This window comes from Triturus cristatus, chromosome 8 (assembly GCF_964204655.1).
Source record: "Triturus cristatus chromosome 8, aTriCri1.1, whole genome shotgun sequence".
Classification (NCBI taxonomy): domain Eukaryota; kingdom Metazoa; phylum Chordata; class Amphibia; order Caudata; family Salamandridae; genus Triturus; species Triturus cristatus.
This window is the reverse complement of record NC_140591.1, coordinates 1,558,605,550-1,558,749,728: the sequence shown is the minus strand read 5'-3', so window position 1 is coordinate 1,558,749,728 and position 144,179 is coordinate 1,558,605,550. Positions and strand designations below refer to the sequence as shown.

General features: G+C 42.5%; 1 long non-coding RNA gene across 1 annotated transcript; it reads left to right on the top strand.

The window, feature by feature from the left end:
* Window positions 1–49,579: 49,579 nt before the first annotated feature.
* On the top strand, window positions 49,580–129,481 carry LOC146806139 (uncharacterized). The gene is made up of 7 exons (XR_014967982.1): window positions 49,580–50,952; window positions 64,228–64,257; window positions 76,500–76,529; window positions 84,660–84,689; window positions 89,989–90,018; window positions 95,832–95,861; window positions 129,196–129,481. It is a non-coding gene; the product is annotated as an uncharacterized LOC146806139 (long non-coding RNA).
* The last annotated feature ends 14,698 nt before the right edge of the window (window positions 129,482–144,179 follow it).

Below are 144,179 nucleotides of genomic sequence, written 5' to 3'. Positions count from 1 at the left end.
GCATTCCACATCACAGGTCCCGTTCAAAATCCCGGAAGAAGAAAGAAGAAGAAATGATGCTCCATGAGCAAATCAATGGAATGATGAAGATTGATGTCTCGTGAAGGGCAAGAAGGGGACAAGGAGGGAATGTGGAAATGTGGATTTTCCTGATCAGTTATGTCCCCTATCTTGGACCCCAACGGTTCTATATGCATGTTACAAGTACATGTATGCCCCTCCAGTTCCAGTTTCTAAGACGCAAACATATGTGTGTCTACCGTCAACATGTTCTCTGTCAGATCCGCCATCAATGGGCTGGATATTCGATTCCTAGGTATGACGGGCCACCGACTTTATATGGCTAAGTTACTTCATTTTTACAGTTCAGGCGAGTAGGCCCGATTCTGTCCTCAAAGCCTTTCCCTGCTTTCTGTCTCTGACAGCTTCAGCTTGAGCTCGCATCTGTATCCATGAACTTTGTCCTACTCCCTGTGCAGCTAACGGTGCCTGCCTCGGCCAGTTTTCGCCCGTCTGCCAAGAAGTTGTATTTCACCTTCGAATTATCTATTTTGCTCTCCAGCCGATGCATTCCTGTCCAGTGATTTAGGTAAACATTTCCTTTGGCTCACAAGCAAAGGACTCAGCCTTTCCGTCCTCCTGCAAGTGATTCATAGCCCTGTTGCCATGGAAAGTTTTCTATCCCTCGCATCTCATATAGACACTTAGACGCTTGTACACGTACACAGTCAGTATAGAATAGATTCTGTCCGAGAGTCTCTTCCTTGTGGATAACATAGTTCTTTAAACATAGGATGTTAGATATGATTTGGGATTAGGTTGACTTGACCCCCAGACTTCTCGTCTCCACATGTAGAGCTAAATGTCAAGTCCCCTTCACCCCCTAGTTGCACGTCAATTACACGTCATGCTGCCGCGCGCGCATCTATGCCAAGTATTATCTTATAGATCCACCTATGTCTGATAATTCTAACCAATCATGTTTCTTTTATTCCTTATTACGCCTAGTTTCGATTATGTCACTGTTTTGTCACTTTTCTTATCAAATGTTACGCCTTCTACATTCGTTTCATTGTAATGCACTTATTATAAAAATACATGTCTGTTAATAAATTATTGTACTTCACTTCCTAAACCCTCGTGGTGACGGAACCTGAAGGCCGCGACTCGAGTCGGCCATTTTGAATGGAATAAAGCCCACTTAGAAAACCTCTTATACCACGGATTCTGCCTCTTGTTATTTTGAGCTATTTACTTTATTTTAAGATTCCGTATGAAATTCAGTCCGGTATTTTTATTTACCACAAGGCCATGTCATACTTAAGAAAGCTCTTCTTTGGTGCCCCCTCGGGGGACATACGGCCTCAGCTTCGCTCCCTGATGCGGTGTCCCCCAGGGCTCATCAGTCAGCCCCACGCTCTTTAGCATATGCACTGCTGGCCAACATCGTCAGATCCAACGGCCTACACAGATGACACCCTATTCATCCTCTCACTCACCGACGACCCCACTGCAACCACTGGAATCAACTTCCACTAATACATGATAAACATCACTGACTGGATGAAGAATAAATGCCTGCAGCTGAACGTAGACAAGACAAAAGTATGGAGCTTTGGCAACAGCGGCATTACATGGATTGACTCCTAGAGGCCATCAGACCTAGGACCTGCACCCACTCCCTCCAATCACACCAGAAACCGCCCACTCACCATGGAGAGCAAGCTCACCATGAAATGACAGATCAATGCCATTGCCTCTGTCTCCTTCCTCACTCTGTGCATGATGCATAAGATCATCAAGTGGCTACCCCTATGCACGAGACGCACCATGACATAAGCCCTCATCACCAGCTGACTGGACTATGGCAATGCCCTCTACTTAGAAACTGCCACACACCTTCTACAGAGACTTTAGACCATATAGAATGCCGCAGCCAGACTGATCCTCAGTATTCCCCGATGAACCCACATCACATCCCACCTCAGGAAAGTCCACTGACTCCCCGTGCAGTGCCAATTCAAGGTGCTGACCAATGCACACTTGGCTTTACACAAGGCAATTCAGAACTAAGGCCACACCTACGTTAATCACTGCCTGATCTTCTACCAACCATCGGGAAGACTACACTCGGCCTCCCTTTCACTTGTCCATACTCCCCACATCTGCAAATCAGAAGTAGAGAATGCTCCTTCTCTCACATTATAGCAAAACACCTAGAACAGCTTCACCATGTACCTCCAGACTATCACCTCACTTCTGAATAGCCCTCAACACCTGGCTGTTCAAATAAGCCTCCAGGCCGGTAAGCACCTGGATACCCTATCGGGTGACTAGCCGCACTTTATAAATCCTGAGTGTCCCGAATGTCAGTCAGTCAGTCAAGAACATCTTTATTCAAATATTCAAATATCCATAATAGAAAAAGCACACTGAAGAGCAAATAGAAACATATAATGTATAAAATATGAAATGAAACACTATTCATCACACAGAAAAGTGATGTATAAAAGCACTACAGTTTCAGCGGGACAGTCTTGACCAGGAACCATCATAAAGAATAAAAAACAATTAATTACTCTAAAGAAAACAAAACCTATAGTGGCATATGTAAACACTACAATTACAGCAGGGCCATCTTAGTAAGAAACCATGGTACACTGGGCCCAAACTGCTGCTTTAGAAAAAGAGCCTTTATATAAGCTTGTCTCATCATCCAGCATTTGTAGGAGGGAACTGAATGCCACCTTAAAATCCAAAATATTGTCCTTTTTTTAATGAGCAGAAGTAAAAAGTACTTCATACATCTTAATTAAAATTCGTAAAAAAAGTGCTGCATAGACTGACCAGAACTCCCCTCACAGGAGCAAGGGCATGCATCAAGGTTCATTTAAAAACCCAGAGAGAAGCATAAGAATTATTTCAATGTGACAACTTGAGATCAAAACAACAAACTACATTCCCTGCGTGTTCTTGCTGTACAGAGGCAGCTGGTAGAAGGGTTGACTACAGCTATGTTTAAATTTGTTGTCACTGTTGGCTACTCCCCATCGACGTTCAATCTAGTGGTACGCTAAAAAATAAAAATGGTTAATTGCAGATGTTTCGTATGTATATTCACAATATTTTCAGGGTCTGTGAAGACACGCTGTAAACCAAGCTTTCGAAAAACTGACTCAACAGGGGCTAACCATGGGATTTGGTGTCCCCTTTCACAGTCAAGACAGTCCCTAATAATATCTCTGGTTAAAGTGGCTTATGCATTTTTCCATACTGCAACCAAAGTAATGCAGGGCATGCTCTAATGTGATCTTTTAAATATGGAAAGTGATGTTCTCCATGGCAGATCACATAGGAGGATGACATAGGGATCAACAGCATCATCCTGCAGAACCCATATCCCAGCTCCATATGTTGAGACAGGAGTTTTGTTAATATACAACATGGGCCAAGAGTACCTCCTCCTGGTGGCTGAGGTAGATTACATAGTGACCTAATAGCCCTAGACAGTTTAGACCTAGACTAAGAAATATGAGGCGTACAGGACCCAGGAGCAGCAAAGGTGACCCCAAATAGGAAAACGTGTTGATGAATCTTAAACTGTTACTACATACAAAAAAGGTTAATAACTGCTTACACTTTGGACCACATGCCATAATGTAGGATTTAACAAAGTTGGTTTCTGAAAGTCCAAGGAACCCTTAAAGTTAACAAAGGCATACACCAGTTGACGCAGGGCTTTTGGAGTTCATGCCATCAGCACTTCATCATCAGCATAAAGGAGAGACAGGAGCAGTAGATGGGTACACCAGGGTGTCAGGATCCCTAATGCGAGTTTCAAAGTGATGCGCAAGGGGTTAAACTCAAGTGGTGCTACAGGGTTGAACAGGCATCAATGGTCGAGTTGGTGGCATGTCCACAGTTCCAAGATGGCCGCTAAGGCGCTGGGGTCTTCGGTCTAGTTGTTTGCAAATCCGGAGAGGCTGATGTGACGCGCGCACGCCTGAAGTATTGCGCACTTCACTAAAGACTTTTCCTCAGAGAAGACTGTTTTGCGAGTGTTCCCAGTTTGAAGTGTATTACCCTTGAGTAAGAAGTTTTCAGAGAGCCACCCCTTCGTGACCTGTCTCTTAGTTGTAGAACCGATACTTACTTGAAGAAAAACGAAGACGCTTTGAGTTTGCGGTAAAAGACTTACCGGAGTAGAGATAGGAGTCGGCTTGTCTCTTCAGTTCCGAGTGAAGATTCAGCTACACCTGACAGAGAACAAGTAGAAAGCTAAGTGAATTACAGGAAAGGTTTTCAGGCATATAAATAATGTCAAGTAATGCCAAAAGACGCAATATCGCTGAAAGTAATTAAAACTTACCGTTGACTGCATTTATAAGTATACTGGGTCCTGTAAAAGAAAAAAGAGAACATTAACGATTTTTGTGAAGAGAGTTAGAGTGGTGCAGAATCACAGACAATAAAAAAACTGTAAATTAGGAGAGGAAAGAGATGTGAGGAGAAAGACTTACCAGAGTTATTCCAGCAAAGCATAAACCTGAGGAGAGAAAGAGAACAGAGAAAAAAGGGTTAAAAACTCAGGAAGAAATAATCTAGAAGACAAGAGTTATAGAATTTAAAGAACAGAAAAATAAAAAAATGACGTGATAAAAGAGGAAGCCCCCAGTAAACCAACTGCTGGTAGGTTATATATAAAAGGTTATGAGATAACCGCTCAAGGAATAAATAGGTTATAATCAAAAAGTAACTGTTTTACAGATAATTAAAAGACATCCATAACAAGGGAAGAAGAAAACAGAGTTGGTCAGGAAGAGAGGCAGGGAGTTCAGGATTTTGGGTAGGTAGCATATCTCAAGGAAAATGTAGAAAAGAGATAGGATAGTGTAGAGGAAGGGAAAAAATAAAATTGTTGTGTGTTTAGTTTTCCTTAGGAGTCTTCGGTAGGCAGTGCGAAAGCTGAAGAAGATATCCAGATAGAAAACCTGAAGGTCCAGCACCAGTCTCTTCTTAAAGTTTATTATTTTATCCACTTTCCCCCTTCCCTGTCACTAATCAGTTAGCGCCAAAGTATTACTTGGGGCTGAGTGGTTGGAAGTGGGAGTTGTGAAGCTAGCGACTTCTGTTCCTGTGCAAGACAACAGAAACCAGCAAGAAGCTGAAGGTGAGCCCAGACAGAGTGAAGTGGCAACGTCCTAAATCTTGCACCCGAACAGAAAAGAAATGGTTGAGGGAATTAATTTACAGACCTTAGGGTCGGTACTAGAGGCGATACAAAAGGAACTGGTAGGAGTTAAAGAAGAGAATCAAAGCCAAAGACAGGAGGTCATGAATTCTAGGAAAGAGACGGCAGAATTAGCACAGAGAATAAGACAACCGTATTCTGCTGGAAGGGAGGGTCCCACCACATCTATGGGAGACACAAATCAATTAACAACACAAGTAATACATTCCTTATCTCCAGTGATACCGTTGGCAGCGCCCGAGAGATTTAGTGGGGACCCACAAAAGGCGCAGGTGTTTATTACTCAATGCTCACTTAATTTCATGTGTCGCCCTTCTATCTTTCCTGATGCGCAATCTAAGGTAGCCTTCATTTTGTCATATTTAAGTGGAGATGCTGCGGCATGGTCGATGCCGATAGTTTCACGAGATGATCCATTATTGCAGAATTTTGACGAGTTCAAGAAAGAATTTCTGAGAATGTTTGACCAAAGACGGATCTCTCAAGCTGTAGATAACGAACTATTGGAGCTGAAGCAGGGAAATAGAGACTTGGTGGCTTACCTAGCCCAGTTCAACAAGCTTGTAATGGAAACTGATTGGCCGGAGAACAAGAGGACAGCAATATTCTATCGAGGCCTGCGAGATGAATTAAAAGATGGTTTGGCTCAAATACCGAACCGTCCAACTGAAATTTCCGCCCTAATAGATCTGGTTCTAGAATTGGATTTCCGGCAGGGAGAGCGAAGAGGAAAGAGAAGAGGTCCCACGTTCCGACAGAGCTAAGACTGAAACAGGAAAGGGCACAGAAGGTTTCTCAGGATCAGAACCTATGCAAATAGGAACAATTCGGGGACCGCTCACTAAAGAAGAAAAGGAAAAAAGGCGAGTCAGCAACTTATGTATGTATTGCAGGTCTAGTGGGCATTTCGTGCGAAATTGTCCAAAAAAGCCAAAGGGTTCATTTAAGTGAAGGAAAACTCGCAGCACCACCTGTAGAAGGAGTTGTGCATGTGGATGCGAATCTGAAATCAACTCCCCAGGAACATTGGTTGGCGAATACATTACAATCGTCTTCACCCCATTTGATTCTATCTGCGACAATCCGATTCCGTCAAGAAACAATGAAAGGAGTAGCGGTGATGGTGGACTCAGGAGCCACAGGTAATTTCTGTGATCTGAAATTTGCGGCAAAAATTGGGCTGCAAGCAATCTCCAAGGCAAGAGGAGAACCAGTTAGAGCGATTGATGGTACCAACCTATCCTCAGGGCTTATCACGAGTCACACTGAATTGGTAGAGCTGATTCGAGAAGATGGGCATAGAGAAGCTATACACTTTAATTTAATTGATGCCCCTCAATTTCAATTTATATTGGGGCTTCCATGGCTCACGGAGCATAATCCCTCAATTAATTGGAATGACAGAACAATCGAAATGAACTCAGTATATTGTAGAGAGAACTGTTTTGGAGCTCTCCAGGAAACAAGTAAACTGAACCCAGCACACGCCTTATGTGCGGCTGAAGTCTCCGTGTGCGTAATCAATACGCAATCAATACCACCAGAGTATCAAGATTTCGAGGACGTTTTCAACGAACAGGAAGCTGAACAACTGCCGCCTCATCGTGTTTACGACTGCAAGATAGACCTAGAGCCAGGGGCGAATTTACCTTGCAGTCGGGTGTATGCCTTAACAGAACAAGAGAATCATCATCTGAGGGAATATATCGACAAGTACCTGGCCAATGGATTTATACGTCCTTCCCAATCTCCAGTGTCCTCGCCACTATTTTTTGTGCCTAAGAAGGAGCAGGGCGAGTTGAGAACATGTATTGATTATAGAGCCATAAATCGAATAACAAAGAAGAACAGGTATCCTCTTCCCCTTATCTCCGTCTTATTGGACCAGATAAAAGGAGCACAGATATTCACGAAGTTGGATTTAAGAGGAGCTTACCACCTTATTTGACTTAGAGAAGGAGACGAGTGGAAGACGGCTTTCAGGACACTCTTTGGGCTATTTGAATACCAGGTTATGCCCTATGGGTTGTGTAATGCGCCTGCAGCGTTCCAACACTTTATAAATGATGTACTCAGTGAATTAATTGATCAATGCGCAATTGTGTATATTGATGACATACTTATCTACTCAGAAGATACGCAGGAGCATCAGACACAAGTTCGAGGAGTTTTACAAAAACTGCGAGAGAATAAATTATTTGTCAAGTTGGAGAAATGTGCTTTTGGAGTTTCGCAGGTAGAATTCTTGGGCTTTGTGATCTCGCCAACAGGAATTCATATGGACAGACGGAAAATTCAGGCTGTACTAGAATGGAAGTCACCCACCAGTGTCAAAGAAGTCCAAGCGTTTATTGGGTTTGCAAATTTCTATCGGAGGTTTATTGGAGAATTTTCTCGACGAATACTACCCTTGACACGATTACTGAAGAAGGGGACACAATTCGAATTGTCAGAAGAAGCAGAGCTAGCCTTTAAGGATTTGAAGATTGAGTTCACCACTGCACCCATCCTCCTTCATGCCGATCCGATGGAGCCCTTTTATGTTGAGACAGATGCCTCTGACTTTGCGGTTGGAGGAGTTCTTTCTCAAAGGAATTAGAAAACTGGCCAATTACACCCGGTGGCTTATCGATCTAGGAAGTTGACGCCAGCTGAAATTAACTATACAATTACGGAAAAAGAGTTGCTGGCTATAAAAGACGCTTTCAAGGAGTGGAGACATTATTTAATGGGTGCCCACCATGTGGTAACAGTTTACACGGATCATCGTAACTTTAAATTCCTGAAGTCAGCCAGAACTTTGACACCTCGCCAACTTCGTTGGTCATTGTATTTTGCTGATTATGATTTCATGATAACCTATCGACCGGGTACACAGAATGGAAAGGCGGATGCCTTGTCGAGGATGGGAACTGGAGAAGAAAGGAACCCACTAAGTGCTCAAGTGATCATTCCAGATGCCAAGATCATCGGCGCCACAGATATACTGAACTTCAAGGAAAAAGTAATCCAAGTTTTGACCCCAGAAGAAATGCAGAAGTGGGCGCAACTAGAGCCTGGAAGAGAAGTTCGAGATGAATTACCATTTAAAGAAGGTGCATTGTACTTGCCGACTACAGCGTTGCAGAAGCAAGCCTTGCAGGAATGTCACGACCATTTGTTGGCTGGGCACAAAGGAGAGTTCAAGACCGCAGATCTGATCAAAAGAAAATATTGGTGGCCACAGATGAGTAAAGATATAGAACAATATGTAAAATCTTGTGAGATATGCGCTCAGGGAAAATCAGAACGGCACGCTCCTCAGGGACTGTTGCAACCCCTGCCCATTCCTCCTCATCCTTGGCACACAATCACTCTAGACTTAATTACAGACTTACCATCCTGTCATGGGACAAACACAATCCTAGTAATAGTAGATGCATACACGAAAATGACACATTTCTTGGCCTTAAAGGGAATACCTACAGCGAAACAGCTAGCAAGTCATTTTAGTACACAGATCGTAAGGTTGCACGGAATACCCAAGGTCATAATATCAGACCAGGGAACCCAATTTGTCTCACATTTCTGGAAGGCATTTATGAAAGGGTTAGGAGTAGAGACTCGTTTTTCCACCAGCTTCCATCCGGAGACGGATGGACAAACGGAAAGAGTGAACCAGGAATTGGAGCAATATTTGCGCTTGTTCTCATTGAAACAGGATGGGGAATGGCCGGACTACTTGTGGACAGCTGAATTCGCTCATAATAACGCGAAGAATGTGTCCACTGGGTATTCTCCGTTCTATTTAAACTATGGTAGACATCCAAATTCCGCAGTACAAGATGTGGAGCTCTCAGTCCCAGCAGTCAAGGATTTGGTGACTCATTTAAATTCTGTACATGAATTAGCATCAAAGAATCTAGAAAAGGCTAAGGAAAAGTATAAGAAGTATGCAGATAAGAAAAGAAAGAAACCTCCCCCTTTAGAAATTGGAGATGAAGTCTGGTTGAATACAAAAAATTTAAGACTAAAAGGGAACCGAAAATTCCAGCCACGATTTATCGGACCTTACCCTATTGTGGAGCAGATTAATCCAGTGACCTATAAATTGACCTTGCCCTCCAAATTCAAAATTCAGCCAGTGTTTCACATTTCTCTCTTGAAGAAGGCAGTTCCCAATTTGAGAAAAGAATCGATTCCAAACCCTATTCAGCTAGATACAGGAGTGGAGTTTGAGGTAAAAGAAATTCTGGACTTAAAATTAGTTAGAGGAAGACTGTATTTTCTGGTTGATTGGAAAGGTTATGGTCCAGAGGAGCGTTCCTGGGAATTAGATTCAGATGTTCATGCTCCTAGGCTAATAAAACTTTTTTATCAGCGTAATCCAACCAAACATAGTGTGGGGGGACCATCTTTGGTGGGGGGTACTGTCAGGCTCCCTAATGCGAGTCTTCACTCCCTGAAAATAATTAAAACTTACCGTTGACTGCATTTATAAGTATACTGGGTCCTGTAAAAGAAAAAAGAGAACATTAACGATTTTTGTGAAGAGAGTTAGAGTGGTGCAGAATCACAGACAAAAAATCAGGAGAGGAAAGAGATGTGAGGAGAAAGACTTACCAGAGTTATTCCAGCACAGCATAAACCTGAGGAGAGAAAGAGAACAGAGAAAAAAGGGTTAAAAACTCAGGAAGAAATAATCTAGAAGACAAGAGTTATAGAATTTAAAGAACAGAAAAATAAAAAACGACGTGATAAAAGAGGAAGCCCCCAGTAAACCAACTGCTGGTAGGTTATATATAAAAAGGTTATTAGATAAACGCTCAAGCAATAAATAGGTTATAATCAAAAAGTAACTGTTTTACAGATAATTAAAAGACATCCATAACAAGGGAAGAAGAAAACAGAGTTGGTCAGGAAGAGAGGCACGGAGTTCAGGATTTTGGGTAGGTAGCATATCTCAAGGAAAATGTAGAAAAGAGATAGGATAGTGTAGAGGAAGGGAAAAAATAAAATTGTTGTGTGTTTAGTTTTCCTTAGGAGTCTTCGGTAGGCAGTGCGAAAGCTGAAGAAGATATCCAGATAGAAAACCTGAAGGTCCATAACCAGTCTCTTCTTAAAGTTTATTATTTTATCCACTTTCCCCCTTTCCCCTCACTAATCAGTTAGTGCCAAAGTATTACTTGGGGCTGAGTGGTTGGAAGTGGGAGTTGGGAAGCTAGTGACTTCTGTTCCTGTGCAAGACAACAGAAACCAGCAAGAAGCTGAAGGTGAGCCCTGACACAGGGGAAGCAGAGACTAAAAAAGGGTGATGTTTATTCATATATAATATAAATAAAAGAGGGGCCAAAATACAACCTTGTCTCACCCCCATAATATACTTTCCATCCGTACTTATTCTCATCCTAGCCATAATATCTCAGTTCAAATATGCCATAAGTGCATCAGTGTTTCATCCATCCCATAAGAGAGCAAAGTTTCCCATAATTTGGAGAGATTGACGCACTTAAACGCTTGCGAATGGTCCATAAATGCGAAGTAAAAACTGAACCTGTATTAATAAATCCTGATTGATGAGTTTTTGGTGAAGCTCTGGGTGAACACACCTGTACACTCCGCTCTGCTGATGATTAGCAGAGTTTCTGCTGAACTTCATGCTCAAAGCAGAGCACGGCGTGGCAAAACACTGCAACCTCTGCCGTCAGAGCAGAGTTTATCGCCCAGTACTATAGTTACACCGAACCGTGATGGTTTGCGAATTGGATACAAAGGGTGGATTAGGCCCAATCTCGGCTTACCTCTGGATATAGAAACAACTTTCAAGAAAGGTTCTTGAGAAGGTAGAATACGGCTGAGCAAGGAAGCAGGCTTTGTCTGGGGAGGAGTGGTCAACGCCAGGTAGTCACTAGATGACCTCTCATTAAAGCCATCAACAGTGACAAGAAAAGCTCTAAGTAGGAAACGTTGGATTTCCAGGCCATTGAGGTTATCATCATTTAAGTGGAGGTGGTTATCATTGAGCCCTGTGAAGCTTTTTATCTTCAGACTTGTACAACTCTTTGAAAGTCAAAAATCTCAAGTGGGATATAGTTGCAGGCATTAGCCAAAGAGGGCTCCTCAAGGCCACATATCATTGTTGAGAGGTCATACTTAACAGCATTCACTGCTGTTGAGAAGAACGTAACAGCAGCTACTGCAAAGTCAGGCTGACCAATGATGCACTTTGTGTGAATTGACTGGCAAATAGGTCCTAGTGTTCTGTCGATTGTCCAAGAAAGTTAGAGTGGAAAATGTTCTAAGTCTCAACATTTGAACAAATACCACCAATACCACTACCAGGGGTCCAAGATTAGGGGGGACACTACTTGAGGGGTGAGGTCTCACTCCAGCAGAGGTCAGCATTAGGGTTCAAGGCTTCTGGAGCTTCCTATGTCCCTGTAGATTACACAGGAGGCCACCAAACTAGCCCTAGGAATCACTTCTGGTGGTTCTGGGTTCAAGGATATGGTCCAGTTCTTCTTCTGTCTGAAAATCAATCCTTCAAGAAGCAGGACAGTCCTCTTGTGCCAGAACAGTCCTTCTGAAGGCTTTCACAGGCCCAGAATTGTACTGAGGAGTTGCTTAGAGGGTCCAATATTCATACCTAGTCCCAGCCTTTTGGTTTTCTAAAGTTATTCCCTTACCCTGTCAAGGCTCAAAACTGACTGGGGTGACAACACACTTGTGCCACAAATTTTGTTGCGCGCGCTGTATCGCCAAATGCAAAACTGAAAAACAAAATTGGTGGTATTTCCCTATCTGGACACATAACACACACAATCACATGTCCTCCCTTTAAAATACACTGCACCCTGCTAATGGGGCTACCTTGAGCCTACCTTAGGGGTGCCTCACATGTAGTAAAAGATAAGGCTTGGGCCTGGAAATTGCGTGCACTTGCCAGGTCGACGTGGCAGTTTAAAACTGAACTCACAGACATGGCAGAGGCAGACCTTAGACATGGTTACAGGACTACTCATGTGGGTAACACAATCAGTGCGGCCTAAAAAATAACTCACTTCCTACATTGTTCATTAGCTATAGTCTGTTGCCGATTTATTTTGCAAAGCAGCATGACATGGATAAATTATACATGTTATATATGACAAATTTGTAAGTCTGGGAGGTGAACTCTGCTCTGCTCACTGAGTTTTCTGCTCTCTGCGCTACGCAGAGCTCGCAGAGTTCCAAAAATCCCTGCTCCGCTTTGCGGCATCGAGTTTTTTCCCTCGCTCGCGTTCATCAATGTCAAGTTGGCGTGTGCGAGCGAGGAAAAACCACCTCCTGGCGAGATTTTTCCTTGTTTGCAATCATCAACATCTTGTTGGCGAGCCCGAGCATTGAAAATCAACCTCCTGGTGAGATTTCTAAATGTGAGTGGTAGCCTATACTTGCGTTGAGAAACTGTCCACTGGCGTTGAGATAGCTGCAGTTTGAGTAAAAATCAACTTGAGCGGCAGAAAGGAAGCAGCGCCTGCTTGACTGTGCATTTTGCTGTTTGCGATGATCGCACAGTGCGGACAAGCACTTGGCACTGAAAATCACCACAGACTATATTGATCTATAGAAACTCCACCGCTTGTGGAGCTCTTTGTAGCACAGCAGAGTTTTTGGGGCATAGCAGAACTCTGCGAACTCCTCTGAGGCTTGCAAATCTGTTGTATGTGCGGTTGCAAAACACTGTTTACTGAACTGTGTGAAATACAAAATAAGAAAGTGAATAATTAATTGCAGCGGATGGATGTCCATCACAAGTTTTGAAGTAACTAACCTGTTAGGTCCGGTAAGTGGTTTAGATCATTAAAACCTGAGCTCAACCCCTGTATCTATGATACAGAGCAGACAGGCTTAACATAGAGAGAAAATGAGTAAAGTATTTAAGAGTACAAAGACAGTTAGAAAGCCAAAAACACAAAACAATAAAAATCCAAATTCAAAATTTAGTACAATTGAATAACAAAATAACAACTTTATAATGTAGTAAATAATTTTTTATTTATTACTTAATTAGCTTCCCACGTTATAAGCCCACTAACCCAACAGCTCACACTTAAAACATACATAAAATAGATAACGATACCACAATGTACATCATTGCTAATCAATTAGCTAATTAATTAATATTTGATCATTATTTGTTAATTAATTATTGCTTAATTAATGCCCCATCCAATGTCCCTACAATCCCAAGCTATTATGGAATTTAAATAATTAATAATCATTTAAATATTTAATAATACATTATTATTTATTTGTAACATGATTATTACATTGATAACTTCATACCCTATACCCCTAGAAACCTAGCAACCCACAACAGCACTATAAATTACTATGAGCAATTCAATTAGAATGTATAAATCACTTAAAATTATGAACTATATTTAAGATTGTAATTAACAGTAATACAAACAATAATAACACATAAAAAGGATATATGAACTAAAACACATTAAGATAATTAAAAAGACATTATTTTTACAACCATGTTAATGTAAACGATAATAACAAGAATAATATTCTTACAGCAACATTATTTACCTGCAAAAAATCTATATCCTTGACAACAATATTCTTGCATCACAATAATTTTGGTTCATAGTATTTTGTTTTCTGATATTTCTGTATCTTCATATTTACAACTCAATGTTTTGTCCAAATATCCACTTTACCACTGCTAACCCAGCCTAAAGGGGTTATGCCCCTTCCCTAAAATATGGTAAAATTGGCCTACTCATAATTGGCACTTTTACTTTATGTGTAGGCCCTGGTGTTGGAAAGGCGCCCGCCGGAAGGGGGTTCCATACACGTCTTGCCCACCCCTTCGACCCACCTCTCCCAAGTAAGCCGAACCAGGCGCGCACACCCTGATCTGCACTGTGAACAGAGGGACACCACACGTATTCTTTGTAGGACGATAAGTTCTTTTATCGATGATTTCAGGGATCTTTTATGACCCAAAAGGCAAATAGTACAGCAGTGGCACAACATACCACAAATCAGGCGTGGGGAATAGGGGTAGCGGGACAGTCTTTCAAGATAGTGTCTCTGCGAAATACCCTGCGGAAGCTCACAATCCTCGAGCTGGAGGGTGTCGTGTCTCTGGGCGATCTCTTATCGAGTCGTCCTCAAGGGGAGCGCCGCGAGTCTCTCAGCAGGCACAGGTGGTCGGAGTTCAGGAGCCGCGATTCCGTCCGCAGGGCTCAGATGGTTCAATAGCTGGGGGGCCGCGAGTCACTCAGCAGGCCTAGGTGGATCAGTGTTCGGGAGCCGCGACCTCGTCCGCAGGGCTCAGATGGTTCAATAGCAAGAGGCCGCGAGTCACTCAGCAGGCCCAGGTGACTTCAGCGTTCAGGAGCCGCGACAGCGTCAGCAGGCTCAGATGGTTCCAGGTCTTCCCTGTCCTTGTTCCTCCGGCACCCCTTGTTATACTCCGCTGGTTCTTTGAAGTCCGGAGTGCTCGCAGGGGGGGGGACTGGGGTGACGGAGGGGGGTCGGCGGGATTTCCTGCCGCTCACTTCTTTGGTCTTTTCAGGTGGGTCTGGGAGGGACCCCAGACGCTCGGTAGGGGAGGCGCCTGCTCCCCAGGGGCCTGGTGGCCAATTGAGTCCTCCCGGGGAAGGCGACCCGAGGTGCGACTGGGCTGGCGCCTCTGGGTCTGGCTCGAGGGTTCCCGCTCCCTCGGTTGGGCATGCGTGGTAGGGTGTTGAGTCTGTCAGGTCTCTGGCCGGCCCGTGGATCGGGGGTGGCTGGGGCGGCCGGAGTCGGGGATGTCGTGTCTTGAGGGTGGTTGCAGGTTGGCGGGATGATGGAGAGGGCAACGCCGTGAGGCCGGTCTCACACGCGTCCCCCCCAGCTGAAAGGCATGGAGAACTACCCATCCACTGGGGGGTTCTCCTCGCCGAAGCGTAAGAACCGGGACAGGCCGTCGGCGTTGGCATGATCCGTCCCGGGGCGATGTTCGACAGTGAAATCCATCCCTTGGAGAGAGATGGACCATCGTAGTAGCTTGGGGTTCTCCCCCCTCATCCGCATTAGCCACTGCAAGGGCCGGTGGTCCGTCTGTACTCGAAAATGGGTTCCGAACAAGTAGGGCCGCAGTTTCTTGAGGGCCCAGACTACGGCAAAGGCCTCTCGCTCTATAGTGCTCCAACGCTGCTCTCTCGGCAGCAGCCTTCGGCTGATGAAGGCTATGGGCTGATCAATGCCCTTGTCGTCGTACTGCGAGAGCACGGCCCCGATGCCATGTTCGGATGCGTCGGTCTGGACCACGAACTCTCGGGAGTAGTCGGGGGCCTTGAGTACGGGAGCGGTGCACATGGCGGTTTTCAAGGCGTCGAACGCCTGCTGGCACTGGGGGGTCCACTGCACCTTCTGCGGAAGCTTTTTGGAGGTCAACTCTGTGAGGGGCCCTGCGATACTACCATAATTTTTAATGAACCTCCGGTAGTACCCCGTAAGGCCCAGGAAGGCCCGAACCTCTGTCTGCGTGGTGGGGGGCTCCCAGGACTTGATGGCATCGATCTTCGGCTGGAGAGGGGCGACCTGGCCGCTGCCCACCTGATGCCCCAGGTAGACCACGGAGCCTTGTCCGAGCTGGCATTTGCTGGCTTTCACTGTCAGGCCCGCTTGGCGCAGGGCCATTAGTACTTGTCGGAGGTGCTGGAGATGCTCGTGCCATTGAGAGCTGAATACGGCGATGTCGTCAAGGTACGCTGCGCTGAACTCCTCGAGTCCGGCCAGGACCTTGTTCACCAACCGCTGGAACGTGGCTGGGGCGTTTTTCATCCCGAACGGCATGACCCTGAAGCGGTAGTGGCCATCTGGCGTGGAGAAGGCAGAGCGCTCCTTCGCCCCTTCCGTGAGAGCGATCTGCCAGTACCCGCAGGTCAGGTCGAAAGTGCTGAGGAACTGGGCGGCCCCCAGGCGGTCGATGAGCTCGTCGGCTCGGGGAATAGGGTGAGCGTCTGCGCGGGTGACCGCATTGAGCCCCCGATAGTCTATACAGAATCTTAGTTCGGGGGCGACCCCTGGGGAGGCAGCCTTCGGGACCAGAACCACCGGGCTGGCCCAGGGGCTGTCGGAGGGCTCGATGACCCCTAGGTTGAGCATTTTCTGTACCTCGGTCTTGATGCAGGTGCGTACCCGGTCAGGCACCCGGTAGGCTCGGTGTCTCACAGGCGGGCAGTCGCCGGTGTCCACGTCATGGACACACCAGTCGGTCACCCTTGGAATGAGGGAGAAAAGGTCTGCGAATTGTCCGAGCAGCTGGCGGCAGTCGTCGGCCTGCTGGGGAGTGAGGGTGTCCGACAGTTTCACACCCTCCACGGAACCGTCCAGTTCTTTTGTGCACAGGAGATCGGGCAGGGGTTCAGTGTCCTCCTCTGCCCCCTCATCGGTGGCCAGTAGCAAACTCAGTTCTGTCCTTACGAAGTGGGGCTTGAGACGCTTTACGTGGAGGACCCGGAGGGGGTTCCGTGGGGATTGTACGTCGACCAGATACGTGACCTGGCTCTTCCATTCGACCACCTTGAATGGACCAGTCCATTTGTCTTGTAGGGCGCAGGGTCTCACCGGAGCCATGACCCAAACCTGCTGGCCCGGCTGGAACTCGACCAAGGTTGCGTTCTGGTCATACCAGCGCTTCATTTCTTCTTGGCTGGCCTCGAGGTTAGCCTCTGCAAGTTCCCTAAACTTCCTTGTCTGGTTGCGGAGGGCCAGGAGGTAGCGGAACACATCTGGGGGTGTCCCCCGGGGGCTTGTCGCCCAACCCTCTTTGACCAGGCTTAGGGGCCCTCGAACGGGATGTCCGTACAGCAGTTCGAAGGGGCTGAACCCCAGAGACTTTTGGGGAACCTCCCGGTACGCGAACAGGAGGCAAGGGAGGAGGACGTCCCATTTCCGGCGCAGGGGCTCTTCGAGGCCCAGGATCATTCCCTTCAGAGTTCGGTTGAAGCGTTCCACCAGGCCGTTGCCCTGGGGGTGGTAGGGGGTCGTGAATTTATACGTGACTCCGCACTGCTGCCACAGGGACTTCATGTAGCGGGATATAAAGTTCGTGCCGTGATCACTCACAACCTCGCGGGGAAATCCGACCCGGGAGAAGATCCCCATGAGAGCCCGGCCCACCACGGGAGCCATCACGGTGCGGAGGGGGATGGCCTCGGGGTAGCGGGTGGCATGGTCCACCAGGACGAGGATGAATCTGTGGCCCTGGGCGGTCTTCGGATCCAGGGGTCCCACGATGTCGATGCCGACCCGCTCGAACGGGGTACTTACAACGGGGAACGGTTGTAAGGGAGCTTTGCGTTTTCCGCCACCCTTCCCACTGCCCTGGCACGTGAGGCAGGACTTGCAGTGTGTTTCTACATTCGCTCGCATCTTGGGCCAATAGAAGTGGGTCACCAATCGCTGGTATGTCTTGTCTTGGCCTAAGTGTCCTGCCAAGGGTACATCGTGGGCCAGGCCCAGGAGGAGGCTCCGGAACCGCAGGGGTACCACCAGTACTCGTGCTGCGCCTAGCTCGGCGGACTTTTGCTCGCTGTAGAGGAGGCCATTGTCCCAATAAACCCAATGGGTTCCGGTTTGATCACCGGCGACCTGGGCTTCGGCTTGTTGTCTAAGTCCCTCGAGGGAGGGGCAAGTGGTCTGTTCCTGGCAGAACTCTTCGCGGGAGGGCCCCCCTTCGCAGTGCCACTGGGCCAACTCGGGCAGTTCTTCGGGTTCCATCGGGGCCTCTGGGGCAGAAGGTTCCGGTCCTTCCCCTGGGTTAGTGTCTCCTTCTTCCTCGGAAGGAGGGTTGTCTGCTTCTGGTAGGGGGTCCCTGTTCTCGGGGAAAGTGTTCGGTAAGAGGGCTTCACCGCCCTTGGAGGGGGCCACTCGTGCGGTCATGGAGCGTGTGGTGGCGCAGACCCATTCCGGTAGGCCCATCATCTCTAGGTGGGCTCTTCGTTCGACCTGCCCCCACGGGGAATTTTCCAGGTCGTTGCCCAGGAGGCAGTCTACGGGCTGCGAGGTCCGGACCGCTACCTTCAGTTCTCCGGAGACCCCTCCCCACTCGAAGGGCACCAGGGCCATCTGGCAGAGGCTCTCAGAATTGTCGGAGGATACGACCGGACAGAGGGCCCCAGCTAGGATCTGGTCTTCGGAAATTAGGCTGTGGTGGACCGCGGTGATACTCGCCCCGGTGTCGCGAAGGCCCTCGACTCGGTGGCCGTTGATAGTCACCTGCTGTCAGTATTTCTCTGTGTTGGTGGGCAAGGGTGTCCCGGGGACCATTTCTCGATCACCAAGGGAGACCAGGGCCATGGCCGCCGGTTCCCATTCCTCGGAGTCTTCTATTTCTTCCCCCAGAGCCACGGAGGCCATCTGCCGGGTCGTGGGGTTGGTCGTTGTGGTTCGCTGATACTGGGGACACTGGGGGTCATTGGCGTAGTGTCCGGGCTGCTGGCAGCGGAAGCAGGTGATCCTAGCTCGTGGACCTGGTCGTCCTGGGGCTCCGGTGCTGGCTGGAGACTGGGCCGAACCCGCCGCTGGTGGGCTGCTGGGGGGGCTGGTGGAGGACCCCCCGGCAAAGTCTCTTGGTCGGCCGTGGTTCCCTCCGCCCCTCTGGCGGGGGGGACCCTGACTGTTGCGGCCGTAGTCCCCCACGGGGCCCCGGGTGGCCCGGTTGTTCACCCAACGATCAGCCTCAGCGGCCAGCTTCCGAGGGTCGGTGAGTTTACTGTCTAGGAGATGCTGGCGCAGTTCTATAAAGCAATTGGCCGCTAAATGTTCCCAGGCGATCAGATCGAACAGTTCTTCGAAGGTGGAGACCTTGCTGCCCTTGATCCACCCGTCCAGAGCTCGGCTGTAAAAGTTCAGGTATTCGACCCACGTGGTGCCCGGTATCTTTTTGCAATCTCGGAACCGTTGTCGGTACATTTCGGGGGTGAGTCCGTACCGGCCCACGAGGGCTTCCTTCATGTGGCTGTAGGAGTTCATGACCACGGAGGGCAGATCGAGCAGAGTGTCCCTTCCTTCGCTTAAGAACCGGCCCCATAGGCCAGCCCCCCAATCCTTCTGCGGGACTCGGTGAGAGGTCATGGCGACTTCGTAGGCTTTAAACCACTGCTGGATATCATCGTTCTTATAATACTCCTTGACCACATCCTTGGGGATGTGAACTTTGGTTTCCCCGGCGGGAGCGGGCTGGGGATTCCCGGGCGGCTGTGACTTTTCGTGTCTAGCCCGCCACTCAATTTCCTTCAGGCCGCGTTCATGTTCTAGCTGGAGTTTCTTTTCGTCGTGCTCCCTTTGGAGTCTCTTCTCTTCGAGTTCCCCTTGTAGCCGTAACTGTTCGACGGCTAACTTCTTCTCTGCCAGTTTTATCTCTCCCTCGATTTTTAGTTTTGCCAGTTCCAGTTCGTGGTTGCGGCTTCTCTCTCGGTCCGCTAGTTCCTCGGAGGACAGGTTCCCCTCTGGTCCGTTGTTTCTCGCCGGGGTGCTTGTTTGTTCATGGGTAGAGTCTCTTTCCGTTTGGGTCGGGGGCGCCCCCGTCTCGACCCAGGCTTTCAGTACTTTCTGGTAGTCTTCCTTTGTGCTCAGTCCGGTGGTAGCGATGCCAAGGTCTTTGCAAAACTGTTTTAGTTCTCTATGCGTGTAATAGTCCAATTGATCTTCTCGGAACGGTGAGCTTATTTCGGTACCTGTGGCACCCAGGGAGGTTTCTCCTTCCATTTCTGTTTGGTAGTGCGTCAGTCGTTTACTACACGCTCTCCTTCGGTGTCGGCTCGGATCCCGTCGTTTGCCACCAAATGTTGGAAAGGCGCCCGCCGGAAGGGGGTTCGATACACGTCTTGCCCACCCCTTCGACCCACCTCTCCCAAGTAAGCCGAACCAGGCGCGCACACCCTGATCTGCACTGTGAACAGAGGGACACCACACGTATTCTTTGTAGGACGATAAGTTCTTTTATCGATGATTTCAGGGATCTTTTATGACCCAAAAGGCAAATAGTACAGTAGTGGCACAACGTACCACAAATCAGTCGTGGGGAATGGGGGTAGCGGGACAGTCTTTCAAGATAGTGTCTCTGCGAAATACCCTGCGGAAGCTCACAATCCTCGAGCTAGAGGGTGTCGTGTCTCTGGGCGATCTCTTATCGAGTCGTCCTCAAGGGGAGCGCCGCGAGTCTCTCAGCAGGCACAGGTGGTCGGAGTTCAGGAGCCGCGATTCCGTCCGCAGGGCTCAGATGGTTCAATAGCTGGGGGGCCGCAAGTCACTCAGCAGGCCTAGGTGGATCAGTGTTCGGGAGCCGCGACCTCGTCCGCAGGGCTCAGATGGTTCAATAGCAAGAGGCCGCGAGTCACTCAGCAGGCCCAGGTGACTTCAGCGTTCAGGAGCCGCGACAGCGTCAGCAGGCTCAGATGGTTCCAGGTCTTCCCTGTCCTTGTTCCTCCGGCACCCCTTGTTATACTCCGCTGGTTCTTTGAAGTCCGGAGTGCTCGCAGGGGGGGGACTGGGGTGACGGAGGGGGGTCAGCGGGATTTCCTGCCGCTCACTTCTTTGGTCTTTTCAGGTGGGTCTGGGAGGGACCCCAGACGCTCGGTAGGGGAGGCGCCTGCTCCCCAGGGGCCTGGTGGCCGATTGAGTCCTCCCGGGGAAGGCGACCCGAGGTGCGACTGGGCTGGCGCCTCTGGGTCTGGCTCGAGGGTTCCCGCTCCCTCGGTTGGGCATGCGTGGTAGGGTGTTGAGTCTGTCAGGTCTCTGGCCGGCCCGTGGATCGGGGGTGGCTGGGGCGGCCGGAGTCGGGGATGTCGTGTCTTGAGGGTGGTTGCAGCTTGGCGGGATGATGGAGAGGGCAACGCCGTGAGGCCGGTCTCACACCTGGGTAAATGGAACTACATGGATTTAGGGCCTGTAAACTAAAAACTACTAGTGTGACTGCAGTGCTGAATGTGCCACCTCTAAAATAACATTTTAAAACATGCCTCAGGACTGCCACTGCAGCCCGTAGTGCTGTTTTAAACTGCCATTTCAAACTGACAAAATATACCATTTGCCAATCTTAAACCTTCTTATTCACCGCTAAGGTAGGCCCAATAAGCACCTAGGGAATGGTGCATGGAATTTAAAAAGTAAGATGTGTGGATTTAAGTTTTACACATCCTGATAGCATTAGCTTTTTGTCACCCCCCAGGACATTTGGGAGCCAACCCCAGGAAAGGCAGGGATGGGGATAAAATGTGGAATGCTCGTACCCTGAAATAAGATGACGTCTTGACCAGTGGATGACTCCACAAAAGGACTGCCCTGCTGCTGGTAGGCTGCCCTGCTGCTGGAAGCACTGCTGTGTTGCCATGCTGCCCAAGGACAGAAGATTGGAACTGCTCTTCGAACCCAGGATCATCAAAGTGACTCCAAGGGCTAGCAGGGAGACTCCCTTTGTTAACTACAGGGAAAAAGCAAGCTCCAGAAACTATGCTACTTTCCTGCCTGCTGCTGCTGGTCCCTACTGGAGTGAGACCTAGCCCTCAAGAGGTAACCCCCAGGTCCTGGACTCTTGGTGAGGTGCTAAAGTGGCCTCATGTTACCTAACCCTTAAAGCTGGTACTTGGAAACATTTTCACACAAAAAACTGCTCTGAGAACTGACAGGAGCCCAGGACTTACCTGCAAGCTATTCCAACAAAGGGGCATCGCAAGCGGGATTGGCTTGATCACAGCTCAAGTTACATTCTTCTCCACAGCTGGACCTCTCGACAAAGGTGACTCAGAGCCCTCTTCAGCTACGGTCTGCAGCCTCATAGAGCTGGAGGAATCGGAGCTCCAGATAAAAGTCGGAAGGTAGAAACCTTCACTTAGGTGGATGACAACCAGTACTCCATTGATGAAGATGACCTCAGCCTGAAAATTCAGCTTTTCTTTCTCTGAGTTTCTCCCGCAATCATTTACAGCATAACCAAGACTTCATTCAGTGGCTCCTTGTCATTGACAACTCATCCCTGGATACAGCCTGATGTCTTTTCCCCCTGACACTCTAACTTCTCAAGAATTTTTCTGAAATTTCTTCTAAGTCTGAATGTAAGCCAAGACTTGGCCAATCAACTGCTTGTATCTGACTCATACTCCATCTCGGTTGGCCTTAACTTTTGACTTTGATCTGGTCTCGGTCAATCATATACCTTTGGTTAGTGTTTTATTTGTTTTTTGGTTATATTTTACACTAAAAGTGTAAATTCATAACTTATAAGATTTCATTGTTTTGTGGGTCATTTTGGTTCTTAAAATGTACTCTATTTTCCTAAATTGTGTTTTCACTTTATTACAGTTTGAATGCCGCATAAATACTTTATATATTGCCTCTAAGTTATGCCCGACTGTTTTTATGCTAAGCTACCAGAGGGTTAAGCACAGGTTAATTTTGTGACTTTTTTGTTGTTCACCCTAACAAGAATTGTAGTTGTTACTTCTTTCAACTATTAACTCAGTTTCTTACAGTGTGGTATAAAATTTGCAGGTTGGGATGACTACTGGCTTCTCCATGACTAATAGGGTAAAGGTTTTAATCAGCAACTATAGTTACTTCAACAGCAAGTCTTGTTACCCCTACTGCAACTAATCCCATAATATACCTTCATCCTGATATCAGATAGAGATATCCATATTCCCTTGTACAGAGCATGTGTGTCCATCCAGATGATTGGCCAGGGCAATGAGCATTACTCTCCTCTACATTTATTCAAAACTGGTTCTGAGGTGTAGCCCTCCTCCGACTTGGTATAGTGCCAGCCTGACTAGGATACAAAGGCTACTCCTCTTCAGGTATAACCTGATATTTTCTTATGATAAGGCAGTCACGTTTAAAGTTGATTAGGTTCCTGGGCTCACGCCAACTGGTCAGCCTTCCAAAGGTAGAAAACACCTCCCTACCCCTGGACAATTGTCCCTTCTCTGGGAGCAGTTTTGTACCTCATTAATGCTAAGTACATCCTGGGCAGCTGCTGGAGAGGTAATGCAAATTAATATCCACTAGTTTCATAAATGAAAAAATAGCTTTTGATAAGTAACTTTTCCAAAATATGTAGTAAAAATCTGACCCCACCAATACATTGGGCATTTAATAAGCATAAACATAGTGGTTTAATTGTTTTTGTATCTGGGCACACACAGTGCACTGTACTAGAGACTTACTAGTAACTCAAATATCCCAATCAATGACATAATTTACAGGACGAGCATATGCACTTTAGCACTGAATAGCAGTGATAAAATGCCCAGAGTCTTAAAACTAACAAAAAATTGGACAAAAACAGGAGGCCAAAAAGCAAAAAGTCTGGGGGTAAACCTGCTGAAAAAGCCATGTTTAATATACACTTTTGTCCAGTTATTGATTCAGCTTCATTCTTTAATATGTATTGCTTAATTTTATTCAAGTGCAATGTAGTTTTACTTAACAAAAAAAACGTCTTGATTCAGTACAAGCAGACAGTAAAATGCCTGCTGCTTATTCATTTAACAAATATATGTTTACTTGGCATGTACATGGGCCATCTTAGATTGCCTACAGGCATTTTACATTATTCTGGGTTTCCCAAATTATAAGATATCTCTTTCCTGCAAATTAAATGTCACACTTATGAGGAATTTCATGCAGAATAACTGTAACTGATATAAATGCCATGGACCATTACTTTTGCAGCTTTATCATATTGCTCACATTCCACTTATTTAGAGCTAGACATAGTCAGTTTTTGTGACCTTGGTTTGAATGGAAAACTTCTAGCCTTGCACTAAATTGTTTCCCCCACACTTGTCTTTTCTGAAATCTATCAGTTGTTGTGAAGACAATATATCAATCTTTATATGGCCTATGTTTCCAATGGACCATTATGTGGTATTATAGTTTTGTCAATACACAATACACAATACAGATGTACAATGCATTTTCTTTTGTTGCTACTGAATTGCATTGGTTGTACATTAGTAGGCACCTATAGCTTTGATAACGGTCCTTTCTGTATGGGTTATGGCTCTGGAGGACTGTCAATACTCAGGATAGACATATTGGAAGTAGTGTGGTTTTTATATGATGGTATTTTATTATAATATTGCTAACTAGTCTTACTTATCACTTTCTCCTCTCTATCACAGACTGTCGTAAAGGTAAGAACATATTTGTATTTATTTCCCGTTTTTGCAAAAGAGTGCATTGTAAGTTGGCCTCCCTAGAACTTGCCGTACGACCCACGCCATCCGCCGACTACATTGGCTGGTGGTGGCTAGTTGCATCGAGTTTAAGTCCCTCTGCATTGCCTATAAAATCATGAATCTCTCCTCCCCAGATATCCTGCCGAACCTGCTTTCACCCTGTACACCTACTCGCCTACTACTATCTATAGGCCAGAATTTGGCAGTCATTCCTCAGGTGAGGAAAGTGCGAGCAGAAGGACGCTCCTTCCGCACCCTGGCTGCAAAACTGTGAAACTCTCTTCCTGCGCACATCCGTAGCATTGACAATTACCCGGCATTCCGCAAGGCCATTAAAACACACCTTTTCCCTTTGCTTTAAGCCTCGGCTTCTGTTAGTAGCCTCCCAACTTCCACCTTTTAGCGCTTGGACGCCCCTTTGCTGGGGCAGCTGTGCACTATACAAAACCTGTAATATAACATAACATAACTTTGAATGTTTCATTTTTAAATTGAAATTTAAAACAGACAAATTCAAAAATAAATTCGTGAGGTTTAATATGTGATTCATTATGTTCCTGAAATATTGCTTAGTGAGTCAGTGTAAACCACAAATTATTACTGGTGCATAGACATCAGGGAACAATGAAAACATCAGATTGGTGATTGTGCTGTTCTTGCTCCCAAACATGGTTAAGAGGAACATGATCAGCATCATTATTAATCATATATGAAATGTTAAGCAAGTAAATGAAGTTACTACCAATGAAATGCTTAGGTTAACATCATGTGTTGAATTGAACTGTGAAGGACATTGACACATACCTAAACGGCACTAGTGCAAACTCACCTGCAATTACCATGTATTATAATGTTGCCTTAATTCTAGAGTCTACGTGCCCCCAGTAATGTTTTATCCTAGACTATAAAAATGGATGCTGCCATCATTTTTCTAGCAGAGTGTACTGGTGTTCATGCTTCTATAGCCCACACAGAATGCCCACTTTTACAGGTAGGCGATTTTCCCTTAATTTTGTGCGAGGACATAATAGTGACTACTGTTCTCAGATTTTAGAGAAATAAACACTAAACTCTGTAGCTGTCTGAAGGTTTCCAGAATTGTTGGATAATTCAGTTGTTTGCTGTGGCTCTCGATTGAATCCACCATTATATTGAAGGGTAAGCCAGATAAATAGTGCCATTGTTAAAGAAGGAGTATCTTTTACACACGTAATTTGCTAAACACTCATTTCAAGCATAATTAAAGACTCTAAATATGTCACGCTATTTTTTCTCTTTTGGGCAGTTCATGAAAAAATAAGCAAGACAATTTGTGCAATCTCTCTATACTATAATGCATTAACTTAAATTTTGTATCTATAACTTCCAAATTAGAATTCATGCAACTCTTTTTTTGTTTGTGCCACTAAAAATATGGGATCCACAATGGTTGGCACACAATTATGGGTTTGTAAAAACAGCCTAGTGGAAGTGCCAGGGTGTTAGTCGATCTGAGTTATTTGTGTGAGCTTAGGGTAGTTTTCACACAACCTCCTGACCATGATTGTGTAATAAATCTCCATGCATAGTTAGAATGAGACCTGAATTGTTTTTGCAGTCCACTAGAGTAATGCAGAAGTATTTCAGGAGTACCACAGGACCTCTGACACAGACATGAAAAACATTGAAATGGTTGATATCACAGTCAGCCTAAATTTAGAGGATGTTTTAACCTTCTTAACTTCATTTATGATTCATGCTTTGGTGTACTTAGAGCTTTTTCTGTGCCTTGCACCATTATTTGCATTTTTGCTATTTTTTGGATGGGTCAACTATGGCTTTATATGAGTAGAGTCCAGTTAATGGCTTCATTCATTTAAACTTCAGCTGAACACCTGTACCTATGGCAGACATGGAGAGCAGACAGAGATAACTTAGAGTAAAAATGAGCAAAGCGTTTAGAAAAACAAGGACAAAAGTAAAAACACACAACACAATAACAAGCTTACTTCAATTTATTACCCCCTTGTGCCTCTGTAAATTGGGGTGCATGCATGGGGGCACACGTAGTGCCCCACTTTATTTTTGCAAACCCAGTTCCTTCAGGGGAAGGAATGCACAACATGGTGCACTCCGTACCCTGTGCAGGAACGTACTTCGACGGTACCATGTTGGTGCCTTTCTAAGGCTATCTTATGAGCCTTAGAGAGGCACTGCCATGGGACCGCTGAAGCACATATTCCCAACAAGGATTACAGTGGTAATCCAGCAGATGGTGTGAGGACAGCTTTGGCTTTCTTCCTGCAGATCGCTGGTGTGGCGCTCAACAGGAGGGCTGCCAAAGTCGTAATCAGGCCCTTAGTGAGTGTATTGAAGGAGCACATGTGGAGTCCTGTGTGTTGTATGAAATATCAGCTACGTCATTGTTCTTATTTCTTAACACCAACTTGCCAACATGAGTTTCATATGGCACCACCACCACTCAGCAATTGGTAATCAAAGTTCTCACGGACTAGTTGATCTCAAATACATGACCACGATTTTCAAAGGAGAGTAATATCCCCTAAGCACAAGTCTCTTTATTTTTAGTTATTACATCAGCATTCAAAGGCCATGGTTTTGGTTACTGCATCTTCATCCTCCAGAGGTCTTGTTGTGCAAACATTTTCTAAGTCCCAATTTTTCATACATTTCAGCATAACTCTGGTTAGATACAGCTGGGGGTTCTAAGATATCAGGAATATACTTTGGGGCTTAGCCTACAGTGACCCCCAACAGGGCCAAGTTCACGTCCAGTTGATTGTAAACAGCTGGGCACTTCAGAGAAAGTTCTTGTTGCAGCTTGGTATATCCATGTACCCTAGCAGGAACTCAGTTAACTGAGCCTTTGAACCCAACTCATTGTCCTGGTACAAGTGGGATAAAGTTACCACACAGGTCTCATACAGCACTTCCGTGGTCACTCAAAATTGAATCTGGGTGTAGCCCTCCTCCCACTGAGTTTAGTGTTAGCACTACTAAGGGCACACAGGCTGGTCATATCCAGATGTAACCTGACTTTTGATTGAAATTGGTCAGGACCATTTAAGTTGTAGATGTTCCTGTCCCAACCTCAACTGTTCTTCCTGCCGGGGAATGGAACACATCACTACAGCCAGGCCAATGTCCTTGCTCTGGGATCAGTTTTCACACTTCATTAATACCAACTACAGGATGGGCAGCTATTGGAGAGCTATTTGCATAAGTTGTCTCAATTCATTACCAGCAGGCAGTAATGGGGCTGACGCTTCTTTGTCCAAATAAATATGTTTTTGCTTGGCATGTACAGGGACCATTATTGACTGGGTGCATGCATCTTTCAATTTGAGTGCCTCATTCTGGGCTCCTCTTATTGTGAGATAGTACTTTGCTGCAAATTAGATGTCAAAATGAAGAGGAATTTCTTGCAGAAACACTTTAGATATACAAATGTCAGGTACCACATCTTTGTGCAGCTTTATCATATACCTTCCAATTCCACTAGTGTTTAACAGGAAACGTAGGCAGTTTTTTAAGGACTTCAGGACATATGTTAAACTACCAACCTTGTACTAAAGCGTTTCCCTCCCACCTGTACCTTTTTATATATATTCATTTTTCGTGATGGTAATATTTAACTTTTTCTCATCTTTATCAATTGTACTTTTCAAACAGACAATGATGTGCAACTATACTTGTGTCAATACTGAATTCATGTTACATTTTCATTTGATGATACTAAACTGCATTGGTTGCTCATGATTAGTGAACTAAGCCTTGAAAAGAGGGAATTTATGTGTAATTTTAAAGTGTCAGAGATTGCATGTTGCTAATAAAGAGTGGGTTTAATACAGTGGTATTTTATTATTAAATTTTGCTAACTAATCTTACTCATATTATTCTCCTTTTTACCTTAGGATGCCATGAAGGTAAGAACAGTTTTATTTGACCTGTTTTCACAAACACGTGTTATAGATGGACACTTAATAGGCCTGTTTTAAACTGAATTGTTTTCTCATAAGGTTTGCTTTTTGATTTGTTTTTTCTTAAAATATTGCTTTGAAGAGAATAATCTTAGTGAGAGAAACGGAAAGATTGTTTTGAGCAGAGTGTACTGGTACTTATGTGTCTACAATCCAAGCAGAATGGACTCTTTTATAGATGGAATGTTTCCTAATTATGTTGAGGATACATTCTCCCTTCCCTGTATTGATAGACTTACATAGAAAACTCTATGCAGCCATCTGGAGGGTTCCATTATCGTTGAAAAGTCCAGTTATCTTTTTCTTCTTCTCCATTGAATGCGCTAATATGGCACAGAGGAAGGTACCTAAATGGTGTAATGGTTAGTGAAGGAGTCGTTTTTAAGCTAGTGACTTTTTAACCACTCATGCTAAGGTTAATTAAAGGCTCTAAATACATCATAGCTGCTTGGTTGTTTTTAGACAGTCTACTACAGAATAGGCTAAGACAATTTGAGCAATATTTCAAGGTTCTTATGCCATAGAGTGAGATTTTGTAACCACAAATTCCTGAAACATTTTCACACAGCTCTTCATTTTGTTTGTGTCACCAGAATATGGGCTATGTGATTCCACTAACCCTAAACATGTTGGTCACAATTAACAAAGTTTAAGTTAGACCAAAAGTCTAACTTTACTACTTTTTGGTATTCGCAAAGGTAAAGTTAGACCAAAAGTCTAACTTTACTACTTTTCAGTATTCACAAAGGTAAGTTACTACTAGTAAAGCTAGGCTATTGGTCAATCTTTACCTTTGTGAATTCATAAAAGTAGTAAACTTACACAAACGTGTAAGTTTACCTTTGTGAATAGGGCCCTCTGAGTTTACATATTGATTATGCATGCACTCAAATATTTAAGAGATGCCCACTAGCCTACTAATTGTCTAATGCTGCTAACAGTACTTCATTCAACTCAACAATGACATTTTATATACACCTTGATTACAAGAGAATATAGAGAGGAGAATTTATCTGGTGTGATACATTTGCCCCAAATATGATTATTCCCTGTAAAACTTTTTTTCTAGTTACACCATGTGACATTTTGTCAAACCTGTTGATTGCCATGATTTGCAATACTACTGCCTTGCTTTTATTGAAAAAGTCTAGCAATTCAATATGTCTCATCATGATTTCTTATTGCACAGTGGTGCTCTAATATCCTTTTTTAGGTGGACAGTTGTACTTTCCACATATTGGAGCCTTCAAAGGCATTCAATAATGTACATGCAAGGATCAATGGAATATGTGGTGAACTGAGTGATGGTTCTCTCTTTCCCATTATGTGAAGTATAGGTTGTGCAGCTCATGCTGTGTTTCCAAGTCTTATCTTTTTACATTTCTGAAACCCACTCAGCATCTCCAGCCATGTTGTTTTGGTAGGTGATTGGAAGTGACTATGTAATATAGTATTTTTATTGGAACTTGACTTCCAGTATTTCATCGACATATGGCTGTCTACTGCAAACCTCAGAACTTGAACTGGGACCTTGTTTCTAATCAAAAAACATTTTTTCGTTTGCCAATATCTTTAGGATCCTTTGACAAATCTTTGCAACATTTTCAAAACTAATGCCCCACTCACTTTAGCTGCTGTCTTGAAAATTTCAATGTGATCCGTGAAACCAGGGGCCGAGAAAAAAGGAGAGTCCCAAAATGCTTTTTGTCCATGTTAATTCCCATAGGAAACTGCTGACGCAGCTACAGCCCGAACTGCTGAACGTGATTACACCAAATTTGGCAGAAAGGTAGCTCGTGGTCCAGAGTGCACTTTTTTTGTCAAAAGGTGTAAATCCATTTAGTAGTTCCTGAGAAATGTAAACATTTTTCAGATATACAATGTTGGCTGCAGAGGATCCGCAAACCCTCCTGATCGGGTGGATGAGATCTGATAGGCTGCCAACACTTCAAACCAGAGTTGGCAGCCATCTTGTGATTCGGTTGAACTGAGTCACAAGAAGAAAGGTAAAAAGGTAAAACATCGAGAAAATGGCGCAGGTTAGAAATACCCTGACCCACTAGGCCTGCTCAGGGGGACCCCCAGGGCCAAAAATAGCATTTTTATTTATATTTTCAGTGGGATTTGCGCATCAGGATGAAAATTGTTAAAACACCGAGCACATGCTCCCTCTAACAATGCTCACTCTGTGCTGTGTCTGGTTCTAAACCCTGACTGAGAAGGGTGGTGTAGATTATTCTCTGTCAAGAAGGTGGTCAGTTGATGATTTACAACCTTCTCAAGCACTTTAGAGGCTACTGGGAGTAATGACACTGGCCTATAACTAACCAATGATTTGGGGCCAGCTTTGACCTTTTTAATAAAAAATAGATCACTGTGGCTCTTATCCAGTCATCTGGTACTAGCCCGGACTGAAGGAAGATCGCAAATAATTCCTAATGCAGTGGAACAATAATATTGGCAATGGACTTCAAAATGTGGGGCGGAATGGAATCTATTGGAGACCGAGGCATATAATTCACAAAAGAAGAAGTCACCTCTTCAATTGTTGGCACCAAAAAGTTTGACAATGTTGACTGTGAAATTAATCAACTGGATCTCATAATTATAACTTTCCCAGAGTTGTATTCCCCCCTGATAGATTATACTGCATTCTGAGGATTTTCTCCTCAAACAAATCACTCAAACAGGACATAAATAGCTGACTATGGTCCAGCAGGGGAGATGAGAATTTAGGGTCTGTAAAGTTAGACACAATATAAAGACTCCTTTCCATCATTATCCACCTCCCTCATACACTGTGTGTAAAATGTGCTGCCTGTCTTCTTAACATTTATATGAAAGAGTTTCAAAGCTGTTTTATAGCTGACTTTATCTGAGTTCTCATACAAGCACCACCAAAGTCTTTCTAACTTCTTACATGCTGCTCTTTAAGGAGCCAATTCCAGCTAGAACCAAAGTTCTGAAACAGTTTTAGTAGCTTTTTTCGGGGTCCTGAAGGGGCTTCAATGTAAGCCACCCTCCTAAGTCATGAACAACCACAGTGTCCCCATCCTTAAAGGAGGGTACTCCTTAAATCATCCAATTGCACCCTTTTCCAGCATCTCTAATCAATTTGCGGCACGGATAGTCAGGGAATCTTTAAAAACTCAAACTGCCATGCAAAAGGCAGAAGAAAGTGATCATAGCACTGTCTGAGTATACTCCACCTTGAACATTATGTTGGAAAATATATCATCTATAGCATGCTCCTGCTATTTAGGTAGTCCACCTAGAGGCACTGACTAAATTATTAAAGGAAGCTAAAGTCTCTATTAATCACATCATTAAGGGCTCCTCTATCATGTCTAAATGGAAGTTAAAGTCCCCGAGGATGGACAAAAGTAGTATGAAAAATGCAATCAGAAACGAGCACTTGACAAAGAGATGAGATAACATCCCCCACATAACCCAGGGGCGACAGACCAATATCCCTGATAGGCAACGTTATCCATCAATAGCTAGATTAAAACCCAATGTTTCTGCACCTATAATCCCTTCTGGATTAAAGGTCTTACAAATATAAGATTGCTTATACACTACCACCAGCCGTCCTCCTCTTCTTCTTACCCTGTCCACATGCACACACACATAAGACTCAGGAATAGGAAAATGCAAATCTGGGCAGGCATCCTCCTTCAACCAAGTTTCATTCAATAAAAGTATATCTATAGTCTCCTTCTTTAAAAGATCATATACATCCAGAGCATGCTTATGCAGAGAACACACATTAATCAGTGTTTCCTTTACTTCCCTCTGACAGTTTCTTGGAGCTGTGTTAGTAGTGACTGGGTTGTTCAAGGGAGAAAAAACATATTTACTCTTGCCACATTAGACAGGATAAGTAGCATCCAATATAAAGGTCCTACACCCTTTCATATGCCCCCTTGTCCTACCTATGAGTTGATCTGATGTATAGGTCTCAGCAGGTCGGTGGAACCAGCATAATGCCTGGCACTGGCCACGGGCGGGATGCGGATGGGTGCAGACGGGCTTGTCTTTGGTGTGCATTTGGCGCACCATCAACGCATCCACTGCAAGTTTGAGATGAGGCCATCATTTGATAAAATAAGCCTCTTTCCACTCATCCATGGAGCTATAGGACACCAGAGAATGCCCAATACAAAATGACGTCACTCCATGACCAAAAACAACTTCTCCCATCTTCTCAGTAACCCTGACTGTGCACCCGGTCTCCGACTTGGTAAGATCTTCCTTTAGCGTAACAGTAGATAGAGCAACTGACAGCAATACCAAAAACATAATCTACATGCGATACACAGAGCTGTGCTGAAAAAAAATTAATTTAAGAAAGCGCACACAATATTCTTTTCATTACATTTCACTTTTCACATTTTATTACATATTATGTTATTCCTTTAAAAAAATGGCAGACAGTTTTCCTTAAAACCAAAATAATTCCCCTCAATTCAGTGCATGAGACGGAGAACGCCGACTCCAAGAGCCTTTTTCGGATACCTAGTATTAGCTCGCCCACTCTGCAGCCAGCATTTCATAAACAAAGCCTCTTCATAATCATCTATGGAGCTATGGAACACTAGAGCGTACCCAATACAAAATGGCATTGCTCTGTGTCCAAATACTTCTTCTCCCAGCAACCCTGACTGTGCCCCTAGCCTCCGACAGGGTAAGATATTTTTTTTACCACATCAAACATGAGATAAAGCAACTGACAGCAATGCCTGAAACCTATTCTACGTGTCACAAAAATGGAGCCATACAGAAAAATTAAAAATTAATTAGAAAAAAATTATTTTCAACATTTCAAGGTGCATGATAGCAAACGTAATCGAAAATGAGGCACATGCTAGAAAAGTTGCATTTGGTGAATTTCTAAAGGATATAGGGTGATAAGAAAAAGTCAGCTTACTCAAGGGGCAGTGACTGCACACTGGAGTCTGCTGGCTGCTGGAACTGCATCACATGGTCCACATATATACTTCAATAGAGATTCAGCTCAAGGGGCTCGCTATATATAGTTAAATGTCCAGACAAACAATTTGTTGTAAATTAATATGAGAATGCTTTATGAAAGTCATGTCTATGAATGCCCTTGATATAATAGTGCCCCCATTAGGTAATCTGTAGATTATTAATATTTGCATAATTGCATTTGATGCAGTTAATTCAGCAACTCTATCCCTATTGACAGTTGATTGATACCTATAAGCATTTATTCTTAGGCCTTACTGGTTTATGTGAAGTTCTTGTAGCTACATTCATCACTCTGAGACAGTTGGCGTAAATCTGTCTTCGGCTACAGCCCTCTACCTCGACCCACTGCACATTTTCAATTTCCAGAAAAGAGACTGAACCCAAACATAGAAATCTTCACTGCAGCTTCAACCCAAGTTCCCCCACGATGGCTCTCCCTCCTCGGATACCGCCCGCTGAACTTTATCTTCTCAAAACGTTTTTCCAGGCCTAATCAAATTTGTGTATCTGAACCATGCCCCCTAACGGTCAGCCATATTTTTTGACTGACCCAGTCTCGTAAGATTAGATGTCCGTAGTTTGCGCTTTGATCTTTTAGGCGCTGAAATTAATAACTCAAGATCTACTGATTGGATGTTTGTCGTTATGGTGTCAAATAATGTATTGAAATTGTCTATATTTTTTTGATTAGTGTAGGTTTTATCTTGGGTAGTGTTTTCACTTTGTTTGTGTGCTGCATACATACTTCTCGCATCACCTCTAAATTATGCCTAAAGGCTTTTCCTGGCAAGCTACCCAGGGTTAAGCACAGGTTAGTTTAGTGACTTTTTGTACTTCACACTGAAAGAGACCGTGGCTGTTGCTTGAATAAGGCTCATAACCACATCAACCAACAACCCAATTTCTCACATCGTGTCAGCAGTGTGGATCAGGACTTATATTTATGCAGTACTATACAGTGATTTGTGTTACAAAAAAATCACAGATAAATAATTTGACATCAGAGTGTCCCCGTTTTCAATGTATCTTTAGTTTTTTCAATTGCCCATTTGTAAATGTAAGTGTAAGTGTCCTAACAACGGAGTGGATCAGGACTTGTAATTGTGCAGTGCCACAAATGACACTGATGAAACACTGAGAGGGGCCCCTTGTATTGTGCAGTGCAATACAATGATTTGTGTAGCACAATATCATAATTAAATAATTTAATACCAAACTGAGCCTTTTTAAATTATCCTTAGTCTTCCATTGGCTGTTTTCCTTTTTTCTAAATGTAAGTACCCTACCCTCTTCTTTTTACCAAGGATATGGAGCTGATCGATGTTGACAGCCTCAATAGGCTCTGTAAGCAAATAGGGTTGAATGTGGGCAGGAAAACTTTCCAACCCAATTTGTAGAAAACCCTCTGGGGTCTATGAAGAAATTAAAAGGATGCAGATAGCAACAGTAGAGGATAACCATGAGGAGTACATGGACTCAAAGATGAGGCGCAGGAACCAGAAAGGCACCCTGCGCTGCAGGAAGAGCCCAACTGTACCCCAAAGAGAAACAAGGATAACCAAGATTGGGCTAGGAGCAGTGTATCTTCAGCTGAAGTTGGAGCTGCCCAAATTAAAGCTGGATAAGGAGAAAGCTGAGAGGGCCCTAGTTGAAAGGAAAATACTGTTGGAACTTGATAAAAGCATTAGGGAGCTGGAGATAAATACAAGGCACCCTTCAGGACCCAACAGGGATGGTGATAGCGTACAAACTGTGTCTGCTGGATAGGTGGCAGTCTGCCTATCACAGAAGGTGGTGCCTATGTGGTTGGAGATGATATAGCCAAGTGGTTTGCTGCAAATGACATTGCACTCAGGGAGCACAAGGTCCCATAGAAATACTGGGATGACAGCTTGTGGAAATACATGCCCACAGTGGGGATGTATGCTATCCTTACACTAGAGTAAGGGGAATAGGACAAAGTAGGCCCCATGAAAGGTATTCTTGCTGTTAAATTTGAGCTGACACCTGAGAGGTTCCATCATAGGTTCGGGACAGCAACAAACTCCCAAACCAGTCCTGAGTGAACTTTTTAAATTATGACAGGAAGGCATTGAAGGGCTGGGTGAGGGGCAGCAAGGGCAAACATTTTACTGGGATGTACAACATAATTTTGAGGAAGCATATGCTTAATATATGTTTTTACAGAGTTGTGCTGACACCAATTGTATAGCATTCTTACTGATCCCAGGATGCTTTTTAAGGAGGCAGACACCAGAAAGTCTAAAAGGGCACCCTGGAGGGCACACCCAAAAAGGTGGTCATGGTTCCCAATAGAAGAAAGAGGGTGGGAAATACAAATAATGTCAAGGAGTTCTCTCAAGGCCCCCAATACAGTTCACAGGGGCCCCAATCCTAATCTGGACACCAAAAGAAATGCTTCATAGACAAGAATACTGGAAAGTTTGTCCCTAAATTCTAAGGATGCTGCCAATATGGGCATGTCAAGGGAGATGCCAAGTGCTTCAAAAGGGTACCACCTTCAGTCATAGGCAGTCACTAGGGTTACCACGCCAGTTGGGAGTGGGCAGTACTCTGGAAGGGGGTGCAGAGGGAGGGAGTCCTCACCTCTGACCCCGGCTCAACTGAAGGGTTTAGACCCTAGGTTGGAGGGCCAGGTTCAGGGTGTCCCTCCTGACTTGGACGGCCAGCTGCAGGATAGAACCCCTGAACTGGTGGACGAATTGCGCAGGACACCTGCCCCAGGTGCCCTGGCAATTCTGGAAGGGGGTACCACTCCACGTGGGAGGGTACAGAGCCCCAAGGAGGAGGACCGGGTGTGGGAGAGGCCACCCCAGTCTTTGGTCCAGCCGCCGGGTACAGTCCTGGGGCTGGTGGGTCAGTGCCAGGATGTCATACCTGACCTGACAGGAGAGAGAATGGACAAAGGGCGCCAAGCACCTGGGGCTACTGCCCCCACTCCCTGGTTCCACAGAGGTTTGAGAGCCCTGAGAGGCATACAGCCTGGGTCTCATCCCTGACTACTGTCAGTGGCCACTGAAGCATTTTGCTGTCTGTCTGTTGGGACACCTGTGGGCCGGTTAAGGTTAGGTGCTGCACAGGTGGTGTCCACAGGTGAGGAGAAGGGTTCCCCATGGATTGGCTTGGTGGGCCCTGAGAGTATGGACAGAGGGAGTCCAATAGGTTCAGATTGGCATAAAACTGGAGTCTGCCCCTGCAGTTGCGGGCCAGGTCCTTGTTCTATCGCCCCAAGTAGGGAAGACCATCAGGGTGGTGATTGGTCTACCCTGCGTTTTGGCTGGAAGGGGGTTGTGTTGGACTTGGCCCTTTTTGCAGGGTCATCCCTAAACTTTTTGCCTTCCTCCGGTATTTTTTCTGACCTGTTGTTGGCTGTTTTATGACTCTGGGCACCTTACCACTGCTGATCAGTGCTAAGGTGCATATGCTCTCCCTATGGTAAAATGTATACATTGATTGGTGTCCTTGTTTGGCTTATTTGGTTTACTATCAGCCCCTAGTAAAGTGCACCAGGAGTGCCAGGGCTTGTAAATACAAATGCTGCTGGTGGGCTTGCAGCACTGGTTGTGCCACCCACATAAGCGGCCTAGTAAAATGTGTCTAAGGTCTGCCACAGCAGAACCTGCGCGCAGTCTGGTACTGTCGCGCTGATTGCGCAAGTGCACCTACTTGCCAGTCCCTAAACCTTCCCTTAACTACATATTAGTCACCCCTCCGGTAGGCCCAAGGGCAGGGTGCATTGTAGGCATAAGGTAGGACAGGCCCTGATGTGTGTGTCATGTCCTAATAGTGAATTACAGCCATTTTCGTTTTTCACTATTGAAGGCTACCTGCTCTCCATAGGCCAGAATGGGCTGCTGGATTTACTACACACTGTAATCCCAGTGGACTCATAGAGCATGGTAGAAAGTCATGTTTAGTATGCCTGAACTCAGAATAATAAAATATTTATTTTAGTAAAGTTTATTTTAATATCCTGTGTTTGTAACTACTACTTTTAGAAAGTTAGTATTTACTGACCTGGCCATTTCAGTCCGCTTCTGCTGTGTGTGTGTGTGTTCTGCCTAGAAACAGTTAAGAGCAGGGCTGGGGAATTCCTGGAGACAGGCTGGCTGCCAGGTGGTGGGTAGAGAGATTACACCAGGATGGGTGGGAGGAGTACACCTTGACTCTTGAATAGACCTGTGCTCTGCCACCACAAAGCCGGCTCCGCCCCCTGTGGAGCGGCTGATGTCTCTGCCCTGCTGCTGAAAGGAAAGAGCAGAGTCACCACAACAAAGTGCTCCAAAACTGGACTGAGCCAGGCCCAGGCCCCCTGGCGACAAAGAACAAAAGAATTGGTGTATAAAAGAAGGAGCCCTGCTCCTAAGAAATCAGATCCTGTTTGTGGTAAGACAAACCTCTGCCTGAAGGAGAAGGACCTGGAGAAGCTGAAGGAGGAATACTGTCTCTCTGCCTGAGAGACTGGCCTGCAGTGGGTGCCTGGCTGCTGGAAGGAGAGGAAAAGACTAAAGAAAAAGACTTTGATTCAACTTGTGCTTTTAAAACAAACTCCAAAGGCTTGCTTGTGAACTTGCCCCCTGATCTGCGCCCAAGGAACAGTGGGCGCTACCTTTGCCCCAGAAGAGGAGAAGTGGCTGGACGCAATTCTGTGAAGCTGACTCCCAGAGAACCTGTGTGCCTCTCCCCCTTTCCCAGCACCGCGACATCTGCCACCTGGGGCTACCACGAGCAACGCCAGGACCTGCCTAGCTGGTCCCAGCACCGCAAGTACCTGCCCCTCCGAGCCGTAGCTCGCACCGCAAAGAAAGGACCCTGAGTGTCTGCGCACTGAGCCTTGGCGACCCCGCGCCGCCGAGATACCCGCAAGGACCTGCGACATACTGGTGATCTACCGAGAAGCCGTCGGCGCTGCAACGTGCTAAGAATCGCCCCGGGGCTGCCTCCCCCTCCTTCTTCAAGTGTGCCACGAAGCACCGCCGCCCTCTGACTATGAGGGACGACACCGCGACGTGGGACACCTCTCTGTGGAACCCCGAGGCTGCAGTGACCACCCCCGTGAATAATCAAGGTATTTGGGACTGTTCGCGCTAAAGTACGGCCCATACTTGCCTTCGTATGAGCCGTACCTACGTTGGGAATATTTGGGACTTGTGCGTGTGATACGGCCCATACTTGCCTTCGTACGGACCGTACCGGCCTTTAACGTATTCTCAACTGATGCCCCTTGGGACGGCCCGTACTTGCCTTCGTACGGCGCGTCCCTGCAGTGAACGTATTGGTGACTGGGGCGCTGTAGTTTGACCCGTACTGCCTGTGTACGGCGCGTCCCTTCCTTGAAATAACTTGTGACTTGTGCCTTAGTTCGATCCGTACTTCCCTGGTACGAACCGTACCCGCCTCGGTTTGAGCCGTACTGGTGTTGCCGTCCGTGTACGGCGCGTCCCTGTCACTGTACGTACCGTACAGCATTGAAAAGCATTGCCGGCGCTCACGCGGGAAGCGTGAGACTTGGCAAGCGAAGCCTTGGACGAGTTTGACGCGTACCTACGTAGGTCCGTCTGGCTCAAGGCCTGCATACGCGTACTCACGCGAGAAGCGTGAGAAACGGCACGACGGACTAAAATAGCGGTACGAAGCGTACCTGAGGCGCTACGAAGCGCACAACCCCTCAAAGAAGCTTATTTTGAATAGAACTGTGCCATTTTTGCAACTGTGGACTGCCTCTAAGCATTTAAAGAGTAACTGGATTAGTACTTACAAGAGAACTGTATTTTAGCAACCTGCCTTCAAGAAATCTATTATATAAAGACCTATATTTTTACAGAAATACAGCCTTGTGTCTTTGTGTGGTGGGGTGGTGGTTATTGTGTGGGACAACTTGAAACGCTTAACCTAATGCCCTCTGGAAATCTAGCCTGACTGCTCGCGCCACGTTACCTAGAGGGTGAGCAGGGGTTATTTTTAAAGAGGTAATCCTACAACCTGACTTAGATGAAAAGGGTCCCTGCTTGTCGCAAGTGCATACCTGCACCAACCAGAGACCCCGGATTCTAACAACTGCTTTTTGACAATATATTCACATTTTTAGAAACAGGATCTATCTTATTGACCATGATGTGAATTATACATTTGTCAATGCTGATTTCATGTAAGTTTAATTTTCATTTTTTGCTACTTAATTGCAAAGGTTCTGCATAAATAGTGAGGTAAAGATTGGAAAGTGGTCCTTCCTACATGGCTTTACAGTGCCAACAATACTCAAGATGCACAGTTCTATTGATGGGGGCTTTATGTACTGATGTACTAACTTTTCATTAATAAATGTTGATAACATCACTTTCTCCTCACTGTCTCTTGTATCATAGGATGTGTCGAAGGTAAGGATAGATTTCCATTATTTCCCCTGTTTGCACTTGCAATAAGTTGACTCTGAATTTGCCTGTATTACATTTCTATATTTAATCATGAGGTTTCATTTGTGATGTATTATTTTCTTGAAACACTGCTATCCATGGAATAATCTTACTGAGTAATTGTCACAAACAAAATATCATTAGTACAAAAACACCTAGGCACAATCAAAATTTCAGGTTGGTGAGTGTAATGTGTTTGCTCCCAAATTTTTGATGTGACAACACATGGAAAAAAGGCACAGAAACAGGTCAAGTCCATTGTTCATGAATTTTTAACTGCATTTCATTAATTTTGCAGGAGCAGTTAATTACTATTAGTGAATGCTGAACTAAACTAAGAAGGACTTGCTCTGTACCTAAATGGCACTAATGCAAAATTCCTTTCAATTACCATATATCCACATTTTACATTAGTTGCAGAGTCTATATAACTCCAGTGATGTTTGATCCTTTGCTAAAAAACAGAACATGACAGCATGTTTCTCGTGTGATATACTGGTGATTATGCCTCTACAGCTCAAGCAGAGTGGGCTTTACTACAGGTGGGATATATTGCTCTAGCTTTATGCAAGGACATTATCATGACTTCCCCAGTCCTAGTATTCATAGAGAAACACACTAAACTCCAAGCAGCTGTTGGAAGGCTTCCTGTATTATTCGATAGTTTTTTTTTCTTTTCCTCCCCATTACTTACTTACTTATGCCTTCTACCCCTCCTTTGGATAGAATTGGGCAGAAATTCATGTTTATACCATCTCTGGAGGGCAAATGTTTTGTTTTTTCATTGCTACATCCAGCTCCACTCACCTACAAATCCTACCGCCAGGGGCATAGCTAGGTCAGAAAAACTGGGGGAGTGTAACCTTCAGATTATCCGACACTCACGCTATAATATTATGTTATCATTATATAAGAAGCAGTACATGAGGGGGGCTTAATCCCTTCACTCCCAGACCTTTTCCTCCAATGTGTAGCCTTTTTGAAGGCTAGTTGGGGTAGTTCACCCTTATGCCCCATATAGATATGTCCATGCCACATTTGTGTCCTGTTAGCAACATCCTGGGGATTCTAACAGTACAGCGGGTTTGTGAATTCCCCTGGAGGGAACCAAGAAGTTTTTGGGGAAGAGTGCTGCAAAAGAAAGTGTTTGTTTTTTCCCTGAAAATGGTATCAATGAAGGTTTTATTGTGCTAAAATCACCATCTTCCCAGCTTTCAGGAACAAGCAGACGTTTATCAGAAAACAACATTTTTCAAGGCAGTCTTGTCATTTTAATGTTACAGACCCCATTTTTTCTATTTCTTGTGTTTTCAACCTCCTTTCAGTTAGTGTTAGAAATGGGCATAAAATCAACAATGGATTGCAGAAAGCTATACATTTCTAAAATGTGAACAGAGTTCTGAATTAAGCAAGTGGTCATTTGTCTAGATCGTTCAAGTTTTTCCTATTGAAAGTAACTAGTTGAAAACAGAAATATTAAAATTGAGTTGAAAAAAACAGCCATTTGTGCTACATTTTCAACTGTAACTTCTTATAACTATGGCAGATTTGTTAAAGAAATATACTGAATCCTTCTATTTGCAGGAATATATTGGCTTGTAGGTTCACCAAGATACCCGGAGGCAAAAAACTGAGCTGCACCTTGCAATAGTTTTTCATTAGATACTGTGTATACAGCAATCCATATGGTGAAATGCAAAGAGTGAAAACAAGTATCAAGGAAACCTATGTGTTTCCAAAATGGAAACAAGATATGAAGTTTAGAATCTGTAGTTATTTGCACACCTCTGATTGTGTGGGTACCTATACTAGCATGTGATTTAAAGGGCATTTTTCAAAATGTCTTCATTTTGACACACTGTCTTACATTTGAAAGGCAGAAATGCAGAGAAAGACAATAGTTAATTATACTTGTTAAACTATTCTGTATTTTTCTACGTCTACTGATAACATGGTACCTCACTTGTGTGGGTAGGCCTAGTGCCCGCAACAGGAAATGGCCCAAAACACAGCACACACACAAAATATTTTTCCTATGAAAACTGTCCCTTTTTTGCAATGTGTGGATTTTTTGACCTAGCTCAGCTGGCATCTAGGGCAACCTAGCAAACCTGTACATATTTTAAAACTAGAAACCTAGAAATCTTCAAAAAATGGTCACAATCAGGGTGATCATGTGGCAGCACTAAAGCATTATCAACAAAATGCAGCATCTAATGAAGCAAATATCAATTACGACTCATGGTTTCAGGAAATATAGCTGTTGCCATCAAGGGACTAGTAGACCAATATGAAGACAGTGATGGCTTCCTTATCAGGACCATCACAAAATGTAAAACCCATAAACCTCTTCAACTCATGCAGATTGTGGAAGTTCTCCAGGTATCTCTAGAGTGGGGCTTAAGTCTGGCACTGTTGTCCCACAAACACTACTCAGCAAATATTAGTCTGGTCAACAACCGCATTCAAAAATGCATCATCGATAAAGGACTGAAAGAAATGTATAGGCAAAAAGTTTTCTGTATCCACTGTACACCCAGCTACACCACTAAAGGCAGGAAACGCAGGCTGCACCATGTTTGGGACAACCCAAAGTTCAGTTCCTCCAATGGGAAGCCTTCAGCCTAACATCTGTATACTCCTCTTACAGAGGCACATTCCCTGCACTGAGATTGGCTTCATCATTACAAGATTCCTCTTGGATTGAAAATTCGTGGTCAGAATACTGGCCTGCTTCTTCTGCCTCAGATGCAGAGTCAGTATCAAAATCATGGTCATAGGAAGACTTGAAAAGCATACCAACAATCTGCAGAGAGGCCATCCTGTGGCTAGCCATGATCCTTGCTAAGAAAAGTAACTTGACAAATAAGTCAAAAATATGCAACATTGTAAAATAAGTAATAAGCAAAGTGTGGCATTATCACACAGAAAGAAAAACTATTGTCATACAGTAACATTTAAAAGGAAAAGACAATTAATACAAAGCACACAAAGACCTGTTTATTCTAAAACAATACAACCCACTCGCCAGAGACACCAGCACAAAGGATCAAATGCCCTTACTCTGCACAGACACAGCAAGCACCAGAAAGAAAGAAAAACAACATTGCACACAAGGCAGTATATAATATCCACAAATCAATATGTTACTTTGATAGACAATGATACAAAAAGCTAACAAAAGAATTATACAACTAGGTGAAGGATGCACATTAGGTGAAAAGATTACAAATGTTTGTGCTTACCAAACACAATTCCACAAACTGCAGATCTGCCAAAGCTGCACCCGTAAACAAGATTCACCAACAAGACAAAGGAAACAACTGGCTCTAAAATAAAAAAGAAACTTAAAATACGAATGAAAATGATAACAAATTATCAAAATACACTGATATTCCCCTGAAAAGAGGCATGACACAGCCAGATGGAAGTAAACCTTATACCAGAAGCAGATCTCCCACCACATACACAACCTTATTACCAGGTGACCCAAGTGTTACCACCCACCCTGATGCTCAATCCACTCACAAATCTCTTGAGGGGGCACAATCACACCCCAGAGGGCAGACATTGTAGGTCAGCATTCAAATAAATTTGGGCCACCAAGGGAGTGAGGCTTACCCAGGGGGTTGTTCCCCTTCAAAACATAATTCCCTGGTATATACTTGACTTCCACCCCCACAAAGGGCATATCGGCCTAAAATGGTGATCTACCCATTCGGGGGGGGGGGGGCAAATATAAAAAAATGCCCCCAAGTGGAGTGACTCCTGCTAAGTGCATACCTGTGCCAACCAGAGACCCCGGATTCTGACAACTGCTTTTTGACAATATATTCACATTTTTAGAAACAGGATCTATCTTATTGACCATGATGTGAATTATACATTTGTCAATGCTAATTTCATGTAAGTTTAATTTTCATTTGTTGCTACTTAATTTCAATGGTTCTGCATAAATAGTGAGGTAAAGATTGGAAAGTGGTCCCTCCTACATGGCTTTAAAGTGCCAACAATACTCAAGATGCACAGTTCTATTGATGGGGGCTTTATGTACTGATGTACTAACTTTTCATTAATAAATGTTGATAACATCACTTTCTCCTCACTGTCTCTTGTATCTTAGGATGTCTCGAAGGTAAGGATAGATTTCCATTATTTCCCCTGTTTGCACTTGCAATAAGTTGACTCTGAATTTGTCTGTATTACATTGCTATTTTTTAATCACGAGGTTTCATTTGTGATTTATTATTTTCTTGAAACACTGCTTTCCATGCAATAATCTTAGTGAGTAATTGTCACCAACAAAATATCATTAGTACAAAAACCCCTAGGCACAATCAAAATTTCAGGTTGGTGAGTGTAATGTGTTTGCTCCCAAATTTTTGATGTGACAACACATGGAAAAAAGGCACATAAACAGGTCAAGTCCATTGTTCATGAATTTTTAACTGCATTTCATTAATTTTGCAGGAGCAATTAATTACTATTAGTGAATGCTGAACTAAACTAAGAAGGACTTGCTCTGTACCTAAATGGCACTAATGCAAAATTCCTTTCAATTACCATATATCCACATGTTACATTAGTTGCAGAGTCTATATAACTCCAGTGATGTTTGATCCTTTGCTAAAAAACAGAACATGACAGCATGTTTCTAGAGTGATATACTGGTGATTATGCCTCTACAGCTCAAGCAGAGTGGGCTTTACTACAGGTGGGATATTTTGCTCTAACTTTATGCAAGGACATTATCATGACTTCCCCAGTCCTAGTATTCATAGAGAAACACACTAAACTCCAAGCAGCTGTTGGAAGGCTTCCTGTATTATTCGATAGTTTTTTTTTCTTTTCCTCCCCATTACTTACTTACTTATGCCTTCTACCTCTCCTTTGGATAGAATTGGGCAGAAATTCATGTTTATGCCATCTCTGGAGGGCAAATGTTTTGTTTTTTCATTGCTACATCCAGCTCCACTCACCAACAAATCCTACCGCCAGGGGCATAGCTAGGTCAGTAAAACTGGGGGAGTGTAACCTTCAGATTATCCGACACTCACACTATAATATTATGTTATCATTATATAAGAAGCAGTACGTGAGGGGGGCTTAATCCCTTCACTCCCAGACCTTTTCCTCCAATGTGTAGCCTTTTTGTAGGCTAGTTGGGGTAGTTCACCCTTATGCCCCATATAGATATGTCCATGCCATATTTGTGTCCTGTTAGCAACATCCTGGGGATTCTAACAGTACAGCGGGTTTTTGAATTCCCCTGGAGGGAACCAAGAAGTTTTTGGGGAAGAGTGCTGCAAAAGAAAGTGTTTGTTTTTTCCCTGAAAATGGTATCAATGAAGGTTTTATTGTGCTAAAATCACCATCTTCCCAGCTTTCAGGAACAAGCAGACGTCTATCAGAAAACAACATTTTTCAAGGCAGTCTTGTCATTTTAATGGTACAGACCCCATTTTTTCTATTTCTTGTGTTTTCAACCTCCTTTTAGTTAGTGTTAGAAATGGGCATACAATCAACAATGGATTGCAGAAAGCTATACATTTCTAAAATGTGAACAGAGTTCTGAAATAAGCAAGTGGTCATTTGTCTAGATCGTTCAAGTTTTTCCTATTGAAAGTAACTAGTTGAAAACAGAAATATTGAAATTGAGTTGAAAAAAACAGCCATTTGTGCTACATTTTCAACTGTAACTTCTTCTAACTATGGCAGATTTGTTAAAGAAATATACTGAATCCTTCTATTTGCAGGAATATATTGGCTTGTAGGTTCACCAAGATACCCGGAGGCAAAAAACTGAGCTGCACCTTGCAATGGTTTTTCATTAGATACTGTGTATACATCAATCCATATGGTGAAATGCAAAGAGTGAAAACAAGTATCAAGGAAACCTATGTGTTTCCAAAATGGGAACAAGATATGAAGTTTAGAATCTGTAGTTATTTGCACACCTCTGATTGTTTGGGTACCTATACTTGCATTTGATTTAATGGGCATTTTTCAAAATGTCTTCATTTTTACACACTGTCTTACATTTGAAAGGCAGAAATGCAGAGAAAGACAATAGTTAATTATACTTGTTAAACTATTCTGTATTTTTCTACGTCTACTGATAACATGGTACCTCACTTGTGTGGGTAGGCCTAGTGCCCGCAACAGGAAATGGCCCAAAACACAGCACACACACAAAATATTTTTCCAATGAAAACTGTCCCTTTTTTGCAATGTGTGGATTTTTTGACCTAGCTCAGCTGGCATCTAGGGCAACCTAGCAAACCTGTACATATTTTAAAACTAGAAACCTAGAAATCTTCAAAAAATGGTCACAATCAGGGTGATCATGTGGCAGCACTAAAGCATTATCAACAAAATGCAGCATCTAATGAAGCAAATATCAATTACGACTCATGGTTTCAGGAAATATAGCTGTTGCCATCAAGGGACTAGTAGACCAATATGAAGACAGTGATGGCTTCCTTATCAGGAGCATCACAAAATGTAAAACCCACAAACCTCTTCAACTCATGCAGATTGTGGAAGTTCTCCAGGTAGCTCTAGAGTGGGGCTTAAGTCTGGCACTGTTGTCCCACAAACACTACTCAGCAAATATTAGTCTGGTCAACAACCGCATTCAAAAATGCATCATCGATAAAGGACTGAAAGAAATGTATAGGCAAAAAGTTTTCTGTATCCACTGTACACCCTGCTACACCACTAAAGGCAGGAAACGCAGGCTGCACCATGTTTGGGACAACCCAAAGTTCAGTTCCTCCAATGGGAAGCCTTCAGCCTAACATCTGTATCCTCCTCTTACAGAGGCACATTCCCTGCACTGAGACTGGCTTCATCATTACAAGATTCCTCTTGCATTGAAAATTCGTGGTCAGAATACTGGCCTGCTTCTTCTGCCTCAGATGCAGAGTCAGTATCAAAATCATGGTCATAGGAAGACTTGAAAAGCATACCAACAATCTGCAGAGAGGTCATCCTGTGGCTAGCCATGATTCTTCCTAAGAAAAGTAACTTGACAAATAAGTCGAAAATATGCAACATTGTAAAATAAGTAATAAGCAAAGTGTGGCATTATCACACAGAAAGACAAGCTATTGTCATACAGTAATCTGGAAGCTGGAAATCTAGCCTGACTGCTCGCGCCACGTTACCTAGAGGGTGAGCAGGGGTTATTTTTAAAGAGGTAATCCTACGCCCTGACTTAGATGAAAAGGGTCCCTGCTTGTCGCAAATGCATACCTGCGCCAACCAGAGACCCCGGATTCTAACAACTGCTTTTTGACAATATATTCACATTTTTAGAAACAGGATCTATCTTATTGACCATGATGTGAATTATACATTTGTCAATGCTGATTTCATGTAAGTTTAATTTTCATTTGTTGCTACTTAATTGCAATGGTTCTGCATAAATAGTGAGGTAAAGATTGGAAAGTGGTCCTTCCTACATGGCTTTAAAGTGCCAACAATACTCAAGATGCACAGTTCTATTGATGGGGGCTTTATGTACTGATGTACTAACTTTTCATTAATAAATGTTGATAACATCACTTTCTCGTCACTGTCTCTTGTATCATAGGATGTCTCGAAGGTAAGGATAGATTTCCATTATTTGCCCTGTTTGCACTTGCAATAAGTTGACTCTGAATTTGCCTGTATTACATTTCTATATTTAATCATGAGGTTTCATTTGTGATGTATTATTTTCTTGAAACACTGCTATCCATGGAATAATCTTACTGAGTAATTGTCACAAACAAAATATCATTAGTACAAAAACACCTAGGCACAATCAAAATTTCAGGTTGGTGAGTGTAATGTGTTTGCTCCCAAATATTTGATGTGACAACACATGGAAAAAAGGCACAGAAACAGGTCAAGTCCATTGTTCATGAATTTTTAACTGCATTTCATTAATTTTGCTGGAGCAATTAATTACTATTAGTGAATGCTGAACTAAACTAAGAAGGACTTGCTCTGTACCTAAATGGCACTAATGCAAAATTCCTTTCAATTACCACATATCCACATTTTACATTAGTTGCAGAGTCTATATGACGCCAGTGATGTTTGTTCCTTTGCTAAAAAACAGAACATGACAGCATGTTTCTCGTGTGATTTACTGGTGATTATGCCTCTACAGCTCAAGCAGAGTGGGCTTTACTACAGGTGGGATATTTTTCTCTAACTTTATGCAAGGACATTATCATGACTTCCCCAGTCCTAGTATTCATAGAGAAACACACTAAACTCCAAGCAGCTGTTGGAAGGCTTCCTGTATTATTCGATAGTTTTTTTTCTTTTCCTCCCCATTACTTACTTACTTATGCCTTCTACCCCTCCTTTGGATAGAATTGGGCAGAAATTCATGTTTGTGCCATCTCTGGAGGGCAAATGTTTTGTTTTTTCATTGCTACATCCAGCTCCACTCACCTACAAATCCTACCGCCAGGGGCATAGCTAGGTCAGTAAAACTGGGGGAGTGTAACCTTCAGATTATCCGACACTCACGCTATAATATTATGTTATCATTATATAAGAAGCAGTACATGAGGGGGGCTTAATCTCTTCACTCCCAGACCTTTTCCTCCAATGTGTAGTCTTTTTGTAGGCTAGTTGGGGTAGTTCACCCTTATGCCCCATATAGATATGTCCATGCCACATTTGTGTCCTGTTAGCAACATCCTGGGGATTCTAACAGTACAGCGGGTTTGTGAATTCCCCTGGAGGGAACCAAGACGTTTTTGGGGAAGAGTGCTGCAAAAGAAAGTGTTTGTTTTTTCCCTGAAAATGGTATCAATGAAGGTTTTATTGTGCTAAAATCACCATCTTCCCAGCTTTCAAGAACAAGCAGACGTTTATCAGAAAACAACATTTTTCAAGGCAGTCTTGTCATTTTAATGGTACAGACCCCATTTTTTCTATTTCTTGTGTTTTCAACCTCCTTTCAGTTAGTGTTAGAAATGGGCATAAAATCAACAATGGATTGCAGAAAGCTATACATTTCTAAAATGTGAACAGAGTTCTGAATTAAGCAAGTGGTCATTTGTCTAGATCGTTCAAGTTTTTCCTATTGAAAGTAACTAGTTGAAAATAGAAATATTGAAATTGAGTTGAAAAAAACAGCCATTTGTGCAACATTTTCAACTGTAACTTCTTCTAACTATGGCAGATTTGTTAAAGAAATATACTGAATCCTTCTATTTGCAGGAATATATTGGCTTGTAGGTTCACCAAGATACCCGGAGGCAAAAAACTGAGCTGCACTTTGCAATGGTTTTTCATTAGATACTGTGTATACAGCAATCCATATGGTGAAATGCAAAGAGTGAAAACAAGTATCAAGGAAACCTATGTGTTTCCAAAATGGGAACAAGATATGAAGTTTGGAATCTGTAGTTATTTGCACACCTCTGATTGTGTGGGTACCTATACTAGCATGTGATTTAATGGGCATTTTTCAAAATGTCTTCATTTTTACACACTGTCTTACATTTGAAAGGCAGAAATGCAGAGAAAGACAATAGTTAATTATACTTGTTAAACTATTCTGTATTTTTCTACGTCTACTGATAACATGGAACCTCACTTGTGTGGGTAGGCCTAGTGCCCGCAACAGGAAATGGCCCAAAACACAGCACACACACAATATATTTTTCCAATGAAAACTGTCCCTTTTTTGCAATGTGTGGATTTTTTTACCTAGCTCAGCTGGCATCTAGGGCAACCTAGCAAACCTGTACATATTTTAAAACTAGAAACCTAGAAATCTTCAAAAATTGGTCACAATCAGGGTGATCATGTGGCAGCACTAAAGCATTATCAACAAAATGCAACATCTAATGAAGCAAATATCAATTACGACTCATGGTTTCAGGAAATATAGCTGTTGCCATCAAGGGACTAGTAGACCAATATGAAGACAGTGATGGCTTCCTTATCAGGACCATCACAAAATGTAAAACCCACAAACCTCTTCAACACATGCAGATTGTGGAAGTTCTCCAGGTAGCTCTAGAGTGGGGCTTAAGTCTGGCACTGTTGTCCCACAAACACTACTCAGCAAATATTAGTCTGGTCAACAACCGCATTCAAAAATGCATCATCGATAAAGGACTGAAAGAAATGTATAGGCAAAAAGTTTTCTGTATCCACTGTACACCCTGCTACACCACTAAAGGCAGGAAACGCAGGCTGCACCATGTTTGGGACAACCCAAAGTTCAGTTCCTCCAATGGGAAGCCTTCAGCCTAACATCTGTATCCTCCTCTTACAGAGGCACATTCCCTGCACTGAGACTGGCTTCATCATTACAAGATTCCTCTTGGATTGAAAATTCGTGGTCAGAATACTGGCCTGCTTCTTCTGCCTCAGAAGCAGAGTCAGTATCAAAATCATGGTCATAGGAAGACTTGAAAAGCATACCAACAATCTGCAGAGAGGTCATCCTGTGGCTAGCCATGATCCTTGCTAAGAAAAGTAACTTGACAAATAAGTCAAAAATATGCAACATTGTAAAATAAGTAATAAGCAAAGTGTGGCATTATCACACAGAAAGAAAAACTATTGTCATACAGTAATCTGGAAGCTGGAAATCTAGCCTGACTGCTCGCGCCACGTTACCTAGAGGGTGAGCAGGGGTTATTTTTAAAGAGGTAATCCTACGCCCTGACTTAGATGAAAATAGTCCCTACTTGTCGCAAATGCATACCTGCGCCAACCAGAGACCCCGGATTCTAACAACTGCTTTTTGACAATATATTCACATTTTTAGTAACATGATCTATCTTATTTACCATGATGTGAATTATACATTTGTCAATGCTGATTTCATGTAAGTTTAATTTTCATTTGTTGCTACTTAATTGCAATGGTTCTGCATAAATAGTGAGGTAAAGATTGGAAAGTGGTCCTTCCTACATGGCTTTAAAGTGCCAACAATACTCAAGATGCACAGTTCTATTGATGGGGGCTTTATGTACTGATGTACTAACTTTTCATTAATAAATGTTGATAACATCACTTTCTCCTCACTGTCTCTTGTATCATAGGATGTCTCGAAGGTAAGGATAGATTTCCATTATTTTCCCTGTTAGCACTTGCAATAAGTTGACTCTGAATTTGCCTGTATTACATTTCTATATTTAATCATGAGGTTTCATTTGTGGTTTATTATTTTCTTGAATCACTGCTATCCATGGAATAATCTTACTGAGTAATTGTCACAAACAAAATATCATTAGTACAAAAACACCTAGGCACAATCAACATTTCAGGTTGGTGAGTGTAATGTGTTTGCTCCCAAATGTTTGATGTGACAACACATGGAAAAAAGGCACAGAAACAGGTCAAGTCCATTGTTCATGAATTTTTAACTGCATTTCATTAATTTTGCAGGAGCAATTAATTACTATTAGTGAATGCTGAACTAAACTAAGAAGGACTTGCTCTGTACCTAAATGGCACTAATGCAAAATTCCTTTCAATTACCATATATCCACATTTTACATTAGTTGTAGAGTCTATATGACTCCAGTGATGTTTGTTCCTTTGCTAAAAAACAGAACATGACAGCATGTTTCTAGTGTGATATACTGGTGATTATGCCTCTACAGCTCAAGCAGAGTGGGCTTTACTACAGGTGGGATATTTTGCTCTAACTTTATGCAAGGACATTATCATGACTTCCCCAGTCCTAGTATTCATAGAGAAACACACTAAACTCCAAGCAGCTGTTGGAAGGCTTCCTGTATTATTCAATAGTTTTTTTTTCTTTTCCTCCCCATTACTTACTTATGCCTTCTACCCCTCCTTTGGATAGAATTGGGCAGAAATTCATGTTTATGCCATCTCTGGAGGGCAAATGTTTTGTTTTTTCATTGCTACATCCAGCTCCACTCACCTACAAATCCTACCGCCAGGGGCATAGCTAGGTCAGTGAAACTGGGGGAGTGTATCCTTCAGATTATCCGACACTCACGCTAAAATATTATGTTATCATTATATAAGAAGCAGTACATGACGGGGGCTTAATCCCTTCACTCCCAGACCTTTTCCTCCAATGTGTAGACTTTTTGTAGGCTAGTTGGGGTAGTTCACCCTTATGCCCCACATAGATATGTCCATGCCACATTTGTGTCCTGTTAGCAACATCCTGGGGATTCTAACAGTACAGCGGGTTTGTGAATTCCCCTGGAGGGAACCAAGAAGTTTTTGGGGTAGAGTGCTGCAAAAGAAAGTGTTTGTTTTTTCCCTGAAAATGGTATCAATGAAGGTTTTATTGTGCTAAAATCACCATCTTCCCAGCTTTCAGAAACAAGCAGACGTTTATCAGAAAACAACATTTTTCAAGGCAGTCTTGTCATTTTAATGGTACAGACCCCATTTTTTCTATTTCTTGTGTTTTCAACCTCCTTTCAGTTAGTGTTAGAAAGGGGCATAAAATCAACAATGGATTGCAGAAAGCTATACATTTCTATAATGTGAACAGAGTTCTGAATTAAGCAAGTGGTCATTTGTCTAGATCGTTCAAGTTTTTCCTATTGAAAGTAACTAGTTGAAAACAGAAATATTGAAATTGAGTTGAAAAAAACAGCCATTTGTGCTACATTTTCAACTGTAACTTCTTCTAACTATGGCAGATTTGTTAAAGAAATATACTGAATCCTTCTATTTGCAGGAATATATTGGCTTGTAGGTTCACCAAGATACCCGGAGGCAAAAAACTGAGCTGCACCTTGCAATGGTTTTTCATTAGATACTGTGTATACAGCAATCCATATGGTGAAATGCAAAGAGTGAAAACAAGTATCAAGGAAACCTATGTGTTTCCAAAATGGAAACAAGATATGAAGTTTAGAATCTGTAGTTATTTGCACACCTCTGATTGTGTGGGTACCTATACTAGCATGTGATTTAAAGGGCATTTATCAAAATGTCTTAATTTTTACACACTGTCTTACATTTGAAAGGCAGAAATGCAGAGAAAGACAATAGTTCATTATACTTGTTAAACTATTCTGTATTTTTCTACGTCTACTGATAACATGGTACCTCACTTGTGTGGGTAGGCCTAGTGCCCGCAACAGGAAATGGCCCAAAACACAGCACACACACAAAATATTTTTCCAATGAAAACTGTCCCTTTTTTGCAATGTGTGGATTTTTTGACCTAGCTCAGCTGGCATCTAGGGCAACCTCGCAAACCTGTACATATTTTAAAACTAGAAACCTAGAAATCTTCAAAAAATGGTCACAATCAGGGTGATCATGTGGCAGCACTAAAGCATTATCAACAAAATGCAGCATCTAATGAAGCAAATATCAATTACGACTCATGGTTTCAGGAAATATAGCTGTTGCCATCAAGGGACTAGTAGACCAATATGAAGACAGTGATGGCTTCCTTATCAGGACCATCACAAAATGTAAAACCCACAAACCTCTTCAACTCATGCAGATTGTGGAAGTTCTCCAGGTAGCTCTAGAGTGGGGCTTAAGTCTGGCACTGTTGTCCCACAAACACTACTCAGCAAATATTAGTCTGGTCAACAACCGCATTCAAAAATGCATCATCGATAAAGGACTGAAAGAAATGTATATGCAAAAAGTTTTCTGTATCCACTGTACACCCTGCTACACCACTAAAGACAGGAAACGCAGGCTGCACCATGTTTGGGACAACCCAAAGTTCAGTTCCTCCAATGGGAAGCCTTCAGCCTAACATCTGTATCCTCCTCTTACAGAGGCACATTCCCTGCACTGAGACTGGCTTCATCATTACAAGATTCCTCTTGGATTGAAAATTCGTGGTCAGAATACTGGCCTGCTTCTTCTGCCTCAGATGCAGAGTCAGTATCAAAATCATGGTCATAGGAAGACTTGAAAAGCATACCAACAATCTGCAGAGAGGTCATCCTGTGGCTAGCCATGATCCTTGCTAAGAAAAGTAACTTGACAAATAAGTCAAAAATATGCAACATTGTAAAATAAGTAATAAGCAAAGTGTGGCATTATCACACAGAAAGAAAAACTATTGTCATACAGTAAGATTTAACAGGAAAAGACAATCAATACAAAGCACGCAAAGACCTGTTTATTCTAAAACAATACAACCCACTCGCCAGAGACACCAGCACAAAGGATCAAATGCCCTTACTCTGCACAGACACAGCAAGCACCGGAAAGAAAGAAAAACAACATTGCACACAAGGCAGTATATAATATCCACAAATCAATATGTTACTTTGATAGACAATGATACAAAAAGCTAACAAAAGAATTATACAACTAGGTGAAGGATGCACATTAGGTGAAAAGATTACAAATGTTTGTGCTTACCAAACTCGATTCCACAAACTGCAGATCTGCCAAAGCTGCACCCGTAAACAAGATTCATCAACAAGACAAAGGAAACAACTGGCTCTAAAATAAAAAAGAAACTTAAAATACGAATGAAAATGATAACAAATTATCAAAATACACTGATATTCCCCTGAAAAGAGGCATGACACCGCCAGATGGAAGTAAACCTTATACCAGAAGCAGATCTCCCACCACATACACAACCTTATTCCCAGATGACCCAAGTGTTACCACCCACCCTGATGCTCAATCCACTCACAAATCTCTTGAGGGGGCAAAATCACACCCCAGAGGGCAGACATTGTAGGTCAGCATTCAAATAAATATGGGCCACCAAGAGAGTGAGGCTTACCCAGGGGGTTGTTCCCCTTCAAAACATAATTCCCTGGTATATACTTGACTTCCACCCCCACAAAGGGCATATCGGCCTAAAATGGTGATCTACCCATTCGGGGGGGGGGGGGGACGAATATAAAAAAATGCCCCCCGAATGGAGTGACTCCTGCCCAAAAAAGCAATCTCTGGTGGTGTTCCACCCCCACCAAAGGGCCAGATCGACCTAAAAACAGCTGATTTCACCTATAAGAGTAAAAGAGGAGCAACATTTGCCGAAGGGGGCTCTCCCCAAACAAGAAAACAATCCCTTGTGGTTTAGTGGGCTTCCACTTCCCCAGAGGGCAGATCAGCCTAAAAATGGCTGATCTGCCATCTGTGGAGGTGGAATAGGTGAAAAAAAAATTCTCCCCCAAGGGAAGCGACCCTTGCAGGGGTTACTTCCTGTAGTTTATTAATTTATACTAAAATATACATCCCTGACAGGGGCATATTGGATGAAAAAACAGCTGTTATATCCTCCAGGGGGGCTGAAACACAGGAAAACAAGTTAGCCCCCTGGGGAGCAAAACTTGTCCAACGAGTTGCTCCCCAGCAAACAATAAATCCCTGGTGGTCCAGTGGTTGGATTCCTGCTTTACGATTGCGAGTCTCACCACGATTGTGGAGCAGGAATCCACTCAAAACAGTCTCCTCGTGTGTCTGTTTTCCCCAAAGCAAACACCACCTGGAGAAGGACTCAACACAATAAAAAAAAACATTGTAAAGACATAAAAATATAAATATGTTACAAAAATACAAATATTTTTTATATTATAATATTAAATACACATCAGAAATAACTACAAATATTATTAGAATTAAAACACAAACATATTTTTCATTTAAATACATATTTTAAATGCTAATGTATTTATTAGCAAAACATATTTCTTAAATAATGTTATTTAGTTACTCCCCACTCACAGCTGCACATTAAACTCACAACCTGCAAATTAAACTTAACTTTAGAAAGCAATTTTTTTTACACTATCAAAATAAATTATTATTAATTGCATTTAGATAAATTACTTTCACAATATACTAGCACAAAACACACAACACACTCCTAACACTTTCACAAAAAAGTATTACACAATTATGAAAATGAATAAGCAATTTAATAATTAATATCACTTAAAAATGTATTTTTAACTAATTAAAATTAATTGTCCTCCCACCATATAACCCTACAAAACCCAAAACCCACTCTTAAAATGTAAGCAGAAAAAATGTAATTGCACAGTTAACACAATTAAATCATTATTATTAGGATAGGATAGGATATATGTTTGTAGAGCGCTCGTATGCCGTGGCGTCTTGGCGCTAAGGGGTGAGAGCCTAGTAAAGCCTATAGCCTGTAACAATCACCTATGTTGTAGCAAACAGCCAAGTCTTCAAGGCTCTCCTGAAAGCCAGTCTGTTAGGTTGGAGACGCATGGCTACAGGCAGTGAGTTCCATAACTTTGCCGCACAGTGGGAGAAAGCTCTACCACCCCATCTTGCCTTCCTAATACTGTCCAGGCGGAGAAGACTCAAGGTACCAGACCTTAGTGATCGGGCAGGGATATAAGGTCTAAACATTATGCCCATAGCCCTAGCACCTCCTCCATAAAAAGCGTTATGGACAAAAACATAAGGCCTTGAACTCAACACGAAGCTGAATTGGAAGCCAGTGCAAGGTTCGGATAGCCGCAGAGGTAGACTTGCCCCTGGGTATATCTAGAAGTAATCTAGCAGCAGCGTTCTGCAATGATTGAAGCCTACTCATTTGGGACTTATTGATTCCCAGTAGTAGGCCATTGCAGTAATCTAACTTGGAGAGCAATAGGGCTACTACTACTTATTTCTGCTGTTCCTTCGTAATGAAGGGAAAAATCTTCTTCATGTTTTTAATTAAGAAGAATCAAGAAGAAGTGAGACTATTGACTTGGGCCGAGAAAGTTAAATTGCAGTCAAAAATGACTCCCAAGTTTCTGATCTTAGATGCAGGGGTGGGACATTCCCCGGCTGTCATTGGCCACCAGGATGCGTCCCATCGAGGTTGCCCCTGGCCAAATTCAATAACTTCTGTCTTGTCAGTGTTTATTTTTAGGAAGCTATGGTTCATCCAAGATATAATCTCCTCCAAGCAGGCATGAAACCTAACAGCCGTGTTCTTGGGATGTTTAGCCATGGAGATTATGAGCTGAGAGTCATCAGCATATGATGTGAATTCAAAACCATGCTTCCTAATCAAACTGGCCAGTGGCAACATATAGATATTGAAAATGGTAGGTGCAAATGCAGAACCCTGAGGGACCCCACAGGGCAGGTAGAAGCTCTCCGATTGCAGACCCTCCCAACAAAGGCTCTGCACTCTCCCATCCAAAAAAGAGGATAGGAGGGACAGCGCTGACCCCCCAATACCCACATCTCGGAGCCGCTGAACCAACACCGTGTGGTTCACGGTGTCGAAGGCTGCCGACAGATCAAGCAGAACCAAGACTGCATTTCCCCCTTGATCCAATGTTCTCCGGATCTCCTCTGTAACTACAATCAGGGCAGAGTGGTTAGATCTAAAACCATGTTGAGTTAGATTCAATATTTCATTGGTATCGAGGCATTCAGTCAGAATTCTGTTAATTGTTTTTTCCAGATTAATTCCATATATAAACATTAATTACTTAAATAAATATAATAAATACATCTTTTTTCAGAAGTAATCACAATCATAAAAGAAGGCTATCCATAAAAAACAACATTACAGTTATGAACTATGAAAAGAGTTGTGCAAAAATCAAAAAGACCAAGCAGCTGTCTGTCACATATCGATCTTATTGATCAAAAAGAAGTCCTCAGGATATTCGTGACAACAAAAAGGACATGATCAATGGGCAAAAACTGTAAATACATAAGTTCAATGCAGGTTTGTGTAAATGTCATAGCTTTTAGAAGGGGCTGAAAAAAAAATCTCCTGGGATAGCTAAATTCATTGCGTAAAAGGACAAAAGGTAAGGTGTCATGTGGAGACCTAGCATCGCAGCCAAAGGGCCCTCTCATGGTTGCAGGTGAAAAAACAGATAGGGAAGTCAGGAAGTAATGGAGCTGATTAAATCTGAATCAGGTTACTAAACATCTATCAGAAGCTCTTGTAAGGCTCAATAGGTATTTCTGCATTTCCTGCACTGATTTTAGAATGACATGCCCTCTCACAGCTGGTTTCATGAGCAGAGTATTTTCATGCTGGGTAATGGCATGTTAAAAAAACAGCTCCTTTACTATACTCACGTCCTGAGGTGTCAGTGTGTCACATTTAAAAGAATATCTGCCCTTGTGGAACCTTCAAGATTCAACAGAGACACTTGTTTTGAGTGATCTGTAGCTTATTAGCTGCCATGTACCCCCAAACAATGCTACCCTATAAGACCTTGGAAATGCATTTAGACTGGTATAACTTTAAAATCACCCCTGGGGACCAAGTCCCCAATCTGTAAGCATAGTTGTCAATAGCTCCCATAGCTTTATTCATATCTCCCAATTTTCCCTCCATCAGTTGTTCTTTGGTTACGTTTTTTGTCAAATAAAATTCCCAGGTAGGAGAAAGCCGGAACCTAGGCAAGAATGTGGGCTCCTGCCTTAAATGTTTTTGTCCGAGTCGCCTGAGGGCCAACTTAAAAAGTGTTTGATTTTGTGAAGTTAGCCATCAGGTCCAACCCGTCGATAAAAGTGATAAACCACTTGATCAGAACTTGGAGTACTATAGGTGTGCGTGCCACAAGGCATCATAGCTCTCTGTGAAGGAGATTCCTCTTTCCCCAAGGCTGGGATGTCTTTTGGTTGACATTTCTGTAGCTAAGATTTTTCTTTACATTTTGGGGTAGCTAACCCCACACATAACCCTCCTCCTTTTGCACCTGGACTTTGGACCGGCCAAGGCAGAGTTTTATCCCCAGAAATTGCATCAGTATATTGCAGGTCAAGCCAGCTAAGTGGCATCATTGTTACAGAAGGAACAGCTTTTACACCAGTGATTTCTTAACCACTCCTGCCAAGACGGTTTAATGACATGATGCAGAGGAGAGCAGTTGTAGTCCTTCCTCCAACTATCTGACTAAAGGAGTGCACTGAAATTCCACAAAGCAACCAAAGTGTAACATCAATTTGATCTTGTGTTTGAATATGGCAAGAATTCATACAAGAAGGAACATGTGCACGATTGAATTTTAATCTTAGCAATCAAAGTATTATAAGAATAATTAAAATTCTCCCTTCCAATGGGTAGACTCAAGGAAGGCAAACAAGTATTCTAATGCATTAGGAGTGAAATCAACCAGAGGGCAAAGCAAAACTTCGGAGTCTAAAATTGATTGGATATTGTTTCAGAATATGGCAAGAATTCAAGTTTGTGAATGAGCATTGAAATGCAGCACAGATTTCAAACTAGTGTTCACAATGGAAGAAGGTCTTCAAGTAGTGCCACTTGTTGGCAGCATCACATTTGACAATTCTCTAGTGTAACACCATTACTTCATTCATGTGTAAAACAATTAGAAGGGTGAAAGTCAACTGACAGATATCCTATCTTCTGAAAAGTAAATAAGCTCCTTTTGCTTTTTTAAGAAATATTTCGGCTATGATCTGAGAAATCTACAGGTGCATGAAATTAGCCCATCTATGAAAACCATAGACTTACAATGTGAGTTGGATGCCAGAATACCACACATAGTCACAACATATTTCATCAAAGGTATTTCCTCACAACACATCACACGCACAGAGGAGCTCATTCCACTGATGCTGCAGGCCTACCTCCCTGTCCAGGATTATATCCCATATAGGGAGTCATGGGTTGGAGTTGCAGCACCTTAGGGCATCCTAGATTCACTGCTGCCAATATAGCATCAGTGGCAGATATAGCATGCAAACTTGCAAGCTCTACCATGGCAGCCATGTATGCCAGACCTTCATGGGCAAATGGCTGCAGGCCACCCTCACTGTCAGGGAAGCCTGATGGTGTAAAGGATGCAGCCATGAGTGCAGAGGTCAGCCACACTCTATGGCAGCACAACCTGGATAGGGTGGGGGGAGAGTACTCAGTGCAGCATGTGAAGGCCCGCTAGAGCAAGGTGAGGACACGCATGCTGACCGTTAGACAGGGGAAGTGCAGAAATCCAACATTTAGGATGCAGTCGTCCATCAGGAGCCTGAGAACACAGCTGATGGGGGCCCAGGTCCCAGAGATATTCAGGGCGCTAGTAACATAGATCATACGCAAGCTCCACTCCACACCATCAATGCTTTAAAAAACTCATAATTGCAAAAAAAAAGTATAGAACTAATTTGTCAACTTTAAACTGAAGAATATTACAATAACATTGTAATAACATATTTTACAATAATTAATATCTGTAATACTTTACATCATTTTTCTTCAATACATGTACAATTTAAATTCAAATAAAATAAAATTAACAACATTTTCATTCTCATTACAAAATATATTTAATTAAATCAAGAAATACATGTACTTGTTTAAACAGCACATTAATTAACAACTAAAGGCCTGAATAGGATGTCGGTGAGTAAGCCTTCGACCATTCGTCGGAGGCTTACCGACTGACATTCTTGGTTTAAAGTCCAACCGCCGTATTTCAATGATGGTGGTCGGAGTCGAAACCGGCCATTCAATCCAAACGGCTTCCAAAGGGCTCAATGAGTCCATCGGCGTGTCGGAACAACCACATAATCCTTTACGGATGGCTTTTCCACTGTGGAGAATATGAGGTCGGTTTCCCATAGGCTTTCCATGTCAGGTTTTCCAACATGGAAAACTTGACTGGGGTTTTCCAAGATTGAAGGCCGGTCAGCAAAAGTGACTTTGTGGAGCTTCCAGCAGGGCCCTCCTCCTTCTGTGGCCTCTGGTTTAGGGCAGGTAGCACCTCTTGTGCCCCCTGTAAATCTCTGCACCATGTGGCAGGTACCATGAGGATAGGTACTACAGTCACTCACATTTCGCTATGGGAGCTTGTGCTGTGGCTGGTCTTCGACCACCACACAAACTCCCATCAGAAAATGTGCAGTTGCATAGTAATTACAGTTTTGGACCATCCACCCAAGGGCGGTCGGTTCCGAAACCGCAGAGATGTCCGTTGGAGGCAACTCCTTCTGACATCATAATCAGGCCCTGAATAAAAAAACATAATAAATACAAATCATCTCAATATTTTCAAAATGAAAGAATAATCAGAATATAGAGCAAATAACCCAGCAAGGAGACAGGGATAAACAAAGGTAAAGAATTGTGAACCGGGATTCAGAATAATAAAAAAACAGGAACTCTGAAATTAAATTCAGGCATGTGCCTGATCTCAGTCCAAGAGAACATAGAAAGATGAATCTCTACAGTTGCAACGCCATGGGACTCTCTTCCTTGGCAGAGAAAATGTGGGCAAGTTAATATCATGTTATGAACTTGGGAGATAAAGGCTTTAAGCAGGACTGACAGAGAGAGTCACTGCGTTCTTTTGTTTAGGATTTAGACTGATAGCACATTTCAGATGCCCTGAACATTGAGGGATTATTTTACTAAGAAATCAAGCAATCCAGATCAGTAACCAAAGTTGTTGCACTGCATTGCATAAAAAGGGAGATAGTGGGATAGTGATCTATCTATTAATGTATTGCACGTTTGCTCTTTCCCTTTTCCTGGCACATTTTAGGGCCTGTGTCTATGCTCTTACACAATGTGTGATATTTAGTTTTTGTCCTGAAAGTGCACCCTTCACACCAAATTATTTTTGTGACACAGCACCTGTGCAAAGTGTAGCTAAATCTGGCCCGAGCATGGGATTTCTGTGATGCCTTTGGCAGAGCACACATGTGAATCCTACACATGATATGAGTAGTATTCCACCAGAATATCGACTACATAATATCATGAGCCTAAGTCTCAAGCCCTAAATTCCAAGCACCAAATATTATGAAGGTAAGTACTGAGGTAAAAATGGTTTTACTCTGCCTAACTTCATATATATATATATATATATATATATATATATATATATATATATATGCACGTAAATCGCCGTTTGTCACTGCCTCATTAGGGCAGAAAAGGACGAGGAGCGGACCCAGAAGTTGGTGCCAATCAAATTTACTTTATTTTAATTATTTGTCAAGCCTGTCCGCCATAACGCGTTTCGACCCCCACTCGGGCCTTGATCACATGACGCGTTGCCATGGGAATAGGCGGCATTTTAAAGGGAACAAATCAGGAAATGAAATCATCGCCATGACAAGCCAGGCATGGAAAGCGATGAATTACTCTTTGAAGTTTTTAGAGAAGAGGTACTGTGCACAACCTAAAAGTATTTTTCCATCGATAATTATATAAATATATCAATAAATATACAAATAAATACTTATATCAATATAAATATTAAGATACCTTTCAATACATAAAAACATCTGTATCAATTAAAAAACAACATTTACCCAAATATGAGCCAAATGCTAATACAATTTGAAAATAATGTTATTGTGCGCTTTATGGATTTCTAAATTGAATTTCCTTAATACAGTACATTCTTGATTTGTCAAAATTCAGCTTATCGGTGTATCTATATATACCTTAACCATTTTTTATATGTGTGTGTTGTGGGTGTGTGCATGTGTATATAGATACACAACCAATTCCAAAACATGTTATTAAAGGAAAACACTCACTCACACAGTAGAGGAGCAAAGAATATTTATTCCTCATTACCCACATCCACAAAAGACCTAGATCACATAAGGACAATAGTGACGTCCAGATGTTAAATAACACCAAATTCAACAACAAAGAAAGCAGACCCACGTAGATGCTATAGTGCCATCTTATGAGAGGTAAAGGTCAAAGTGTTGCACAAAGTGAAATAAAAACCAGTAAAGCAATAATTACATAAAGTGGAAGAGAAACACAATGCAATCTACACAAAATTAAATCAATCCAATATCAAATAAAGCTCCCAAATGAAGTGGAGGAGAAATACAATTCATTCTACAAAATATTAAATCAATTCAAATTAAATAATGTTCAGAGTCCCCTTTCCCATCAAAACTCTGCATTTGTCATTCTAGACTTAACCCTGTAAAAAGTATATAACAAATAAAGTTGATGGGAAATCGATATCTATGCCATAATCTTTATTGTGTTTATCAAAAATCAGATACCATCCTCTCCATTCTGTACATAGTGTATTTCACATGTGTCTTCCCACAAAAGAAGCAAAAAAATTGCCACCGCAAGGGACAACATAGCACTGGCATTTATTGAAATGTGACCCTTCTATTGGGACACTCATGACCAGGACACCACTGATTACATATAGGAAGGCTTGTTTGAGGAAAGATCAACTTGTATAGAGTGACATCACAAAGGAAAGGGAGTTAGGGTAAAACCAAAAGCAGGTTTTACTAAATGCTTATTCACCTTTTAGGAAAAACATCAATGCTAAAAGGAGCACTGCATATAGGAGTGACTAAGGGCCAAATTTATAAATTGGCGGTAAATTCAATCCATCACATGATGACAGGTTATATGTACCACCAATTTAAAGGTCTGCCTGCCCAATTTAAATAACAGCAGACCTTCAGCTTTGCCACAGCGGAGAGTACTGTCTCCACTGTGGCCAAAAGTCTCTGACAGCCCTTACTTCCCAGGGCCATCAGAGAAATAGCTTCATGTCTGGTAGTAAAGAACATTAAAAGTATTGTGCTCCCCCTGCCCTGGGAGAAGACTCATGGTGTTTTGGGATTTTAGTTTTGAAAAGAATGCTGTTTGCTACAAGGCTTCATCCTTCTGATGCTGTCCTGAGGCAAGCAGTAAAATGCTTTGGCAGGAACCACTGCAGCGGTGATTCCTTTCAATAACTTTATACATTTTTGCCAGCTTGTAGGGTCATTTATAAATGAGGTTTTTGGCCTCTCCACCATGGGGACAGAGTAATTAAATCTGAGCCTATGTTATTTATATGCTGCAATGTCCTTGCTCCAAATTTTTTTTTAGGGAGTACCGTATTATTGGTGTACAAGAGAATATTGCAGTATCAAAGAGCTATAGGAAGGAAAGATTCCAGCTATGAGGTTGCCATACAGTATAATACACTATGATAACATTTATAAAGCATGCAGCTGTTTTCAAAGAAGTGTCCAGCACTAGTCGCCCAATTGTATAAGAGAAGAAGACTATTTAAACCTCAACAGAAAGTGTATGCATCAAAAAGAGAAGTCTTCAGCAGTTTTTGAAGAAATGATTAGGAAGGAGCGCAATGTAGGGTCATAAGCAATGGGTTCCAGACTTTGGTGGTCAGAAATGAAAAGGAGCAACCTCCTCTATTTGCATTGTGTAACGCAAAGATGTTTTTGTGCATTGGAGTGCAATGATATTTTATCATCTATTATCATATTAATGTATACCAAGGAATTTAAAAATTGGTGAAGAGATGTATGTATCATTCATAACAGAAATGTGTTTGGTTGTCTTTTCTGAGCTGAAAATCAGATTTTGGAGAAGCATTTTTATATGTGGTTTTAAATATATTTTAAATTTGTGTTTGTCTACTGAATTGCTTTTCTAGACTCCAGGATCCAATAGAAAAGAACGTGAGGTGGGACATCTTTACAATCTTTACAAGATTTGAAAGACTGTATATATTTTGTACATTATTTGCCCAAAAAGAGTTTGGTGAAAGGATTATGGGAATGCAAAATGTAAAATGAATGTAGTAGCCCATGATGGTTTTGTTTTTGTAAATATGGCTGTGAGTGTATATACATAGATATGTATGTGTGTGTATGTGTAAACATGTGAGTGTACTGTGTGCTTATCTAAATACACATATATATATATTGAGAGAGATGTGTATTTGTGTATGTGTGTGCATGTGTGTGTGTGTGTGTGTAACTATATAGCCCCAAAGTTTTACCAGGTCCCATGCTCAATTGGCAGCGGTGCACTGTTGGTGTGAGATTTAAATCAACATTGCAAGTTTCAATCTGGTACATAAAATGTGCACCCAAAGTTGCTTACCACAGATTTATACAACTGATAGACCCATGGAAAATGTGTGCGGGTGGCACGGACAACACCTGACACATTTTGGTGATCTGGTCACCCTGGTCACAGATAGAAGTGTGCATATTCCTTGCTGGATGGAAACTTGCAATGTTGATTATATATTTAATCAACATAGCAAGTTTCCATCCAGCAAGCAAAACTCTGGACATTCACAAACAGACAGCCACATCTAGACTCAATGGTTGAGCCAAGACGCAGATGTCTGTTTGCAAAAAAAGACACTCTATAAAAAGTGTCTGCACAAGGTAAAGGATGTGCCTACAAGGGGATTGACCAGCGAAGTACAAAGTAGGGATGTAGCTTGGCTGTATTGGACTAGTGAGATCTCAGTGAAGACATGTGTACAAGGTAAAAAACTGAAAATGGCTGCTGCTTGGCCACTTAATGGGATTGGGGATCTAGAGGCAAAGGGTGTACATAGTATGGGCATGACCCCCTAATGGGGCTTAGATGTCTGGAGGGAGTGGGCTTTTTGTGACGATTTCTTTGCAAGGTGTAAGGCGTGTAGTAGTGATTTTGACACATAAAGAGGTATGTGGATCTGTAGAGGAAGTTTATGCATAGTAGCTTTGCCACCAAATGGGGTTTGGTATTTGGAGGGAGTGAGTTCCCAGGAAAAAAGTCAGTACAAGTCAAAGGCTATGCCTAGTAAGAGTTTGGTCACTTAATTGAGCTTAGGGTATAAGTAGTAGGGGCTTGGCCCACTAATGGGTTTTGGCTGTCTGAACGGAGTGGGCTCTCCTTGAAGACTGTTGGGCAATGCGAAAGATGTGCATAGTATAAGCTAGGCCACCTAATAGAACGGGTATGTCTTGAGGTGATGGATATGCGTAGTAGGGAATTGGCCACCAAAAAAAGGGGTCTTTCCATGAAGACATCTGTATAAAGGAAAGTATGTGAGTGGCAGGGGCTTGATCACATAATGGAGCTTAGTTGTCTGGTGGGAGTGGGTACTCCATGAAGGTTTCTGTACAATCCATGAAGGTTTCTGCACAAGAGGAAGCCAGTGTTTAATGGGGGTTTCACCACTTAATGGGGTTTGGGTATCTGGAGGTAAAAGTATGTTTTGCACGCTAATGGGACTTGGATGTCTGGAGTGAGTGGGCTCTCAATGAGAAAATTGTGCGCATAGTAAGGGCTTGACCACATAATGGGGTCTGGCTTTCTGGATGGGGTGGGCTCTCCTGGAAGACCTTTGTAACAGGTGAAGTCTCTGCACAGTAGCAGGTTGGCTGTGGAATGGGTTTGTGTGTTTTTAGGGATTGGCCTCTCCACAAAGTCTTCTGTACACATTGAAGGCTTTGCATAGATCAAGATTTGCCACCCAATGAGACTTGGTTGTCTGGTGGGGGTCATCTCTCTGTAAAGATTACTCACAAGTTGAAGGCCATGATAACAAGTGTGTTCAAAGTGTGACTTGGGTGACTGGATGGTGGAGGCTCTTCATAAAAACGTTGGTAAAAGATTAAGTCTGTGTTAAGTAGGGGCATGACCACCTAAGACCACCTAATGGGATTGAGTGCCTTCAGGTGTAGGGTGTCTATAGTTGAGATCAATGCCAATTGAATGCTTTGAAGGAGTTGTCACTCACCTTAAAGATGTCTGCACAAGGTAAAGGCTGTATGTAGTAGGGACTTGAGTGTCTATATATCTACCCCATGCTACTTATACCTATTCCAAAGGCGGGGGAAATACCATTGTAAATAACAAATCCCTAGGCAATTAATGGTCTAATTTGCATTTTATGACATACTTGCAATTAATGGTCTAATTTGCATTTTATGACATACTTGCAACATGATACTGAAAAAAGGCTTATTGATCACTTATGAATAATTTTAAAAAGACTTCTATTAGTACAAATTATCTACAAATGTATGATGCATACAGCCTGTAAAGTTTAGGCCCGGGAAGTGAACTCTGCTCGCAGAGTTTGAGGAGCTTTCTACACTTTGCGCTCCGCAAAACTTGCAGAGTGCAGAAAACTCTTGAACAGTAAGTGCGTAAGATGCCCTCAGGTAGAAACGTCAGTTTGCATTGAACTCCGCCACTTGCGGAATGCCGCAGATTGTTTTTGCCCAGGCCTGGTAATGTTACATGGCAAAACTAAAAAACAGAAAGACAAGACATATGCTCCATTGAATAAATATCGTTCAGTGAACAACTATAACCAAACAATTGCTTCATGTATATTGCTTCGACAATAGAACTAATGTAGGAATAGTATTGCAGAATAAGTCAAATTAGTCATACAATTAAAACCATGACTGTCTAAATATTTATCAAAAATCAGTAATATATGAAAAACAAGAGAAAAAATATGAAGTAACACATATGTCCAAATTGAGAGACAGTCAAGCGGCCTTGATCATGGGTGGATCCTGTTGTGTCATGTCTAGGCGTGTTTCGGTAACTCAAATACCTTCATCAGGCAAGCCACAGATAGCATGTCTAAAAATAAATGTGAACACTCCTTTCTCAAACCAAACTCTGCATTTGTCATTCTGGACTTAACCCTTTTAAAATTATATACAAATACAGTTGTTGGGAAATCAATATTTATCTAATAATCTTTATTGTGTTCATCAAAAATCAGATACCATCCTCTCCATTCTGTACATAGTGTATATCACATGTGACTGCCCAGAAAAAAAGCCCACAATTGCCACCTCCAGCTGACAACATAGCAATGGCATTTAGTGAAATGCAACCCTGCTGGGACACTCATGACGAGGACACCACTTACTACATATAGATAGGATTGCTTGAGGAAAGATAAACTTGTATGGAGTGACATGACAAAGGAAAAGGAGACAGGGTAAAGCCAAAAGCAGGTTTTACTAAATGCAAGAAATGTAAGGCATGATTTCAATATGCTAAAAGAAGCATTGCATATAGGAGTAACTAAGGGCCACATTTATAAAGTGACAGTACATGCAATGCATCACTCATGATGACAGGTTATATATACCACCAATACGACGGCACCATTTAAATAACAGCAGACGTTCAGCTTGGCCACAGCAGAGAGTACTGTCTCCACTGTGGCCAAACTTCTCTGAAAGCCCTTACTTTCCAAGGCCATTCTAACAGTAGCTTCATGTCTTCCTGACCTATTTAGGCAGACATTTAGTAATTTTTTACTGTAAATTCAGGTAGTTAAGAACATTAAAAGTTTTGTGCTCCCCCTGCCCTGGGAGAAGACTCACATAGTGAGGGTAAGTAAGTAATTTATTTATTGTTTGGTTAATTAAAACATTTACAATTTACATATAAAAAACATAATAGCAGCAGAATTCATATCCTAAAACCATTTAAATAAAACATATAAAACTTTCATAAGTTGTATTAACATCCACAAAGCAATTAACAGTAAATGTCTGCACAGACCATAAATTAAGAAAGCAAGGCTCAGTTATCAAAGAGAGAGAGAGGGACTGTTCCGTCATAAATTGGTTGTTAACAGCAGTAAAGAATTGGTTGTTAACAGCAGTGAAGAAAATTTGCTGTTAGCTTTACTACTCAAGCATATAACGACTAAGTGTTAACTAAGCATATAATTTCAATTTTGCTTTAATATAATGATTTAAGGGGCCATGAAATGCAAAGATTAAGCGATCCGGTCACTTGACGCAAGAGCTTTTGCCGCTGCCACTTCCATGAATTTAACAAAGCGACATGCCAGCTGTATATCTCCACCTCCGAAACATGCCTTCACAGCTTGCTTGCAGGTTCTTATCCACTTTCTAACAAAGAGCGGCTTTAGTAACTGTCGCCGTTCGGCCTGTAGATTTCTGCATAGACATAGTAGGTGTAATACACTTTCATTGGCATCCTCACATAGGTAGCATATTGACTGACCCTGGTGACGCTTCCACGGGGGAAGATGCGATAAAGATAGCAAAATACCCAATCGAATATGAAGATATTTTACTTTATACTTTCTATTAACTCTTATGTCTAAGTATGGTGGTGGAGAGGGTTTGTCATAGCTGTGAACCACAAACCATCCGTGGGCTCTTTCTGTAAGTGTCGCCTTGTCATCTACTAATAATAGCTTTTTCGCTGTCTTGTTAACAATTTGTTTAAAGCAATGATAAGACCCTGAGGCGACCCAAAGTTCCTTGAGACCCAGATGATCTATTGATGCTATCAAATAGGTCCTTGCTGCACACTCCTTCTTTAGATGTATTTAATTCCATAGATATGAGTTCAGTGTGCCTTTATCAGAGGTTTTTATCCTATACCAGGTCTTAACGTATGCTTCTTTGTGGGCTTTTTCTTGACTTTGCATGCTGGATTCTAGCCTTATTTGGGCTGGCGATACGTAGTTTGGTAAATTAAATATTATCCAGGCAGCTCTTGAGACAGCTCTGTCCAAAGTGAGTGCATCTCTTCCCCTCAGACCCTCACTCCCATACGTGATTGCTGGGATGAGTTTTGCTTGCCAGACTTGTAGCAGTGGAACAGGGCTAGGGCCGGCCGTTTTCTGTTTGATTGATTTTATGGTTACCGCTATCGTAATGCCTCTTCTTTTAATTGCTTCTTTTTGTAAATTGAAAGACCCCTTGTTATCCATGATCACACCTAGATACTTATATCGGTCAACTAGTTCGATTGGTGAATCTGCCATATACCAGGAGTATTTAGAGGTTTCCTTTTTTGGATGTATCCTCATAACCTTTGTTTTGTCATGATAAATGGTTAATCCGTTAGATATTGAATATCGACTAGTTGTATCCAATAAGTGTGGGAGACCGATGGGGGTCTCGCTGACCAGTACGAGATTGTCTGCGTACAAGAGGTTAGAAAGCAAAGTAGGAATTTTTTACTGTAAATTCTGGTAGTAAAGAACATTAAAAGTATTGTGCTCCCCCTGCCCTGGGAGAAGACTCATATGGTGAGGGAAGAATTATATTTCTTCTTTTCCAAAAGAAAATCCTGTTTTGCGATTTTCATTTTGAAAATAATTATGTTTGCTACAAGTCTGCATTCTTCTGATGCAGCCGTGTAGCAAAAAGTCAAATGCTTTCTCAGGAACCACTGCAGCAGCAGTTCCTTTCAATACCTTTATAAATGATTGCCAGCTTGGTGGTAATTTATAAATTAGTTTGTTGGCCTCTCCACCATGGGGACAGAGTAATTACATTTGAGCCTATGTTATTTATATGCTGCAATGTTCTTGCTCCTAAGTATATATTGGGAGTACAAAATTATCGGTGTAAAAGAGAATATTGCAGTATCAAAGAGCTATATGCTAGAAAGATTACATCTACCAGTTTGCCAGATAATCCCCCCCCCCCAAAAAAAAAACATCCATGGGGGATGAGAAAATAAGTAAATAAATATATTCTGCCCCTTAGAGATTGATACAGAGTGACAGGGAAAAGGAGCTGAGTAGATCAGAGTCCAGGTATATCATAAAATATAATACACTATGATAACATTTCTAAAGCATGCAGCTGCTACCAAAAAAGTGTCCAGTGCTAGCCGCCCAATTGTATAAGAGAAGAAGACTAGTTAAACCTCAACAGAAAGTTTATGCATCAAAAAGAGAAGTCTTCAGCAGTATGTGAAGAAATGATTCGGAAGGAGCGAAACATAGGGTCATAGGCAATGGGTTCAGGAGTTTGTTGGTCAGAAAAGAAAAGGAGTGGAATTGAGCAGGAAAAGGAAGATGGCGGACTTGACTCCGCCGCTATAGGATGCTCCTTAGCACCTCTCCTCCGGGTGGCCCTATTATTCCACACCACACTCGCATTTGTACTTGAATTATGACAGAAAAAACATGAGGAACTTGGTTGCCTTATATACTTATACTCACGAAGGATTGAAACGTACCTAGCTGCGGGGGCTTTTTGTGGTTAAAGAAGGCTTTGCGCTTAACTTCAGATGAGCCGCATCGCGCAAATCAGTGGAGTGGTCTACGGTAACCGTTTTTCTAGATGGAGCCTGGGCTTTAATGCTGGCCTTGTGCGCTTACCTTGGACATCTGAGCGCCAACGGAACGCCGGCAGTGCTAAGGGGCTGCGAAGAAAAGAGGTCAAAGAGGACAAGGAACGGTGGAAGCCTGACTTGACAATGGCCCCGCCGCGAAACATTCGGCGCGGACGGGCTGTTCAAATCGAAGGACCCGAAACCATAACTGTTAATAGCAGCTCAGCAGAGATAATGGACGGCGTGGGGGGCGCTCAACAGCAGGCTTCGGCACCTAACAGTGATGATAGCGATCACGGGCTGGTGCCAAATAGAACTGGCACTGATAGCCACAACCATAACACTTCTCAAATGGGTAGACCTATCTGGAACTTTCTTAGATACGGTGGAGCTTCGACCCTTTTCTAGCCATCGGCTCAGAGCCATCCACCCCGGGTCTTCAACTAGCCGATGGGCTGAATGCCGCAATCGAGTGTGGAATGGGGCGGCCTGACTGCTCAGCAACCAACACTCCCACGGCAACAGACCTGACGGCTACCCCCCTACAGGTGAACACTCAATGGAGGCCGAGTGAGACAAGGAGGTAACGCCGGTTGGCCCGATAGGCGGTGAGAGCGCAGTTGGCGATATAGGGGTTACTTCTGCAGACTGCAACTTTGGGTTTGCGGGTGGTGTAGATATTGGTTGCGGGGGCAATCAAAGTGAAGGATCTTCAATGAGGCATAATCTGGAACATAATCTGGAACATGTACTAACTACTGAGCCCCCTGAGCTACATGACAAGCAGAATAGAATTAAAGGAGGCCTTACTAAATCTAACGTGGCTGTGTCAGAGGTCGAAAAAGCAATTAAAACAAAGGGACAAAAAACCCTGTTGGAAAAGGAAGTAAAGGCCGCGGTCCGGGCGGAGGAGCTAAGGCTCTAGCATCAGGCGCAGCAGGGGCTAAAGGATCCACTAAAGCTGCCACAACTAATTCCAAACTGGATTTAGGAGCGAGCCCACTGCGTACGTGGGTGTCATCAAAGGGTGAGGTAAAAACACTAGTCGCTCGTTTATCTAACATCGGAGGAGCATCTAGCCTTTTGAAACCTCTAACATACTTAGAGCGACAAGAGTCAGCCCCAACTCCGACAGCGGCTGAGGCAACTGAACCCGACCTAATAAACCCGAGTGCAAGTCTAGCTATAGATATTTCTAATGTCTCTGCTGAAACTACAAATGCGCCAATTGCCGCCAAATCCACACATGATCTGAGTGACTCTATCCAGGTATCTCCGGCAAAGCTCAATACTCAGGCAGATGAGTTGACCTCTCCTGATATCTTTCTCTCTGCTGGTCCTTTTATTTCTGCACCAACTCAAGCAGATACATCGGTTCTAGGTTCTGCAAATATCCAGCATGCACCTGTGCCTGCTCTGCTTCTCTCCACTTCCCCTATCTCTCCCAATGGGAGTCCTGTGAACTGTAGTAATGATTTTCCTCAAAGTAAACACACTTCCCAGGACGAACCCCACGGGAGGGGACTCCGAAGGGAAACTTGCTAAGGCCAAGTTAGCTCTGAATGTTAGGGGGGGGGAAAGAAAATTGCCAAAAGTTATTTAAAACAGAGACAGAAGGGCACGCTAGGAGGGCACTGCAGTTTCAAGGACGGGACAACTGGTTGATTATTATGTTTAACTATGTCTAAAGTAAAATTAATGAGTTGGAACATGGCTGGCTTGAATTCTCCCCTGAAGAGGCGACTGGTATCAGAAGAATTAAAAGCTTACAAGCCACAGATCGTAAGGTTAGCAGAGACTCACCTGGCCTTCAAAGACCGCTATTTTTTTAAGAAAATGGGGTTTGATGTGATTATCTGTACTACACAGTCTGTCTCAATACGAGGAGTTGTCATACTTAAAGCTAGAACATTTGAAGCTACGACTCTTCGTACACTAGCTGATAATAAGGACAGGTGGGCAATTGCACAACTTTTGGTACACGGCAAACAATTAACGATTTGCATGATTTATGGGCCTAACAATGATTGCCCCGAGGTTATTTCTTTTCTATGCTCAGAGCTGTTGGAGTGGGAGGGCAAACTTGCTGTTATGGGCGATTTTAACTGTATATTGAACCAAAGCTTGGACACTACTAACATCTCTGGCCGGTCTAGAATGTTAAAAACAAGAGAAGCCATAAGGGACTTACTTCATATCCACCAGCTGGTGGATATATGGCGGGCGGTTTATCCAGTAATCCCTGGTTATACTTTTTTCTCCAACCCACACAGGCACTATTCTAGGATTGACATGGTATTCGCTAATCAGTCTAGAATCAAAGAATCTTGTATAGAGGTATGTCAGAAAATCACTTCAGACCATAATCCTCTATTATTTACTATTCAGTATGGGACTGATGTGAGAGGGCCTATAAGGGCTTAATAATTTCCCAAACACCTACTTAAGAATTCAGACTATGTCCAGCGTATACAGGGACTACTTGTAGAGTTTATGAACAACAATTCTCTAACTGTATCTTGGGCTATAGTCTGGGATTGCCTTAAAGCTTACGTCAGAGGTGTCATTCAACAATATTTGTTTGAACAGAACAGGGAAAAGCTCAGGAAGTCTGAGTCTGAATGGAGGGAATACTCTGACTTAGAGCAATCACATGCTAATGCTATTCTTAAAAAGGATGCTGGCGTAATTGAAATCTACCAGCAGCTCTTATTGGCCAGGGCCAAACTTAGTCGTAAGCTAAAGGAGAAAGTGACGAATCAGTATTTTAAATTTAGAACCCAACAGTACGTGTATGGGGAGAGGATTGGGCGTGTCCTAGCATACCAGCTGGCTGATCAGCGGGCTAATACACATATCAAGAGTATTAAGGGAAGTGATGCTCTAATTTACAATAAGACGACAGACATACTGGAACAATTTAGACAATTTTACACTGACCTTTATAGCGATAACCTAGTTTTCAATCAGCTGCAGATTACATTCGGGATAGCAAAATGAACCCACTAGAGCCATGTATAACGGCACTGATGAATAGGGATGTGGGTATAGAGGAGATAGGGGTTGCTACTAGGGCCCTACTCTTAGGAAAAGCAGTGGGTGAGGACACTATTCCCCTCGTGTTTTATAGGACGTTTGGAAAGATTCTCGATCCAGTTTTTTTTAAGCTGGTCAATGGTATATTGGAAGGTGGGGCAGCACCACCCTCTTGGAAATCGACTAATATAGTTGTTTTTCTTAAAAAAGGAAAACCATCAGAGGAAAAAGGCTCTTATCGCCCGATTTCTCTCATTAATCACGACGCTAAGATCTTCTCCAAAGTTCTCTCCTCAAGACTAGCACCGTTTATACATTTAATTGTATCGGATCAACAACACGGCTTTATCCCTGGGCGGGACACTACGACACATATTAATACTGCAATTGCCGCATTTGATGTTGCCTGTCAGACGGGAGGTAAAATATCAATGATGCTGCTTGACGCCGAGAAGGCCTTTGACCGGGTTACTTGGGGGTCTCTTTGGTCAATAATGGCAGAAGTAGGGCTTGGTCAGAGGTTTGTCACTGCAGTTCAGAAATTATATACAAATTCCACGGCAACAATTAGGCTCAATAGTTTAACTTCATCTCCTTTTAGCATTCAGAGGGGCACGAGGCAGGGGTGTCCTTTATCGCCACTCCAGCTCACGATCTACATTGAGCCCTTTATTCGTCATTTACTGCACAATACGAGTATTATTCCTGTGCCTTTCAATAATATACCTCTTAAAGTCACCGCTTACACGGACGATATTGCGGTTTACACTATTAATCCTATTGAGGCAATGGCGGAGACGATCGCGGCGGCTCGGTGCTGTGGGGCTTTCTCGGGGTACAAACTTAATTCTAGTAAAACCCAAACAATAACTAACTTTGAAATTACCCATGACAGTTTATCTTTAGGTGTTACTCAAACAGCTACATACCTGGGGGTCAACCTCAGTAGTCAGATGAATAAAATAGTAAAACTAAACTACGAACCTTTATTTAGGAAGGTTGCTGCTGACCTGCGTAAATGGCAGTAATTTCCCCTCACAATCTGGGGGAGATGTAATATCGTTAAGATGAACATTTTGCCAAAATGTTTATATATTTTTAGGGCTATCCCACTGAGGGTTCCCTTTTCTTTCTTTAATAGACTTGACAGTATTATTGGCAGCTTTATCTGGGGCCACAAAAGGGCTAGACGTGCTATTAAGTCTCTGAAACTGCCTTATGAAAGAGGAGGTTTTGGACTTCCAGACTTTAAGCTATACTTTTGGGCAGCTTTTGCTAGCCGATGGCAGAGTCTGCTCCAAGGGTCTGGTATGTCTCAAATCTGGTTAGCATATCAGCTGGCATGCGGGCTAGAGTACAGGTTCATAGTGTGTAAGATGTCTGACCTGAACTACTTCAAGCGGGTTCGCTTTAAGATAGTGGGACAAGCAGTCTGGATTTGGCACAATATTGTATGTGCATACAATATTCCGGAAATTCATGAACTCACGTATTTAGGGGGCAACCCGCAACTAGGAGCCCTTTATGATGACTCAGTCTGGAGAAGCTGGCAGCGCAGCGGAATCACGCAATTAGGGCAACTATATGATTCGGATGGCTTTAGATTCTTCTCTTCTCCTAGAAGCGAATTTGGAGTTCCATACAACTCATTTTTTAAATGTTTGCAAGTACGGGACTTTTTCACCAATGGGAAAGGCTTAGTTGCACTTAGCGGAATTAGCAAGGCTGCCCGCTCACTACTACAGGTATCTGGCAGGGGCTGCATAGGAAACATTTACAAGAACCTTTTGATGGAATCAGGGGATGATGGCGGACAGCCCGTAGTTAAACTAAATCGATTCTTTGGGATTGTTGTGAGCGAAGAAGACCTATATAACTCTCTGACTACTATCAACACGGCAGATACTTCTATAAATTTAAAACTTTAACAACATCGAATGTTGTTTCTCCTCTATTACACACCTGAAGTCATTACAAAATGGGCAACGATTAATCCTTCACCTAAGACACACTGTCCTAAATGTTTACTTTATGCAGCCGATATTAGACACATGTTTATTACATGTCCGAAACTGAACACATACTGGGCTCAGGTATCTGAGGAACTGTGCAAATTGGCAGGCAGGAACATCGTTATCACTGAAAAAGAGATACTCATGGGTCTAATAGACAACTCTGGCCTAATACCCAATGCTCTTTTCTCTAATATTATGGCCTGCTACCGTCTTGGTATTGCAAGGGCTTGGATTGAGACGAAATGCCCGACACTCACGGAGATGCGGCTGATATTGAGAGGGGTCTATGAGATGGTGTACTGCTAATATTTTAATTTGCAAGTTGCCATAGCTTTTGTCTTTTTAAAAAAATTTTTTTACTACTTATGTAAAAAATTAATTGCTTGCAATTTATTTGTGACTAATGTTTATTTGCCCTCACGATTTTTTCTCATCTGCTGAAATTATTGTTTTTATTTTGTTATTGGCAATAAAAAAAAAATTATAAAAAAAAAGAAAAGAAAAGAAAAGGAGCAACCTCCTTTTCTTGCCTTGTGGACGCTAGGAACGCAAAGATGTTTTCGCGCATTTGAGCGCAACGATCTTTTATCAAATATTATCATATTAATTATTAATAAACACTTAATGTTGTATACACATTGGTGAAGAGATGTATGTATCATTTATAACAGAAATGTGTTTGGTTGTATTTTCTGAGCAGAGAATCAGATTTTGGAGAAGTATTTTTATTTGTGGTTTTAAATATATTTTACATTTTTGTTTGTCTACTGAATTGCTTTTCTAGACTCGCGGATCCTATGGAAAAGAACCTGAGGTGGGACACCTTTACAATCTTTTAATGATAATGAAAGACTGTATATCTTTTGTGCATTATTTGCTCAAAAAGGGTTTGATGAAAGGATTATGGTAATGGATGCTGTTGCCCTATCCTCCCCATCCACAACCTGAGACAACACAGCCCCCAACCCTTTAAGACTGGCATCGGTTGTAAGTAAGGTCTTCCGATTAACATCAAAATGTCCTAGGGTAGGCCTTTTTCCTATCCCCATCTTTATACAATCAAAAGCTTTCTGGCAATCGTCAGACCAAGTAAACTGTGTCCCCTTCTTAAGCAAGACTCTGATCGGCTCAGCAACACTAGCAAACCCATGTATAAACTTGGAATAAAACTCAGCGAGTCCCAAAAACGACCTTACTTGGTCCTTATCTTGAGGAATAGGTGCTTTCACCACACTTTCAGCCAATTCCAACTTTGGTTGTATCCCCTTCCCAGAGATTACATGACCCAAGTATGTTACTGAACTCACACCTATCTTACACTTTTGTTTTTTAACCGTGAGTCCAGCATCCCTCAGTTTCTCCAATACCGTGTAAAGGGTTGTACAATGCTCTCTCTCATCCTTCCCATATACCAAAATATCATCTTGAAAGAACATCACATTAATTACTTCCCCCAAAACCATCTTCATTACCCTCTGGAAGCATGCCGCTGCTGATGCCAACCCAAAGGGCATACGCAAAAACCGGTACGCCCCCATGGGTGTTACAAAAGATGTGAGATGTCTTGAGTCCTTGTGCAGTACAACTTGATGGTAGGCCGAGGATAAATCCAACACACTAAATACTTTGGCCCCAGAAAGAACACTAAGGGACTCAGCAATATTGGGCAAAGGTTGGCGATCCACCCAAATCCATTCGTTCAGTCCTCTCAAGTCCACACACATTCGGACACTTGCCCCACCATCCTTAGGGGCAAGAACAATGGGAGCAAGCCACTCCGAGGCTTCGATTTCCTCAATAACTCCTAATTTGAGCAATCTCTGTAACTCGGCCTTCAGTGGTTCAATCATCATGTTTGGCACCTTCCTCACCTTGTGCACACAAGGAATAGCTTTCTCTTTGAGGACAATGCGATGCTCAAACCCCTTCAGACAGCCTAGGCTATCTGAAAATACTTCGGGAAATTTCTCAAAACATTCAGAACTTGAGTTCCAAGAATCTACCAACATGACCTGATTATTAGGATCCTTAGCACAAGGGTTAAGCATGATGCCAAGATCACGCTGATGCCTCCACCCAAGCAGGTTGTCACCCCTTTCAGCTACATAAACTTTCCCCATAGTACACCTATCTTTAAATTGAATAGATGCTTGAACATAACCTAGGACATTGATCTTGGAACCCCCGTAGCTGACAGGATTGATATCTGGCCTCAACAATGCTACGTTGTCAAGACCTACACACTCATCCCACTGTTTGTTACCAATCATGGTAAAAGGTGATCCCGAGTCAGCCAACACAGAAAAGTCAAACCCATCAACCATTATTTTACACTCTGGCATGGTTATACTATCTGCATCTATTTTCCCATCATCAGCCCTAACACTCAAAAGAATGGTACGCACAATCTCCACATTCTTCTGAGGGTTGCGAGCTTTGTCAGAAGCTTTGCAGACTCTCGCATAATGCCCCTTGACACCACATTTGTTACACACTGCCTCCCTGGCAAAACAATGCGGATAATTAGAGAAATGTGAGAAGCTTCCACATCTCATGCATTTAGGTTTAGAGACTGAAGAAGTGGGCTTATCAGGAGAAGAACCACTGTGATTGTCACGTTCCACTTTACTTTGAGTGCTCTTCAAGGGAACACGCACGCGTACATCCTTCTCAACAGTCTTCCCACCGGAAGACGCAGAAATCTTCGCTAAACTGTTGCAAGTCTCCAAATTATCTTCTTCTTCTTCTATGGCATGTACTTCATTAGGTTTCTGACTTTTCTCTTCCTTGTTTTTCCTAATTTCCTTAACCCATTTAGAAGTGTTCTCCATTCCCTCCACAATGGCTACAGCCTCAGTCAAAGAGGGATTTTTAGATAAGAGTTTTTCCTGAACTCTAACACTGTTGGTGCATCTTACCAACTGGTCTCTTACTAGCGAATCCGCAAGATCACCAAACTCACACGTTCGTGCGAGAGTTTTCAGAGCTGCCACATAGCTGCCCACACGTTCAACTGGACCCTGGATCCTAGTAAAAAATGTATGTCTCTCCAGAACCACGTTGATACGTGGACCAAAATACTTTTCCAACATAACCAGGGACATCTCAAACACATCGCTAGGAGCAGCATCGCCCTCGCCCACAGGAATGAGATCCATGCTGTCGTAAGTGTTTCTTCCTTCTACGCCCAAGTTATGAAGTAGGATAGCCTGTTTCCTGACAGCCGAAAACTTCTCCCCACCAAAGGCTACAATGTAGGAGTCAATAAGGTTTTTCCACCTCTTCCAGGGCAAAATGGGATCACCCTCTTCGGACAAAAAAGGAGGTGGTTGTGACATACTAGAGGATGAGGCTAACGCCATTTTTATTAAAAATAGGAACACTGGAACAAATCAGAATAAATTTGTTAAAGATTTTAAATCCACCAATCCTCTATAAAATTCCATCAGAATCCGTCATATCTGGAAAAGTTCTTGTTTATATGCCAACTCAATATAAAAAATATACAACAGTACGTTGGTGTTGTTCTCAAGCAAAGCGTGTGCTCATGCTTAAAGTTTTATTGACAAAAACGCTTTGTTCGTGTCTCCGTTTATCGCGTTTGTTGCCGGGTAACACACGATGCTGCAGAAAGGCCAAACATACAGGAGCGTTGCAAGATGACGAGTGTCTTGAAACGTGCGTGCCGAGACGTGCGTTGCGTTCCAGCCGACAGAACACAAACCAGCACGCGAAGACCAGCGCGTGGAGATAACGGTACTTTTAGTCTTTTTTAACCAAAATAACTTAATATTGTCCAAAATTGTCCAATTTAACAACGAACTCACGGAGAGAGGAACATTCTTCCTGTCGGTTACTTCTTCCGGTTGCTCCTGTCGATCACGAGTCTCTGCCACTCGGGCTGCAAGAGAACTCGAAGAGACGTTAGAAATTCAGTCAGGGGAATTGGTGCTTCGGCGTGCTACCTGTCCCCAATCAGGCATAGTCTTCTCGTCGCCAGTGAAATAATAGTCGGGATCCGCTTTAAAGATGGAATGAAGATTTAATAAGTGACACAGCAGGATCCATAAGACAGCACCAACCACCTCAATCTTCCTTCAATCCATGGAATGAGTGGTGCATCATACCAAGCATCACACCATTCCATGACACAGGAAAGGTTCTACATTACATCACCAGCTCCATTAGAGCTAATCATAACATAATGCAAAATGTAAAATAAATGTAGTTGCTCATGATGGTTTTGTTTTTGTTAGATATGTAAATGTGTCTGTGAAAGTGTGTATATGTAAATAGATGTCTATGTGTGTGTAAGTGTAAACATTTGAGTGTATATATATATGTGTGTGTGTGTGTATATATATATGTGTGTGTTTGCTTATCTAAATACATATATAAATATATTGAGAGAGATGTGTGTGTGTGTATGTATTTGTGTGTGTGTGTGTATAACTATATAGCTTCAAAGTCTTACCAGGTTCGATGCTCAATTAGCAGTGGTGCACTGTTGGTGTGAGATTTAAATCATCATTGAAAGTTTCAATCTGATAAGTAAAACATGCACCACAAGTTGCTTACCACAGATTTATACAGCTAATAGACCCATGGAAAACGTGCGCAAGTGGCACGGACAACACCTGACACATTTTGGTGATCTGATCACCCTGATCACAGATAGATGTGTATATTTTGCTTGCTGGATGGAAACTTGCAATGTTGATTATATATTTAACCTCTTCTGTGCCCATGACGAGATAGTCTCGTCATGGAGCACGGTTGCGCTGTGCCCATGACGAGACTATCTCGTCATGAACTCCACCCACTAATGCAACGCCCGGCACAGGAGGGGGAAAGGGCGTGACACTGAAGGGGTTAATCAACATTGCAAGTTTCCATCCAGTAAGGAAAATGCTAGACAGTTTGCAAACAGCCGCATCTCGACTCAATGGTGAGCCAAGATGCATATGTCTGTTTGTGAAAAAAGACTCTCTATGAAAAATGTCTGCACAAGGTAAAGGATGTATCTAAAAGGGGATTGACCAGAAAAGTACAAAGTAGGCATGGAGCTTGGCTGTATTGGAGTAGTTAGATCTCAGTGAAGACGTCTGTACAAGGTATAAAGCTGAGGATAGCTGATTGACCACTTAATGGGATTGGGTATATGGAGGCAAAGTGTGTGCATTTGACCGGCATAACCACCTAATGGGGCTTGGATTTCTGGAGGGATTGGGCATTCTGTGACGATTTATTTGCAAGGTGCAAGGTGTGTGTAGTAGTGGTTTCAAAACATAATGTGTTTTTTGTATCTGTAGAGGAATTTTGTGCATAGTAGCTTTGCCACCAAATGGGGTTTGGAAGTTGGAGGGAGTGGGTTCTCAGGAAACAATTCAGTACAAGTCAAAGGCTGTGCCTAGGAGGGGTTTGGTCAGACAGTTCAGCTTAGGGTATGAGAAGTATGGGCTTGGCCCACTAATTGGGCTTGGCTGTGTGGACGGAGTGGGCTCTCCTTGAAGACTGTTGTGCAATGCGAAAGATGGGCATAGTGTAAGCTTGGCCACCTAATGGAACTAGTGTGTCTTGAGTTGATGGGCCTGTTTAGTTGGGGATTGGCCACCAACAAAGGGGGCTTTAAATGAAGACTTCTGTATAAAGGGAAGGCTGTGGGTTGCAGGGGCTTGGCCACATAATGGAGTTTAGTTGTCTGGTGGGAGTGGGTACTCTATTAAGGTTTCTGTACAAGAGGAAGCCAGTGCCTAATGGGGGTTTCACCACTTTATGGGGTTGGGTATCTGGAGTTAAAGGTATGTTTTTCATGTTAATGGTACATGGTTGTCTTAAGTGAGTGGGCTCTCAATCATGACTTCTGCACAAGGGGAATGGTGTGCATAGTAAGGGCATGGTCACCTAATGGGTTTGGCTGTCTGGATAGGGTGGGCTCTCCTGGGAGACCTCAGTAACATGTGAAGTCTCTTCACAGTAGCAGGTTGGCTGTGTAATGGGCTTGGGTGTTTTTAAGGATTGGACTCTCCACAAAGTCTTCAGTACGCATTGAAGGCTATGCGTAGATCGAGCTTTGCCACCCAATGAGGCTTGGGTGTCTGGTGGGGGTCATCTCTCTGTAATGATTACTCACAAGTTGATGGCCATGATAAAAAGTGTGTTCAAAGTGGGACTTGGATGACTGGATAGAGAAGGCTCTTCATAAAAAATCCTGTACAAGATGAAGTCTGTGTTTAGTAGGGGCATAACCACCTAATGGGATTGAGTGTCGTGAAATGTAGGGTGTCTATAGTTGAGACCAATGCCAATTGGCTGCTTTGAAGGAGTGGTCACTCACCCTAAAGACTTCTTCACAAGGTGAAAGCTGTATGTGGAAGGAACTTGAGTGTCTATATAAGGACCCCCTGCTGCTTATACCTATTCCAAAGGCAGGGAAAATACCATTGTACATAACAAATCCCTAGGCAATTAATGTTCTAATTTGCATTACATGACATAATTGCAACATGATACTGAAAAAGGCTAATTGATCACTTATAAATAATGTAAACAAGTATTTTATTAGTACAAATTATCTAAAAATGTATGATGCATCCTGTCTGTAACGTTTAGGCCTGGGTAGTGAACTCCGCTCACATATTTTGAGGAGTTTTCTACACTTGGCGCTCCACTAAACTTGCGGAGTGCAGAAAACTCATGAACGGTAAGAGCGCAAGTTGCCGCTCAGGTAGAAACGGCAGTTCGCATTGAACTCTGCCACTTGTGGAACTCCGCAGAGTTTTTTTGCCCAGGTCTGGTAATGTTACGTGGTAAAAATTAAAAACACAAAGAAAGACAAGACATATGCTCCATTGAATAAATGTGTCTCAATGAAGAATTATATTCAAACAATTGTTTCATGAATATTGCTTCGACAATAGAATTAATATAAGAATAGTATTGCAGAATTTGTCAAACCAGTCATACAATGAAAACCATGAATGTCTAAATATTTATCAAAAAATCAATAATATATGAAAAAAACAAGAGAAAAATTATGAAGTAACACATATGTCCAAATTGAGAGACAGGCAAGTGGCATTGATCATGGATCAATCCTGTTGCGTCGTGTCTACGCGTGTTTCAGTAACCCAAGCACTCCTTTCCCAAACAAAATCCTGCATTTGTCATTCTGGACTTAACTCTTTCAAAATTATATAACAAATATAGTTGGTGGGAAATTGATATCTATTCAATAATCTTTTATTGTGTTCATCAAAAATCAAATACCATCCTCTCCATTCTGTACATAGTGTATATCACATGTGACTTCCCAGTTAAAAAGCCCATAATTGCCACCTCTAAGTGACAACATAGCAATGGCATTTAGTGAAATGCAACCTTGCTGGGACACTCATGACCAGGACACCACGTATTACATGTAGATAGGATTGCTTGATGAAAGATCAACTTGTATGGAGTGAAATCACACAGGAAAAAGGAGTCAGGTTAAAATCAAAAGTATGTTTTAGTAAATGCAATAAATGTAATGCATGTTGTCAATATGAAAACATAATGAGTTTTATTGACCATTTAGGAAAAACATCAATGCTAAAAGGAGCATTGCATATAGGAGTGACTATGGCCTGAATTTATATAGTGACCCTATATGCAATCCATCACAATGATGACATGAAATATATACCACCAATACGAAGGTCTGCCTGCCCCATTTAGATAACAGCAGACGTTCAGCTTGGCCACAGCAGAGAATACTGTCTCCATTGTGTCCAAACGTCTCTGAAAGCCCTTACTTTCCAATGCCATCCTAGAAATAGTTTCATGTCTTCCTGACCTATTTAGGCAGACATGTAGTACTTTTTTACTGTGAATTCTGGTAGTAAAGTACATTAAAGGTATTGTGCTAGCCCTGCACTGGGAGAAGACTCACATGGTGAGGGAAGAATTGTATTTCATCTTTTCAAAAAGAAAATCCCGTTTTGCAATTTTTGTTTTGAAAAGAATACTGTTTGCTGCAAGGCTGCATCTTTCTGATGCAGACCTGTAGCAAAAAGTAAAATGCTTTGGCAGGAACCACTGCAGCAGCGGTTCCTTTCAATACCTTTATCAATGATTGCCAGCTTGGTGGTCATTTATAACTTAGGTTGTTGGCCTCTCCACCATGGGGTTAGAGTAATTAAATTTGAGCCTATGTTATTTATATGCTGCAATGTTCTTGCTCCTAAGTATATATAGGGAGTACAACATTATCAGTGTTCACGAGAATATTGCAGTATCAAAGAGCTATATAATAGAAAGATTACATCTACCAGGTTGCCAGATAATTCCCCCCCCCCCAAAAAAAAAACGTCCTTGGGGGCTGAGAAAATAAGTAAATAAATAAATTCTGCCCCTGAGAGATTGATACAGAGTGACAGGGAAAAGGAGCTGAGTAGATCAGAGACCAGGTATATCATACAATATAATACACTATGATAAAATTTATAAAGCATGCAGCTGCTACCAAAAAAGTGTCTAGCCACCCAATTGTAAAAGAGAATACGACCTGTTGAAACTCAACAGAAAGTTTATGCATCAAAAAGAGAAGACTTCAGGAGTTTGTGAAGAAATGATTTGGAAGGAGCGAAACGTAGGGTCATAGGCAATGAGTTCCGGAGTTTGGTGGTCAGAAAAGAAAAGGAGTAACCTCCTCTTCTTGCCTTGTGGACACTAGGAACGCAAAGATGTTTTCGTGCATTTGAGCGCAATGATCTTTTATCACCTAATATCATATTAATGTATACCAAGGAATTTAAACATTGGTGAAGAGATATATGTATCATTCATAACAGAAATGTGTTTGGTTGTATTTTCTGAGCAGAGAATCCTATTTTGGAGAAGTATTTTTATATGTGGTATTAAATATATTTTAAATTGCTGTTTGTCTACTTAATTGCTTTTCTAGACTCCAGGATCCTATGGAAAAGAACCTGTGGTGGGACATCTTTACAATCTTTTAACGATAATGAAAGACTGTATATCTTTTGTACATTATTTGTTCAAAAAAGTGTTGATGAAAGGATTATGGAAATGCAAAATGTAAAATAAATGTAGCAGCCCATGATGGTTTTGTTTTTGTTAGATATGTAAATGTGTCTGTGTGTGTGTGGATATACATAGATATGTATGTGTGTGTATGTGTAAACATGTGAGTGTATATATATATGTGTGTGTGTATATTTATATTTGTATGTTTGTGTTTGCTTATCTAAATACATGTATAAATATATTGAGAGAGATGTGTGTATGTGTATGTATTCGTGTGAGTGTGTGTATAACTCTGTAGCTTCAACGTCTTACCAGGTCCGATGCTCAATCGGCAGTGGTGCACTTTTGTTGTGAGATTTAAATCATCATTGCAAGTTTCAATCTGATAATTAAAACATGCACCCCAAGTTGCTTACCACAGATTTATACAGCTAATAGACCCATGGAAAATGTGCGCATGTGGCACGGACAACACCTGACACATTTTGGTGATCTGGTCACCCTGGACACAGATAGAAGTGTGCATTTTCCTTGCTGGATGGAAACTTGCAATGTTGATTATGTATTTAATCAACATTGCACCTTTCCATCCAGCAAGGAAAACGCTAGAACAGTTGCAAACAGCCGCCTCTCGACTCAATGGTGAGCCAAGACACAGATGTCTGTATGTGAAAAAAGACTCTCTATGAAAAACGGTCTGCACTAGTTAAAGGATGTATCTAAATGGGGATTGACAAGAAAAGTACAAAGTAGGCTTGGAGCTTGGTTGTATTGGAGTATTAAGATCTCGGTTAAGATGTCTGTACAAGGTATACAGCTGAGAATAGCTGATTGGCCACTTAATGGGATTGTGTATATGGAGGCAAAGTGTGTGCATTTGAAGGGCATGACCACCTAATGAGGCTTGGATTTCCGGAGGGAGTGGGCTTTCTGTGACGATTTATTTGCAAGGTGCAAGGTGTGTGTAGTAGTGGCTTCAACACATAATGTGGTTTGTGTATCTGTAGAGGAATTTTGTGCATAGTAGCTTTGCCACCAAATGGGGTTTGGTATTTGGAGGGAGTGGGTTCTCAGGAAACAATTCAGTACAAGTCAAAGGCTGTGCCTAGGAGGGGTTTGTTCACTCAGTTGAGCTTAGGGTATAAGAAGTATGAGCTAGGCCCACTATTTGGGCTTTTACTGTGTGGACGGGGTGGGCTCTCCTTGAAGACTGTTGTGCAATGCAAAAGATGTGCATAGTATAAGCTTGGCCACCTAATGGAACTAGGGTGTCTTGAGTTGATGGGCCTGTGTAGTAGGGAATTGGCCACCAAAAAAGGGGGCTTTCCATGAAGACTTTTGTATAAAGGGAAGGCTGTGAGTTGCAGGGGCTTGGCCACATAATAGAACTTAGTTGTCTGGTGGGAGTGGGTACTCCATGGAGGTTTCTGTACAAGAGGAAGCCAGTGCCTAATGGGGGTTTCACCACTTTATGGGGTTGGGTATCTGGAGTTAAATGTATTTTTTCCATGTTAATGGTACATGGTTGTCTTACGTGAGTGGGCTCTCATTTATGATTTCTGCACAAGGGGAATGGTGTGCATAGTAAGGGCATGGCCACCTAATGGGGTTGGCTGTCTGGATAGGGTGGGATCTCCTGGAAGACCTTAGTAACATGTGAAGTCTCTGCACAATAGCAGGTTGGCTGTGTAATGGGCTTGTGTGTTTTTAAGTATTGGACTCTCCACAAAGACTTCTGTACTCATTGAAAGCTATGCGTAGATCGAGATTTTCCACCCAATGAGGCTTGGGTGTCTGGTGGGGGTCATCTCTCTGTAAAGATTACTCACAATTGATGGCCATGATAAAAAGTGTGTTCAAAGTGGGACTTGGGTCACTGAAGGCTTTTCATAAAAACTTCTGTACAACATGAAGTCTGTGTTTAGTAGGGGAATGACCACCTAATGGGATTGTGTGCCTTGATGTGTAGGGTGTCTATAGTTGAGACGAATGCCAATTGTCTGCTTTGAAGGTTTGGTCACTCACCTTAAAGACTTCTTCACAAGGTGAAAGCTGTATGTGGTAGGAACTTGAGTGTCTATTTAAGGACCCTCAGCTACTTATAACTATTCCAAAGGCAGGGAAAATACCATTGTCAATAACAAATCCCTAGGCAAGTAATGTTCTAATTTGCATTACAAGACATAATTGCAACATGATACTGAAAAAGGCTAATTGATCACTTATAAAAAATGTAAAAAATGATTTTATTAGTACAAATTATTAACCCAGGGCATAGTTCGCAAAGTGCACTTCGCACTACGCGAGCAACACGTAGCACTTCGCGAACTGCGTAGTACCCTGTTCGCACTGTGCAATATGTCGTTTTCAATGATTGCACGGTAAAGACAAGCAACCGGCACTGTGCAATCATTGAAAACGGCATCTTGCACAGTGCGAGCTGTAGTTTTCTGCCTCTCGAGTAGATATTTACTCGAGCGGCAGCTGTTTCAACGCGGACTGGTAGTTTCTCATCGCGAGCAGTCACGAGCATACGCGACCACTCGCAATGAGAAACCTGACCTCCTCGCATTGACAATCTCGCCGGGAGGTTTATTTTCCACGCTTGCGATCGCCAACTTGATGTTGCTGATCGCGAACGAGGAAAAAGTGTCCCCGGGATGTCATTTTGCTTGCTGTCGGTCGCCAACTTGACGTTGAGGACCGCGAGCAAGCAAAAAATGACCGCTGCACTACGCAACACTATGCTACGCGTGTTTGCACTGTGCTACGTGCAATTCGCGTAGTGCGAAGTAGCGCAAACTTTGCAAACTACGCGAGCGTAGCGTAGTGCTTTGCCCAGGCTTCCAAATTATCTAAAAATGTATGATGCATCCAGTCTGTAATGTTTAGGCCTGGGCAGTGAACTCCGCTCACATATTATGAGGAGTTTTCTACACTCAGCGCTCCATGAAGCTTGCAGAGTGCAGAAAACTTATGACCGGTAATTGCGCGGGTAGAAACGGCAGTTCGCATTGAACCATGCTACTTGCAGAACTCCGCAAAGTAGTTTTGCCCAGGCCTAGTAATGTTACATGGCAAAAATTTAAAACACAAAGAAAGACAAGACATATGCTCCATTGAATAAATGTGTCTCAATGAAGAATTATATTCAAACAATTGTTTCATGAATATTGCTTCGACAATAGAATTAATATAAGAATAGTATTGCAGAATTTGTCAAACCAGTCATACAATAAAAACCATGAATGTCTAAATATTTATCAAAAATCAATAATATATGAAAAAAACAAGAAAAAATTATGAAGTAATACATATGTCTAAATTGAGAGACAGGCAAGTGGCATTGATCATGGATCAATCCTGTTGTGTCGTGTCTACGTGTGTTTCAGTAACCCAAGCGCCTTCATCAGGCGAGCCACAGATAGCATGTCTAGAAACAAATGTGAGCACTCCTTTCCCAAACAACATCCTGCATTTGTCATTCTGGACTTAACCCTTTCAAAATTATATAAAAAAATAGTTGGTGGGAAATTGCTATCTATTCAATAATCTTTTATTGTGTTCATCAAAAATCAAATACCATCCTCTCCATTCTGTACATAGTGTATATCACATGTGACTTCCCAGTTAAAAAGCCCATAATTGCCACCTCTAAGTGACAACATAGCAATGGCATTTAGTGAAATGCAACCCTGCTGGGACACTCATGACCAGGACACCACTTATTACATGTAGATAGGATTGCTTGAGGAAAGATCAACTTGTATGGAGTGAAATCACAAATGAAAAGGAGTCAGGGTAAAACCAAAAGCAGGTTTTACTAAATGCAATAAATGTAATGCATGTTGTCAATATGAAAATATAATGAGTTTTATTCACCTTTTAGGACAATGCTAAAAGGAGCATTGCATATAGGAGTGACTAAGGCCTGAATTTATATAGTGACCCTATATGCAATCCATCACAATGATGACATGAAATATATACCACCAATACGAAGGTCTGCCTGCCCCATTTACATAACAGCAGAAGTTCAGCTTGGCCACAGCAGGGAATACTGTCTCCATTGTGGCCAAACGTCTCTGAAAGCCCTTACTTTCCAAGGCCATCCTAGAAATAGTTTCATGTCTTCCTGACCTATTTAGGCAGACATGTAGTACTTTTTTACTGTAAATTCTGGTAGTAAAGTACATTAAAAGTATTGTGCTAGCCCTGCACTGGGAGAAGACTCACATGGTGAGGGAAGAATTGTATTTCATCTTTTCAAAAAGAAAATCCTGTTTTGCAATTTTTGTTTTGAAAAGAATACTGTTTGCTTCAAGGCTGCATAATTCTGATGCAGCCCTGTAGCAAAAAGTCAAATGCTTTGGCAGGAACCACTGCAGCAGCGGTTCCTTTCAATACCTTTATCAATGATTGCCAGCTTGGTGGTCATTTATAACTTAGGTTGTTGGCCTCTCCACCATGGAGTTAGAGTAATTAAATCTGAGCCTATGTTATTTATATGCTGCAATGTTCTTGCTCCTAAGTATATATAGGGAGTACAACATTATCAGTGTTCACGAGAATATTGCAGTATCAAAGAGCTATATAATAGAAAGATTGCATCTACCAGGTTGCCAGATAATTCCCCCCCCCAAAAAAAACGTCCATGGGGGCTGAGAAAATAAGTAAATAAATATATTCTGCCCCTGAGAGATTGATACAGAGTGACAGGGAAAAGGAGCTGAGTAGATCAGAGTCCAGGTATATCATACAATATAATACACTATGATAACATTTATAAAGCATGCAGCTGCTACCAAAAAAGTGTCTAGCCGCCCTATTGTAAAAGAGAATAAGACCTGTTGAAACTCAACAGAAAGTTTATGCATCAAAAAGAGAAGACTTCAGAAGTTTGTGAAGAAATGATTTGGAAGGAGCGAAACGTAGGGTCATAGGCAATGAGTTCCGGAGTTTGGTGGTCAGAAAAGAAAAGGAGTAACCTCCTCTTCTTGCCTTGTGGACGCTAGGAACGCAAAGATGTTTTCGCGCATTTGAGCGCAATGATCTTTTATTACCTATTATCATATTAATGTATACCAAGGAATTTAAACATTGGTGAAGAGATATATGTATCATTCATAACAGAAATGTGTTTGGTTGTATTTTCTGAGCAGAGCATCCTATTTTGTAGAAGTATTTTTATATGTGGTATTAAATATATTTTAAATTGCTGTTTGTCTACTGAATTGCTTTTCTAGACTCCAGGATCCTATGGAAAAGAACCTGTGGTGAGACATCTTTACAATCTTTTAACGATAATGAAAGACTGTATATCTTTTGTACATTATTTGTTCAAAAAAGGGTTGATGAAAGGATTATGGAAATGCAAAATGTAAAATAAATGTAGCAGCCCATGATGGTTTTGTTTTTGTTAGATATGTAAATGTGTCTGTGTGTGTGTGTATATAAATAGATATGTATGTGTGTGTATGTGTAAACATGTGAGTGTATATATATGTGTGTGTGTATATTTATATTTGTATGTTTGTGTTTGCTTATCTAAATACGTGTATAAATATATTGAGAGAGATGTGTGTATGTGTATTTATTCGTGTGAGTGTGTGTATAACTCTGTAGCTTCAACGTCTTACCAGGTCCGATGCTCAATTGGCAGTGGTGCACTGTTGTTGTGAGATTTAAATTATCATTGCAAGTTTCAATCTGATAATTAAAACATGCACCCCAAGTTGCTTACCACAGATTTATACAGCTAATAGACCCATGGAAAATGTGCGCATGTGGCACGGACAACACCTGACACATTTTGGTGATCTGGTCACCCTGGACACAGATAGAAGTGTGCATTTTCCTTGCTGGATGGAAACTTGCAATGTTGATTATGTATTTAATCAACATTGCACTTTTCCATCCAGCAAGGAAAACGCTAGAACAGTTGCAAACAGCCGCCTCTCGACTCAATGGTGAGCCAAGGCGCAGATGTCTGTTTGTGAAAAAAGACTCTCTATGAAAAACGGTCTGCACTAGGTAAAGGATGTATCTAAAAGGGGATTGACAAGAAAAGTACAAAGTAGGCATGGAGCTTGGTTGTATTGGAGTATTAAGATCTCGGTTAAGATGTCTGTACAAGGTATACAGCTGAGAATAGCTGATTGGCCACTTAATGGGATTGTGTATATGGAGGCAAAGTGTGTGCATTTGAAGGGCATGACCACCTAATGAGGCTTGGATTTCCGGAGGGAGTGGGCTTTCTGTGACGATTTATTTGCAAGGTGCAAGGTGTGTGTAGTAGTGGCTTCAACACATAATGTGGTTTGTGTATCTGTAGAGGAATTTTGTGCATAGTAGCTTTGCCACCAAATGGGGTTTGCTATTTGGAGGGAGTGGGTTCTCAGGAAACAATTCAGTACAAGTCAAAGGCTGTGCCTAGGAGGGGTTTGTTCACTCAGTTCAGCTTAGGGTATAAGAATTATGGGCTTGGCCCACTATTTGGGCTTGGCTGTGTGGACGGGGTGGGCTCTCCTTGAAGACTGTTGTGCAATGCAAAAGATGTGCATAGTATAAGCTTGGCCACCTAATGGAACTAGGGTGTCTTGAGTTGATGGGCCTGTGTAGTAGGGAATTGGCCACCAAAAAAGGGGGCTTTCCATGAAGAGTTTTGTATAAAGGGAAGGCTGTGAGTTGCAGGGGCTTGGCCACATAATAGAACTCAGTTGTCTGGTGGGTGTGGGTACTCCATAGAGGTTTCTGTACAAGAGGAAGCCAGTGCCAAATGGGGGTTTCACCACTTTATGGGGTTGGGTATCTGGAGTTAAAAGTATGTTTTCCATGTTAATGGTACATGGTTGTCTTACGTGAGTGGGCTCTCAATCATGATTTCTGCACAAGGGGAATGGTGTGCATAGTAAGGGCATGGCCACCTAATGGGGTTGGCTGTCTGGATAGGGTGGGATCTCCTGGAAGACCTTAGTAACATGTGAAGTCTCTGCACAATAGCAGGTTGGCAGTGTAATGGGCTTGTGTGTTTTTAAGTATTGGACTCTCCACAAAGTCTTCTGTACTCATTGAAAGCTATGCGTAGATCGAGATTTTCCACCCAATGAGGCTTGGGTGTCTGGTGGGGGTCATCTCTCTGTAAAGATCACTCACAATTGATGGCCATGATAAAAAGTGTGTTCAAAGTGGGACTTGGGTCACTGAAGGCTTTTCATAAAAACTTCTGCACAAGATGAAGTCTGTGTTTAGTAGGGGAATGACCATCTAATGGGATTGAGTGCCTTGATGTGTAGGGTGTCTATAGTTGAGACTAATGCCAATCGTCTGCTTTGAAGGTGTGGTCACTCACCTTAAAGACTTCTTCACAAGGTGAAAGCTGTATGTGGTAGGAACTTGAGTGTCTATATAAGGACCCTCAGCTACTTATATCTATTCCAAAGGCAGGGAAAATACCATTGTCAATAACAAATCCCTAGGCAAGTAATGTTCTAATTTGCATTACAAGACATAATTGCAACATGATACTGAAAAAGGCTAATTGATCACTTATAAAAAAATGTAAAAAAGGATTTTATTAGTACAAATTATTAACCCAGGGCATAGTTCGCAAAGTGCACTTCGCACTACGCGAGCAACACGTAGCACTTCGTGAACTGCGTAGTACCCTGTTCGCACTGTGCAATATGTCGTTTTCAATGATTGCACGGTACAGACAAGCAACCAGCACTGTGCAATCATTGAAAACGGCATCTTGCACAGTGCGAGCTGTAGTTTTCTGCCGCTCGAGTAGATATTTACTCGAGCGGCAGCTGTTTCAACGCGGACTGGTAGTTTCTCATCGCGAGCGGTCGCGAGCATACGCGACCACTCGCAATGAGAAACCTGACCTCCTCGCATTGACAATCTCGCCGGGAGGTTTATTTTCCACGCTTGCGATCGCCAACTTGATGTTGCTGATCGCGAACGAGGAAAAAGTGTCCCCGGGATGTCATTTTGCTTGCTCTCGGTCGCCAACTTGACGTTGAGGACCGCGAGCAAGCAAAAAATGACCGCTGCACTACGCAACACTATGCTACGCGTGTTTGCACTGTGCTACGTGCAAGTCACCTAGTGCGAAGTAGCGCAAACTTTGCAAACTACACGAGCGTAGCGTAGTGCTTTGCCCAGGCTTCCAAAATATCTAAAAATGTATGATGCATCCAGTCTGTAATGTTTAGGCCTGGGCAGTGAACTCCGCTCACATATTTTGAGGAGTTTTCTACACTCGGCGCTCCACGAAACTTGCAGAGTGCAGAAAACTTGTGACCAGTAAGTGCGCGGGTAGAAACGGCAGTTCGCATTGAACCATGCTACTTGCAGAACTCCGCAGAGTAGTTTTGCCCAGGCCTAGTAATGTTACATGGCAAAAATTAAAAACACGAAGAAAGATAAGACATATGCTCCATTGAATAAATGTGTCTCAATGAAGAATTATATTCAAACAATTGTTTCATGTATATTGCCTCGACAATAGAATTAATTTAAGAATATTATTGAAGAATTTGTCAATTTAGTCATACAATGAAAACCATGAATGTCTAAATATTTATCAAAAATCAATAATATATGAAAAAAAACAAGAGAAAATTATGAAGTAACACATATGTCCAAATTGAGAGACAGTCAATTGGCATTGATCATGGATAGATCCTGTTGTGTCGTGTCTACGCGTGTTTGAGTAACCCAAGAGCGTTCATCAGGCAAGCTACAGATAGCATGTCTAGAAACAAATGTGAACACTCCTTTTCCAAACAAAATCCGACATTTGTCATTCTGGACTTAACCCTTTCAAAATTACATAACAAATATAGTTGGTGGGAAATTGATATCTATTCAATAATCTTTTATTGTGTTAATCAAAAAACAAATACCATCACCTCCATTCTGTACATAGTGTATATCACATGTGACTTCCCAGTTAAAAAGCCCACAATTGCCACCTCCAAGTGACAACATAGCAATGGCATTTAGTGAAATGCAGCCTTGCTGGGACACTCATGACCAGGACGCCACTTATTATATGTAGATAGGATTGCTTGAGGAAAGATCAACTTGTATGGAGTGACATCAGAAACGAAAAGGAGTCAGGGTAAAACCAAAAGCAGGTTTTATTAAATGCAATAAATGTAATGCATTTTGTCAATATGAAAACATAATGAGTTTTATACACCTTTTAGGAAAAACATCAATGCTAAAAGGAGCATTGCATATAGGAGTGACTAAGGCCTAAATTTATAAAGTGACGTATATGAAATCCATCACAATGAGGACAGGTTATATATACCACCAATACGACTGTCCGCCTGCCCCATTTAAATAACAGCAGACGTTTAGCTTGGCCACAGCAGAGAGTACTGTCTCCACTGTGGCCAAACTTTTCTGAAAGCCCTTACTTTCCAAGGCCATTCTAGAAGTAGCTTCATGTCTTTCTGACCTATTTAGGCAGACATGTAGTAATTTGTTACTGTAAATTCAGGTAGTAAAGAACATTAAAAGTATTGTGCTCCCCCTGCCCTGGGAGAAGACTCACATGGTGAGGGTAAGTAAGTAAGTGATTTATTTATTGTTTGGTTAATTAAAACCTTTACAATTTCCATATAAAAAAAGAGTAATATCCTAAAACAATGTAAATAAAACATATAAAACTTTCATGAGTTGTATTAACATCCACAAAGCAATTAACAGTAAATGTCTGCACAGACCATAAATTAAGAAAGCAAGGCTCAGTTATCAAAGAGAGAGAGAGGGACTGTTGCGTCAACAATTGGTTGTTAACTGCAGTAAAGAATTGGTTGTTAACAGCAGTGAAGAAAATTTGCTGTTAGGTTTACTACTCAAGTATATAACGACTAAGTGTTATCGACTAGTTGTATCTAATAAGTGTTGGAGACCGATCTGGGTCTCGCTGACCAGTACGAGATCGTCTGCGTACAAGAGGTTAGAAAGCAAAGTAGTAATTATTTACTGTAAATTCTGGTAGTAAAGAACATTAAAAGTACTGTGCTCCCCCAGCCCTGGGAGAAGACTCACATGGTGAGGGAAGAATTATATTTCTTCTTTTCCAAAAGAAATCCTGTTTTGCGATTTTCGTTTTGAAAATAATTCTGTTTGCTACAAGGCTGCATTCTTCTAATGCAGCCCTGTAGCAAAAAGTCAAATGCTTTCTCAGGAACCACTGCAGCAGCGGTTCCTTTCAATAACTTTATAAATGATTGCCAGCTTGGTGGTCATTTATAAATTAGGTTGTTGGCCTCTCCACCATGGGGATAGAGTAATTAAATTTGAGCCTATGTTATTTATTAGCTGCAATGTTCTTGCTCCTAAGCATATATTGGGAGTACAACATTATCGGTGTAAATGAGAATATTGCAGTATCAAAGAGCTATATGATAGAAAGATTACATCTACCAGGTTGCCAGATAATTCCCCCCCCCCCAAAAAAAAACATCCATGGGGGATGAGAAAATAAGTAAATAAATATATTCTGTCCCTTAGAGATTGATACAGAGTGACAGGGAAAAGGAGCTGAGTAGATCAGAATCCAGGTATATCATACAATATAATACACTATGATAACATTTATAAAGCATGCAGCTGCTACCAAAAAAGTGTCCAGCGCTAGCCGCCCAATTGTATAAGAGAAGAAGACTAGTTAAACCTCAACAGAAAGTTTATGCATCAAAAAGAGAAGTCTTCAGCAGTCTGTGAAGAAATGATTCGGAAGGAGCGAAACATAGGGTCATAGGCAATGGGTTCCGGAGTTTGGTGGTCAGAAAAGAAAAGGATCAACCTACTTTTCTTGCCTTGTGGATGCTAGGAACGCAAAGATGTTTTCGCGGATTTGAGCGCAATGATCTTTTATCAAATATTATCATATTAATATATACCAAGGAATTTAAACATTGGTGAAGAGATATATGTATCATTCATAACAGAAATGTGTTTGGTTGTATTTTCTGAGCAGAGAATCCGATTTTGGAGAAGTATTTTTATATGTGGTTTTAAATATATTTTACATTTTTGTTTGTCTACTGAATTGCTTTTCTAGACTCGCGGATCCTATGGAAAAAAAACAGAGGTGTGACACCTTTACAATCTTTTAATGATAATGAAAGACTGTATATCTTTTGTGCATTATTTGCTCAAAAAGGGTTTGATGAAAGGATTATGGTAATGCAAAATGTAAAATAAATGTAGTAGCCCATGATGGTTTTGTTTTTGTTAGATATGTAAATGTGTCTTTGAATGTGTGTGTTTGTGTTTGCTTATCTAAATACATATATAAATATATTGAGAGAGATGTGTGTGTGTGTATGTATGTGTGCGTGTGTGTGTGTGTGTATAACTATAGAGCTCCAAAGTCTTACCAGGTCCCATGCTCAACTGGCAGTGGTGCACTGTTGGTGTGATATTTAAATCAACATTGCAAGTTTCAATCTGATAATTAAAACGTGCACCCCAAGTTGTTTACCACAGATTTACACAAGTTGAAGGCCATGATAAAAAGTGTGTTCAAAGTGGGACTTGGGTGACTGGATGGAGTAGGATATTCATAAACCGTCTGTACAAGATGTAGTCTGTGTTTAGTAGAGGCTTGACCACCTAATGGAATTGAGTGCCTTGAGGTTTAGGGTGTATGTAGTTGAGATCAATGCCAATTGGCTGCTTTGAAGAAGTGGACACTCACCTTAAATACTTCTGCACAAGGTGAAAACTGTATGTAGTAGGAACTTGAGTGTCTATATAAGGACCCCCTGCTACTTACACCTATTCCAAAGGCAGGGAAATACAATTGTAAATAACAAATCCCTAGGCAATTAATGTTCTAATTTGCATTACATGACATGATTGCAACATGATACTGAAAAAGGCTAATTGATCACTTATAAATAATGTAAAAAAGACTTATATTGGTAAAAATGATCTACAAATGCATGATGCATCCTGCCAGTAATGTTTAGGCCTGTGCGGTGAACTCCGCTCACAGAGTTTGAGGAGTTTTCTACACTAAGTGCTCAATGAAACTTGCGGAGTGCAGAAAAAGTGCTCAAGTTGCCGCTCAGGTAGAAACTGCAGTTTGCATTGAACTCCGCCACTTGCAGAACTCCCCAGAGTTGTATTGCCCAGGCCTGGTAATGTTACATGGCAAAACTTAAAAACGCAAAGAAAGAGAAGACATATGCTCCATTGAACAAATATTCTCAATGAACAACTATAATCAAACAATTGTTTCATGTATATTGCTTCGACAATAGAAGTAATGTAGGAATAGTATTGCAGAATAAGTCAAATTAGTCATAAAATGAAAACCATGAATGTCTAAACATTTATCAAAAATCAATAATATATAAAAAAAAACAAGAGTAAAATGATGAAGTAACACATATATCCAAATAGAGAGACAGTCATGTGGCTTTGATCATGGATGGATTCTGTTGTGTCATGTCTAGGCGTGTTTAGGTAACAAAAGCACCTTCATCAGGCAAGCCACAGATAGCATGTCTAAAAAACAATTTGAACACTCCTTTCCTAAAGAAAACTTTGCATTTGTCATTCTGGACTTAACCCTTTCAAAATTATATAATAAATATAGCTGGTGGGAAATCGATATCTATCCAATAATCTTTATTGTGTTCATCAAAAATCAGATACCATCCTCTCCATTCTGTACATAATGTATACCACATGTGACTGGCCAGTAAAAAAAGCCCAGAATTGCCACCTCCAAGTGACAACATAGCAATGCCATTTAGTGAACTTCACAGAAACACAACGTCACTGGATGATGTAATCAGTGATGTCATTTGACATGTCATCAGTGATGTCACTGATCATGTAATAAATTATGTAACATGTGACGTCATCAGCAGTGCATTGCGGCGGCGTGAGTTATAGTTCACTGAACTAACTATAACGGCGGTATTTCTATAGTTTTCTACAAGTGAAATGGCCAACTAACTATAAAGTTCCTGAAACCTATGGTTTTTCAGAGATTTTCTATGGTTTTTTAAATGCTAATTTCTAATTATAACATGCCTGAAACCTATGGTTTTTTCAGTGAATTTCTAAGGTTTTTTTAAATGCTAATTTCTAACTATTACATGCCTGAAACCTATGGTTTTTTCAGAGAATTTCAAAGGTTATTTAAATGAAAATGTGTAAGTCTAATGTACCTCAATCCTATGTTTATTTTATTTTCTATATCTATATACATATATATATATATATTCACTGAAAAAACCATAGGTTTCACACATGTTATAGTTAGCTGTACATTTCACTCGTAAAAAACCAATGAAATTGCCCCGTTATAGTTAGTGCAGGTAACTATAACTCACGCGACCGCAATCCTCTGCTGATGCTAATACTGTATTTAGACACTTATTTGCCCATGTCTTCTTCCATTAAATTTTAGCTATACATATATTACAAATATTTTTTTTTCATAAAGACACATATGTCATCAGCAGAAGATTGCGGTCGCGTGAGTTATAGTTGCCTGCACTAACTATAACGGGGCAATTTCATTTGTTTTTTACGAGTGAAATGTACAGCTAACTATAACATGTGTGAAACCTATGGTTTTTTCAGTGAATTTGCAAGGTTTTTTAAATGCTAATTCCTAACTATAACGTGTGTGAAACCTATGGTTTTTTCAGTGAATTTGTACATTTTTTTAAATGCTAAGTTACTTTACGCCATTTGCATGGGGGATATATTATGCGCATCTTTTTGAAATGTATTCTTTGTTAATTTTGTAGCTGTAATATGCCAAGCACAAATGGTGCCCTTCGGGCACCATTTGCACACGGGGTGGGGAGAATGTGGATGATTTTTTTTTTATAAATTTTTACCGTACCCGTACAGTAAGCGTAATCGGCGGAATTTCCGAAAAAAAAAAATTTTTTTTTTGGGCTTGTGGGTTGTTTGGGGACCCCTATATCAATGCTGGGTGGTTAGGATGTGACGAAACTGCCTATTTAGCCATTTTTGGGCTTCGTTTTTGATGCCCAACTCAGAGAGCGAGAGAGAAAATGGCGGCCGCCGCTTCCTGGTTTCGACCGATTCGAATGTTTACTAATATCTAAGAGCCAATCAAAATCGCGCTCGCGTACGCCACCGTACGCGTACGGTAAGCGCACCGTAAGCGCACCGTAAGCTGGCTCAGATATATATATTGATTTAAAGGCTATTTTCTCAGAATCTACTGGACAGATTTACACCAAACCTACAAAAGGCACTTCCTTGACCTGAGGACTAGCTCTCTGCCAAATTTCAAGTAATTCTGTTCAGCCGTTCGGGCTGTAGCTGTGTCTAAAGGTCCTATGGAAAAATGCATGGGAAAAACGTGTTTTGGGACCCCCTTTTATCTCAGCCCCCGCTTGACGAATCCCCCCGAGACTTTTAGGGTAGGAGCAGAGCTCAGCGCCCCACCTATTTTGAAAATTTCGCAAGGATTCGTCTACCGGCGCCAAAGTTATTCAAAATAGAATGTTGCGGATTTCCTATGGAAACGTGGTCCTAACTATAACTACCTACTGGCGACCGCCAGTAGGTAATATATATATATATATATATATATATATATTTTAAAAAAATTGTGAATAATTTTTAGTTAGGAAAACTATAGTGAATCTTTTTTTTAATATTATAAAGAAGTCGCACACCCTTCGCGCACCGTACACAATGGCTGCGCGCATTCTGGTACCTATTTTGAAAAGTCGTGCTGGGGTCGCGACTTCAGTGTGATTTGTAAAGTATGAAATATCTTTAAATTAATTAGAAATAAAAGTTTTCCTTTAGCTGTTTGTCTAAATGTATAATAAAAGTATTTTTAAAGTATTATTTTCAATATAATTTTGACAAAAAATTATTTGTTTATTATTGGATTCGGAGGTTAGGAGGGATGGCCATTTTTCTTGATCTGTTTTGCAAGATATTTTTGTCTAGTCAGGTGGACACCCTCCTCCGGGTGAGGTACGGCTTGGGGATTCTATTAAAAAGTGAATCCACATGCAGAAGCATCCATCAGAAGAACAAGTTACTTACCTTCTGTAACGCTTTTTCTGGTGGATACAGTATCTGCCTGTGGATTACTCACTGTCCCACCCGCCTCCCCGCTGTCCAACTGTTACTACCAAAAAGATGCTATTACTGTTTGGCATGAATGTTTTGAATATGTCTTAATCATGCGTTTGTTTTAATAGTGAGAAATGCTTGATCTGTTGCTATTTCTTTATGCTTGTATTGGTTACGCATTTGAATATATATATATATATATATATATATATATATATATATATATATATATATATATATATATATATATATATATATATATATTATCTACTGGCGGTCGCCAGTAGATAGTTATAGTTAGGACCTATTTTCCATAGGAAATCCGCAACATTCTATTGAGAATATCTTTGGCGCTGGTTGATGAATCTTCGCGAAATTGTCCAAACTTTTGGCCAGCTCCGCTCCGCTCCTACCCTGAAAGTTTCGTGGTGATTCGTCAAGCGGGGGCTGAGAAAAAAGGGGGGTCCCAAAACGCGTTTCCCCATGCAATTTCCCATAGGACCTGTTGTCGCAGCTACAGCCCGAACTGCTGAACGGAATTACACCAAATTTGGCAAGGAGGTAGTCCTCAGTTGAGACTCGTGCCACATGGGACTGTGGGAGGAGCAAGTCCTTAGGGCCCGCTTCAGTCACATTTTGGACAAACATGTCAAATCTTGGTATCGTTTTATAGATGATTTGTTCATAATCTGGAGAGGATCAGTAGCCTCAGCCAATGTATTCATTGAGGAAATTAATATAAACAATCTGAATCTTGAATTCACCTCATCGATCAGCAATTCTTCTGTCAATTTTTTGGATGTAGAAGTGTTCATCAAGGATAGTCGCATTGAGACCAAACTACATCGCAAGGCTACGGCAGGTAACACTGTTCTGCATGCCTCCAGTCACCACCCAGACCATCTGGTGCGCAGTATCCTGTATGGAGAAATGCTGTGCATCAGACGGATCTGTAGCAGGGACACTGACTATGTAGAGGCCCAGCTGGAGAGCAGGCAACGATTTATTGACAGAGGTTACACTATTTCAGTGCTAAATACAGCAATAAAGAAAGCTAATTCTATTTCACGATCTACAGCACTAACAGGTAGCTCTGAACCTATGGCACTGCCCAAAGTTACCAATCCCATGTTTGAACCGCCAAGGCTAATTACCACCTACAATTGTCAACATAGTAAGGTGAGTGCTATTTTTAACAAAAACTGGCCACTGGTTCAAAATGATTCTGTAATTGGGGAGCTCGTGCCTAAAACCCCAAACATTACATTTCGTAGATCAAGGTCAATGAGTGACATGCTAGTACAGAGCAGTCCAGAGATCAGCACACAAAACTCTTGGTTACAGAGCTCAAAGGGGTTCTTTAAATGCGCCAGTTGCAAAGCTTGCAAACTGGGGCGTAACAGGACATCCTTTATGACTCCTTTTAGTGATGTTCCTGTTTTTATCTCAAATAAACTAACGTGCAAGACTGAATTTGCCGTTTATGTGCTGGAGTGTGCGTGTGGCCTGCAGTATGTTGGTAGCACCAAGCTGCAGGTTCACAAACGCATCCTCCAGCACATGCGGGCTATCAGCAATAATGATGCAGCCTACCCTGTCGCCAGACATTTTAAAGAGATCCATAACAGTTGCTTAGATTTTTTAAGCTACTTTGTGGTAGATTGTCCCACGGCTCCGTCGAGGAGGCGATTGGGAATCTCTGCTTAGACAGCTGGAGACTAGATATATCCTTATGTTGGATTGCAAAACACCCAACGGGCTTAACTCCAGCGAGGATCTCTTTACTTGTTTATAACAATAGTCAGCACCCTAGAGGTTAGTGGACAACTGTGTTTTACAACCAATGGCCTATTTGGATTCAGTTTCGATGCCCAATTGTGTCTTAACATAGTTTACTCCGTTTGACTATTGCGTTATATATGGCTGCACCATCTGAATCACCACCATCTGAGCTGCTAATGTAATATATAAAAACAATGTTTCTGTAAGAAAGTTTTTTATTATTACTATGTCTTTTCCCCTCCTCTTTTTTTTATATTTAAATAGTTCACTAATGCGTGATGTCTTTCTGGGCAGATTAGGCATGAGAAAACATTTTTTTGGGATTATCCATTACAGACCTAAATGTCACCTCAAAGTTGATGAAACCTGCACTGTAACTGTTGTTTTGCAATAAATATTTGGCATTTGCACCTTAGCTTGTTAGATATCTTGATGACATTACCTCATTTTGAGGAGCTTCGATAACTTGTTGCTTTTTTGCACTTGCAGCCATTTGCACATTGCATTTTTTGCACATTTGCTTTTATTCGAACAGTGGAGCATTTTTGTATTAACAATATTCTGCCACTCGAATGATTGACCTACTGCCATTTACAGTCTGTGTTTACGAATGTTGCGGTATTTTGTAATTCTTGCCAAGCTAGCTATTTTGCACACGTAGTTACTCTGCACAATGTGAAATTTGTCAATCATTGTATTTTGGTTTCATTACTTTTTGGAGCTGTATCTTGTATTTTACATTTATATGTCTTTTATGTCTATTGGCCCAGTTATCACGTGTTTTAGTCACTGGCACTTTAAATATTCTGGCTTGTACTGCAGGCGCCATGAGATCAAGGCCTCCGTGTTGAGGCCGAAACGCGTCTTGGTGGTACGTGTTGCACTTACCGATTAAAATTTCTTCACGCACTGAATTACTTGGGTCCTGTTTCATCCTTCCTGAAGATGTGGCAGCAGAGGCGAAGTTCCTTTCATATATAAATATATATATATATATATATATATATATATATATATATATATATATATATATATATATATATATATATATTTATATATATATTTAAAAAAAAAATTAGAATAATTTTTAGTTAGGTAAACTATAGTCAATCTTTTTTTTTTAATATTACAGAGAAGTCGCGCACCCGTCGCGCACCGTACACAATGGCTGCGCGCATTCTGGTACCTATTTTGAAAAGTCGTGCTGGGGTCGCGACTTCAGTGTGATTTGTAAAGTATGAAATATTTTTAAATTAATTAGAAATAAAAGTTTTCCTTTAGCTGTTTGTCTAAATTTATAATAAAAGTATTTTTAAAGTATTATTTTCAATATAATTTTGACAAAAAATTATTTGATTATTATTGGATTCGGAGGTTAGGAGGGATGGCCATTTTTCTTGATCTGTTTTGCAAGATATTTTTGTCTAGTCAGGTGGACACCCTCCTCCGGGTGAGGTACGGCTTGGGGATTCTATTAAAAAGTGAATCCACATGCAGAAGCATCCATCAGAAGAACAAGTTACTTACCTTCTGTAACGCTTTTTCTGGTGGATACAGTATCTGCCTGTGGATTACTCACTGTCCCACCCGCCTCCCCGCTGTCCAACTGTTACTACCAAAAAGATGCTATTACTGTTTGGCATGAATGTTTTGAATATGTCTTAATCATGCGTTTGTTTTAATAGTGAGAAATGCTTGATCTGTTGCTATTTCTTTATGCTTGTATTGGTTACGCATTTGAATATATATATATATATATATATATATATATATATATATATATATATATATATATATATATATATATATATATATTCACTGAAAAAACCATAGGTTTCAGGGGTGTTATAGTTAGCTGGACTTTTCACTTGTACAAAACCATTGAAATTCCCCCGTTATAGTTAGTTCAGCTAACTATAACTCGCGCGCCCGCAATGCACTGCTGATGACATCACATATTACATCACTCATGACATGGTCAGTGACATCACTCATGACATCACTGATGACATCTCAAATGACATCACTGATGACATCACTGATGACATCATCCAGTGAATGTGTGTTTTTCTGAAAATTAAATATGTTTTATATATGTATATCTCAAGGTCGATGGAAGAATAAATGGGTATATAAGTGTCTAAATGGATGATTTGTTTTTGAAAAATTGATTGTGTAACTGACTGATTAAGTGTATCATAGTGAATACATGGCTTAGTGAGTAATGTTTAAATATGTAAATATCTGTATCAGTCTCTCACTTTGTGTATAAGTGGCTGCATGGGTTGGTGAGTAACTACATGGGTGTCTATATAGGTTATTAGTTGGTTTTTTGAGTATCAGTCTGAGTGTCTGCATGGTTCGGTGGGGGGTATTACGTAGTGCATAGGTGCATGAATGAGTGACTCACTGTTTGTATGTGTTGAACACAGCATGTGTGCAGGACTGTATGGGTGGATGAGTGTGTGTATGGGTGTGTTAGTGAGTGAATGACTGTCTCAATAGTGTCTTTATGAGTAACTACATATGTTTTAAACTAGTATATGTGACTATTGGTGTATATATGTGAGTATATGTGAGAGTGAGAGATTGAAAGAGTTCCTGTATGAATAAGTATGTGTTTCTATAAGTGATTGTTTAAAAGACTAAGTATGTGTAAGTTTCCGTAGAAGTAAGTATGGTGGTGTGTGTATAACTGTATATGCAAGTAAATGTATGTTTGATTCTTTATTAGCATGAGTGACTGTGTGTGAGTAACTCTATGGATGAGTGGCATTGTGTAACAGGATGTATAGGTGTATGAGTACATATGATGAGTGAGTACATGTATGAGTGACTGTATAGGACTGTTGGTGAATGAGTGGATGTGTATGTGGATATTAGAATTACTGAAGAGGTTGTTGTAACTGGTATTGGTATGTCCATTGTTTTGAAAATTTTAGTCTCTATTTTTGAATGTGTGTATCAAAGGTTATATTAGGGTGAGAGGAGGTCTCCCACTCTATCACAAGGATGATGTCATCAGTGATGTCATCAGTGATGTCATTTGAGATGTCATCAGTGATGTCATGAGTGATGTCACTGACCATGTCATGAGTGATGTAATATGTGATGTCATCAGCAGTGCATTGCGGGCGCGCGAGTTATAGTTAGCTGAACTAACTATAACGGGGGAATTTCAATGGTTTTGTACAAGTGAAAAGTCCAGCTAACTATAACACCCCTGAAACCTATGGTTTTTTCAGTGAATTTCTGAGGTTTTTTAAATGCTAATTCCTAACTATAACGTGCCTGAAACCTATGGTTTTTTCTGTGAATTTCAAAGGTTTTTTAAATGCTAATTTCTAACTATGCCTACAGAGATAGGACATGTGAAGAAAGAAGAAAAAATGCACAGAAAGAAACAAAAGAAGTGCAGAAAGAAGCAACAGAAGTCCTCAAATACGAAGATAAGTGCAGGAAGAAGGATAACGTGCAGAAAGAACAAAAAGAAGAGCAGAAAGAAGCTTTGTTGCAAAATCATCCTGTACCCTCAACTTTTTCAGACGGATACTGGTGGTAACTGAGTCTGACTAACCAGTCCTAGAGCCAGTGCTATGTTAAAAGACACTTAGAATACAGTGAAAACACCTACATACATTAGGGAACATTATGCGTTGGGGTCCCCCTGTGATTAGCATGACCTCCTCTGTAAGCCCCTAGTGTATAATAGGGCATGGGGATTAAAACTACCTCTTAAAACAGGCCACAGGGCGTTTTTGCACACGTTAACTCAGGCCCCGTCCCCTCCCTTCACCACTGTGTAAACACGCCCTGTGTCAATTTTTAGTTGGGAGATTAAGTTCATTTGAATCCTGAGGGTCCCTAGGGTCCAACTAGCCCACTAGGTACCTCCAGTAAGTGCCACAGAGCTGCGTTGCAGAGAGGTGTAAAAAGTGGCACGGCCTGGACCACCTCTCTGCAATGCAGCTCAGTGGCGCTTACTGGAAGCACTTGGTGGGCTAGTTAGCCCCCAGGGGCCCTCAGTATTGAAGGGAAATTATATCCCCAATTTAAAACGTGCCATAGTGCGTGTTTGCACACGTCACCTCAGGCCCCGTTCCCTCCCTTCACCACTGTGTAAACGCGCCCTGTGGCTGTTCTAAGTTGAGAGATTAAGTCCCCCTGAATCCTAAGGGTCCCTAGGGTCAAACTAGACCACTAGGTACCTCCAGTAAGCGCCACAGAGCTGCGTTGCAGAGAGGTGTAAAAAGGGGCTTGGCCTCAGAACACCTGGCTGCAGCGCAGCTCCCTGGCGCATACTGGAGATGCCTGTTGGGGGCGCGTTTGCAGAGTGCTGCACGGAGGGGGCATGGCCTCCGGCACGATGCCAGTCTTTTATTTATTTTAGTTTTTTAAGAAGGGGGGCTGTTTGGTTCCCCTTCTTATTCTAATTTATTGGCCCTGATGACCCCATCCCCCAGGGCCAGTCTCCTAATTATATTTTTTTGACCCCAATCCCCAGGGCCGGCCACTGTTTTTTATTATTTTTAAAAAATATATATTTATAGACACACCTAGGACATGCTGGACAAACCGTACGTACCTATCACCATGACGATTTGCGTGATATTCATTAAAAGGCGACTATGCATGCAATGAATCCACGTGGAATGTATTTACACCACTAGTGAAGCTCTGACATGTCTGATGCCCTACCGTGCCTAATCCTGGTAGACACCCTTGTCGTTTATTTATACAAACATGGGTAGCTATTTGCGGGCACATTTAATACACATGCACACCAAGCCATTCAAAGGGGATTCGACAAAAATTCGACCAAAACTATGCAAGAAACCCCCCTCACGGTTAATAAAACACACATCCACTGCCGGATGTGTAATACTTTTTATTTTACTCTCTGGAAAGGGGACGAACATCACTTGAGAGTCACAGTGTGCTCCTGACAGAGCCCAATGCTGTGTTACACCCACCATTGCCTGCCGAGTGCCACACACCTCTGTGTTGTATTCCACTAGCTAGTGCATATGCTATGACACTCTCTAGCCCATGTGCACTGTAACACCACCCCGTGAATATGTCATGCCACACTTGTCTTCGCATGGGTTATATTGCCCCATCTAACGTGCCTTTCTCGATGCCTATGTTATAACGCACAGTGCTATGCCATACATATTACAATCTGGGATCCATATCTTTGTCACAGTGCATATGCAACGTTACACTCCCCAGCACATATTTTATATTACAACTTTAGAGACTAGTTAGGTTACACAACACTGCCCTGTGCATATTACACTCCAAGGCACATATCGCATAGCACGCGCTAGTGCCTGTGCTATCTCGCGCTCTCCAATGAATCTGTCATTGCGCACAATGTATTGCATATTATATTTCACGCCCGGTTCATCTTATATCACACTTTTTGGTGCATAGTTTATACCATACACTATATCTAGTTTTCATTTTCAATCGTGCTCTCAGGACTATGTTCTATATAACACTGTGTTCACCTACCCTTTTCACGGGCATTACATTTTGCGATAGGGGGTGGAGGGTCAGGGGGTGTTTCTGCCAAGTGAGCCCGGAGTCACAGTCACAAACGTCCTCTTCTTCCTGAATAAAAGTGAGATTATGCTGCATACTTGTTCATATTTTAAGTAGTTCGCACAGACACAATGTTTTAAAAACAATAAAGTTCCTAATACCCGCCTTCTCTGAACAGTTAGCTTGCTGCCCCATCCCCTTCCTCCCTATCCTCTGTTGTGTGAATCCATGGACTAGCCTCCTCCCTCCTGCCATGCATGGTCTGATGTGCTGCCACTGCCCTCAATTTAGTATGATGTACCAGTCCACTCCTCCTGCCCTCCATTGCCCAATTCTATGCCCCATCATTGACCTCCTGCTTAAACTCTGTGCTTAGCTTGCTGCCCCTATTCTCCTTCCCCCTGCCCTCCGATGTCTTTGTGCATGCCCCTGCTCCATCCTTTTTGCCCACCATGTCCCATGGACCTGCCACTCCTATCTACTCTGAGTGTTCTGTTGAGCTGCCACTCCCCTCCCACCTGCCTAGCATTGTCAGATGACTGTAACCTGTCCCTGCCACCTCCACCCTGCCTGTCCACATGCCATGCCTCTATCCTCTTCCTCCTGTCCTACATGGTCCATTGTACTGCCACACCCTTCTGCCCTCCCTGGTCTGTTGTGCTGCAACTGCTCCTCCTGCCTGCCCCGTGTGGTCTGTTGTGAGGTCCCTTCCCCTGAACTTTCTTGTCTGTGCACAGGTCCTGACCCTCCCTTCTATCCTCCATCGTCCTTTGTGCATGCCCCTCCACCCTCCTTCTTGCCCATCATAGCCATTGTGCTGCCACTAACCCTCCCACTTGCCATGCATGGTCTTCTGTGCTGCCATGGCCCCTCCCACCTTCCCTGTGTGGTCAGTTAGCTGCCCCTGACCCCCTCCCACCTTCCCTCCATGGTCTGTGTGTATGCCATCACAGTCTCACTGTTGCTCTTCATGGTGTGTCTTGCTTCTAGTGCCCATCCTGCCTGACCTCCATGGCTATCTTGCTGTTCCTGCACTGCCCCCTTGCCCCCAGCCCTACTCCCTCCCTCCTGGCTTGTCTGTTCCATTGTAATGCCCCTGATCCGTCCCTCCTGCCCTTTATGGTCTGTTATGCTGCAGCTTTCTCTCCTGTCTGTCCATTATGGTCAGCTAGCTACCATTGCCTCTTGCCCCTCTGTTCTCTGTTGTCCATGTGCATGGTCCTGTCCCCTCCCTCTTGCTTTCTATGGATTGTTGTGCTGCACTCCCGTCCTGCATGCCCTGTGTGGTGTATTGTGCTGCTGCAAACCCTGATGCCTGCCCTGCAGGGTCAGTTTGGTGCACCTCTCCATGTCCCTCCTGTCCTCTGTTATCCAAGTCCATGTCCCTATCCCATTTCCTTCCATGATCCAATGTACCATACTTGCGAACATTTGGAACTTGGTAAGAGGGAGATTTTGAAAAACAACTGGGGTATTGATTTTCCCCTTTGAGTTACATTGAAAAAGAGGATATTGTAGACAGGAGACAGATCAAATAAAGCCCATTTGAGCTTAAAAACATTGGACGTTTCCTGGCTGAATCGGGTCTGTTGGCATGTATGGTTGTACTACCATTGCCTCTTCCTTCTGCCCACAATGGTCTATTACATTGCCACAGCCTTGAAGGAGGGTAGATTTTGTATCACAGGGGGCCCCTGGCCCGTTCTGTCCACACCTGAAGTATGAGACCCTTGTCCTTGCCCTGCCAGCTGCATTTGTAGGCCGTATTAAATTGACCAGCGGGTCCTGTGTTGCTATATAATTATCCTGAGACAACCTTACCACTCAGCCAGCATAAAACCCCTGTGTAGGCCCTTCTGTTCAATATGTAGGCCTCTTTGTTAAATTGACCATAGCTCTGCAATTTTAGTGTATAGCAGTCTGAAGGCAGGTCTGCGAGGCCTTCTGATCCAAACTAGTAGCCCCCACCCTACCCGAGTGCTCCGTGCTCGGTATCAAAGTTCAACATCCCCCTGAAGCTGTCGACATACAGTAGGCTGCATCCTGGACTGGTACTTGCTTCCTGGGCAGGTTTCCCGCTTTTAAGGAAGTGGCAACCGCAGAGCGTCAAGTTAGGAGAACTGAGGAGATTTTATACATGAATATATTGAATTCCCGTACAATACCCATTATTTTCTGCTTGCTCTATGGAACTTACGATAAGCGATTGGCCTGAGAGACTGACCTTTTCTCCCAGTCCATTGTCAGCATTAAGTGGGTAAATGACGAAATGTCTGGTAAAATCTGCAGACGAAGCTTTTGGGTAGCATACGTAGGTAGATGTAGCGTGCAAAGGAGCCCACAAAATGATATAAAAAGGGAGCACCCACAGATATCGACGGACTACCTCGCCGTCTGTATGTAGGTTAACAGGCAGTGCAGGTTTTCCCCAAGAGCTGGGAGCTCTTGTCTTCCTTTGCTTAAAATGTCTTGCTCTGCTTTGCTTGAAGTATCTTATTCTATTTTACCTATATGAAATGTCATGTTATGTTTAACCATTGTTCTCTTTACTTTTGCATTTAAAAGATTTTGTATTGTAATTGCAGGAATGCTTGCTCTAAGAGTAAACGTGAGTGTTCCTAGGTAACATTTTCCTTGGTGTAACTTGTTTCTCATGATGCATTTATAGATGTGTTTTCTCTCTCTCTCTGTCAGTACATTAATTGAGATACAGAGAATATTATGACAGCTGTATGATTATCTGGATTCTGTATTTTGTACTTTATGTCTCTATTCTGCGGTTTCTTTGAAGTTGCATCTTCTCATTAAACTGCCATTGTATTCTGCCTCCAGTTCCATGTCTCATATGTCTGTTTTCTTCATTTTTGGAGCAAGCGTTCCTAGGCACCCCGGCTCAAATTAAGGTGCCCCTTTTGTCCCTGACTCACTCTCCTGCTCAGTTCTGTGGTGGCTCCCGGGGATCTGGGGACCGCCCCTAGCTTCCTTGACCCGTAATAGATCTTCCCTCCAACAGCCTCTCTTGCAAGTCCTGTATTGTTGGTTTGTTGCCCCTGCCCCCCTTTCCACTGCCCTCCATAGTCTATTGTGCTTCCACAGCCCTTCCTGCCTGCTCAGTGTGGTTAAATTGTTGCCTTTGCACCCTCCTACCTGCCTTCAATTTTCAGAGTCCGTGCCCCTGGCCTCTGCCTCTCAACAGTATCCTAATGAACAACTAGATTGCTAACATTCTATATTTATTACAAAAGTGTGGAACGCCTGACATCATCTTGATGTAATCAAAACTGTAATACCTAGAGCATTTCCTTTAGAAATTACATATATGAGAGGGTCTTATTGGCATCAAAATTATGGTTAGTGCTCTAAAAGACTAAAATAAGGACATATTTTCTGAGTTTTCAAATAGCGACAAAGCACTTTTAAATTATTTGTTATCTTTATGTTTTTTTATCCAGTTGACCACTTGATTAAATGTTGCACTTAGGGGAGAGGATGTGGTGTTACTTCCAGAACTGCAGACTTTGCAACTGGGGAACCAGGTTGAAGTTTCTGCTTCAGCTCGACATTCTGTGATTCTGGTCAAATCACTTAGTCTCCCCATGTCTACAACCAAAATGAATTTGTTCTTGTGTGATGTAACCAATGCTCATGTAAAGCACTCCAATACCTGACAAGTCTGCACTATATAACACTGTAAAAACACAAAATAATAAGTGTTTTGCACACTTCTGTCATTGGGCTATATTTGGGCTACATCTGGGTGATTTTGGGCTACATTTGGGCTCTTTTGTCTCCGGTGGCCATCTTGGGAGATTTATTTGTTATGAAGTTTCCTAATTTCCTCATGTACTGCAGTCTCCTCAGTAGGAAATGCTTTCAGTTTTTTACTTTGATTCCATCATGAAGGTATTCAGATATGTCACACATTTGCCATAAATTCTGAATGTTAGCACTCTAGTTGCTCATTAGATCACTGTAGTAAAACTACTGCACCATGGAAGTCTGCTCCTGGTATTAAAAGTGCATGTTTCAGTCTGCATGTCAGAATTTTTAATGAAATAGAAGAGGATTTGAGAAGTCACTCAAAATGTGCCCTCATTTTCTTTCTTCAGCATTAATCATAATTTCTATGGCAAAATGAACCTCCTCATTGTGTTCCTTTTTAAATTAAATGTTTTAAGTGTTACCAGTTTATTCCAATCAAGATGGCTTCAGGTGTGCCATACTTTTGTCATAATGAAGACAGTAAGCGCTCTAGTTGTTTTTAAGAACATTCTGGGACATTCTATCATTGGGCTATACTTGGGCTACATCTGGGTGATATTTGGGCTACATTTGGGCTCTTTTGTCTCTGGTGGCCATCTTGGGAGACTTATTTGTTATGAAGTTTCCTAATTTCCTCATTTACTGCAGTCTCCTCAGTAGGAAATACTTTCAGTTTTTTACTTTGATTCCATCAAGAAGGCATTCAGATGTGTCACACATTTGCCATAAATTCAGAATGTTAGCACTCTTTTTGCTCATTAGATCACTGTAGTAAAGCTACTGCTCACCAGGGAAAACTGCTGCTGGTATTGAAAGTGCATGTTTCAGTCTGCATGTCAGAATTTTTTAATGAAATAGAAGAGGATTTGAGAAGTCACTCAAAATGTGCCCTAATTTTTCTTTCTGCAGCACTGATCATACTTTTTATGGAAAAATGAACCCCCTCATTTTGTTCCTTTTTAAATTAAATGTTTTAAGAGTTACCACTTTAATCCAAGCAAGATGGCTTCAGGTGTGCCATACGTTTATCATAAGTAGGACTGTTAGCGCTCTAGTAGTTCTTTGGAACACTCTGGGAAGCTGCAGTAGAACACAAAGGAATCAACTGACAGTCTCTGCCCTTGTTGGATGTACATGTTTTACTGAGAATGTCAGACTTCATTCTCACATGACTGAGAAAGATAATGTGAATTTACAGAAAATAAGCTCTCAGTTCAGCCTATAGATCACCTTCCAAACCTCTGTGGTAAAAGCATGAGAAAATATTTTTCTCTCAATCATGATATCCCAGCAGAAGGCTTTTTCACATGGTGAAATCACCTTAGAACATACCACAATTCCTAAAATTAGTATGGTACCATCAACAAATGATTTATAATGTAACTAAAGTCTTAAAACCTTCTATTAACTGCAATGCTTTTTAATGAGGTGCTATCATGTATATTGGTCCCAAGATGGCTGCCAACACTTCTTGGATGAAGTGCTGACAGCCAATCAGATCTCAGGATGAGATGTGTGGTTAGGCTCCGCCCACATATATATATGCTTTTAAATGCTATTTTCTCAGGAAATACTGAACAGATTTACACCAGACCTGCAAAAGGCACTTCCTTGACCTTATGGCTACCTCTCTGCCAAATTTCAAGTAATTCTGTTCAGGCGTTCGGGCTGTAGCTGTGTCTAAAGGTCCTATGGAAAAATGCATGGGGAAAACGCGTTTTGGGACCCCCCTTTTTTCTCGGCCCCTGCTTGACGAATCCCCCCGAGACTTTCAGGGTAGGAGCGGAGCGTAGCGCCCCACCTATTTTGAAAATTTCACGAGGATTCGTCAACCGGCACCAAAGTTATTCCAAATAGAATGTTGCGGATTTCCTATGGAAACAGGGTCCTAACTATAACTACCTACTGGCGACCGCCAGTAGGTAATATTATCTACTGCCGGTCGCCAGTAGATAGTTATAGTTAGGACCTATTTTCCATAGGAAATCCGCAACATTCTATTGGGAATATCTTTGGCGCCGGTTGATGAATCTTCACGAAATTGTCCAAACATTTGGCCAGCTCCGCTCCGCTCGTACCTTGAAAGTTTCGTGGTGATTCGTCAAGCGGGGACTGAGAAAAAAGGGGGGTCTCAAAACACATTTTCCCCATGCAATTTCCCATAGGACCTGTTGTCGCAGCTACAGCCCGAACTGCTGAACGGAATTACACCAAATTTGGCAAGGAGGTAGTCCTCAGTTGAGACTCGTGCCTTTTGCTTAAATGGTGTAAATCCGTTCAGTAGTTCCTGGGAAAATTAGAGTTAAAAGTTAGTGATATCTATGGCCGGGGAGGATCCACCCTCCCCGAACCCTCCCGAGCACGAGCTGAATGCTAATTGGCTGCCAACACTCTGAATCATGAAGTGTTGGCAGCCATCTTGTGCCTCACCCTGACCCCCTAGGCCTGCGAGATTTGCGCACCCAGCGTGAATTTCGGCCGTAAATATTAAAAAAAGAAGCGCAGGGCTCCTGTGCTTCTTTGGTATTTGGCCCCCGGGGGGGACAAATCTTGGGGGCAGAAATAAAAAAGTGTGGGGGGGTCCCAATCCCCGCCACACTGCCCCGGGGACCGCCACCCCCCGGGGCTCAGAAATACTATAAGGGGGGCTCACGGCCCCCCATCCCCGGGGACCACCATCCCCCGGGGCTTATAGAAAATGGGTGGGGTGCTCGCAGCCCTCCAGCCCCATGGACCGCCACCCCCCAGGGCTTGAAAGTATTTGCGATGGGGGGGCTCTCAGGTCCCCCCAGCCCCGGGGACCGCCACCCCCCAGGGCAACTTGTATGTGTGGGAGGGGGGCCACGCGCCCCCCCTCCTGGAGCCAATGATGGCCCTGGGGACCGCCACCCCCCAGGGCCGGCTCCTGCAGTGTCCCGGGGTGCCCACCCCCGGGACACTGCTGTTTGCAATGACAGCGCGGGAGCCTCGCGGCTCCCACCCTGTCATTGCAAACTGCTTTGCTTCATTGAAGCGAGAGCAGGGAAACCTGCTCTCGCTTCAATGAAGCAAAGCTGATTGCTTTTCCACATGGGGAGCAGCATGTTAGCAGCTCCCCATGTCGAAAAGCAATGCCGGCAGAAAAGATCGGGATTGGGCTGGAGGCCACGCCTCCTCCTTACACCACTCGGCAAACATGCCCCCTGCCGCGTTTGCAGAGGGGGAACTAATTCCCCTTGAATCCTGGGGGTCCCTGGGGGCCAACTAGCTCACCAGGAACATCCAGTATGCACCAGGGGGCTGCGTTGCAGAGAGGTGTAATGAGGCCACACCCCTTTTTACACCTCTCTGCAACGCAGCTCCATGGCCCTTACTGGAGGTACCTGGTGGCCTAGTTGGCTGCTAGGGGACCTCAGGATTCAAGGGGACTTAATCCCCCAACTTAAAATGTGCCACAGGCGCGTTTGAACAGTGGTGAAGGTAGGGGGCGGGGCCTGAGGTGATGCTGTGCACACACGCCCTGTGGCGCATTTTAAGTTGGGGAATTCATTCCTCTTCAATTGAGAGGTCCCCTAGGGGTCAACTAGCCCACCAGGTACCTCCAGTAAGCGCCACGGAGCTGCGTTGCAGAGTGTTGCAAAAAGGGGCATGGCCTCTGAACACCGCTCTGCAACGCAGCTCCCTGACGCATACGGAGGTACCTGGTGGGCTAGTTGGCCCCCAGGGGACCGCAGGATTGGAGAGGAATTAATTCCCTAACTTAAAACGCGCCACAGGGCATGTTTGCACACGTCACCTCAGGCCCCGCCCCCTTCTTTTACCATTGTACAAATATTCCTCTAAAATCAGCAGAACTACGAATTCCGATTTACTCACCTGTTATCAGGAGAGAACCCAGGGCTGCATCTTTCAGCCCAGCACTGACCCTGAAAAATAATTCTAAGCGTACTTACCAGTAACTTGTATTTCCTTCCATAGGAATCCATTTTGTGGTTTTCAGCAGGAAATTTTCCAAGTGTCCATTTTTGAAGCGTACAAATATTACTCTGAAATCATCCGAATTACGAATTCCGATTTACTCACCTGTAATCCGGAGAGGACCCAGTGCTGCATCTTTTAGCCCAGCACTGACCCTGAAAAGTAATTCTAAGCGTAGTTACCAGTAACTTGTATTTCCTTACATAGGAATCCATTGTGTGGTTTTCACCAGAAAATTTTCTAAGTGTCCATTTTTGAAACGTACAAATATCCCTCTAAAATCAGCCGAACTACGAATTCCGATTTACTCACCTGTAATCAGGAGAGAACCCAGTGCTGCATCTTTTAGCCCAGCACTGACCCTGAAAAGTAATTCTAAGCGTACTTACCAGTAACTTGTATTTCCTTCCATAGGAATCCATTGTGTGATTTTCAGCAGAAAATTTTCTAAGTGTCAATTTTGAAACGTACAAATATTCCTCTAAAATCAGCCGAACTATGAATTCCGATCTACTCACCTGTTATCAGGAGAGAACCCAGGGCTGCATCTTTTAGCCCAGCACTGACCCTGAAGAGTAATTTTAAGCGTGCTTACCAGTAACTTGTATTTCCTTCCATAGGAATCCATTGTGTGGTTTTCACCAGAAAATTTTCAAAGTGTCCATTTTTGAAACGTAGAAATATTCCTCAAAAATCAGCCGAACTACGAATTCCGATTTACTCACCTGTAATCAGAAGAGGACCCGGTGCTGCATCTTTTAGCCCAGCACAGACCCTGAAAAGTAATTCTAAGCGCACTTACCAGTAAGTTGTATTTCCTTCCATAGGAATCCATTGTGTGGTTTTCACCAGAAAATTTTCAGTGTCCATTTTTGAAACGTACAAATATTCCTCTAAAATCAGCCGAACTACGAATTCCGATTTACTTACCTGTTATCAGGAGCGAACCCAGGGCTGCATCTTTTAGCCCAGCACTGACCCGGAAGAGTAATTCTAAGCGTACTTACCAGTAACTTGTATTTCTTTCCATAGGAATCCATTGTGTGGTTTTCACCAGAAAAGTTTCTAAGGGCCCAATTCACAGAACTAACTTAAGACAAAATCCTAAACTTACTACCATTTTGGTATTCACAAAAGGCACTTACTCATTTTGGTATTCACAGAAGGCACTTACTCATTTCGGTATTCACAGAAGTTAGGAGTCCTAACTTTAGGACTCCTAAATGCCTTCTGTGAATACCGAAAGTCTAAAAGTTAGGATTTTTCTCAGTTTTAGGAGTCCTAAACTGAGAAAAATCCTAACTTTAAGACTTTCGGTATTCACAGAAGGCATTTAGGAGTCCTAAAGTTAGGAGTCCTAAAGTTAGGAGTCCTGGGCCCGATTCACAGAACTAACTTAAGACAAAATCCTAAACTTACTACCATTTTGGTATTCACAGAAGGCACTTACTCATTTTGGTATTCACAGAAGGCACTTACTCATTTCGGTATTCACAGAAGTTAGGAGTCCTAACTTTAGGACTCCTAAATGCCTTCTGTGAATACCGAAAGTCTTAAAATTAGGATTTTTCTCAGTTTAGTAGTAGTATAGTTAGGACTCCTAACTTTAGGACTCCTAAATGCCTTCTGTGAATACCGATAGTCTTAAAATTAGGATTTTTCTCAATTTAGTAGTTGTAAAGTTTGGAGTCCTAACCTTAGGACTCCTAAACTGAGAAAAATCCTAATTTTAAAGCTTTCGGTATTCACAGAAGACATTTAGGAGTCCTAAAGTTAGGAGTCCTAAACTTAGGACTACTAAATTGAGAAAAATCCTAATTTTAAGACTTTCGGTATTCACAGAAGGCATTTAGGAGTCCTAAAGTTAGGAATCCTAACTATACTACTACTAAACTGAGAAAAATCCTAATTTTAAGACTTTCGGTATTCACAGAAGGCATTTAGGAGTCCTAAAGTTAGGACTCCTAACTTCTGTGAATATCGAAATGAGTAAGTGCCTTCTGTGAATACCAAAATGAGTAAGTGCCTTCTGTGAATACCAAAATGGTAGTAAGTTTAGGATTTTGTCTTAAGTTAGTTCTGTGAATCGGGCCCTACAACTTTACTACTCCTAAACTGAGAAATATCCTAACTTTAAGACTTTCTGTATTCACAGAAGGCATTTAGGAGTCCTAAAGTTAGGAGTCCTAACTTTACTACTCCTAAACTGAGAAAAATACTATCTTTAATACTTTCGGTATTCACAGAAGGCATTTAGGAGTCCTAAAGTTAGAACTCCTAACTTCTGTGAATACCGAAATGAGTAAGTGCCTTCTGTGAATACCAAAATGAGTAAGTGCCTTCTGTGAATACCAAAATGGTAGTAAGTTTAGGATTTTGTCTTAAGTTAGCTCTGTGAATCGGGCCCCAAGTGTCTATTTTCACAAACTAAAAATATTCCTAAAAAATCGTCTGTATGACTTAAATACATTCTTTCAACTGTTTACAGGAGGTTGGCCAGTGCTGGATCCAGGATCCACCACTGAGTAAGAAAAAGTAATGATAACACTACTTACCTGCTAAGTGAATTTTCTGCCATAGGATAACATTGGTGATTCTATGTGAAAACATTTCTAAGTGTCAACTTTTAAAATACAATAATATTCCTTAAAAATAACTACTGTAAGCAAAGCGCTTTTACTCACCTGTTTACAGGAGATGTCCAAGGACTGAATCAAGGATCCAGTCCTGTGGTTAGAAAAGTAAAACATAAAGTAACTAATTGCATTTCACTAGAAATTCACATTGAGCTCAATGTTGCTTTGTGTTTGAAATTGTGTTGCCCATTGCAACAACTGTAACTACTGTACTTAAAAGTCTGTTGCCTATTTGCCAAGTATTTAAACTAAAGTAATTCATTCTGAGCAAGTATATTTTGTATTGTAATCTATAATGTAATTATATTGTAATTAAAAAAAACTTATAAAATTAAATAGTTAAAAAAATATAGTAAATCAGTATCAAAAAAATCAGTATAACATTTAATACATTCAAAATTGTCATTTACAAAACCTTTGAAATTCACTGAAAAAACCACAGGTTTCAGGCCTGATATAGTTAGGAATTAGCATTTAAAAAACCTATGAAATTCACTGAAGAAACCATAGGTTTCAGGGGCGTTATAGTTAGGAATTGGCATTTAAAAAACCTTAGAAATTCACTGAAAAAAACATAGGTTTCAGGGGCGTTATAGTTAGCTGGACATTTCCCCCGTACAAAACCCTAGAAATTCCCCTGTTATAGTTAGTTCAGCTAATGACGTCACATATTACATCACTCATGACATGGTCAGTGACATCACTGATGACATCACTGATGACATCTGAAATGACATCACTGATGACATCACTGATGACGTCATCCAGTGAGTGTGTGTTTCTGTAAATTTTAAATATGTTTAATATCTATATATAGGGAAAAACCTATGGAAGAATGAGTGGGTGTATAAGTGTGTGAATGGATGATTTAGTAGGTGCGTGACTGACTCTATAAGTGAGTCATTAAACGTATCTTACTCCAGACTAGTGACTAAACTGTGTGAATGTCTGTATCTGTCTGTTGGTGTATAAGAGGCTGAATGGTTTTGTGAATAGCTATATGAGAGTTTCTATGGGTTATTGATTGGTTGTCTGAGTATCTGGGTGCCTGAGTGTTTGTGTGGGTGGAGTGGCTGTATGGATGAGTGTGTGCTTGTATCAGTGATTGTATAAGAGCGTAAGAATGTGGTACTATTTTTATGAGTAAGTGAACTTGTGTGTGTATAACTGCATAGGTGAGTAAATGGGAGTGTGATTAATTATTTGCATGACTGACTAGGTGTGAGAGTACCTCTATGGATGATAGGTGGTGTGTAAGTGTCTATGTAGGTGTATAAATGCATATGATAGTCCTGTACTGAGTGACTGTAAGTATGAGTGACTGTACAGGTGAGTGAGTGGATGTGTGTGTAGATCTAAGAGTCAATGAGTGGGTATGTAGTTATTGGTATTGGAGTATCTATGGTTTTGAGAATGGACGTCTGAAATTTTGATTGAGTATATCAAAGGGTGTGAGAAGATGCACTAATTTATCACATGGATGACATCATCAGTGATGTCATTTCAGATGTCATCAGTGATGTCATCAGTGATGTCACTGACCATGTCATGAGTGATGTAATATGTGACGTCATCAGCAGTGCATTGCGGGGGCGCGAGTTATAGTTAGCTGAACTAACTATAACGGGGGAATTGTACGAGGGAAATGTCCAGCTAACTATAACACCCCTGAAACCTATGGTTTTTTCAGTGAATTTCTAAGGTTTTTTAAATGCCAGTTCCTAAATATAACGCCCCTGAAACCTATGGTTTTTTCAGTGAATATATATATATATATGTTACCTACTGGCGGTCGCCAGTAGGTAGTTATAGTTAGGACCTATTATACATAGGAAATCCGCAACATTCTATTTTGAATAACATTGGCGCCGGTTGACGAATCTTCACAAAATTTTCAAAACTGATGGGGCCCTCTGGTCTGCTCCTATCCTGAAAGTCTCGGGGTGATTCGTTAAGCGGGGGCCGAGAAAAAAGGGGGATTCCAAAACGTGTTTTCCCCATGCAGTTTTCCATAGGAACCGTTAATCGCAGCTACAGCCCGAACTGCTGAACGGAATTACACGAAATTTGGCAAAGAAGTAGCCCTTGGTTCACACTTGTGTCTTTTGATTAAATGGTGTAAATCCGTTCAGTAGCTGTTGAGAAAATCAAAAGTAAAATCATAGATATATCTGGGCGGAGCCTAACCACACATCTCATCGTAAGATCTGATTGGCTATCAGCACTTCATCCAAGAAGTGTTGGCAGCCATCTTGGGACCAATATACATGATAGCACCTCATTAAAAAGCATTGCAGTTAATAGAAGTTTTTAAGACTTTAGTTACATTGTAAAGTGCTTGCCATAAATGAAAACATGGAAGTGTTCGCAGGCCCAGACAACCGCCAGACTCTCTTTCTCTGGTTGAGAATACGCCTTTTCAGTGTCTGACAAGCTGCGACTTGCATAAGCCACAATGTGGCGCTGATCCTCCTCTCTGTCATACTGAGCCAGAATCGCCCCTAGACCCACCGGGCTGGCATCTACGGTTATTTCCGTCTTCCGTTTGGGGTCAAAGTATGCCAGATTGTCGGCCGCCTCAACGGCCCGTTTGATGTCCTGGAAGGCCTGCTCGCACTGACGGGTCCAGTCGAAAGGTTGTCCCTGCTTTGTGAGAGTTCGAAGTGGATGACTAATTGTGGCATAGTCCTTGATGTACCTGGCACAATAACTGGCCATGCCCAGAAAGGAACGGACATCCCTGACATCTTGAGGGGTCTTGGTATCGTTTAAGGCCATCACTTTTTCAGGGTCAGGTTTCATCCCTGCTCCAGAGAACACATGTCCAAAAAACTTGAGTGTGGATTGATGGAATTCGCACTCCTCTTTGTTCAATGTCAGGTTGGCATCCAAGAGGGCATGGCATACTCGATCAAGAGCCTTGTCATGTTCTTGGACTTTGGACCCGTACACAAGGATGTCGTTGCTATAGTTCAGCGTATTAGGTATATGGCATATGGTTTGGCGTATCACCTCCTGAAAGATCTCCGCAGCGGAAGAGATGCCAAAGCTTAACCGTTTATATCGAAACAAACCCAGGTGTGTCACAAAAGTCGTTATGTACCTTGACCTTTCATGCAGCTCCAGCTGATGATAGCCCTTGTTTAAGTCCAGTTTCCAGAACACCCTGGCCCCATTTAGCGCAGCAATCATATCACTTAAGTGAGGCCCAGGATGTCATTACCGTTCAATCGTGGTGTTAGGAAGCTGCATGTCTACACACAGCCGCACTTTTCCAGACGTGCCCTTCTTGGGCACTATGACTACGGGTGACACCCATGGGGTGGGGCCGTCAGTCCGTTTAATAATGTCTGAGGCGAGCAGTTCTTGAAGCTCATCCTCCACAGCCTGCTGAAGGTGGTACGGTACTCGCCGGGGATGTTGAGCGACAGGTCGGATCTGCTCATTGATGTGAAGCCGAACCTGAGATCTATTCATCCTTCCCAACCCGTTGAACAGCTTGGGGAATTTGTGTAATATGTCTTGATCACCACTGACCCGGTATAAGATCTCAACCAACCGAAGTCGCTCGGCCGTTGGTAGGCTGAGAAGGCAGTCAGCTTCCGGGCCATCAATCACATGTATGACAGCTGACACCGATGTGTTCTGATGTCGAAGAGTGGTTAGAAATTTCCCTAGACAGGGGAGCAGTTTCTTTGACATCCAGGTGAATACCCGGACGTACGCCGGGCACAAAGGAGGTGGTGACTTCATCTTTTTGTACTCCGTTACCGGGATGTAATTCAATGATGCTCCACTGTCCAGGACAAACTGAGTGTCATGATTACCCACACTGATGTTCAGTCTCGGGTATGTCTTTAATTGATCCGGATCTGCGACCATGCTGGCATATTCAACGTGTACTCAGATTCACACGACCCTGATCGCGAGTCATGGGATGGTGACCTTCCCGCCCAGCGAGATCTCCTCGACTCCCTGCTGGAATGTGATGAACTGGAAGACGATTTTGGCCGATCTTGCACAGCTTTCACGTGGTGTCGCCTAGTGTCAGAGCGAGTTTGATTCGTCCCTTCATTCTTCCTTTCCCTGCGATATTCTCCACAGGTCGCCTCAAAGTGATTAGTTCGTCCACACTTCCGACATTGCTGCCCCATGGCTGGACACGCTTCTCTGTGTGGGAAGTCATACCCACATCTGTAGCATTTCCGTCCCCATCTTGTCTCTTGTCTTTTCTACTTGACTCGTGTCTCCTGCGCTCGGTGTATCTCTGGCGGGAAGATGGCCGGGAGGGGTACCAGTGCTCCTTAGAGTGTCTGCGCCTGTGACTATCTTGCACTCGGCATACTCGCTCGAGTCTTTCAGGGCGCCCAGCCTCCATGCTGATGGCTTGCTCCTCCGCTTGGTCATACACTCGAGTCATCTCCTCTATCTCCTCTAGGTTGTGACTTTTCCTTAACAGCCTCCTTCTCAGTGTCTCAGACTGACACCCATCAATTATCTGCGACCGTATGGCATCATCCGTTGAAAACGCATCGAATTCACAATATCTGGACAGTTGACGCAGTCGCGTTATGAAAGAACTCATTACTTCTTCTTTCCCTTGACGGGCTTGGTGAAACGCATATCTTTCATAATCCACATTTCTTTTGTGCAAAAACTTCTTATTCAGCGCCTCGCGCACTTTATCGTACGTTCCTGTGTCCGCCCGAGGCAGTTCTTTGATGATCTTGCTAATTTCTTTGCCCACCAGGTTGCGCAGCGCGATCACTTTGTCTTCATCCTCGGTCACCTTTGACCCCTTGATGTAGTCCTCAAAGTCCTCAAGCCATTGCTTCCATCTGGGGCCCATGCTCTCCCCAACCGTCAACGGCAATGAGCGCGTTTTCTCTCCGGTTGCACCAGGGGACAGGGGGCACGTCTTCTTCGGGTGTAGGGACACTGGGCTGCAGCATCCCACCCTCGTCGCCAGCTGTAGTGTCCACGGTCAATCACGACAGACACTTGACTTCAGTTCAACACCAGCTTTATTACCTTGCTTCTATCACGTTCCCTGTCCCCATCCTATCTGCCCTCTTCCTGTCGCTGCCCCTCCTCTTCCCTTGCCCTCCTAACTCCGCCCACACCAACTACTGTACCGCTCAGTCTCTACATTCTCAAGGGTATAATTATGGTGGGAACCTCGACATGAGAGCTGTAGAGGGAACTCGAACGAAAAAATTCCATTATTTTGGTTGAACTGTATGTGGAGCTCAAGTCACTAACCTAAGGATGAAGGGCGGGTGAGGTTTTAACTGCAGCACAATAGATATGTATGTCATAGGTGTAAATTCAGTATAGAGAATTGAATCTCAAGTTCTCCTTCCTATAGCCTTCTCAGTTTATTTGTAGATGTAACCCGTATGAACGCAGGTGTGAGATTCTGCTGCACCATACTCCCTGGCCAGTATGCCACTGACTCAGGGGTGCAACTAGACGCATACTTAGGGGGGGCAAACAAGTCAAGCACTGTAGATGTGTCCAATCATATATATATTAGTGACCAGGAATGTGATTCCCAACCACCATCGAAGCCCCCCTGAATCTCTTACTAATACCCAAACTAATATCTCAATGGGCTATCTCAGTAAGACAATTAATAAAATGGATGACCTAGCTAAATTCATAAGAGATGCAATAAAAAACATATCTTAAAAAGTGGCCAAATGCTCAGTAACTCCAAAGCATCATAATAGCGGTAATTCACTAAGTAAGCATACAGACAGAGCAAAGCTCGAATGCAGTGAGGCAACATTTTCACAACATATTCAGTTAGTCCCACAGAAAGACACACAATCTGTTGGGACACATTGTAAAGAATGCCATATAATGCCAGATCCTATGCCTCCTACTGAATTTACAATGACAACAGTGGACTGAACTTTACCTAGTACATACACAGTTAATTTTAATAAAGAAAATAATTTTAGGGAGCATACATCTACCCATTCAAGTTCTAATCAGCCTACCCAGCTTTTATCCTTAAATAGCCAGAAATGTCCTCACTGGATATTCCACCAGCAGCTACCCCTTACACAGTAATTTTGTCCAATGTACCTAGATTGTCACCCCAGGCATTAGAACCCTGGGATGCTCTGAGGAATAAAGCCTTGTTCTGGCTGGGGACAAAGACAGGGCTAACGGAGGTACTTTTTGACAAATGTAAAATGGCAAGAAGAGTCAATTGTATTGCCAGAGACCGCAAAACTGTTCTGGGTGATTGTGTGGTATTTACATTTATAACTCCACATTTAGTTCAAACTATCTTGAGGAGAGCGGAAAATCATTTTATCATGAGCCAGGGCATTAATATATTACCACTGAGATATTTTTATCAACCACCGAAGGAACTACATACAAGAAAAGATAGGAGAGATTTTTATGATAATGTTTATGATACATATAACGTCCCGGCCTCTCACCGTTTTGATATTCTGCCCACTTTAGAGAAAGTAGACTAACTAAATGCGACACGTATGCAAGCCACACAAGTAAGGGGTGGCAATTCACATGTGACACCAGATATATAAGTACATATTCCCAACTATGTAACAACATGGGAAAAAGGAAATTAATCCAATATACCTATAGGCTTTCCAGCCTTTCCATGCCGAAAGAAAGGTTTTACGCCCTCTACACATAGCACAACGGTTCCCTCAGATAAGACCTTAACTCTAGAGACATTTCCCATAACTATAGGTCCACCTTATAAAGTAAATGATATGAACAACTTAGGTAATAGTAGGAAGGATCTTTGCCATATTCTATTTTGGAATGTGGTAAGTTTTCGATCTAATCTTACCAAGACCCTAAGGTTAGATTTCATAGGGAAATTTAACATATTGTGCATCCAGGAAACATGGGAGGGGAACACTATGCATTTCAACAGGTATAAAAAGTATCATACCACCGCGGTACCATCGACCCACAGGAGGAATAAGGGTGGGCTATGCATATATGTATCCATTTCTGAAAAAGCAAATAAGATTGAATTGAAGGAATCAGAAATGTATTACCAGATTGTGTCATTTGACATTGATAAAATGCATTGTAATGCTCTATTGAATTTATATAATAATGTCCCATCAGACAAGATTGTGGGGGTACTGAGGAATTTGAGTAGTGACCTGAGTTTTAGACAGAACAGCAATGTAAAAGTTGTGTGCGTCCATTGGGGTAGGGATTTTAACTCCACCTTGTGCCCGCACACTGAGGGGGACATTTGTGGAATCACATCTGATGATGGAACAAATTATATACATTTCTCACACACAACCTTTGGGGAATAATTAAATTAAATTATGTTTTCACTTGATCTTGGTTTTGCCGATAATTTATGTTCTCCGTTAGTCCCATGCAGTCATGCCTTTAACGGAAGAGGGATGTGTTCGACCATTGATTGTATCCTTCTGTCAAACAGGCATTCGAGCAGGCTTATAAGTTTTACCATCCATAAAAATGCCATGAGTAATCACTTTCCTTAAAGTATCACTTTTTTACTCCCAAGCAACGTGATAAATACTAAAGGTAAATTGGTGCATATTGTTCATAACGTAGTTCTGAAAAAAATTAATGTCTATTCCCTACGCTGGCCTATGTTGGACCCCCATGCTGAAATTTAAAACTCTTTCAAAAAGATAACTAGAGTTGTTAAAAAGGCCTTATTTGTGGTGACCAAAAATTCTTATAACATTAAACCAGGCTGGTTTGATGCTCAATGCGCTAAAGCTTATAGTAAACTGAAACACGCTTTACACAAGCCTACTAGAAATCGACAAGTAATTAAAACGGCAATGGGAGATTATAAACATCCCCTTAAAGAACGCAAAGGCGAGTTAAGAGAAGATTAATGAGCAGCACTGCACGAAGCCCCTTTAAGCAAAGATAATACAGCCTTTTGGACATCGGTAAATGTCACTTTTCTGGCCCCTCGAGATATACCAACCATAGAGATAGCTATTGTCGAGGACCAATGGTTGGACCATTATTTGAACATGTATAATAACAATGTACATGAGACATCAAGGGTTACGTCAAAATAATTTCATGAGATATTGTCACCCAATTACTATCCTATAGATGTACATTTTACCTTAGAAGAGGTCAACTGTGCCCTTATTGCAAGTTTAGGTGGAAAAGCTCCCAGCCCTGACGGAGTCGCTGTAGACCTTTATAAATCAAATTTGTCCCTATGGGGTAGTCTTCTAACACAAGCAGTAGCAGCATGTTGCTTTTCCAGCTTTATAACAACTTGGTCGAAATCTACATTGGTCCCAATTGGAGACCGTCATAACCCTGCATGCTATCGACAGATATCATTGATAGATTCCTTGGTCAAGGTGGTGGGACGCATTATACGAATAGATTACAGGATTGGCTGATGACAATGGCATCATAACTGAGCTACAATTTGGCTTCCGACAGGGACTAGGCACGGTCAAGAAGGGACTAAACTTAAATATCCTTTTGGGAAAGTATACACAGGCCAAGCAGGTAGGCTATATCTTGCATTTGTAGATTTAAATGAGGCCTTTGACTGCGTCGTACATGACAAATTATGGAAGATCTTAGAAGATATGGGTGTGAAAACCCCACTTACTCACTTCTGAGGCGGCTTTATAGTAATGCAAAAGCAAGGGATCATTACGGGACCAGCGGGGAGTGTACGCCTATGTTCAAAATATTGAGAGGAATATGACAAGGATGTGTTTTGGCACATTTTTATTTACATTGTATATTAATGAATTAGGTCAAGTACTAGCGAATCAGTGATAGGACCTGCCACAAATCAATGTGTTCTATACCCCCCTACTGTATGCGGACGGCTCTGTTTTGATGAGGCAAACACAATTGGGGCTTCAAAGGGTTGTGACTAGTTGTTCAACATTTATGCATAAATTGGGCCTTAGAATGAACACCTCTAAAACTTTTATCATGAAATGTGGGAAAGATGTACAACATGTAGAGACATATTTCTTGAAAATAATTAGGTAACATTTACCAACAGATTTTCTTATTTAGGCATTCTTTTTGACCAGAAGGGGACATGGTCCCAGGCTGTTCAAGCAAGAAAATTATTATTTATGAAAGCTACTGATGCACTAGCGAACTTTGCTAGAAAACTGGGAAGACAACCAGTCATCAAATTATTTCATATCTATAAAGCAAAATATATCTCTACAGCTATGTACGGCATTGGCGTCTGGGGCTATGTAGACACTCAGCCCCTGCAGTCATTTGAGAATGCCTTTTTTAGATCTTCGTTGGCAGTCCCAAGTAGTACATCTACTCATACATGTCATTCTGATCTAGGGATGCCGCATATATCTGACTTAATAAAAATACAACCCATTTCATCATGGCACAGGATATGGTCCACCTTTAAAACCATATATAATCTGGATAATCTAAATGATATCTTAAAATTACAATGGGCCTCTAGTATCCCATGGTTAAACTATGTAAAAAATGTTATGAAAGACCTTGGGCATCCAGAATACTTTGACGACCCTGGTAACATAATTACAGTTTCGAGAAATAATCTAAAAATAAATTGTTTGATACTCCTTGAGACAAACAGATTCCCAACAGATATATTAAAGCTAACGGTACAGGCAAATCAAATGATGTTAACCACCTACAGCATTCAGCCTATCTTAAAACCATCGTAGGTGCTTTTGACAGGATGGTATTGACTCGTTTTAGACTGGGAATATCTTTCCCCATCAAAAATGATTGGTCTAGTATCATGAGTATGTTTCCATGTGATGATAAGTCTCTGCAAACAATGCATGTTCTTTATTTAGTAAATTTTATTCTGTACCAAGAAAGGTGTATTTTACCAACGTTAGGCCTTCTTGGTCTTAGACAATGTCATCCTGTATTTTTAGTATTACAATTTTTAGAGAACAAACATTTCACAAGGTCTATAGCTTCATTTTTAAAAAGTGTAATTAAATACAGGAACACTATTTATATGTGAATTTCTCATAATATTTTATTTACAGTAGGGTTTTTTTAAGTATGTTATTTTTAGTATTTTTAATAATTTTCTTTTAATGTTGAACTGTTTATAATATTACGTGATATCGTGTGCTTTTATGATTGTATTGCAAAAATCAAATAAAGCTTATTTGAATTGAATTGAGAACTAAAGAAAAAGATAACAAAGACTTCCTTACCTGTAAATTAGTTTTGGCTTCAGTAGCCTATCTTATACTGTGTGTTATGTAGAGGGTGAGCCCAAACATTTACACAACAAGCTGAGTTATAGCCAAATGGAGCAGAGGGTCTAGTTTGGGCTAAGAGCCGGTGCATTATCTGAGCCCTGAAAATGTTTGATATATAATTCATGGAGCAAATACTATGAAAAAATTATGAAAGTTCCTTAAATTTAAAGAAATATATATATTTGTGAACAGGCTGAAACTGTTCACCTTAGTACATAAGAGTGCATCACTGCAATGAGGCATATTTGCTAAAAGTGATAGTTGTTAAACAGGAATCTAAAGTCATGTATGCCCACCCCACCATCTGATGACTTTGCCATTAGTGTACTACGAGGCAAGTCACTTGACATGCACCCTAAATGTGATCTACATTTTTATTACATATGGATTGAAATTATAGAATATTACATCCAAGTCAAGCGGTTTTTGTACAGCACAAATCTTTAGCTCATGTAGGTTAAAGTGCTCTCTTAAACAATTTTAAAGAATAAGAACACTTGAATGCTCTCTTCATTTAGGGCTTGAGGAGCCAGGAGCAACTCAAGCTGAGCACCTGGCTTGAGACTTTTGAGACTAACCCACCTCTAGGTGAATATAATATTAAGATAAAGACTTGTATATTCGTAGTGCTTTCAGTGGAAGTGGGATACACATAGTCTATTCCCCTGTTTATTTAATAGGATGCAGTTTGTGACTGTCTGATTAAACATACAGACATCAGCAGAGATCACATTAACCAAACGCGCTGTCCTGTAGCATAAAATAATACATTCTACGCCAATTACTTTAACTTGTATTTAAAGTGTATACCTTGCATTTTATATTCATTTACCTAAAGGTGAAAGGCCCACAAAACAGTTGGAGTATTTTGATCCCATGTAGCCCCTCACTCTCACATTCAGTGTCAAAGTTCCCATATTTAATATACTTCAGTTTCTGGCTGACCTGCAAAAGTTTTTATAGGAGGTTGTCACTGCACCCCAACTACAGCACAGCTGCAGCCCGGACTAAAACACACAGCGGGGGTGGCTGAAGCCCTTTTAGGCCAATGGACGTTGTGCACCTATCCTGATTACTTATGGCTTACTGTCTTACCATTGCCACATCATCATTACTTCCTGGGAAATAAGCTTGCTGATGGATTTCTTAAAATCCTAAGGGTAATTTGAGCTACAGAGGTTGGAATGGTTTGGGGACTTCTCCAATAATACATGCTGTTGATACATTTGTGATGTGTCGTATTTTGCAAACTGACATATTGAACGTTGCTTTTGTCACTCTCTCCCTAACTTCTATTAGAAAATAAAGTTGGATATTTTAAAATAGGAAAGTTTCTGTATGAGAAATCAGAATGACTCATGAGATTTGTGTTATTTCCTTGCAGGCCTGAAGAAGCATCCATAAAGGCTACGAAACACATGTTGGCTTTTAAGTCTTATTTCAACAATTTGTCTAATGCAATGGATTTACAGAATAGCTATTCAATATATTTTGTCTGAAGAATATTGGGACATGGCAGTTCTTCTGTAGCGCAATTCATATAAACCTGGTGTCAAAAAGAATTTGAATGATATTTCTTGTTTGTATACCTTTTGGAATTTTGTTGTACTGTCATGTACTAAAAATTTCACATGAAACAAATGGGTAATAAATATATTTGTGTGATTTCATGTGGTGTTCTTTGGCATATATTTTATTCTTTTTGCTCCCAATTGGAAAACAATTTTTATACTTTGAAACAAATGTCTGTTGGGTTAACAACTAACAGTGGGTGTGAGCCAGCATGATGTTTCATACATTCTTAACCCATTTAAGTTATATGGATATTTTATATTAAAGGATTAGCACAGTGCCACCCAAGCTGAGCTAGAAAGGGACAAAGTATTTTTCCATTTCTACAGCAAAGTCTTTAAGCATAGGATTAGCACAGAGCCAGCCTCACCAAGCTTTAAAATGACAAAAGCTGTTTACCACTCCATGCACAGTTTTACAGCTTTTGATTAGTAAATGCTGTCCAGCCCAACCTGAAATAAGTAAAACAACCATTGACATGTGTTTCACTATCATTATAGCTCTTCAGATGTTTAACTTAGTCTAGGCAGAAGGGGGCACCCAGTAAAAGTCTGAAAGGTTACATGTATGTAAGCTACTCAAAGTAGACAAAACCATTTCCACTTCGACACAAGATTCCCAAACTAGCACACCACCAAGACTCATCACTGGCTATAACATCTATCATAACAACATACGCAAAATACTTATTAAACATTGGCCATCAGTGCGTTGTGATCCGACAATAGGAGAGATATGCAAAAAACCCCCACAAATCACATTTAGACGAGCAAAATCCATGCGTCAGGAGCTCGTTTGCAACTCCCCTAGATCAGACACAAAAGCAGAATGGCTTAAAGCACGAAACGGATTTTACAAATGTGCCAAATGTAAGGCATGCAAGCATGGGATTAACACCCGCAGCCTTAGTTTACCATTCAAACATATTCCATTTGAAATCCGCAGCAACTTCACATGCAAGACAGATTTTGCAGTGTATGTTTTAAAATGTACCTGCAATAAATTGTACGTAGGTAGCACCATCCACCAGGTACACATACGAATTTTGCAGCACCTTTGTGCTATTAGCAGTGATGATCCTTCATATCCCGTGGCACGTCACATAAACACTGTACACAGGGGTAGAAGTGAAGATCTCTCATATTTCGTGATAGACAGTGTCCCTAAGAACATCCGAGGAGGAAACAGACTACTGTCTCTATGAAAACTTGAATCTAGATACATTTTGTTACTAGATAGCAAGATTCCGAAAGGATTAAATGCTGATGAGGCCCTCAGTGTGCATCTGCAATGAATACAGCACACATAGCACTGTAGCAGCAATATTTACTTTAAAGACCTCTTTTTTGAGTTTTGCCCACTCTTTAAAAACACAGGTATGACACTTTGGTAAGCACATTTTATTTGTGGCTTGTTTTTCCCTATACATGTTTTGGTTCTTATTGTTGGAGTCACATGCAGTCACTACCCACTAGGGTTCAACTGCTTCCTTTTCGAACAAGCGAGTCAATTCAATAACATTGATGTTTATATTATGTACTTGGTGTTTCACGATGGGAGATTACATTTATTTGATTATTGTTTCTCTCAGACTCGCACTCGCAATTGTGACTCTTTCTATGTTTATGAACAACTTCTTTGGGCAGTCAAGCAATTGGTGTATTTAAACGTGACAATTACGTCTTACCTGTGTTCAGTGACCAAGGCGGCAAGTCCGTCGAAACGCATTTGGCTTTTGGTGTGAATAAACATTTTTCTTGACGAAATCTCCCACGGAGTCAGCGCCTTTTCAATATTGTTTGAATTGGATCGTCGAATATATATATATATATATATATTTATATATATATATATATATTATCTACTGGCGGTCGCCAGTAGATAGTTATAGTTAGGACCGTGTTTCCATAGGAAATCTGAAAATTCTATTTTGAATAACTTTGGCGCCGGTTGACGGATCCTCGCGAAATTCTCAAAACTAATGGGGCGCTCCGCACAGTTCCTACCCTGGAAGTCTCGGGGTGATTCGTCAAGCAGGGGCTGAGAAAAAAGGGGGGTCCCAAAACGTGTTTTCCCCATGCATTTTCTCATAGGACCTTTAGTCGAAGGTACAGCCCGAAATTTTGCAAAGAGGTAGTCCTCAGGTCAGGGATGTGCCTTTTGCATATATGGTGTCAATCTGTTCAGTAGTTCCTGAGAAAATTGCAGTTAAAAGTACATAAATATCTATAGGCGCGCACCGTGCGCGCACGGTGCCGTGCGCGAGCGTAATTCTGATTGGTGGTTACATGTCAGTCAACATTCGAATCGGTCGAAATCAGGAAGTTTTGTCCGCCATTTTGTGTGTGACAGTGAAAAAGAAAGGTGGAGAACGTGAAAAGGGGGCAGGGTACAGAGTTCCTGACCCCCTAGCTTTTGTCAGGGGGTCCCTGAAGGACCATGAAGGGTGAAAAAAACTTCTTTTTTTTTTAAATCGCATGGTGCGCGCGCGGTGGAAAAAAAATCATTAAAAAAATAGAATTAAAAATCAAATGTAAGTGTTTAGATGTTAGGTGGCTCTAAAAAGAGCCGTTGTGTTAATTGAGGGACAGAGGAACAAAAAAATGGCAAAAATTATAGGGTGCCACACGTGTGCTGCTGTATCTTGCTCTCTATTAGGGGAATGCTGGTGTCCCCATAAGAGAGAAGAGCATTGCACGCATTGCACCGTATATGCACCCTCTTAAACAGAGGGTGTATATCCAGAGGAACAGAAGCAGGTGAAGCTGCCGCCGCAGATGAAGTGCTCGGCTGAGCTGCCGATGATGTGCTCGGCTGAGCTGCTGCGGATGTGCTCAGCTGAGCTGCTGGAGGGTTGCTCGAGTATAAGCCACAGGATGTACATCTCTAACGTGCCTGATCATAGTGAAGATACTAAAAGAGTATTTCTTTTTAGGATCTCCTCTTGATAAGACACGATCACAAAGAGTGCAGGTGACTTTTGGAGCATTCACCTTTTTCTGCCCCTCTGTAAAAGTGAAAAATTGCCATATAAAAGACTTTTTCTGTTTCCTCTGTCTCTGTGGCACAAGGGTCTCCTGCTCACTCCCAGAAGATGACTGCTGCTCTGTCATTCTCAAGTACTGGAGTACTGGAAAAGCTGCTCAGCTCCTTCTCCCAGGGAATCAGAAGTAATAATGAGGGGAGTGGGTGTGGTGTTGGAAGTTTCTGGAACTGAAACTACTATAAACCAATGAAAAGTGTTGTTTCTTAATCACATGACCTGAAACTACTATAAACCAATGAAAAGTGTTGTTTTTAAATCACATGACTTGCCGTGCACACACCGTGCGCGCACGGTGCACTCATGGAGCACGCACGCATGCGCGTTCGGAGCACACATGCATGCACGTATGCGCACGGAGCACGCACGCATGCACTAACGGAGCACGCGTGCATGCTCGTACGGAGCACGTGCATATGCGCGTACGGAGCACGTGCGTACGGAGCACGCACGACGTACGCATGCGCACATGGAGCACGTACACATGCGCGCACGGACAAAAACCCTAAACATTTTTTTTAAAGTGTTTATAAGTTTATAGAAGATATTAACGATGGTGTTCAACTCTGTCCAAATAAAAAAAATAAAAAAACTGAGCCATTCCATATTACAGGATAACGTTAATCTATAACTATATATATAGGTAGCTTATTGTAAAATAAATATTTAAAAAATATAAAAATACATTCATAAATTAGCATTTAAAAAACCTTGCAAATTCACTTAAAAAACCATAGGTTTCACACACGTTATAGTTAGGAATTAGCATTTAAAAAACTGTTGAAATTCACTAAAAAAAACATAGGTTTCACACACGTTATAGTTAGGAATTAGCATTTAAAAACCTTGCAAATTCACTGAAACAACCATAGGTTTCACACACATTATAGTTAGGAATTAGATTAAATTTTGAGTCGGTGTATCAAAGGTTATATTAGGGTGTGAGAAGATGTGGTTATTTATCACATGGATGACGTCATCAGTGATGTCATCAGTGATGTCATTTGAGATGTCTTCAGTGATGTCATGAGTGATGTCACTTACCATGTCATGAGTGATGTAATATGTGACGTCATCAGCAGTGGATTGCGAGCGCGCGAGTTATAGTTAGCTGAACTAACTATAACAGGGGAATTTCATTGTTTTTTTTACGAGTGAAATGTCCAGCTAACTATAACATGTGTGAAACCTATGGTTTTTTCAGTGAATTTGCAAGGTTTTTTAAATGCTAATTCCTAACTATGACGTGTGTGAAACCTATGGCTTTTTCAGTGAATATATGTTTATGAACAACTTCTTTGGGCAGTCAAGCAATTGGTGTATTTAAACGTGACAATTACGTCTTACCTGTGTTCAGTGACCAAGGCGGCAAGTCCGTCGAAACGCATTTGGCTTTTGGTGTGAATAAACATTTTTCTTGACGAAATCTCCCACGGAGTCAGCGCCTTTTCAATATTGTTTGAATTGGATCGTCGAATATATATATATATATATATATATATATATATATATATATATATATATATATATATATATATATATATATATATATATATATATTATCTACTGGCGGTCGCCAGTAGATAGTTATAGTTAGGACCGTGTTTCCATAGGAAATCCACAACATTCTATTTGGAATAACTTTGGCGCCGGTTGACGAATCCTCGCGAAATTTTCAAAATAGGTGGGGCGCTCCGCTTCGCTCCTACCCTGAAAGTCTCGGGGGCTGAGAAAAAAGGGGGGTCCCAAAACGCGTTTTCCCCATGCAATTTTCCATAGGGACCTTTAGTCCAAGGTACAGCCCGAACGGCTGAACAGAATTACTTGAAATTTGGCAAAGAGGTAGTCCTCAGGTCAGGCATGTGCCTTTTGCATATATGGTGTCAATCTGTTCAGTAGTTCCTGAGAAAATCAAAAGTAAAATCACATACATATCTGGGCGGAGCCTAACCACACATCTCATCGTGAGATCTGATTGGCTGTCAGTACTTCATCCAAGAAGTGTTGGCAGCCATCTTGGGACCAATATACATGATAGCACCTCATTAAAAAGCATTGCAGTTAATAGAAGGTTTTAAGACTTTAGTTACATTATAAATCATTTGTTGATGGTACCATACTCATTTTAGGAACCATGTTTGAGAGAAAACTATTTTCTCATACTTTTCCCACAGAGGTTTGGAAGGTGATCTATAAGCTAAACTGAGAGCATATTTTCTGTAAATTCACATTATCTTTCTCAGTCATGTAAGAATGAAGTCTGACATTCTCAGTAAAACATGTACATCCAACAAGGGCAGAGACTGTCAGTTGATTCCTTTGTGTTCTACTGCAGCTTCCCAGAGTGCTCTAAAGAACAACTAGAGCGCTAACAGTCTTACTTATGACAAAAGTATGGCACACCTGAAGCCATCTTGATTGGAATAAAGTGGTAAAACTTAAAACATTTAATTTACAAAGGAACAAAATGAGGGGGTTCATTTTGCCATATAAATTATGATTAGTGCTGCAGAAAGAAAAACTAGGGCACATTTTGGCTTCTGAAATCCTCTTTTATTTCATAAAAACATTCTGACATGCAGACTGAAACATGCACTTTTAATACCAGCAGCAGACTTTTGTGGTGAGAAGTAGCTTTACTACAGTGATCTAATGAGCAACTAGAGTGCTAACATTCAGAATGTATGGCAAATGTGTGACATATCTGAATACCTTCTTGATGGAATCAAAGTAAAAAACTGAAAGCATTTCCTACTGAGGAGACTGCAGTAAATGAGGAAATTAGGAAACTTCATAACAAATAAATCTCCTAAAATGGCCACCAGAGACAAAAGAGCCCAAATGTAGCCCAAATATCACCCAGATGTAGCCCAAATGTAGCCCAATGACAGAAGTGTGCAAAACACTTATTTTTTGTGTAGTTGTAGTTTTATATAGTGCAGACTTGTCAGGTATTGGAGTGCTTTACATGAACATTGGTTACATCACACAAGATCAAATTCATTTTGGTTGTAGACATGGGGAGATTAAGTGATTTGACCAGAATCACAGAAAGTTGAGCTGAAGCAGAAACTCCAACCTGGTTCCCCAGTTGCAAAGTCTGCAGCTCTGGAAGTAACACCACACCCTCTCTCCTTGGATGCAACATTTAATCAAGTGGTCAACTGGATAAAAAAACTAAGATTACAAATAATTTAAAATTTCTTTGTCGCTATTTGAAAACTCAGAAAATATGTCCTCATTTTAGTTTTTTAGAGCACTAACCATGATTTTGGTGCAAATAAGACCCTCTCATATATGTAATTTCTAAAGGAAATGCTCTAGGCATTACAGTTTTGATTACATCAATATGACGTCAGGCATTCCACACTTTTGTAATAAATCTAGAATGTTAGCAATCTAGTTGTTCATTGGGATACTGTTGAGAGGCAGAGGCCAGGGGCACGGACTCTGAAAATTTAAGGCAGGTAGGAGAGTGCAGAGGCAACAATTTGACCACACTAGGCAGGCAGGAAGGGCAGTGGCAGCACAACAGACTATGGAGGGCAGTGGAAAGGGGGCAGGGGCAACAAACCAACAATACAGGACTGGCAAGAGAGGCTGTGGCAATATAATAGACCATTGTGGGCAGAAGGAAGAGGCAGTGGTCATACAACCATACATGCCAACAGACCCGTTTCAGCCAGGAAACGTCCAATGTTTTTAAGCTCAAATGGGCTTTACTTGATCTGTTTCCTGTCTACAATCTTCTCTTTTTCAATGTAACTCAAAGGGGAAAATCAATACCCCAGTTTTATTTCAAAATCTCCCTCTTACCAAGTTCAAAATGTTCGCAAGTATGGTACATTGGATCATGGTAGGCAGGAGGAATTGGGGTAGGGACATGGACTCGGATAACAGAGGACAGGAGGGACATTGAGAGGTGCACCAAACTGACCCTACAGGGCAGGCATCAGGGTTTGCAGCAGAACAATACACCACACAGGGCATGCGGGACGGGAGTGCAGCACAACAATCCATAGAAAGCAATAGGGAGGGGACAGGACCATGCACATGGACAACAGACAACAGAGGGGAAAGAGGCAATGGTAGCTAGCTGACCATAATGGACAGACAGGAGAGAAAGCTGCAGCATAACTGACCATAAAGGGCAGGAGGGATGGATCAGGGGCATTACAATGGAACCGACAAGCCAGGAGGGAGGGAATAGGGGTCTGCACATGGAAACAGAGGGCTAGGGGCAAGGGGGCAGGGCAGGAGCAGCAAGATGACCATGGAGGTCAGTCAGGATGGGCACTAGAAACAAGACACACCATGGAGAGCAACAGTGAGACTATGATGGCATACACACAGACCATGGAGGGAAGGTGGGAGGGGGTCAGGAGCAGCTAGCTGACCACACAGGGAAGGTGGGAGGGGCCATGGCAGCACAGAAGACCATGCATGGCAAGTGGGAGGGTTAGTGACAGCACAATGGCTATGATGGGCAAGAAGGAGGGTGTAGGGGCATGCACAAAGGACCATGGAGGATAGAAGGGAGGGTCAGGACCTGGGCACAGACAAGAGAGTTCAGGGGAAGGGGCCTCACAACAGACCGCGCGGGGCAGGCAGGAGGAGCAGTTGCAGCACAACAGACCAGGGAGGGCAGAAGGGTGTGGCAGTAAAATGGACCATGGAGGACAGGAGGAAGGGTATAGGGGCATGGCATGTGGACAGGCAGGGTGGAGTTGGCAGGGTCAGGTTACAGTCATCTGACAATGCTAGGCAGGTGGGAGGGGAGTGGCAGCTCAACAGAACACTCAGAGTAGATACGAGTGGCAGGTCCATGGAACACGGTGGGCAAAAAGGATGGAGCAGGGGCATGCACAAAGACATTGGAGGGCAGGGGGAAGGAGAATAGGGGCAGCAAGTTAAGCACAGAGGCTAAGCAGGAGGTCAATGATGGGGCATAGAATTGGGCAATGGAGGGCAGGAGGAGTGGACTGGTACATCATGCTAAATGGGGGGCAGTGGCAGCACATCAGACCATGCATGGCAGTAGGGAGGAGGCTAGTCCATGGATTCAGACAACAGAAGATAGGGAGGAGGTGGATGGGGCAGCAAGCTAACTGTTCAGAGAAGGTGGGTATTAGGAAATGTATTGTTTTTAAAATGTGTGTCTTTGCGAACTACTTAAAATATGAACAAGTATGCAGCATAATCTCACTTTTATTGAGGAAGAAGAGGACGTTTGTGACTGTGACTCCAGGCTCACTTGGCTAAAACACCCCCATCGCAAAATGGAATGTCCGTGAAAAGGGTAGGTGAAGGAGATATAGTGTATGGTATAAAATATGCACCAAAAAGTGTGATATAAGATGAACCGGGCGTGAAATATAATATGCAATAAATTGTGCGCAATGACAGATTAATTGAAGAGCGCGAGATAGCACAGGCACTAGCGCGTGCTATGCGATATGCACCTTGGAATGTAATATGCACAGGGCAGTGTTGTGTAAACTAACTAGTCTCTAAAGTTGTAATATAAAATATATGCTGGGGAGTGTAACGTTGTATATGCACTGTGACAAAGATATGGATCCCAGATTGTAATATGTATGGCATAGCACTGTGCTTTATAACATAGGCATCGAGGAAGGCACGTTAGATGGGGCAATATAACCCGTGCGAAGGCAAGTGTGGCATGACATATTCATGGGGTGGTGTTACAGTGCACATGGGCTAGAGAGTGTCATAGCATACGCATTAGCTGGTGAAATACAACACAGAGGTGTGTGGCATTCGGCACTGGTGGGTGTAACACAGCATTGGGCTCAGCCAGGAGCACGCTGTGACTCTCAAGTGAGGTTTGTCTCCTTTCCAGAGAGTAAAATAAAAAGTATTACACATCCGGCGGTGGATGTGTGTTTTATTAACCGTGAGGGGTTTCTTGCATAGTTTGGTCGAATTTTTGTCGAATCCCCTTTGAATGGCTTGGTGTGCATGTGTATTAAATGTGCCCTACACTGCCCGAAAACCACTGCACTGTTCTAAATCCTGAAACACCACCCCCAACACAACCCCCTACACTGCCTGAACACAACTGCACTGCCCAAATCCCTGAAACACCACCCCCTGCACGACCGACTAAACTGCCAGAACACCACTGCCCTAAATCCTGAAACACCCCCCCTGCAAGACCCCCTACACTGCCTGAACACCACTGCACTAAACCCTGAAACACCATACCCTGCAAGACCCCCTAAACTGCCCGAACACCACTGCACTGCCCTAATCCCTGAAACACCAACCCCTGCATGACCCCTTACACTGCCCAAACACCACTTCATTCCTCTAAACCCTGAAACACCACCCCCAGGACGACCCCCTACACTGCCTGAACACCTCTGCAATGCCCTAAACCCTAAAACACAACCCAATGCACGACCCCCTACACTACCCAAACACCACTGCACTGCCCTAAACGCTAAAAGACTACCCCCAGCACAACCCCCTTCACTACCCAAACACCAATGCACTGCCCTAAACCCTAAAACAGTATCCCTGCTCGACCCCCTTCACTACACAAACACCAATGCACTGCCCTAAACCCTAAAACACTACCCCAGCATGACCCCTGCACAACCCAAACACCACTGCACTACCATAAACTCTAAAACTCTACCCCCAGCACGACCCCCTACGCTACCCAAACAACACTGCACTACCCTAAACCTTAAAACACTACCCCCACATGACCACCACAATACCCAAATACCACTGCACTACCCTAAACCCTAAAACACTACCCCCTATACTACACAAACACCACTGCACTGCTCTAAACCCTGAAACACCAACCCCAGCATGACCCCTACACTGCCCACACACCAAAGCACTGCCCTAAACCCTAAAACACCACCCCCAGCATGACCCCCTACACTAGCCAAACACCAATGCACTGCCCTAAACCCTAAAAAACTACCCCCACACGACCCCCTTCAATACACAAACACCAATTCACTGCCCTAAACTAAGCCTGGGCTAAATTTCCATTCCGCTCGTGGATATTGCGATAATTTGACATTTTCGCATTCCGCGGAGAGCGCGAAAATGTCAAAATTTCCGCATTCCGCAGATTAGCGATGATTTGTTTCTTGCTCACGCTGTAAAATAATACATTCTCGTGCGCGCGAGATCGCCTTACTTGAATCCCCGCGTTTGCCGTCAAGTTTTCCCGATCCGGTCGCGTTGTCCAAGAGATGTTGGATTGTTGGTAGCCATTTGCGCTGTCTTGCGACAGTTCGTGCCCGCAGTAATGTCATTGGTCGCGGGATCACGTCTTTCTTCTCGCGATCATGCACTGCGAGAAGAGTGAAAACAAGATGGCCGCAGCCGTGAGCAACCGCAGGGGTAAGTTGGCGAGCCGCGACCATGCAGAAAATACCGCAAACGGGCGGGAAAAAAACTTCCGCATCTTCGCGATATTTCCGCGAGTTTGCGGCGATTTTTAACATTTTTGCGATAATTTGCGAAAGTCACTTTCGCAAAATCCGCCCACCCCTACCCTAAACCCTAAAACTCTACCCCCAGCAAGATCCACTACACTATCCAATATCCACTGCACTACCCTAAACCCTAAAACCCTACCCCAGCACGACCCCCTAAACTGCCCGAACACCACTGCACTGCCCTGAACCCTGAAACGCCACACACAGCAAGACCCCCTACACTGCCCAAACACCACTGCACTGTCCTAAACCCTGAAGCACTAGACCCAGCATGACCCCCTACACTGCCAGAACACAACTGCACTGCCCGAAACCCTGAAACACTAGACCCAGCACCACACCCTACTCTGCCTGAACACAACTGCACTGTGCTAAACCCTATAACACCACCCCAGCTCGACCCCCTACACTGCCCAAACACCACTGCACTGCTCTAAACCCTGAAACACCACCCACTGGACCGACCCACTACACTGCCCGAACACCACTGCACTGCCCTCAACCCTTAAACACCACCACCAGCACGACCCCTACACTGCCCAAACACCACTGCACTGCCCTAAACCCTGAAACACCACCCCCAGCATGACCCACTACACTGCCTGAACAACACTGCACTACCTTAAACCCTGAAACACCACCCCCAGCATGACCCCTACACTGCCCGAGCACCACTGCACTGCCCTAAACTCTGAACCACCATCCCCAGCACAACCCCCTACAAGGCCTGAACACCACTGCACTGCCGTTAACCCTGAAACACTATCCCCAGCATGACCCCCTACTCTGCTCGAACACCACTGCACTGCCCGAAACGCTGAAACACCACCCCATGCACAAGCCCCTATACAGCCCGAACAGCACTGCACTGCCCTAAACCCTGAAACACCACCCCCAGCACGACCCACTACACTGACCAAACACCACGGCACTCCCCTAAACCCTGAAACACCACCTCCAGCACGACCCCCTACACTGCCCGAACACCACTGCACTGCCCTAAACCTAGAAACACCACCCCCCTGCACGACCCCCTACACTGCCCGAACACCACTGCACTGCCCTAAACCCTGAAACATCTTCCCCTGCACGACCCCCTTAACTGCCCAAACTCCACTGCACTGCAATAAACCCTGAAACACCACCCCCAGCATGACCGCCTACACTGCCCGAATGCCACTGCACTGCCCTAAACCCTGAAGCACCACCCCCTGCACGACCCCCTAAAATGCCCTAACACCACTGCCCTGCTCTAAACCCTGAAACACCACCCCCAGGACGACCCCCTACACTACCCAAACTCCATTGCTCTGCCCTAAACCCTAAAAGACTATCCCCAGCAAGACCCCTACACTACCCAAACACCAATGCACTGCTCGAAACCCTAAAACACTACCACCGCACAACCCCATTCACTACACAAACACCAATGCACTGCCCTAAACCCTAAAACACTTCCCCAAACACGATCCCTTACACTAACCAAACACCAGCGCACTATCCTAAACTAGGCCTGGGCCAAAATTCAGTTCCGTTCGCGGAAAGCGCGAAAATGTCAAAATTTCCGCATTCCGCAGCTTAGCGATAATTTGTTTCTTGCTCGCGCTGTAAAAAAATACATTCTCACGTTCGCGCGATCGCCTTACCTGAAACCCCGCGTTCGCCGACAAGTTTTCTTGACCCGGTCGCGTTCTCCACGAGATGTTGGATTTTGGTAGCCATTTTGCGCTGTCTCGCGACAGTTCGCGGCCGCATTAACGTCATTTGTCACGCGATCACGTCATTTGTCGCGCGATCACGTCTTTCTTCTCGCGATCATGCACCGCGCGAGTATGAGAAGATTGAGATCTCGAACATGTCATTCTACATCGCGAGCTAGAGGATGAGGACGCGGGCACGTGTAATCGAACGCGAACAGGAGAAAGAGACCCCGAACATGTCATATCCAACGCGACAGGGACAAAGAAGAGAACGCGATCATGTTGTTTTCGACACGCCGGCGAAAGTAATGTGAAGCCTGAACACAACTGCACTGTGCTAAACCCTATAACACCACCCCAGCTCGACCCCCTACACTGCCCAAACACCACTGCACTGCTCTAAACCCTGAAACACCACCCACTGGACCGACCCACTACACTGCCCGAACACCACTGCACTGCCCTCAACCCTTAAACACCACCACCAGCACGACCCCTACACTGCCCAAACACCACTGCACTGCCCTAAACCCTGAAACACCACCCCCAGCATGACCCACTACACTGTCTGAACAACACTGCACTACCTTAAACCCTGAAACACCACCCCCAGCATGACCCCTACACTGCCCGAGCACCACTGCACTGCCCTAAACTCTGAACCACCATCCCCAGCACAACCCCCTACAAGGCCTGAACACCACTGCACTGCCGTTAACCCTGAAACACTATCCCCAGCATGACCCCCTACTCTGCTCGAACACCACTGCACTGCCCGAAACGCTGAAACACCACCCCATGCACAAGCCCCTATACAGCCCGAACAGCACTGCACTGCCCTAAACCCTGAAACACCACCCCCAGCACGACCCACTACACTGACCAAACACCACGGCACTCCCATAAACCCTGAAACACCACCTCCAGCACGACCCCCTACACTGCCCGAACACCACTGCACTGCCCTAAACCTAGAAACACCACCCCCCTGCACGACCCCCTACACTGCCCGAACACCACTGCACTGCCCTAAACCCTGAAACATCTTCCCCTGCACGACCCCCTTAACTGCCCAAACTCCACTGCACTGCAATAAACCCTGAAACACCACCCCCAGCATGACCGCCTACACTGCCCGAATGCCACTGCACTGCCCTAAACCCTGAAGCACCACCCCCTGCACGACCCCCTAAAATGCCCTAACACCACTGCCCTGCTCTAAACCCTGAAACACCACCCCCAGGACGACCCCCTACACTACCCAAACTCCATTGCTCTGCCCTAAACCCTAAAAGACTATCCCCAGCAAGACCCCTACACTACACAAACACCAATGCACTGCCCTAAACCCTAAAACACTTCCCCAAACACGATCCCTTACACTAACCAAACACCAGCGCACTATCCTAAACTAGGCCTGGGCCAAAATTCCGTTCCGTTCGCGGAAAGCGCGAAAATGTCAAAATTTCCGCATTCCGCAGCTTAGCGATAATTTGTTTCTTGCTCGCGCTGTAAAAAAATACATTCTCACGTTCGCGCGATCGCCTTACCTGAAACCCCGCGTTCGCCGACAAGTTTTCTTGACCCGGTCGCGTTCTCCACGAGATGTTGGATTTTGGTAGCCATTTTGCGCTGTCTCGCGACAGTTCGCGGCCGCATTAACGTCATTTGTCACGCGATCACGTCATTTGTCGCGCGATCACGTCTTTCTTCTCGCGATCATGCACCGCGCGAGTATGAGAAGATTGAGATCTCGAACATGTCATTCTACATCGCGAGCTAGAGGATGAGGACGCGGGCACGTGTAATCGAACGCGAACAGGAGAAAGAGACCCCGAACATGTCATATCCAACGCGACAGGGACAAAGAAGAGAACGCGATCATGTTGTTTTCGACACGCCGGCGAAAGTAATGTGAAGCTCGAGAACTCAACAACGTAAAATTTTCAATTTGGAGAGGAATATCGGCTCTAGCAGCATGAAACCATCTGCAAATGCTGATTTTGGATGAAAAGCACTCCTTACATTGACATTTGGCTTCCTTTTTTGTGCAAGGAGTCATTTTTTTAAAAGGTGGAGAGAGGGAGGAAGTGACCGAGAATCTCCAACTTCCTGTTCCTGCCCAGCAGGCTCCTCCCAGTGCTTTGTCCATCTCCTGCTCATTCTGCCTTTGGATTTGGAGCTGGAAAGATCACTCTTTTTGTCGGCTGCATCATTGCAATTGGATTTCAGGATTTTTGGAATAGGATATTTTACAAGTAAGTGTTGTTGTGTTTGTTTGATTGTGGGCATTGCAGTTGTTGTAACTACAATTTATTTTTGATAATTAATTATCATCATTCCTTTTTTTTTTTTTTAATTTTGTGGGTAGTAGGAGTAGGCCCGAGCTAGCCATGGGCATGGCCTCATGAATGTGTGTGTGCATGATGAAGCAACTGTTCCTTTTGTTGTTTTTTGAATGTATTTCATTTTCAAGCACATTTAGGGCATGGATGGCATTGGATTGAGTTGGGGAAGTGTGTTTTTTGGGGGTGGCCTTTGTGATGTTGTTGGGCCTGGCCAT